Source organism: Myotis nattereri (genome assembly GCF_964212035.1).
Source record: "Myotis nattereri genome assembly, chromosome: 12".
In the NCBI taxonomy this organism is placed as follows: domain Eukaryota; kingdom Metazoa; phylum Chordata; class Mammalia; order Chiroptera; family Vespertilionidae; genus Myotis; species Myotis nattereri.
The window spans coordinates 72,424,152-72,551,491 of NC_138087.1; the positions used below are offsets into that span (position 1 = coordinate 72,424,152).

At 46.0% G+C, this 127,340-nt stretch overlaps 1 protein-coding gene across 7 annotated transcripts; it reads left to right on the forward strand.

Annotated features, from left to right (window-relative positions):
- Positions 1 to 6,824: 6,824 nt before the first annotated feature.
- On the forward strand, positions 6,825 to 70,663 carry TNC (tenascin C; the record flags this gene model as incomplete). 7 transcript variants are annotated; one of them, XM_081103380.1, is made up of 28 exons in its annotated part: positions 6,825 to 7,281; positions 10,214 to 11,623; positions 12,836 to 13,099; positions 14,294 to 14,409; positions 15,155 to 15,311; positions 18,883 to 19,152; positions 20,113 to 20,298; positions 20,539 to 20,628; positions 22,406 to 22,669; positions 29,970 to 30,242; positions 30,779 to 31,051; positions 31,635 to 31,907; positions 35,153 to 35,425; positions 37,649 to 37,921; positions 41,720 to 41,995; positions 45,136 to 45,408; positions 46,927 to 47,199; positions 51,101 to 51,223; positions 52,298 to 52,441; positions 54,492 to 54,611; positions 56,811 to 56,954; positions 57,692 to 57,822; positions 61,976 to 62,108; positions 63,674 to 63,825; positions 64,859 to 64,955; positions 65,806 to 65,967; positions 68,401 to 68,564; positions 69,943 to 70,663. In XM_081103380.1, 28 exons carry the CDS (start codon positions 6,825 to 6,827, stop codon positions 70,051 to 70,053), a joined length of 6,882 nt encoding a protein of 2,293 aa, XP_080959506.1. In that variant the 3' UTR covers positions 70,054 to 70,663. The 7 variants fall into 7 exon arrangements, with proteins under 7 accessions (XP_080959506.1, XP_080959507.1, XP_080959508.1 ...); XM_081103381.1 differs by lacking the exon at positions 41,720 to 41,995; XM_081103382.1 differs by lacking the exons at positions 41,720 to 41,995; positions 45,136 to 45,408.
- Positions 70,664 to 127,340: the final 56,677 nt, after the last annotated feature.

Genomic DNA, 127,340 nt, shown 5'->3' on the forward strand with positions numbered 1-127,340 from the left:
GAGCCACATGAAGTTACTCCTATTCAACATTTTTTACCTACAAAAATGGCAATTCTGTATGATTCAAACGCACAGCATATGGCAGAACCAGGATCTGATAGTATTTGACTGACTCTAGAGCAGATGTTCTCAGACATTGTGCAGATGTCCTAGGATACTTGTCCATGGTAGCATTTATCATTCTTCCCTATAAATGTTTGTTCGCGTATCTGTTTCCTTTCTGGACTCACTGAGAGCACATACACCTCACAGCCTGGTCTTAGCACTTACTCAACTCATCTCTGTTGAATGCAAGAATGAATGATTTCTTAAAATAAACTCATCCTCAGCTTTCTGGGAAGATTGTTGGCTCCACTCGCATCCTAATTGGGCATCAGTTAAGCCACCGTGTTACGTAAATGGATGCATGCTTTTGACTCGAACACCTAGGGCTTGGAAGCATTTGGGTTTGGCAGTCAGAGTTTTCTCAATTCTTTTAAGATGAAGGTTGTGCTGGACTCAGTCAACTATAAAGATCAGATGTCCTTAGGAAAAAAAATCCACACTGAAGGCTCTTTTCCTGGCTCCTCTCTCTTCCTGACACATGCCAATAGGAATTTATGAATGTTGGGAAGAACGGAGGGTGAGGAATTTCTAGAACCTTTAAGAATGCCGAGTAAGCCACTCCGTGCTTAACTGGCTGTGCACACACACAAAATTCTCTTGGTGTGAGCTGTCTCATGCGTTGCCAAAATGATGTGGAAAGAGATTCATTTGAATTGCTAAACTGAGAATCCTCCTTGTTCCCCCAAACATAGGCTATTTCACATTTGTGCCTAAATCAACAAGATATATTCTTTGAGCTACTAAAAATGAAGTGACCAGTTACTAATTCTGAAATATGATGCTAGCTTGTTGGAAGTTTTATCTTTATCTAAAAATGAAATTGTTTATTCTCCAGCTGTGACTAAGGAAAAATCCAAAGGTGGTTGATTCCTTAAACTAGCAATGGTCTTTGTCCTATGGTGAGGTGCCTAAAAATAACCCTTATTTTAGCCCATGCTGCTTCTAAAGATTAGCTACCAAAACAGCTCTACTGGGGGAGAAGGGGATTTGATAACAAGCCAAGAGGCATCTTAAAGTATAAAATTATTAATCCACAAGCCCCTGGAACATAGTTGCCATGATATTGACTGTGGTTTCCCGGTTAAATGAAGGAACTTAAGAGTAATGTTCTGAATAAAAATTTATAATGCCAAAATCTGGAGAATCATCCTACACTGGAAGCATCTAATACCAAAAAATGAAGCAAGAAATAATTTTTATCGTCAGTAATGAAGTCCTAATACTTTAGCACCATTTACCCACCCTCTAAAACCTTTAACTACAACATTGTTTTTATATAGTTTTTATTTTTTTGCAGGGAATAAGCACCATAAATGTGACAGGTCTTTGGAGACCAAGGAAGTAAATACAGAAGCCTTTGTTTTTTTTCAACAGATAACACTATGAGCAATTAGGCACGTAGCCTTAGAGAGACCCCGTGTCTTCCTCGCTATGGCTCTCCTGACTCGTGTGCTCTCTCCTTTCCACTCCCCAGGTGTATTTTACACCCCAGTGGCATCCCATAATGTTATTTGAGCTTTGCCTTGTCGGGCACCACAAAGAGGAACTGTTATTACTGTCATCTTCTTCCAACTCCATTGCCTTTTCTCATGCAGTTCCCTTTCTAGACTTCTGCAGGCTTCACAGTACACCCCCTACTGCAGTGTTATCCATCTGTGTTTTAGAATCTCACCCATCCTTCAGGTCCATCTCTTTTGAGGTGACTTTCTTGAGTACCTCAAAAGGATGTAGCCTCCCTCCACTCTGAACTTTAATAGGCTTAGGTTGTCAATCCCTTTAGTTACCTATTAAATTATTATTGTAGTCGTGATGTATCTCCCTGATTCTTCCTCCATCTATAGGCAGTTTCCTCTCTGTTCTATTCTCTAGTAAGTGTTATTTATTGCTTTTATTATCATTAGCTACCATATATTGAGCACCTACTGTTTGTCAGACACTGTGTTAGTAGCTTAATATACATCTTCTCATTTTATCCCATCCTCCACAAAACTATGAACTAGGCATATGTATAACCATGTATGAGATGAGGCAAGTGAGACTCAGGTAGCAGCTACTAAGTGGAAGAGCTGGATTCTAACACAGGTCTAGTTCTCCCAGAGACCAGGCTGTTTCTTCCACATCCAGCTGCTCATCAACAAATTTTCTAGACTTCTAAAGGAAATGGACTCAGTTCCTTTAAAAACTCTGGAACAAAGTAGTTCAGGGTCAACAGAAGAAGGAGAATCCTGAGTTTATCTTTTACAAGTTCTATCAGCTCCCAAGAAAAGGGTGAGGCAGGGCAGGACCAGATGATCCGTGTGGCCAAAATGCTATAAAGAGCAACTTATTTTTGAGTTTGATTTGAGGAGAAGAATCTCCTGTAGAACTTGGAGCTTTAAGGTATACAGAAAGAGAAGAAAATGTCCTATTCCAAGGATAGGAAGTGGGAGGAGGATGCTGACCTGGGGCAAGGTGGATGTTCCTTCAGATTTGAGGACAATAGCCATAAAGACCATTCCTCACCTGTACCTGGATATGTTTGAACATGTAACATATGGAAATTACAGTGCATATACATATTTGCTTGTGTTTAGATGAGTTACTCAAAGGAACTCCCTATTCTCCTGGCACCTCTATCTGAGGTATCCCCCCCATTTTCTTTAGACTGGAGACTTAATAACAGCATAACTTTCTTAAAGACTCTCTGACCTCTCTGAGCCTCAGTTGTACCAAGGGCTTAATATCACCAAGCAGCCCTCTAAACCGGTACCGCTCAGTGGAACTTGCTGCAATGGTGGAAATGCTCTTTATCTGAAGTGTCTGATATTGTAGACTCGAGCCATGTCACTATTAAGCATTTGAAATCTGGGGGGTACAAGTGAGGATAGAATTTTTCATTGTATTTAATTTTAATTCATTATGATTTTAATAACCACTTGTGGCTAGTGGGCTGCCATATTGAACAGTACAGTTCTCGATCAGTTTTCTACCTCTTCTTAAGTCTTCTCTCTCATGGGGAAATTTTTATGGTAGATTTTTTCCCCTCCAGATTAATTATGTTTTGAGTAGTTAATGTGAAAGGAAACACCTAAAGAGTTTCACAGAAACAATTAACAGCAGTTCATTTGGCTCTAAAAATTTCTTTAAAGATAGAAAGCAAGTCTGGTGCACACGTGTATTTTTCTGCATTCGGCATATATGCTGAGATGGTGTACAAAGCAAGGCAGCTTGCATGGCTCAGACACAGCCACGTTGTCCTGGATATGTGACCTCAACAACCTATGTATTGAGCCCGTCCAAAGGCTGTGTCTCTTCCTGCCGCCTTCCTTTGTAAACATTGACTCACGAAATCTTTTAATCTCGCCATTGAAGACAGGTATGTAGGTAGGTAGTTGGGTAGAGGTAGAGGTAAAGATAGATTTAGAGATGTGGAGAGAGAGAGAGAGAGAGAAAGAGAGAGGGAGGGAGGGAGAGAGAGAGAGGGAAATCCTCTAGGGTAGAAAGAGAAGACTGTACTTCATTGCAGAACTCTTATCCTTGCTTAAAAAAACAAATCCGCATATGCCAAAGAAGTTTCAAGAGTTGGGAGAAAGAAAATCCTGGAAAAAATGTTAAGTGAAGCCCATATTTTTTTACTGCAAAGCTTCCTTTTATTGAGCTCTTGCTGCTGCCAAGTACTATACCATTCCCATTACTCACGTTATCTCACGCACTTTTCACAACAGTCCTATGAGGACACTTGTATCACACTTTACTGATGACAGGACTCTGGCTTACGGTGGTAGATAATACCTCACTCGTGGAAGAGGAGGTGGTTGAACATTGACTAAAACCCAAGACAGCGTGTCTACAAAGCCTGTGCTCTTCACCACTATTCCAGCACTTGGAGCTTGCTATACTCTCAAAGGAGACCGTTCGACTGGATATTTCCAACTAGAAAAATGTTTCTCCTGTTGTGCTGAAATGTGGCTTTTAGTAACCAACCCTCCTCTGCACCATCAACATACATACACATCAGCACTTGTTCTGTCCTTTGGGGCCACAAAGGACAAACCAGCTCCTGCTCCCACAGGATTTAGGCATGGTAACCCTGTTCCTCTCAATGTTAGTTCTTCCAGCTATAGGATGGACACACAGCTCCACACTTCTGCCTCCTACAAGATATTTTCCAGACTCTCCATTGCCTGGTCACTTCATATAAGATAAGAATTTGCTTGTGCTTTTTAAAGAGTCTCTATGAAATAAGTTGTTCATTCTCAAATTTTAAAAGCCCTCCTGTCAGAATGCGATCCTTCACGTCTAACGTAAAGACCACAAGCTGCGATCTACAGCAGTTTTCCTTTGGCCTATCCTCCAAGGGGACATTAACCAGTTGTCTGCATGTAACATTCTTAAAGGTTATTATTTGCTCTCTATCTTTTGCCTCTCTGGTGTAAATATGTCCAGTTCTAATACATTATCATATTTACCCCCTCCCCTTTCAGTGGTTTCTGCAGCTCCTCTTTGATCTAGATTCAAGCTGCTGCTGAGGTTAGGACTAGATTCAATGAGGAGGTCAAGCTTAAGCAAAAGGAGGCTATGGGCATGGGCTCGTGTTAGGCTTTGTTCCTAGAAGTACAGGGAAATGGGAACTGTATTTTAATGTGTGCCTACTATGGGCCTGGCACCACGCTGAGCTAATCTAGAACTCCCTCAGGAAGAAGTGTGACCCCCATTTTACAAATGAGGTCATAATTTATAGAGGATAATAGCTTGTCCCAAGTCTTAGAGCTAGTGAGTGGCATTTGAACCCAGGGGTGTCTAAGTCCAAAGCTGAGGCAGTTTCTACCACATTGAAGATGTAACTGGTCTTTCCCAAAGTACAAAAATATCCACTTGCCCTTAGACAGCCGTCAGCCAATGGGAAATAGCCCTCAAAAATCCCATTTCCTTCCTCTGAACAATGCAGCATTTGGCTCTGCCAGCGCACGTCTCCTGCACACACAGTGAAAAATCCTCATTCAACCCTTAGCCTGGTCATTATTACCCTAGACTCATTGCCTTAGAGTCCCAACCAGCAACTCTAATGGCTTTTTAGATGGAAATTTAAGTCATTTAGCAACACACACAAAAGTGTTGGGTAAAAGTCCAAGAGCATTTCAAACTGGCCCATGGCCCTTTCTCATTAAAAAAAAGGGGGGGGGGGGCGGCTAAGAATTGATGGGAAGAGGGTGGGAAGAAAGGAAGGCAAAGAGATTTAAAGCGATTGTTAGAGAGTAGACAATCGATAAATATTTATCCAATAAACAAACGGGCTATGCTGGTTTGAGAGAAGAGAAATTGTCAAGTTCTCCTCTTCATAATAATCTTTATTCAGCGGGCTTGCCTACATCAGATGCACCAATTCTTACTTAGGAAACGAATTGGAATGAAAAAGCATACTTAGAAGAAGGTTTTCTTTCTTTTTCTGTCTTTGTTTTATTTTGTTTTGTTTGTTTTTGTTCTAACCAGGGAGTAGAAGTCCTAATTAGATGTTACATGATAATTGGTGAAATATCAAATATGAATATAATCAGGACGTGGGATGAATAGGAAGTTCTTGATTCTATGCACAGCTGGTACCTTCAAAGTCCCCAAACCCTTGCTCAGCCCTACAGAAATGCTTCATGGTTCAGCTCTCCCCGCCACAGTCCCTCTCCAGGTTTGCAGAGACCTTCTGTCATCATAGAAGAGAGGATGATCAGGGATCATGTTGATGCATTTTGTCATTGGGATAAGATCGTCCTGAAAAATACATTGGAAAACCTGTTATAGAATAGGCAACCCAAATATCACATCTAATTGACATAAATAACTAACTTAGGATATGCAAGACTAAGAAGAGCATGGGCATAGGTAAATGTCAATTTGTGGAAAAACAAAGCTCTCAATTATTTTCTTGATTTACCCTCGGGTGTAGCTCCTAGTGAAAAAAGGACTATAAATGACATCATGCCATATACAGATTATTCTCATATGTACCCAAGGCATATGTTAATGAATAGTATAACCACCTAAAGTTTCACTTGTGTTCTTTCTTTACTCAGTCATTTCTCACTGCCTTTGACAACTCCCCTTTCCTCTGCCACGTGATTGCCCTACAGGTAAATAGCCGTAACAGGTAAATCAGGGGTCCTCAAACTACGGCCCGCAGGCCACATGCAAATACAAATATTGTATTTGTTCCCGTTTTGTTTTTTTACTTCAAAATAAGATATGTACAGTGTGCATAGGAATTTGTTCATAGTTTTTTTTAAACTATAGTCCGGCCCTCCAACGGTCTGAGGGACAGTGAACTGGCCCCCTGTTTAAGAAGTTTGAGAACCCCTGAGGTAAACAGACGAATAAGACAACTTAGCATGGGAAGATCTACCTCACAGTAGCATGTCACCTCCAACCTCTGTTTGTATCTGATCCTCTTTACTCCTTTAGAGACCACTGTATATCAACACTCAGTGAACACTGAATGAATACCAGGAGAGCTCAAATATAGGCGACAAAGTAAACATTCACTACAATTGCAGAGTCAGTGGATTCAATGTGAAGAACATACTAATAAGCTTGTTGTTTTTCTTTATTTACTTGTAGAAGAAGATTTCTTCAAGTGGGTCAGAAACAACTGATAATTCAACTCTGTGCTTCCAAGACCCCAACTCTACCTGAGAGTAAGACGCCCTAAGATCTTAGAACCCCAGAAACATCCCACCAAACCCACCTCCACCATGGGGGCCGTGACTGGGCCGTTGGTGGGCATCTGCCTAGCTTTGCTTGCCCTCACTGCTGAAGGTGGGGTCCTCAAGAAAGTCATTCGGCACAAGCGACAGACTGGGGTGAACATCACTCTGCCGGAGGAAAACCAACCAGTGGTGTTCAACCACGTCTACAACATCAAGCTGCCTGTTGGGTCCCAGTGCTCTGTGGATCTGGAATCAGCCAGTGGGGAGAAGGATCTGGCCCCACCCTCAGAGCCCAGTGAAAGCTTCCAGGAGCACACCGTGGACGGGGGAAACCAGATCGTCTTCACACACCGCATCAACATCCCCCGCCGGGCCTGTGGGTGTGCCCCTGCTCCTGACATCAAGGAGCTCCTGAGCCGACTGGAGGAGCTGGAGAACCTGGTGTCCTCCCTGCGGGAGCAGTGCAGCATGGGAGCGGGCTGCTGCCTCCAGCCTGCCGAAGGTACAAGTGGGAGAAATGATGAGCGTGGCAAGATCCTTCAGTTGTTTCCAAAGTGGGTTCCTGGGGAAACTAGCCTCACAGGGGATTCATTACAAAGAGATTTTGATGGTCAAATAAATGTGGAGACTGTAACCCTCTCTATTCTGCGCTCAGTGACAAATGTTTCTCTGAGGAATTTGTAGTCATTTCACTTTAATCACTTGTTTCCAAAATTTATTTGACCATGAAATGAACACATTCTCTACCTCAAAACCTATGAACACTTTATGAAACTCCTGACCCAAAGATCAGACCCTGAAAGGTGATGATATAGCCCTACTACCCCATTGCACAAATAGGGAAACTGAGGCCCAGAAGTATGATGGAATTCCTCCAGGTCCTGCAATAAGTGACCAAGTTAGGACTTAAACCACAATATTCCAGCCCTGGCTCGGTTGGGTGTCATTCCATGCGCTAAAAGGTTACCAGTTCGATTCCCAGTCAGAGCGCATGCCCGGGTTGCAGACTCGATCCCCCGTAGGGGGCAGGCAGGAGGCAGCTGATCAATGTTTCACTCTCACATCGCTGTTTTTTTTCTCTCTCTCTCCCTCCCTTCCCCTTTTTCTAAAAATCAGTGTTTTTAGAAAAGGTTTAAAATAAAAAACGCAGTCTTCCACACCCTGGTTGTTAGTTATTACAAAGGTACAAGGCCACCTATGGCAGTACAAAGCCTGAAAATTGGAATAAATGCTCCAATTGAATGGCAACAATGATAATGATCACAACTATGATTTCAGCCCCTTTTATGTACATGGCTCTGTAATTCATTATCTAACGTAACCTTCCCAGCAACCATTTAATATAAGGCTGAAGGTCCATTCTATAGATCTAAGAACTGAGACTCAAAGAACTCAACCAACTGACACACAGGGTGATAAGGGATGGAAGCTTTGAACAGGCCTGTATGTCTCCAGAGTTCACAGTCCTCCAGTAATACCAGCCTGCAGCCTTTTTAAAGAAAGGTTACCACTTTGAAATCATGCCTTCATCTCCATTCCCTAAAGTTGATAGAACTGCAGGAATTTCAACAGCTTGAAATCAGAGATGAAAATCTCTATTTCTGCCACTCAGAAAAATTACCATGAATTACTTGGACAAATTATTTTAAGAATAGACCTAATCAGTAGACTTAGTGGAAAGTACTAAAGATGTGCTCTAGGATTCTAAGGCAAGAAAAAAAAGTTTCCTTTATGCATATATTAGTTTATCTTCTATCTCTCAACTCCCTGGGAGTTACACAATAGGGTTAATTCTAAAAAGTGGGTTGAAATACTTATCTAGAGCAGCAAGGCCAGCCAATAGAAATATAATGTGAGAATATATATAACCTTAGAGTTCCCAGTAGTCAAAATAAAGAAATGAAAAGAAGCAGCTAAGGATAATATGAATTATCTATTTTATTTAACCCAATAGAACTAAAATATCCATGTTTCAGCCTGTAATAAATATAAAAAATATTAATGGATATTTTATATTCTTTTACACTGAGCCTTCGAAATCTGGTTGGATTTGACACTTCCAGCCCATCTCAATTCAGACCAGCCACAGTTCAAGTGCCTAAGAGCCACAGGTGGCCAGTGGCCACCGTACTACACAGCACAAGCGTAGAGTCTCACTTTTCAAACCAACTTTTTAAAAAATTGCCTTCCTTCCTGGCATCAGAACGGGGATGAACCATATTAATTCAACTGTATTTAGATGCAGAGAAAGTGGAGTGAGTGTCATTGCTTCTCCCTGGGTTCCACGGAGACCATGCCAGTTACTCCTGTAAGCAGAGCTGAGACATGATACAGACTTAAAAGAGCTGAAGTCATGTCAGCGCTGACCCATGTCCCTCAGGCTCACTCACCACGACAACCTCCAGGAAAGAGAGGAAAGAGGGACAGAGGCCGATGAGTCCTATGGGGACAGAGCCAAATTGCAAGTTGTCCTTGCAGAATTAGAAAGCCACTCATTCGCTTTCTCATTTCAGTTATGGAAAATTAGCAAGTTTTGGTCAAGTAAACCCATACGCCAAACTTGAGTCAACCCAAACAAAACTCTGCAAGAGAACATCACGATGAGCATAACTGTCAGGGCTCCATGTCCCCCTTTAGCCCTGATGGGCCCCAGGGAAGTGGTCTATTGGTCCCACTTGACCGATGAAGAAACTGGGCTCCAGAAAGACTCTATAGCCCATCCCACATGCAGCACAGCTATTGAGTCAAAGAGTCAGAATTGGATTCGTTAAACTATTATTTCTTTTTTTTCTTTTTTAAAAATATATTTTATTGATTTTTTACAGAGAGGAAGGGAGAGAGATAGAGAGTTAGAAACATCGATGGGAGAGAAACATCGATCAGCCGCCTCCTGCACATCTCCCACTGGGGATGTGCCCGCAGCCCAGGTACATGCCCTTGATCGGAATCGAACCTGGGACCCCTTAGTCCGCAGGCAGACGCTCTAGCCACTGAGCCAAACCGGTTTCGGCTAAACTATTATTTCTTAGAAATCTCTTATGTGCCTGACTTGGCTAGACTACGTAGAAGTAACAGAGCCCAGCATAACACATTCCACATGGCAGTGATCCATAACCATTGGGGTTGTGGGACTATGTGAAAATTTGGTGAAAACTGTAGATCCTCTCCCTAGGGGTAGAAACACACACAGACACACATGCTTACAAACCTAAACACACACAGCCTTTGCATATAAGTCTACAAATTTCAGAGTTCAAGCTAAGAATTCCTCCCTCGTGTAATTAGATACGTGTTCCATCTGATTTCACACAGTAAACAACTAGTTTTCAAGCCAGATGGGGCCCAGGGTGCAGCTGTGCTCTGGCAGAATTCGAATCTGGGTGTCAAGGGTAGGAACTGTGCTCAGCTGAGAGCCTCTGATCTCTCCGTTGCAGGCCGCCTGGACACTAGGCCTTTCTGCAGTGGCCGGGGCAACTTCAGCACCGAAGGGTGCGGCTGCGTTTGTGAGCCTGGCTGGAAAGGCCCCAACTGCTCCGAGCCTGACTGTCCAGGCAACTGTCACCTGCAAGGCCAGTGCCTCGACGGGCAGTGCATCTGCGACGAGGGCTTCACCGGGGAGGATTGCAGCCAGCTGGCCTGCCCCAGCGACTGCAACGACCAGGGCAAGTGCGTCAATGGGGTCTGTGTCTGCTTTGAAGGCTACACCGGGGCTGACTGCAGCCAGGAGTTGTGTCCGGTGCCCTGCAGCGAGGAGCATGGCAGGTGCGTGGACGGCCGGTGTGTGTGCCAGGACGGCTTTGCGGGTGAGGACTGCAACGAGCCCCTGTGCCTCAACAACTGCTACAATCGCGGGCGCTGCGTGGAGAACGAGTGTGTGTGCGACGAGGGTTTCACGGGCGAGGACTGCAGCGAGCTCATCTGCCCCAACGACTGTTACGACCGGGGCCGCTGTGTCAACGGCACCTGCTACTGCGAAGAAGGCTTCACGGGGGAGGACTGTGGGCAGCTCACCTGCCCCAACTCCTGCCACGGCCAGGGCCGGTGCGAGGAGGGCCAGTGCGTGTGCGACGAGGGCTTTGCAGGCGTGGACTGCAGTGAGAAGAGGTGTCCCGCCGACTGTCACAACCACGGCCGCTGCATCGACGGGCAGTGTGAGTGTGACGACGGCTTCACGGGCGCTGACTGCAGTGAGCTCAGATGCCCCAATGGCTGCAGCGGCCATGGCCACTGCGTCAACGGGCAGTGTGTGTGCGACGACGGCTACACCGGGGAGGACTGCAGCCAGCTGCGGTGCCCCAACGACTGTCACAACCGGGGCCGCTGCATCAAGGGGAAGTGTGTGTGCGAGCAGGGCTTCCGGGGCTACGACTGCAGCGAGATGAGCTGCCCCAATGACTGCCACCAACACGGCCGCTGCGTGAACGGCATGTGTGTCTGCAGTGACGGCTACACGGGCGAGGACTGCCGGGATCTGCGGTGCCCCAAGGACTGCAGCCACCGGGGCCGCTGCGTGGAGGGGAGGTGCGTGTGTGAGGACGGCTTCACCGGCCGTGACTGTGCAGAGCTGTCCTGTCCTGGGGACTGCCATGGCCAGGGTCGCTGTGTGAACGGGCAGTGCGTGTGTCACGAAGGCTTCATGGGCAGAGACTGCAAGGAGCGGAGGTGTCCCAGCGACTGTAATGGCCGCGGCCGATGCGTGGATGGCCAGTGTGTCTGCCATGAGGGCTTCACGGGCCTGGACTGTGGGCAGCGCTCCTGCCCCAATGACTGCAGTCACTGGGGGCAGTGCATCGCCGGCCGCTGCATCTGCAATGAGGGCTACACCGGGGAGGACTGCTCAGAGGGTGAGTACCAGAGCTCCCTCTGGGGAGATGAGGCTGTGACTGACTGTACACCTGGTGTGTGTGAATAGTAAACACACACACTAACTCTTTGAAGGGCCTGATTCACCTGCTGAGCAGCTACCTATTTAAAGTCTCAGAGCCTCAGAGACGTTATGGAATTGTCCCAAGGACACATAGCTAATCGATCACAAAGCTGATATCTGAGTCTGCCTACCTCATCTACACTGAGTTTAACACCCATGCCCAGTAGAGGAAATGATAGCCTCCCTTTCATTGAGCATCAACTTTCTTTCCTACTTCCCACTGACATCAAATCAATAATAAACTTGATCCCTCTATTTGGAGGGAGGCAAAAAATCAGCTACATTGACTGAGCAGTAAGACTATATAAAACAAACTGTTTTCCACCCACACTCAACTCAAGACTAAGTGCTGATCACTCACGAGTCAGGCCCGTCTCTTACGTCATCTTCTCTGCATTGTCTTTGATCCCAAGGATTGTGAGATCCTTAAAGGAGAATTATCCCTGCAGTTAACACGAGGCATGGTGTACAGTTGTGTTCAGTAAACAATTGGTTGAGTGAAAACACCACAAGAGCCAATAATGCTCATGTTTAGTGAGGGACTTCTTTCTACTTCTCTTACCCATCCATATTACAGTGGTCACCATGGAGAATTTCTACCTTGATTAAAACTATTGGTAGATAGATAAGAATAAATAAATGCCTGTGGGTTTAATGTGGTCAAGGCAGAACAGCTGGCTGGTAGGGACATGTGAGTCCCAAATGGGATGAGATGAGCTAAGCTGGGCAAGTCCCTCTACCTCATTCACATCTAGAAAGTGAAACAGTTGGGCCAGATGCACTCAGAATACCTTCTGAGTGCACAGGATGTGTGATCTGAAGTGCAGAGCAGGGAGCTAAGCTCAGACCGCCCCTTCCCATGCAGATGGCCGGGCTCTGAACAAGGGTCCAAGGAACGGAGAGGTGGAGGAAATGGGTCACAAAGACCCCTCCAGGCTACCCTGCAGACCTGACACCACAGCCTAAAGGCAGTGACAGCCACCCGAGATTTTAAAGACAGGTGGCTGCAAGGGCCCCCCCATGAGTTCTGCAGGTTAGAAAATGGAGCCTGACCTCTGTGACTGCTAGTGGAAGGGAGACTCAACAGGGCCCATTACTGACCCGAGCTGTCCTTCCTCTTTCCCCCCAGTGTCCCCTCCCAAAGACCTCATTGTGACGGAAGTGACCGAGGAGACTGTGAACCTGACCTGGGAGAATGAGATGCGGGTCACAGAGTACCTCATTGTGTACACGCCCACCCACGAGGATGGCCTGGAGATACAGTTCCGGGTCCCCGGGGACCAGACGTCCGCCACCATCCAGGAGCTGGAGCCTGGCGTGGAGTACTTTATCCGAGTGTTCGCCATCCTGGAGAACAAGAGGAGCATTCCCGTCAGCGCAAGGGTGGCCACTTGTGAGTGAGCAGAGCCGCCCTCGGCAGCCTCAACTGCCCTCCCCTCACCCCTCGCCACCTTGCCTTTGCCCCATAGCTCCATAGCTATCCTTACAGAGTTATACCAATTAAGACCCTGGAATCCAGTGAAGCCCCCTAAATATTTTCTTAAAGAAATTCCCCATTGTCCTGGCTGGTGTTGCTCAGTAGGTTGGGCATCATCCCATGCATCAGAAGGTTGCCAGTTTTGATTCCTAGTCAGAACACATGCCAGGGTTTCAGGCTCAATCCAGGTAGGAGGTATGCAGGAGGCAGCCAATCAATGTTTTGCTCACATCAATGTTCTCTCTCACCCTCTCCCTTCCTCTCTCTCTAAATTTCAGTAAGAAATTCTTTAAAAAAAAAACAAAAACAAAAAGAAACTCATCATATACTAACTCACAATAATCTTGTAAGATAGGAGCTATTGTTAACCCATTTTACAGATGAGGAAACTGAGACTCCTAACGTTTAAGCATCTCATCCCAAATCACAGTTAATAAGTGGTGGAGATGGGATTTGAATCCTGGCAGTCCAGTTGAAGATTTATGCTCTTAACCACTCTATTCCATACTATATTCCTGTGAAACTCACTATATATATATATATATTTAAAAGTAGGAACACTAGAAGTTCAAGTTATTCCTTTAAGAATCTAACATCAGTATAATTTTCTTCCTACCTGAAAAGTAAGTTAGGTTAGAAAGTTGTAATTTTATTTTTTTGCTTAGTCATAACAACATTGGCTGCCATATTAAACTTGTGCTGCATGTCAGGAACCATGCCTCGCAGTCTACATGCAATATCCCACTCGGTCCCAAAACATCCCAAGGGGCATGTTCTTCTCCCAAGTGAAGACACTGGGGCTTGGGGCATTTTGTGCAACTTTCCCATGTACACAGCATGTGTAACTGCAGAGCTGAAATTCTAGCCCAAGTCTGTCTGATTCCAAAGCCTGTGCACATATCAGGTTTAAGCACATGAAATTGCCCAGATTTAGCCATATGGTTGGTCCTAACATTAATTTTCATGCTGCCGTGCAGTAGACAGCATCCCAGAAGAACCTTTAAGTAGACCCCAGCTCAAATGCCCGCCCCCGGATTCAGGAGAACAGGGCTTTGTGGCCTCCACCACAATGTCGCCATCCTCACCTCCTCTCCATGGTCTTCCTGACAGACTTGCCTGCACCTGAAGGCCTCAAATTCAAGTCCATCAAGGAGACATCTGTGGAAGTGGAGTGGGATCCTCTGGACATCGCTTTTGAAACATGGGAGATCATCTTCCGGAATATGGTAGGGAGCTCAAAGCAGTGGGCGTGCAAGGGTCTAAGACAGTGGTTGGCAAACTGCGGCTCACAAGCCACATGCGGCTCTTTGGCCCCTTGAGTGTGGCTCTTCCACAAAATACCATGTGCGGGCGCACACGTACAGTGCGACTGAAATTTCGTGGCCCATGCGCAGAAGTCGGTATTTTGTGGAAGAGCCACACTCAAGGGGTCAAAGAGCCGCATGTGGCTCGCGAGCTGCAGTTTGCCGACCACTGGTCTAGGAGATGGTCAGAGGCCTCCGCAGACCTTCATATCAACTCTCGTTCTTTGGCTTCTGGTGGGGGACAGGGCTCTGATTGGCCCTTTTATGTTTCCACACACACTTTTAAATGAGTTTAGTAAGTCAATAAGCATGGAACTTGGGACTGAGGGCCTAGACCAGTGGTCCTCAACCTTCTGGCCCTTTAAATATAGTTCCTCATGTTGTGACCCAACCATAAAATTATTTTCGTTGCTACTTCATAACTGTAATGTTGCTACTGTTATGAATCGTAATGTAAATATCTGATATGCAGGATGGTCTTAGGCGACCCCTGTGAAAGGGTCATTCGACCGCCAAAGGGGTCACGACCCACAGGTTGAGAACCACTGGCTTAGGGCATAGAGGAGAGAATAAAAGAGGAAGGGATGAATGTGAAATGAATCATCACATAAATGAAGAGGCTGGCACCTCTTCTAGGCCTTCCTAAGGGACTCCTCCTATCTTTCAGAATAAAGAAGATGAGGAAGAGATCACCAAAAGCCTAAGGAGGCCAGAGACCACGTACCGGCAAACTGGCCTAGCCCCTGGACAGGAATATGAGATATCTCTGCACATCGTGAAAAACAATACTCGGGGCCCAGGCCTGAAGAGAGTGACAACCACCCGTGAGTATCACCTTTTTTATCACTGACACAATGACAAAGCTGACTGTAACTCACTGCATTTCTGGTTAATAACATGCCCTCTTATATACAACCTGTTCAATTAGCTTTTGCTACGTAAAAACAAGCCCAAAACTAAGTGGCTTAAAACTGTAATTGTGCACATGGGTGATTTAGGGTTGGGCTCAAGTGGGCCATTTTTCTGTTCTTGACGGCTCACTTATGCATCTGTGTGGGCTGGGGGCTGGTTGATCTAGAATGTAGAATGGCCCCAATCTCAATGCCTTTCTGCTCCACGGGTCTCTCAGCCTCCTAGATACTACCCTGGCCCTTCTCTGACAGTAGCTGACATTACATTGGCATTAATATTACTTCTGCTGAGAAAATCTCAAGGCCAGTCCAGATATAAGGGGTGGGGAAACGGATCCATCTCTTGGGGAGCTTCAACGTGACATTCCAACGTGGCACGGATGCCGGGTGATTGAGACCATTGCCACATGATCTACCACATCATCGCATTTAAGATTAGCACCAGCCCTGTGAAAGAGGTAGGGCAGATATTAATGTTATTTTTTAAGAGTAGAAACTGAGGCTTAGAGAAACTCAGTTCATTTACCAATACCACATGGTCGATGCTATTGGGTCCACAGTTTGAAGCCAGGGTCTCCTTTTCTTAATTGAAGCCCATGGCCACTAGCATTCCTGAGGCTCTGGTTGTGTAGAATGTGGAGCCCATGTCTTCCACAGAAATCTAGATGGAATGTCACTCAGTGGTAATGAGGTCAGAACTTCTTGGGGGTAGAATAGGATTTGGCACTGCTAGATCATTTGGTGGGAGGAGAGAAAAAAGCTAAATTTGGAGTCATTCTACTAGAAAGCAGAGTTTTAATTAATAAATAAATAAGTAACTTTTTCATTGCCATTTGGGAAAACCTCTATCTTTCTCCAAAATAACACTGGTGCCAACTGCTTAAGGAATCGACTCTTCTTGGCAGGGTGTTGTTGCAAAGTTAAATCTGTTGACTAATGACAAGAAAGCACATCTTGCATTTAAATATTTGCACACTTTGCCTAGCTCAGAGCCAGTTTATAGATTGTCTCCAGTGTTTTTATAAACCAGTGTTTTCCATCACCCTGACAACACCCCTCAGTGGTAGGGAGAAGGCAGGTACCAACAGGAAAAAAGCATTTGATCATAAGAAAGGACAGAGATCAAGCAAATGCCTATTTGCTGTGGAGAAGACACACTGAGAATGCACAAGACAGTTCTTTCATTGGCCCTTTTCTTTGTAACCTACATGTGGGGATTGGCCGCTTTACTTCCTTCTTACTGCAGGACAAACATTCTAACATTTGAAGTTCCGTAAGCACATAAATATCAATACTGAGAGGCAGTTACCTCTTTATTTTGCTGCTACCTGAACTTCTTTCGCGTTTAAAGAACCTTAAAGTTCTGGCACCAAAACATTTTTTACTCTTTCCCTCTCATCATAGAGGTTGTATTACAATGGTTTTTGGCACATGAGTGATTCTGAGAGGCCTTTGCATTTAGAGGAGCAACAGCATGGGCTTTGGACACAAACAATCCTGAGTTTAAATTCCAGCTTCACTATTCAACATGACCTTAGCTGGTTCACTTCTCTAAACCTCTGACCCACCATCTGGAAAATGGGTTTATGGTATCCGACCTATGGAGTTGTCATGAGAGTAAGACACGAATGACAAAGGACTGTGCTTGGCACGCGGTAAGCACCGGGCCGTTAGTCTCCTCTCTTCAAGTGTCCCAAATCCGGCGATAGATCAGTGTCCTTGACTAAATCTGGACTTCTTAATAAAAGGACCGCTAAGGGAGGTAACAGGTGCGGTTTAGGTGCTTGCTGGCCCCTGTAAGAATACAGGGCAGGCAGCCTCACTGTTGAATTAGAGCATCATTTTCATTGTGCATGTTATGGGTTCATTATGTCAGACTAACGTAATGACACCTGGAATTCAACAAAAGAGACTATAAGGGTCTCACAAAAGGCAGTGAATTATTCCTTCTCGCCTCCTCGATAAAACCAAGCTCCTTTTGTTTGATATGGTTTCCTCAACCAATACTGAAAATACAAACTTAACTATTTTCAGAAATGAAGAAAGGAGGAAACATTGACCGAAGCAAGCCTTCATTTGAGGCATTTGCTGCATGCCTGAAATGTTTTGGTGTTTGCATTAAAAATGTTAGTGTAATTAAAAAAAATAGAGTTAAGACATAAATGAAAATGCCTGATTGTATGCTGGGGATTAAGAAACGTCAAAGACCCTCTGTCTGCATGAGTGAATGCGCCTGTCTAAACTGAATAACACACTTGATAAACTGTATAGAAATCTATTATGGAAGAATGAGAAAGTTGCAGTACTAAAATATTCTTCTTTTTAAAGTGGAAAGAATACTTAGCATGAGATTTGCCCTCTTGGCGAGGTTTTAAGTGTATGATAAATTGATCACTATAGGTACAATACTGTAAAATCTCTAGAACGTAATCACCTTGACTAATTCAAACTTCAGACCTGTTGGGGAGTGAATATGTGTTTACCTGATTGCATTGGGTCAAAGAAGGCTTCTCGTTAGGAAGCGACCTATAAATGAGATTTTGAGGGGTGAGTAGGGGATTTTTAGATGGAGGAGGGGCAACCGTGGGAAGAAGAAACAAAGAACAGCCAGTGCAGGGCCAGGATGGGAGAAGCATGAATCGCTCTCAGAGCCCTGAGCAGCCTGCAGTCAAAACTCTGAAACCAGAGGCTGGACTGGGCAGGAGGTGAGTACCTGGGCAGGAGGAAGACCAAATGAGGATGCAAAGAGAGGCAGCCATGACTTTCCCTCCTGAATTCTTTTCATCAAACTTAACCTACCATACGTTGGCCAGACAGCCATTGCCTCACTCTTCAGTGCCATAATTCTGATGGAGAAGTTATCAACCTAATGAAAAAATAAAAGATACTAAGTCAGTGTCTTTTTCAAGTGAAACAAGCCCCAAGCTTGTGTCTTCAGCTTATGAAACCAGTAATGATAATAACAGAGAACCACCACCTGTGATGTAGCTGCCAGGTGCCAGGCTCCCTGCCAGAGGCTCTGCAAGCATTGCCTCCTTTACTTATTTTTAAAATATATTTGTATTGATTTCAGAGAGGAAGGGAGAGGGAGAGAGAGATAGACATCAATGATGAGAGAGAATCATTGATCGGCTGCCTCCTACACGCCCCCTACTGGGGATCGAGCCTGCAACTCGGGCATGTGCCCTGACCTGGGCATGTGAATCGAGCCAGTGACCCCCTGGTTCATAAGTTGACACAAACACTGAGCCACACTGGCCAGATTGTCTCCTTTCAAAAAAAGCAACAAACCCTACAAGGTAGCATCAGCCTTACTTATAGCTTGTCGAACAGGACATTGAAGATCAGAAACATAAAATAGGGTCCAGAGGTCAATATTACACCGATATATGCATAGACGGATGGGATGGCTGCCTCTCTGCTCAGCCCCGGCACTGCCCCACTCTCTGAAACAGCTCTGTCGCTCGTCCTCTGCCCATCACAGGCTTGGACGCTCCCAGCCAGATCGAGGTGAAGGACGTCACAGACACCACTGCGCTGGTCACCTGGTTCAAGCCTCTGGCCGAGATCGACGGCATCGAGCTCTCCTATGGGATCAAAGACGCGCCGGGCGACCGCACCACCATCGACCTCACGCGTGATGAGAACCAGTACTCCATCGGGAACCTGAAGCCAGACACTGAGTACGAGGTGTCCCTCATCTCCCGCAGGGGCGACATGTCCAGCAACCCTGCCAAAGAGACCTTCACAACAGGTAACAGGCCTTCCCCGGAATCGGCACCAGCAAGGGAAGGATTGTGAGACTTCCATTCACTCTTTCTTGGAGTACCTTCCAGGCTCCTTTGACAGCAAGAAAACAAAAAGGGAATTTCCATTCCTTTAAATTTTATTTTCAAATATTGTACTGTTTAATTTTTCAAAGAAAAAATATTCCCAAATAACCTTCCAAAATAAAAAGTATATACATATTGGTATACATAGAAGGAACTAGTCTGACACTAAGACACAAGTCCTAGTAAAAAAATTAAAAATAAAAATTTTAATAAATACAGTGTACGGAAAACATGAATAACAAAGATGCCTCCTAATGTCTTAGCCTCCGACATTTTTTTAAAGTACCAGAATGTCAATCAGTCTTTTGATAAATATTTTTTCAGGGCTCAGTAAGCACTAGATGAGTTATTAGAAATACAGTGATGAGCCCGGCCGGCATGGCTTAGTGGTTGAGTGTTGACCTATGAACCAGGTGGTCTTGATTCGATTCCCGGGCAGGGCACGTGCCTGGGTTGTGGGCTTAACCCCAGTAGTGGTCAGGCAGACAGCTGGTCAGTGATTCTCATCATTGATGTTTCTAGCTCTCTCTTTCCCTCTCCCTTCCTCTCTGAAATAAATTTATTTTTATTTATATATAGTGGTGTGCACAATAGGCCAGTTCTTACACTTATAGAGCTTATGTGTAAGTTTCTGTGTAGTTTTTTTGATTTTTTTTTTTTTAAGCACAAAATCTGAGGAAAATGTGAATGGCTGAGGGGAAGGTGCCTAATATGTAGAATTTGTTCAGATCTGTGTGTCAGCTACTGAGATGGGTATGGGGGCAAGTTTGTCACCTTCCTCCAATGGCAGGAACCTTTCATCTCTCAGCCTGAATTGTGAGACCGCCACTCACTTGGTGCCTGATGTCTTCCATACACATGTCCCTTCCTCTCCCAAATAGGCCTGGATGCTCCCAGGAATCTTCGCCGCGTCTCCCAGACAGACAACAGCGTCACCCTGGAATGGAAGAATGGCAAGGCGGCCATTGACAGCTACAGAATTAAGTACGCACCAATCTCCGGAGGTGACCACGCCGAGATCGAGATCCCAAAGAGCCAACAAGCCACAACCAAAACCACACTCACAGGTGAGCTCCACATCCCAGACCCAGCCGCCCGGGGGACGTGGTCCCGCTTTGCAACCCTCCAGAGAGAGAACACATGCAGTTCCCAGCAGTCCCTCTCACGGGATGTCAGTGAGTCAGTCTGCAGAACATTCCAGACACTGAAAAGCAATAGCGTCCAGGGACAGCTCAGGGCCATTTTTATGATCTTCTGAAAGTCTTTCCAAGTTGAAGCTGAATTTCCACCTGCACGCTCTCTCTTAGGTCTGAGGCCAGGAACTGAATATGGGATCGGTGTGTCTGCTGTGAAGGGAGACATGGAGAGCATTCCGGCCACCATCAACGCGGCCACAGGTGAGGCACCTAGACGCCCTCCCCACCCCCCCCCGCCCCCAACCCCAGGTGGGATCTCACAGACAAAGGGCTCAGAAGGCAGAAAACCTGCTTTAAAAGAAACAGTAGGCCCTGCTGGTGTTGCTCAGTGGTTGAGCATCAATCTATGAGCCAGGAGGTCACAGTTCGATTCCCAGTCAGGGCACATGCCAGGGTTGTGGGCTCGATCCCCATTAGGGGGTGTGCAGGAGGCAGCTAATCAGTGATTCTCTCTCATCACTGATGTTTCTATATCCCTCTCCCTCTTCTTTCCTCTCTGAAATCAATAAAAATAAAACGATTTTTAAAAGAAACAGAGAAAGGAGCCCCTATGGTCATCTAGCCCAGACGTCCCATTAGAAAGTCACATGATTCCCACACCGCTCTCAGGACAGAAGGGAACAGCAACTTTCTTTTTAGGAAAATTTGGAAACAGACTTTATCAGAAATCTACAAACTTTTAAATTTTGAAACCATTTCTAGGGTTGTTTTCTTTTTATACCATTGACTGATTAAAACACATCTGGGGGGTTTCTCTTAGAACACACCTAATGTGTGTACTTGGGTCACATAAATTATAAGTGGCCAGAACACAGGTGAGTCAGACTTTGCTGCTCCGACCCATGCCTCCTCAAGTGCCAACCTCTGCGTGAGGATGGTGAGGGACACCCTGATTTGAAGCCACTGATTCTCCAATTTTTTTTTTCTGGGAATGTTGTAATAGAGAAACCCTTTTTCTCCCTCCCTCCACCAGCCTCCTCCTGACCTCCCCTCTGAAGGAAAAGGAGGCTGGAGAGCAGAGGGGGCAGAGGTCATACTTCATTGAGCATCTCTTTATGCAAGAGCCAGTACATATTCTGTTTGATCTTTTTCTTTTAAAGTAATTGTAGATTCACATGCTGTTGAAATAATACAGAGACACACCCCTAAACCCCTCACCCAGGTTCCCCCAATGGTAACAACTGTTACCATCACTGGGATTTCTCTTCCATTTTTATACCACGACACCTCCCTCCCTCCCTGTCCCTAACCCTTGGCAATCGTCTTGATGATTTTGTCCTTTCAAGAACCTATATATATATATAAAAAAGCCTAAGCGACAGTTACAACCAAATAACCTAAACAACTGGTCGACCAGTCGCTATGACATGCACTGACCACCAAGGGGCAGACACTCAACACAGGAGCTGCCCCCTGGTGGTCAGTGAGCTCCCACAGCCAGCCAACCTCCTATGGTCCCTTCCACCGGCTGGCCTACCTCCAACGGCCCCTATACCCCCACCCCACTGGCCGGTCCTAATCAGCCCCGATGGGGACTAGGCGAGACGCCCCAATCGGCCCCAATCGCAGGCCAGGCCGAGGGGCCCGACCCATGCACCAGGCCTCTAGTGCTACATAAAAGGCATCAGATAGTAGGCAACCTTTAGAGATTGGCTTTGTCATTCAGCATAATTCTCTTGAGATCTATCCTAATTGTTTCTTGTATCAATAATGAGTTCTTTTAAAATGCTTTTAATTGAGTAGCATTTCGTGGTATGGGCATGTCATTATGTTCTTTTCAGTCTTCCAAAAACCTGGCCAGGTAATTTACAGTGGCATTTACAAGGTGGAAACTGAGGCCCAGTTAGGTGAGTCTCCTGAAGCCCCCAGTTGCTTGATGGTGGACCTGGGGCTGCAGCCCAGAGCCAGCTGCCTTTCAGTCTCAGAAGCAGCCTGCCTCCCAGCCTGAGGAGTGTTCATCTCTGTGTTTTCCTGCCAGATATGGACACCCCCAAGGACCTTCGGGTGTCTGAAACTACAGAGACCACCCTGACCCTGCTCTGGAGGTCACCGTTGGCCAAGTTTGACCATTACCGCCTCAACTACAGCCTTGCCTCGGGCCAGCCGGTGGAAGTGCAGCTGCCCAGAGACACCACCTCCTACGTCCTGAGAGGCCTGGAACCCGGGCAGGAATATGCCATCCTCCTGAGAGCAGAGAAGGGCAGGCACAAGAGCAAGTCGGCGCGGGTAAAGGCATCCACAGGTGAGGTCAGCTCCCGAGCTCCCTACAGACACTGTTAACTGTGAGGTTTGCACACCCAGCAGCCAGGCTGCCTTCACACGAGAACACCTGGTCCTGCTACTCTCTCCACTCTTGAAGCCTCTAAATGCCACTTTGAAAGAGCAACTTACTAACCTTTCCCTCTTGTCAACTGAGTCAGCAGTTTCCTTGCTGGGTGATGAATAGTGGTTTTCAACTATTTCCTCCCAGGAGAATTTAAAGCATCAGGATTTGTGTTTGTCTTTGGTTCTTTTCTTTCTTTTAATTTTGTGTTCAAATTGTTTCTTGTCCCCGCCTCCTTTAGCCTGACGATTAATTTATCTTTAGTTTTATTTCTCTTCAAGATGACCAGGATGTTGGTAATAATTCTTTGGTTATTTCTCATTCAGTGTTTCTGTTCCAGGTTTTTGCTTTCTTCTAGGTTACCTGAAATGTTGCACATGGTCCTTGGAGCCTTCTTGCAAAGTACCCTTCTTATTTTCTAGCTCCTCTTAGTCATTAAGAGTGAACTTCATCTTCCCATGGCTGCTGATCCTGACCTCCAGTGTCCCTGCCAGCCCTGTGATTCTATTCTTTGTACCTGCGGCCACATTTCCTTGGTGGCTAAAACAAAAAACCAAAAAACCAAATCAGTTCTTCCTATATGGAAAATATACACATATTTTGGCCCAATATAAAAGATTATAATGGAAAATGTTAATTCTTTAGGGTTTGACAAGTAATAGTCTTTAGTTTCAATTTAACTAGTAAGTATTGAGAACCTACTGAATACACTGTAGTGTGCTAGTATTTGAGGGGCAAGCGGGTCATGTACTTGTCACTGTCACTTCTGGCTCAGGTGCTCCTGTCACAGACCCTGGGGAAGACTAGATATTCAGAGTGTTAGATGGAACTCAACCAAGGACAGGGAATGATTGGGAGAATCAGGAGCAGCCAGAGTGTCATGACAGAGATGTTACTCCAGCTGAATCTCCATAAACAGAAAAGAGGTTGTAATAATGGGCAAATATGGAAATGCCTTTGAGTCTTTGTCATGTCTGAATACTTTCACTAGCATATAACATAAATCTCAAATTAACAGTCACTTGGAACCTGCTTTCCTCTCTCATAAAGTGAATCAGAGGTTAGGTGATTCAGGGATAGCATAGCAGATCCAAATTATCAGTGACTCAGGCTCCTTCTCTCTTTCTGATCCACTCTTCTTGGCTTCCGTTCTCAAAGTCTCCTCCATGTCACAACACGGCTGCTGCAGTACAGCCCTCACACCTGTGTTCTAGGCAACATAACGGAGGGAAAAAAAGAATAAAAAAAGAGAACCTACTAGATGAGTCTTTCTGGAAACCTCCTTAATGCCTTCTACTCACATTCATCGGTTGTTCCTGGCTATAAGTGAAGTCTAGGAAAGACTAAGTAGTCTCTGGCTGAGCATGTTGCTGCCAAATGAAAGTGTGGTTGTTTGTAAGGAGGAGAGGGAGGGGCATCTGGTATACCACAGCAGCCTGTTCAGAGTCCTGAAGTGAGCCCCGGCAGACAGTTCCACTGACTGAGCATCTGCTTCCCACCAGCTATGAGCTGATCATCGGGGTGCTCTGGAGGGGAAGCCTAATCACAGGTGAAGGTGGGCAGGACAGAATCAGGAAGGAATACAACCATGGTAGAGATTAGAATGTGGCAGCTTGTTATCAAGGGATAACAAAGAATCAGAAAAACAAAAAAAGAGGGAACTCCTCCTCCCCTTCCTTTTTCTCCCCCTCTCTCACTACTCCTACTCCTCCTCTTCTTCTCCTTCTTTCTCTCTCTCTGTCTCTCTCTCTGCTTTTCCCTGAGTTTGACAAATGCTGTACCAAAGTGAGTTTTATAGCTCCATTCAATCATATTAGCTCTGACTACAGACACATTATCCCAATCTCCAGGAGGGAAGCACAGGCCTCGTAGCTCAGAGAAAGGCAAGCTTTCAAGTGAACCACAGGCTGGGGTTACTTTGTGTCTGACTGAGAGCCCCATTTTGGCATCCCAAAGGCTCATGATTTCATTTCCCAGGCATGCCTCCTTAACACTGTTTCAAAGAAATCATTTGTATATTTAAGGACATTGTTCTTATAAGAAAAATGTGCGAAGTCCCTTTTATTGGTTCTTTGCTCACTGTCTCCATAATATATCTTTCTGTAGCTTTCTCCATAGAACTGTTTTGTTTTATTAAAATTCCTTCTCCTGAATTCTGTCCCCCCAAGTCTCTTACATTTACTACAGACAATAATATACCACAAGTGCTACGTTCTGGGGATGCTAGATCAATTAAGATAGGTCTGTGCTCCGAGGAATTCACTACCTAGTAACAAGAAAGCACAAGCTCTAACCAGTTTGGCTCAGTGGACAGAGCGTCAGCCTGCAGACTGAAGGGTCCCAGGTTCGATTTCGGTCAAGAGCATGTACCTTGGTTGCGGGCATATCCCCAATAGGGGGCGTGCAGGAAGCAGCTGATTGATGTTTCTCTCTCATCGATGTTTCTAACTCTCTATCCCTCTCCCTTCCTCTCTGTAAAAAATCAATGAAATATATTTTTAAAAAAAGAAAGCACGATACTCCACTTGCTAGAATTGGGGGTGCAGAGCAGGCAGCAGGAGCACAGAATGACTTTGAGCATCAGGAAAGATTTAAAATGGGAGGAAGCTTAAAATAAAATAAATAAATAAATAAATAAAATGGGAGGAAGCTGTTGGACAGACACCTAGAGACAAACAGGACTATGTTGTGGAATATGTAAAGAAACAGAAGTCCAGGCACTTGGCCTTGGTAAACACAGGAAAAGAAAAAAGAAATACGAAGTGGGAGCTCTTGGGTAGACGTACCATGTAGCTACAAGTCTTGAAATGTCAAAGGGTTGTAGGTTCAAACCTCAGAAGAAAGGGACTTCCAGTTCTGCATCACTAGATTCTCAAAAGCAGAAGTCCGCAAAGAGCACTCGTCATCTGTGGGTTTCACGGAGCAGATGTGGAACTGGCTGCCCCAAAGCATTTTTTCCCAAGGAAATCCAGGGTTCTTTCTAGCCATGGAGTTGAGCCAAAGTGCAAGTCTTTTCCTTGATGTGGCACCGAATTAAAAGTATGCACAACCCAGCTGCCCACCACACCTAAAATAAAATCCAAAGACCCTACCACAGGCTGCAAGGCCCTGCGGAATCTGACCAATCCCATCTCTCTGACCTCATTCCACCCTTGTCCTCATACTCATGTCACCATGGCCACCTTGGTCTTCTCACTGTTCTTTAAGCAGACCAAGCCTGTTCCTACCTCAGGGCCTGTACACATGCTATTCCTGCTGCCAGGGAACCACTTTTCTCTTAGTTCTTCCCATGGCCTTTTCCTGGTTGCATTCAACTTGTGTGTTATTCAAAAGCCTTTTCTGGCCACTGATATAAAATGGTTCCTCCATCCTAGTTTACCCCTCCATGCTGCTCCAAAGTTCATGACACTTATCTGGCCTGATATTATTCAGTAGTTGGTTTATTTATCCACGGCCTACCTCCTACTGCCAACCAAAATGGAAGCACTCTGCCTCTACCCAGTGCTGCATCCCCAGGGCCTTGGACACAGCCAAGCACAAGACATGTGCTTTATGAGCACTGTGGACCTCAGTTGTTCCAGAGGCAGCATTTCCATTGTATCCTCTGGCCTCTCTCACCTCTGTACTAGCAGCCCAAATTCTCCTTCTTAAGGATTAAGGAGAAGGAAAGGGAAATCTTTCCCCTGGAAGGTCTCAGTTAAGCTTAATCTGGAGAGAAGAGGGAGGGAGGGAGGGAAGGTAGGGTAGAAAGGAGGGCACTATGCCTGTTAGCACTGAAAAAATTGAGTGTGTATCAGGCATATCCTTCCCAGCCCTCCTCTCTGCATTTGACCCTGATAACCTCAGGGGAACCCTGCTTGGAGTGGAGGCCAGGCATTTGCTGCGAGCAATAGGGACATAAAACCTGGAGAATAGATAGAAACACAAAGCCACTGAAGCATCTTTCCATGCCAGTGTTGGGGAGGGAGAGATTTCCCTCTTAGTTCTTCTGGCTGGTGGAATAACTAAAATGACAGAAGACAGATTAACAGGTGACAATCACCAAAGTTATGTATGTTCCAAATGGATATTTGGCCCAAGAACAATTTGGCAGTAGAGGCTTATATGCCATCTTAAGCTAAAAAGAAAGGAGGGGTAGTGATTTGGGCCTTGAAAGAGGGGAAAGTTCACATGGAGATGCAGAAGCAAATATTTGGTAAATGAATGTTTGCTGGGCTACCTTGAACAATGGGACACACAAAGGACTTTGATCAAAGGGGCCTTGCTATATTCCTCCTTGTCTATCACACCTAGTTCATATTAAACTGTGGTCATTTATGATGATAGCTCCCTTCCTGGAGCAAGTCCTCTAATTTTCTTAAGCAGCTAGAGAGAAGGTCAAAGGTTCTTCTTGAGTCTTTAGTTTCTTAAAAATAACCAGTTTAGAATAACAAATTTTCCAAAGAGGCATATTTTAAGGCAGCAAGCTGCCCTGCAGTACCATCTACACGACGTTGGGAATCTAAAGATTTAAAGTTGGCAGAGCCAGAAATTCCTCCAGGCCAGCTGGTCAACCCACCATCAGCATAGAAGGGGATTTGGAAATCCTGATTTCCCAGGCCCACTGACATTTTTCAGAGGGTAGATGCCAGTGCACAGCTGTAAGAAAAGGACAACAGCCTTTTCATAAAGAAATGCCAGGAAATTGAGTGTGGAACTACACTGCAGAAACCCTGGGCTTCTGAAGCAGTAAGCCCACAGTGTGTCATTTACCAGTGAAATGTAGAGTCTGCATTTATTATGGGATGCCACTTGGTCCCTACCTCGACTTTTGTCTGCAGAATTTTTATTAATATTATTCTCTCTATCATTCTTATCCCTCTTCTTGTCATTTATCTACTGATTTTACTCATTAAGTTATACTGTGACTTATCTGACTAGCATTTGTTTAGTGAAGGGTCAGGTGGGGTACCAAGAGCACCCAGATACAGTCACAGCATTGCTCACTAAGTATAAATCGATGGTCTTTCTTGATTGACCAAACCCCCAGAAAACAAAAAAATGGAAGAATAGACAAAAATTGAGGTGGCAGTACCATTACCATGATTACTATTTACTGAGCAACATAACATTAGATGAAAGTTAATCTCTCAGCTGTATGAGCAGCTGAAGCAGATTGTACAAGACTGTCAGTAGCATATGAAAACCTGATTCAAGGAGAAAAGATGGTTCTCATCAGGAAGAGATTTTCCATTGTGGATCTCCTCTCGTCTCTCCACTAATCTTTATTGCAACAGTTTAATAGATACTCAATAATTACCTCCTCCCTGCCCAGTGAGGTGACTCTCAGATTTCTTACAACCTGGTACCTGGTATTTCTTTCATGGAAAGAAAGATGTTTTATGTCAGAATGTGAGAGAGAGCTTTAAAAGGTAGTGAGGAAAGACAGTGACTTAATTCACATTAAGGGGGAAACTGTCAGTGTCAGCTAAGTTGCTGAGCAGCAGTTTTGATGGCAGGAGTAGAAACAAAGAAAATCCGCTAAGAGGAGAGTTATGAGCCAGAGGATCAGTTTCCTTAACCTTGCTGTCTTGCTTAGCCTGGATTTGTACCATGTCTTTTTAAGCGAGGACTGCTGGAGCACTTGACAGGGACATGTTCCCAAGGTCAAGGAGACAATTGTTAAAACTAGACTGCTGCTCCTGGCCTCACAAGGCCCGAGGGATTTAAGGATGGCTGACTCTCCTTTTCTTTTGCCCAAACTGGATACATCACTTTGAGTTCAGGGTCCTTTCTTTCTCATTGAGGCCATCTGGGTGTGGTTAGAACTGCTATGAGGCTTTGGGTATGCACTTCAGGACCCGAATTTGGATTAAGTGAGTCCATAGAATGTAGTTCAAGATCAGGTGTCCTTAATATTTTTTGAAATGGGCCAGATAATTTCAGGCCATACAGTTTCTGTCACAACTGCTCAGCTGTGTCTTTGGAGCTCACAAGCAGCCATGCAGAAATGACGAGCATGGCTATGTCCGGATACAATCTTAATTTCATCTATTTTCTTACATCATTAAGTATTCTTCTTGTTTGGCTTGTTTTCCCAACCATTTAAAAATATAAAAAGTACTGTGAGCTTGCTCATTACCAAAATAGGCAGCAGACCTCAGATGGCAGTTTACAGACCCCTGTCCTAGATCAGCAAGATTTGCAGGACTGTAAGCTTTGCCAATGAGAATTAGAACATTCTCCATAAGGTGGAAAAGTCTGAATTAAAAATATTCTTGAAAAGATGCATTTTCCCCTCTGAAAGGCTATCTTCCATCCAATTGCAACTAAGATTTTCAAGTTAGAAGCCTGCTTTCATGGACATGCATAGCTCATTTGAAATTAGCAACCAGTATGAGACATAAATAGAGGGGGAAAACATTCTTTTAAATAAACTTAAAGCAGTTCTTACTTTGTCGTTTACAGGATCCATTTCCAGAGAAAGTCCTTTCTTCCCAGGTCATGCAAGGTTCATGTGAGCTCAGCCATGGGCATATTATTACCTTGAAGGCATATTTAGACAAGAGCGATTTTACTGTACCTTGTGTGTTTGGATGAATGACGATGGCACATTCCATAGGGCCTCAGTCTGTCTTTCTATCCAGTAAGGGACAGTTTTGCAAAGACTCGCCACCTGGCTTAATTCAGCCTCACTTGTACCCTGTTAATTTACCTCTCATCTTCCTGAAGTGATTTAAGTAAACTGATTAGAGCCCCAGAAACTTGAAAAAATTCCAACAAAAAGTGGCAATAATATAGAGGAGATGAAGGAAGCAGGAAAAGGAAATCTAAGAGGAGCCAATTTTCTCAAAATACAGATGGCTGGACAGCTCAGACCAAGAATCCGAGGAATAGCCAAAGGCTGTTCCTTCAGATCTCATCTTCCTGAGACACTTTCCAAAATGGAAACTGAAGCCCAGAGAGGTACTAACCTAGACGGGTAGAGTTTTCTAAACAAGAAGTCAATAGGAAAATGCCATTTCAAAAACACAAGCCCAAATATGCAACAGGGCAAAGTAAGTCTTACATTGATTTTTCTGATGGTGTTTTTATGTAACAGCACCATGCGGGGATGCGGCCGTGACGCGCAGCACGCAGGCCCTCATGGCCTTTCAGCATCGGCTTGCCATTTCTGGGTCCCCAGAAGGAAAGCATTTGCAGGAATGGCTTAACTGACCCCCTCTCTGTCCTTATTCAGACCACACCCCTGAACTGGAAAACCTCACCGTGACCGAGGTGGGCTGGGATGGCCTCAAACTCAACTGGACCGCAGCTGACCAGGCCTATGAGCACTTTGTCATTCAGGTGCAGGAGGCCAACAAGGTGGAGGCAGCTCAGAACCTCACAGTGCCTGGCAGCCTGCGGGCTGTGGACATCCCGGGCCTCAAGGCCGCCACCCCTTATAGAGTTACCATCTACGGGGTGATCCGGGGCTATAGGACACCAGTGCTCTCCGCTGAGGCCTCCACAGGTACCTCTTACCTTTCTGTCTCTAGCTTCTGTTTTCTCAACAGGAAACTGCCCAGGATAATCAGATGGGCTTGCTTTTGAATGGACTAGTTCTGCCCCAAGGTACAGCACCTTGGTGTCTAAGAATGGGGAGCCGCCAGGCTGCAGGGTCCAGGGGCAGCTTTCACACTGCACCCATGTGGGCCACACCCTGTGGAGTCTTGCAGAGCCCGGACTGGGGATCACACATGCAGCCCCTGTGGCAGGGACCTTCAGCTTCACAAACAGGCTCCCTCTTGGTAACGAAAGTTAAGGCATTTTACTTCAAAGTAAAAAGCTAATCTCCTTGTCTACTGGAAATTAGAGCAATTTGTTAATGAAGTAAGATAACCAATATTTTCCTACACACTATTTCACAAATTTAGGAAGCTGCATGATGTACATTTATCTAAAGAAAGTCACTTTTTTTTAAAAGCCAGATAATGCCTATTCATGTGTCAAAGCATCCCTGGATCTCATGTGATTTGAGTATGAAACTGGTTCTTTGTCCTTCTCCAGGGGAAATTCCCAGTTTGGGAGAGGTCACCGTGTCCGAGGTGGGCTGGGACGCCCTCAAGCTCAACTGGACTGCTCCGGAAGGAGCCTATGCGCAGTTTTTTATCCAGGTGCAGGAGGCCGGCACAGGAGAGGCAGCCCAGAACCTCACAGTCCCGGGAGGGCTGAGGTCCGTGGACCTGCCCGGGCTCAAAGCAGCCACTCAGTATAGTGTCACCATCCGCGGGGTCACTGGGGACTCCAGCACAGCCCCTGTCTCTGTTGAAGTCTGGACAGGTATTCTAAACTCACTTACTTATTTGCTTCCTCCCACTATCTCTGCTCAGGAGGGACACAGCTGCTCCCTGCTGCAAACCGGGCTCAGCCCCTACACTTGGGGAAAACCCGTGAATCAGCCTGTTCCATCCAAATGGCATAGCCCTTATACGGCCAAGTCCTAGTCCTAGCTGGGTCCATGGAGAACTCCACCTGCTCTTCCTTTACAAAAGTGAGAGGTGACTTCTCTTTCAAAGCATGTTTCAGTGACAGTATTTCAGAAGTTGGAAAGCACAATTTGCAAATGGAAAAAATATTGGTCTGAGCTCATCTTAAGCACACACCAAAGGACTCCCCAAAGCCCCATTTGTATGTCAAAATAGAACTTGTGAACAATTCCTAGAACTATCTGTCATCTCCAAAGGCTGAATAGGAAAACCCTGGCTTTAGTGCCAACTACTGGAGTGAGCTCAACAGCCGCAGTAAGTAAATTACTGGAATCAACACTCCCAGGACAGCTCATCCCTCGCCCAAATGCCACCTTACCTGAATTAAGTGTGCAGATGCCCTTTTAGTAACTCAGGAACTCTGTGTCCTTATGCAGAAGAGGTTCCAGATCTGGGAAACCTCACAGTGACCGAGGTTAGCTGGGACGCGCTCAGGCTACACTGGACCACCCCAGATGGGATCTATGAGCAGTTTGTCATTGAGGTCCAGGAGGCTGGCCAAGCCAAAGAAGTGCACAGCCTCACCGTTCCTGGCAGCCTGCGCTCCGTGGAAATCCCCGGCCTCACGGCTGGTACCCCTTACACAGTCGCCCTGCACGGCGAGGTCAGGGGCCGCAGCACTCGACCCCTTGCCGCAGAGGTCATCACAGGTATTGGACCCTCCTCTCAGATCAGGGGTGTGATTCAGCCAATCTGTCTTGGGAACAGAGAAAACCCTTGTGGCAAGAGCCGATCCCAGGGCTGTTGAGAGGCAGCGTGAACACAAGCTGTAACTCAGAGAGGTCTGGTTTGGAATTCCACCTTAACTGGCTGGAATTCTTGGGGGTGTCATTTTCCATCTCTGAGCCTTCGTTTCTCACCTTCAAATCCTAGACAACACCCCTACCTCAGAACACTGCCCTCAGCAGTAAATGAGATCATGAAAGTGCTTAGCAAAGCGCCCATCCTGTAATAAACATTGAATAGCAAATAGCTACATTTATCAGGTAGCAAGATCTCATGATAAAAACAGCACAGACTGTGGGGGTGTTGCACAAGAATAAAATTCAGAACTTTCTAGAGAAATCGTATTGTTGGTGGCCTCAGAGTCACTCACGGCCATCTACCTTGGAGTCAGATCTCTACAGAGTGACCTTTGAAATGATCTAAAATTATCAAGTCTCTCTCTTCTTTTTTAAAAATATATTTTTACTGACTTAAGAGAGGAAGGGAGAGGGAGAGAGAAGTGAGAAACATCAATGACGAGAATCATTGATCGGCTGCCTCCTGCATGCCCCCTACTGAGGATCAAGCCCACAATCAGGGCATGTGCCCTGACTGGGAATCAAACTGTGACCTCCTGGTTTATAGGTTGATGTTCAACCACTGAGTCACACCAGTGGGCAAGTCTCCCTCTCCTTAGCAGACACTCAAGGCAGGAACATTTCCAAGAAAGGACAGCCACATTCAACTTCAAGGTTTTTCTTTGACTTGGGGAGGAAAAACAATTCATCTCAATTTGTTCCCTGAAACTATGCTGCTCCATCTGTTATAGAAAACTCCATACTCTTCATGAGGTTTCTTGAAACAGCCTTCAAAGGAGCTGTGGGAAATGGGGCAGATATTTGATAGTAGGATGTTTATATTGAGCCTTAAGCCCATGATATTTTCTACAGGTTCTGTTTTGATAACACTATCCAAATAAGCTAATTCAAAGAATTGTTTTTCTTGCTCATATAGAACAAATAAAGTTGGTCCTTGCTAGAAACTGCACACAATTCCAAAAGTCAGAAAGGTAATGTTATAATCCACCTGAGCTGGCCAAGCTGTCATTGTCCTGGGTTCCCTGGAGTAGCTTCAAACCAAAGAAAAAAGGGGGCATTTGAGACATACGTAATCTGGGTGCAAGATGCTACCATCTGCATCTATAGTTGGTAAACTTTCATTTTTAGCAGAATTCCTTGGCACATGAAATCTTACAAGGAACCCTATTTATGACAGCTAAACAAACAGCTGATCTTGGTGAGCTGGGAAGAGGGCTGCCTAGGCCCACGGCCACAACCCAGTTCTTCCAAAAAGCACCAAGTCTATGTGGAACAGAATCTGGAAACAGCCCCTTCTAAATGGCCGGGTTTGCTCAGACTCTCGTGGTAAAATTCCTGCAGCTATTTTAACTTCTAACTTTAAATCCATGGCCACTTCAGCCTTCAAAAGAGAGGCTGAGAGATTACATTTAACCCTGAGAAGCAGGGTTTCATTTTTTCCATAGTTGAATCTAAACTTTCTAAAATCAGCCACAGTAACTACATAAAATGTCCTTCCTACATTGTAGAGAAGTAAATAGCAGGCCCCGCTCTGCACGATTTACCAAGCAACAACCACTTCTCATTAAAAGTGGGCCCTGCCTTCACACAAAGGGCCTTGCTTCGTGGTGCAGGCATTCTTCATTCAGAGAAAGTTCTAGCAGAAGACCGGTGAGAGGGAAAGAGCCGGACCAAGAATCCCATACAGAACCTTTGATCCCCAAAAGCTGGAAAAAGATCAGAGATAAGACATCAGCCTTGTCTAAACCTGAGGCTTTATAAACCCAGTCAGATAGTCTATGGCCAGCAATGAGATGATCTCTCCAAGGTCAGCAATGAAATAAAGTGGGAATTATCTCCCATAGCAATAAGAATTCCCAAGGGGAGAAATTGAAGGTTGGTTTGCCTGTGCAAATCAAAGCCCAATAAGATGCAAATGGGAGTTTGCAGCAAGGAAAGGAAAGGTTTATTTAAGGAAATGGCACCAAGCCGGGTGACACAGGTGAGCTAATGCTCTAAAACCTGGCTCCCCGGTGGCTTCTGGAAGATGGTTATATAGGGGGGAAAGCATTAATCATGGCAACTAAGGGAGTTAAGGGCATGGGCTCTACTTGCCTGGTCAGGGCCAGGGTAGGATGTAGTTGATCATTGCATCTGGTCCTGACGTCAGCCATGGCGTCGCTCTGTCTGATTTTGAAAGGATGTGGTCAGTAGGGTTTGTTCCACCTTCACAGGTCTGGGGCTGAAACATAACTGAGGTCAAGATGTTATCTTTAGTTTGACAAAGCCTCTCTTGATCAACAAACCTGAGGCTTTGTTCTTTAAGGGAGATTGATGCTGACCAGAACTAGTTGTCCTGAGGGCTCCAGGAGAAAGGAGTGGATGGCAGTGTGTGAAGGTGGGAGGGTCTGGTCGAAAGGAGGCAAGGGAGTCACGGTGCTGTCAGGGCGAAGCTGGCTAGGATTAGGGAAAAGGTCATTTTAAAGAAATGGAGTTCCTGTGCAGTTACAGCACCAAGACAACGATGTATCTGTTAGGCTGCCAATTACCAGGCACTCACTCCATGTCAGGTAGGACACTCAGAGGTTTATAAACAGCGTCACTTAATCATCACACAGTCCAAGGAAATGGTGTTGTCAGCTCCTTTTAAAGGTGAGGAGAGAGGCTCAGAGATGAGTTGGGTGACATGCCAAGATTACACAGCTAGTAAACATCAGTAATGGAATTCTCACCAAGACACAGCAGCCTCCAAAGACTACACCTCTAACCATTCCTGCTTCCTGACCCACAATCCCCCCTTTTCCTGTGTTCTGGCTGTGCCTGCTTAGAGACCTCCCGTTGGGTTGTGCAGTTGTCCAGATGGCATTGCCAACGCAGGGATGAACAATGCAGATGTTCCCCTTCTGCCCATTTATAACTGTTGTGGCCAGGCTACCACAGTTCAAATGGGAAATACCCAGAGACCAAGGATGACCACACACACACACACACACACACACACACACACACACACACTATTCTCTCATCCCTTTCTCTTCCCTGGGCTGTGGGACATTTGGTTTCCTCATTTTTTGGTTTACAGAACTGACACATACCTATCTATCCTTCTTCAGAGGAGCTCCCCAAGCTGGGAGACTTAGCCGTGACCAAGGTGGGCTGGGATGGCCTCAAACTCAACTGGACCGCAGCTGACCAGGCCTATGAGCACTTTGTCATTCAGGTGCAGGAGGCCAACAAGGTGGAGGCAGCTCAGAACCTCACAGTGCCTGGCAGCCTGCGGGCTATGGACATCCCGGGCCTCAAGGCCGCCACCCCTTATAAAGTTGCCATCTACGGGGTGATCCGGGGCTATAGGACACCAGTGCTCTCCGCTGAGGCCTCCACAGGTATCTCCTCTCCATGTTGACGCTCTCTCCCCAGGTTCCCTGCTTTCTCTCTGAGCGATCAGGGAGTCAGCTTCTCTCCATGTCTGAATCCCTTCCCTGGACCCTTAGCTGCCGGCTGTGCATGGTCAGCAACCTCCTGGGGCTGTGCCTTAGTCCAGATGCCTTTGCATCCCGAGAATGAGCAATACAGATGTTGCCTTTTCTTACCTTCAGCTTCCAGCCTCCCCCAGACTTTATCTAATTCTACAACACATCTCTCGTCTCTATTGCATTCTCTCCAGTGCTTGGATATAACTAAAAGCCGACCCTTCCCATGTGTGAGTTATGGTGGAGCACAGATTACTTATTTTAGAGAGCTTTTTTGCTAGTTGGAAATTATCCTTTCCTATCCTGGACCCTGCAAGGGTATAAACACCGTCATTCTTGAATTTCAAAAAATGTTTTAACTTAAATGTTTCTTTAAAATGCACTGAGTATAATAAGAGAACTGAATTACCCTCCTCTGGGGAATTCTCTCAGATACTGAGTCATTGTTAGAACATAAAATTAGCCAATAGCTAGACCAAAAAGGGAGAAAGAAAATCACACGATTAGGACTGGAGACAGTACCAAAGAAAAAGCCATTCATTAACAGAAGTACACCCAGCAGCATCTGAAGCAAGGAATGTCCAGGCCATGAGTGTCAGGGACCTGGTGCCCTTTGCTCTTTTAATCAAGAGTTGCGCCCTGGAGTGTTGGCCTTTGGATGGCACACTCCCAGCCTAGACCCAGGACGGTGCCTCACAGTCGGCTCATCACTCCTCTGAGTGACAAGGTGTCCAGTGTTTCCCACGAGCCTGCTTGTGAGCAGCCTTCCAGCATGTTTGCTATTGTTCACCTTCCTAAGGGCTGCCATTGCCTGGAAGCTCAGTAGAGGCTGTGTTGTTTGGTTTTGCATATGCCCCATTTTTAGATAATTATTGCAACAAAACTTTCATGCAAATCTTTATGTCCTAGTTGGTTCTATCAAAAATATAGCTCCACATTCTAGCCTCAGTCATTTTAGTAACTCTCACCAAGATGCACATACAACACAGGCAACCACTGCATTAACGGGCCCTGAGATGCCTCAATAGGGCCACCTCGGCTGCTCTGGATGGACCTGCGGCTCATTTCATCTCACATCCACAGACCTTCCTCCTCAGAAAGCAGAGCAATCGCCCTCCGCTTCTGATCTTTCCTGCAGATCTTGTGGTTTGGATGTTCTTCGTATTTTTATAGTTGTTTTTCTTTTCAGTGACAACAACGTTCTTGCTTCTGATGAGTCAGTATTGGGGGGGTGGGGGGAGGGTCATAATTCCATCTGCTCTGTGTTTCACCAAATCCGCTGGGACGGGAAGGCCCTCTCCTTCCTTGCCAGGGAGACAGTATTAGCTTTTCAATCCCCGCTCCTGCCTGCCCTCCGCATGGGTTATTCCTGTTGCTCAGAAAAGCTTGGGCAGGACCATCTCCAAGACAAAATGTTATTTCTTGCCTTGGCTCTTGTCTCCTCGTTGGCAATGCTATACTAGCCTTCTTGGCCCACATAGAAAGCAGTTAAGAGAGGACAAGCTATTTTAACAGACTGTGAGAACGGCTGGCCCTTGTCAGAAGGATAAAGAAAGTCCTAAGAATGGCACTGACACATTGCCAATTTCCTTCTAGTCACAAAATCAGAAGCCTCCAGGTACCATCTTGGGAGGGTAATGGCGTCAGAATTATTTAGTCTTCATTTGAATAGATGGGAGCTCCCTCAAAGCAAAGGGCGCCTGCAGTAACTTGGTCTCCTGAGTGCAAATCCGGAGCCGGGAAGCTGCCAACACTCCTATCTTTTGACCGATGGCCAGCATCCCTGAGGTGGGGCTCCTGGGAGCGTCTGGACTTAGGCACAGCAGGTCCAGCCCCAGTCATTCAGCATGTTTCTCACGCTCCAGATCCGGCAGCCTGGCCATGTGGGGCAGCTCCAGAGCGGGGAACTCTAACTGCCGTATCTTCCTTTTTGTATTTTTCTTTTAACAATCCCCCCCCCCCTTTCCTCTCTCATGGGCGCTGATTGGTAACACTGCTGCATTTCACCATAACCCTCAGGTATCAGATCTTTCTACCCAACTGCGGTTCTATTAACAATCTCAACCTTAAAACACAGCCAAATGGTTAACTCAAATTTATTTTCTTCTCTCCAACCCCCCCCCCTTTTTTTTTCAGCCGGAGAACCTGAAATTGGAAACTTCAATGTTTCCAACATAACCCCTGAGAGCTTCAATCTGTCCTGGACAGCTACCGATGGCGCCTTCGAGATCTTTACCATTGAAATTATTGATTCCAATAGGTTACTGGAGACGGTGCACTACAAAATTTCTGGTGCTGCACGAACTGCCTACATCTCAGGGCTCCGCCCTAGTAATGATTTTATTGTCTACCTCTCTGGACTTGCTCCCGGCATCTGGACCCAAACCATCAATGTCACAGTCACCACAGGTACACGTGCACGCTCCCATGTCTAACACCCTCTCTCTCCAGGGTCTTCCTTGCAGGGTGCAGCCACTCCTGGCCCATTGACCCGTGAACCACAGTGCAGTGACTCCTCCATGATGCCAGGCTCAAGGTTATTTAACAAAACTCTCTTCCAACAGCGGCCCAAGTGGTGCATTCGCCTTGCCTGTGTTATCACTGACCAGCACATTTACAGAGTAAAATGTATTTTGGTCCAGATTGCCAAATAGAATCTGGAGAAAAGCATTTTCACCTTCAGCAACAAAACAAAGCAAAAAATACCCATAATGAGCATTGTCCCTGAGTAGGCATGACATCCACATCCATCAAAGAGGTCTTAAAAATCATGTTTGTTATCCTAGTGTCTTTCTCTGCCTTTGACCTCTTAATACCCAAACATCCTGATGATTTCATAAATTGTGTTGGTGCTATTTTTTTAATTGGGAAAACAATGAGAAAGAGCAGGTTCCTCATCAGACGCATGCAGAGGAAACCATGCCATTCAGAACACCCCAATTCCAATGCCACCTCTAAGAGAAAAGACCAGAACATGCTGTCTGGCCCCCAGAGCAGCAAATGGTAGATGGCAAACACAGAAGTAAGATAGTCATGTTTCAACCAGGAGCTTGCTTAGCATAAGAGAAATGGCCCTCACTTTAAATCCGTAGTGCCCATGACACACTCGACCGCAGGTGTCCCGTGGTGTGCCGAAAAAGAGAATAAATGAACTTGGAAAGGAGAGCCTTTTCCATTCAAAATAGCATCCTCTGCACATTGGGGGACAATGCCTTCTCTTGACAGATAACATAAGACATCACAAACTGGAAAAAAACATTATTTGTGGAATAAGCTTAGGAGAATTTCTTCTTATGGTTCCCAATCTCATTCTGGAGAATTCAAGAGGGCAAAGTGTAAAACTTCACGGTTTAGTCGTATGTGTTTTGATTTGGACCCTGTGAGAGCGTTTCTGATTGACACACTTTCCTATTTTTTTCCTCCTCGATTTGTAGCCAAACCTCCCCTTAGCCAGCTCACTCTCTCACATGTGACCGAGGGCAGTGTGTCCCTCTCGTGGAAAGCTGGGAGTCTGCCTTTGGGGTTTTCTTATAGAAGTTAGGCCAGGGGTCCTCAGACTGCGGCCCGCCGAAAACATTTATCCGGCCCGCGGGGTGTTTTTGCCGCCGCTGTGTGCATAGGAATTTGTTCATAGTTTTTTTTTAAACTATAGTCTGGCCCTCCAACGGTCTGAGGGACAGTGAACTGGCCCCGTTTAAAAAGTTTGAGGACCCGAGTTAGGCATCCGGACCACCTCCGAGGACCGTGGCACATTCTGGGTCCCCCCATCTGTCATCACCGCCCTCAGGGCTCCTTCCAGTTACCCTGCCCACCTTCATGGGCTGATGGGCGGGCAGCGCGCAGACCCTGGCGGTCCAACAACCACAGGCACTTCCTGTGACCAGTTCTTCACTCTTCTTGAACTTCCTTTGAGGAGCATCCCCCCAAAAATCATTCAGTCCCCATTTTTCATCCTCCTAGTTCTAGGACTTTCTCAAAATGTGATAGAGCCACCCAGATCAGAGCTTTAAATATAAAAAAATACTCTTACCCCCAGTTAAGGAACTTCAGTATCAACTGCAATTTCCTTAATATGCATTCATATCTGGAGTTGCTCTGTTTGGAAAGAGTTAACCTGACTGGCTTTGCTTGAAGATCTAAACCATCTTTTCATCTGATCTTGAATAATCATTTCCAGTTCCTGCCATTATCATCTGCCTGTGGTCTTTCTAATCAGAGTTTGCCTGTGTCACATTCAAAAAGGTATGTGCATGCCGCCTCTGGTTCCTTGGTCAGAATGCATTCTTTTTCTCTCCACAAAGATTTTTAAAGTAGCACCACTAACAGTCAGAGAAAAGACCCTAAAGCACACCCCAAGAACCATGTGAGAGGACCCAGTGGGCTCACCTTGTCCTTGAGCCTTCCTGTGCCTGCATTCCCTACAGACTGCCCTTTTTTGACATTTACTCGATCAAGCATGTTTTGTCATCTACTGAAATCTGTCACAAAGAGTTAGAGTCTCCCTCTCATTCATCATCTTGTCAGAATCTTGGTGCATGTGGTGAATATTCAGAGCAATTCAATTGGGGGAAATGTCTGTCTTTCCTGGGAGCAGGCAGCATGTCAAGGCACTGCTCCGAAGGGTTAGACGTGGTGGGAGAAAACGTCCCTGGCTTGCATGGAACACTACCTACCATTCTCTCTCTGCGTCTTTTCTTGCGTCTCACTTTTCAGCTTGGTTGCACCCTTTGGGAGACAGCTGGCAGTAAGGAGACCTGGCAGCGAGGAGCCAGGCCTTACTCAGCATGTGATTGTGTTGGCACTGCCGGTCTCTGTCTGGTCGCATGAGTAGAGTCCTAGCGTGCATCCTTAATCCGGGAGGTTGCTTCCACAGCCAAATACAGGACAAACAGAGTCCCGCTTGGAGGACTTTATCTTTTGTGGGGCTGAAGGAATCTTCCAGTGCTGTGGCTGCAAATTATGCCACCATTAGCTTCTCAAGCTGGCTGCTAAGTAGGAAATCCTATGCCCTTGCCTAGGGCTACATTCCATTTCTGAGCCAGAACTTTTTTGTCCTGAGGGACCTTAGGGCACCAAGTTATGCTGTGCAGTTGTCCAGCTAAAGTTTATACAAATGAGTCCCCTCCTTCCTGCAAATATAGTAGTTGCAGCCAAACAACGCCTAAGTCAGTGGGAGGATTGGTCTGCTTCCTCCCAACCCTAAATCCTCATCCTCGTATCTTAACTTCCAAGGCTGCTGCCTCTCTCAAAATACAGGCTGGGTTGAACTTACTCTAGTGGTAGTAGTATTTGATAAATATGCATTTAGGAGACCAGACCATATGCATCCCAGTTGAAAGCAATGGTACAGGCCCCCTGCTTTAAAAATAAGTTGCTTTTATTCCTGATTGTCTAGATTTTAAGGGACAAGAGAAACTTAACCTCAGTGGAACCATCCACCTTTCCAGATTACCCACGAGGGGAATATCCTAATCAGAAAAAGGCAGCGTCCAACATCAAGTTTCTCTCACGTTTGCATACACCAGGAATTTCTTAATGAAAGTCACTTCCACATTTAAAGCATTTGGGGTGAGATGTAGGTTTCCCTATGGCATATACCTTTGGGTTTCTAAGTACTGTTAAGAATGTCTCTTGGATGGATAGTCACCTTTAATGTGTACAATCCAAATAGATATGCAGAAGACTGAGTAAGGAAACTTCAAAGCAGATTTTCTAAGGCACGTTCAATGGCACACCAGCTCCGTGAGATGTTCAAAGAATATCCCTCGTAAAGGGTACCCATGAATCAATGTTCTTGAACCGAGCCAGCATTTCAGAGTCTTTAAAATGCGAATCCCTAGGGTGAGGTGTAGTCTTCTGTGTTTGCCACGTATACTTCACCAAGAAGCTGTCTTCTTGGAACAGCTTTCAGAGCTAAGGCCCCGTTACAGCCTGTGTCCTTGACACCCTTTGCATTAATCCTGTGTACTGCTCTTATGGCTTCTTTGCTTTTCTTCATACATGGCTAGCAGATGCTCATGTCTACACTTAAAAAGAACGCAAATCTGTGCCTGCCGATGAAGCAATGGAGCCTAATGTACTACCTTTCAGCAACTATTTGGAGGGATGGATACTTCCATGTTCTGCGGCTATATTCTGAGAGGTCTACCGCTTCCACTAATAATGTCTTTCCCTTTCTCTCTGCCCATGTTCCTTCTTCCTCTTCAGAGCCAGAGCCAGAGTGGGGCATGCTAATTTTTAGCAATATTACTTCCGACAGCTTCCACGTGTCATGGACCGCTCCAGCTGGGCCCTTTGCAAAGATTGTTATCAATGTTAGTGATTCCCGTGGGCTGCATGAGCCACAGCAAATCACAGTCTCAGGAGACGCTCAGCATGCTCACGTCACCGGCTTGGTGGAGAACACTGGCTATGACGTTAGCGTGACAGGGACCACCTGGGCAGGGGAACCTACCAGACCCCTCACTGCCTTTGTCGTGACAGGTACTCATTCAAAGGTTCTCACTTGTCTGCTTAGAATTCTGAGGTGGGAAGGGGGGTGAGGGGGGTGGTGATAGACATTCTAAAGAGAAGTTGAACCCAAAACATAGTCTTTACTCCATATATAAGTGTCTAAATGGAGAGCAAAGAGGGATCTTATGCAGCCATGCGTAGGAACTTGAGACAATGAAGTCAACAGTATAAAACTTCCACGGATGTTTATGCTCAGTTTTATAGGCTGTCTGACCCACAGTTTGGAGATTCTGGCTAAAGAGTGACTTCTACATTAATGTGGCCTAGGGCAGGAATTTGTCCATAGATCATGCTATGTAAGGCAGACAGACCATGACCTACCTGCCTCAGAAGTATAATAATTTAGCGTTTTCTTCTTAAAAAAATACTTCTTTAAAATTGACTTCATAACAGATTAATGAAGGCTCAACCTAGGATAGTAGATAAATTCCAAGCTTAATTAAACCTTACCCATTCATTAAACTTGACTTCTAACTTCTCTTTGAGTTACATAAAGAAATACTTTTCTATTTCCTCTCCTGAGATCATCCTAAATCAGTGGCAAAGGCTGCAAATAGTGTCGATTTACCAAATATCTAGTCTGAAAAAGAGGAAAACCAACTTTGCCATCCAGTTTTCACATTAAACCAGGACCTTCCTAGGGTCTAAACTGTGGTAAATAAGAGATGTTAATAAGTTCAAATAAGTATTGAATTGGAGGCAACATAGTCCTACAAGAGCGAGGATTTTGAGACCAGGCCTGAGTGGTTCCTAAAGCTCTCCCCATCTTCTGAGTTATATAACCTCATCTAGTTCTTAACTGCCTGAACCCCAGTTTCCTTTTTTTAAAAAAAATATATTTTATTGATTTTTTACAGAGAGGAAGGGAGAGAGATAGAGAGTTAGAAACATCGATGAGAGAGAAGCATCGATCAGCTGCCTCCTGCACATCTCCTACTAGGGATGTGCCCGCAACCAAGGCACATGCCCTTGACCGGAATCGAACCTGGGACCTTTCAGTCCGCAGGCCGACACTCTATCCACTGAGCCAAACCGGTTTCGGCAAACCCCACTTTCCTTATGTATGAGGAGAGGATACCACAGGGCCCACTGGCAGCCTTGTCACAGGAACTAAGTGGCCATGATGAGATTTAACTGCCTGGCACCCATTTCACAGATGCCGGGTCCTCTCTGCTTTCTCCCAACACTACAAGGAAAGTGGTGATCTTAAAATAAGTGGTAAACCTAGACAGAAACAAAGACCCGTGCAATCTGGACTTCCCTATTATTTTAAAGAGAATCCCAGACATGTTTTAATGTGAGATTAAAAAAGTGGTTATATATTCTGTCCCACTATCTAATGTAAATCCAATCCATCATATGGTCTCCAAACACAGACTATGGTACCTGCTTAGTGGGGCATGGGGGGCAGGCAGGGAGGCAGGGGTAGCTATGACATGAGAATCCCACTGCCCGGGAGGGGAGGAATGGCCAGCCACAGATCCCGTCAGGCCCTGACTTGTAGCCCCTTGAAGGACCTCCCACAGAACAGAGAGAAGAGAAGGAGGTAGGGAAAGCTGGCTTTGGGAATCCTAGATCCAGTTACAGCATTGTCTCAGCTAATCCTTGAAGAGAAAAGACTGCATTTGAAAAGAAGTATATTTTAATAAGGGGTGGGGGGGGGGAGCACAGCTCGAATACAGGAACTACAAATAACAGGCCTTTGATGGACTAATTAGCCCGCACGCCCTCCTTTTCATCAGAATGCAGTGCTTTGACAGCGTGGAGGTGCAAAGAGGCAGTTCTCAAAGCGAGGCGCCTCTTGTCTAAACAAGACTCAGCCATGGAATTTGAGCCCCTTGTCTTACCGACAAGGAAGCTTGTTTGCACAGCCCATGTGATTTCATCTTTGCCTTTGATAGAGTTATGATTCTGGGGAGATCTTTACGTGTTAAAAAAAATGTCTCAAAATAAACACCAAGTGTTTCAACATAAGTTCAGAAAAGTCCAAGCCACAGTAAAATTTCAGTCTCTCCTTAGGGGATGAGGGCATTTATTTACTTGTTCATTCACTCACCAAGCACTTCTTTTTAAAACATTTTTCTTTACATCCCGTGGATTAGACTGTGGGCATTAGTGTAGCGGTCATTTATCTCTTTTAAAGTTTCCATTTAGCTGCAGTGAAAAAGAAGGTTCTAAACTAGACACAGCTAAAGCAGCCTTGGCCGTGGAATTACCGGGCCCATGCCCCTCCGGTAAAAAATAAATACACTCACCGTTATTGTTTTGCTGGAGGGGAGGCTTTGGGCCTTCACTAATCCTGCTTATGCCTCGGGACTTGCCAGCACTTGGGCTGACTAATTAGATGTTGGCTAAGGGGGTGGAAAGAACATTGAACTTGGAGTGTGATGACCTGGGTTGGATCTTAGCTGAGCCACCTAGTAGATATGTGATCTTGGGCAAGTCAATGACCTCTCTGTTTCTCAGATGTTATGGGGAGGGAAGTATTGACAGAAACTCAGCTGTTAAAAGCTCACTCCTCTTGGGAATCCCAGTGTGTGGAAAGATCCCTTGGCACCTAAAAAGTAAGAGTGCCCGGGATGCAGATGTTTGGTGAATGAATGAACAAATGACGCTAACAGAACGTACTGAAGATCCAGACATGTCCTTATTTCCTACTTTTATCCAGAAAAACAAACATCAAAGGAATTAGCAAGTCTTAGTATTCTTTACTGGCCATAACCATAAAAATCTTACTTCCTCCTTTTTTCTCAACTTGTGAGTATGTGTCACTAAATGGCCTAATCAACTTGATTCATGGCCATTGGAGTCAGACACTCCTAAAAGACCTTGCTCTATCACATACTTAGCTAGGTGAGTTGGCCAAGCCAATCAATCTCTTTGAAGCTCAATTTTCTTACCACTATAATGCAAATAATATCTACCTCATACGCTTCTTATGAAATTACACAAGATACCATCATCTGGCATCTAAACTCCTGACATGCATTTGCTGAGCATGTAACACATGTACTGGTTGACGGGGTATCTGCAGTGTTTGCGGAAACTTGTGCTGTCCGGCAGAGTCAGTGCTGCTAACCTGAGTTCCTTTCACTCCTCCCTTCTTTCAGAGGCTCTGCCCCTTCTGGAAAACCTAACCATTTCCGACATTAATCCCTACGGGTTCACAGTTTCCTGGATGGCATCGGAGAATGCCTTTGACAGCTTCCTAGTAACGGTGGTGGATTCAGGGAAGCTGCTGGATCCCCAGGAATTCACACTTTCAGGAACCCAAAGGAAGCTGGAGCTCAGAGGCCTCATAACCGGCATTGGCTATGAGGTTGTGGTCTCTGGCTTCACCCAAGGGCACCAAACCAAGCCCTTGAGGGCTGAGATTGTTACAGGTATTTTGATTCAAGTGAGCCATTTTCTTCCCTTCCTGGTTTCCTACCATGTAATCTATGTACCGGATCACCATGGTTTTAACATCCTTGTCCATGTGCTCTACTTAATCCATAATGTGGCCTGTTCTTTTATGTCCCCTACCCCACGTTCTCCCTCGTCGTCTCTAATGAGCACTCCCCTTCTCCCACTCCAGAAATGAGATGTTTCCAAATTTTTCCACTTGGTGTTCCAAATCCTTTAGACCATGACTTATCCCTAGCTCTTCTGTGTTTACTCCACATCACCTTCCCCTGTGCTCATCCTGGCTGGTTCCCAGCTACATTCCAGCCTTCTCAGAGGAAATACACCAATGAGTATATTTCAGAAACTTACACTTACCATCTCCAAGGTTCAACTATAATCTTGACAAACTTACCAGGTGGGCTCGTCATTGGAAAACCAATTACCAACTTGTTATCTTGGTAATCACTAATATCATAGATAGTCTTCAACACAGACTAAATCCATAATTTTCTCAAGAGTAGTCATTCCTAGAAAAGTAGGGCATTAACAACATTAACATTCAAAAATCTGTGTTTCCCAAAGTCTTTCTAGAGCTTACTACTTCTGTAGAATTTTTCAAGCCCCACTTGGTGAAACCATGTTTAAGTAAGTTTCGGAAACACTGACTTAAAATAGGATCCTTGACCACAAGGCTTCACAGAACATCCAAATGTGCATGTGTCTCTCCAAGAGGGGCTGATTCAGGCAGTATTTCCCCAGCTTCTTGGATGGTGGGTACCTGTTAAGGAAGATTCAACAGGAATAGTGTGCTGTGAGTACACTTTGGGAAACTCAGCTGTAGATTTATCTTGACATTGAGTTTTGTCTAGTTCAGGCAATCCCAGATAATACCTTGCATCCAAAGTATCTAGCACAAGAGGTTCCAAGCCTTAGTTCTACCAGCTTAAGACGTATCTAATGGTTAAAGCAAGTGAGTCAAGAGTAGGAGCCTTCAGTAAAACTGCTCCAAGAAAAAAGCCAAAAGATCATAACATTTACATCATTTTAAAAGCCATTTTGCTCACGATCAAGGGAAATATAATCAGCGGTATCATCATAGGCAGCTCTACAGATCGTTAAAGCTGGTTTATTTGTCTTTTCAAAAAGAAAAGAAAAAGATCTCACAGAGGAGGATGGGCACTCGGCCACTGGAAGACAGAGAGCAAATGTAAACAAGTTCCTGGCTTTGAACTTGTTTAATAACGCAGGGGAGGGGCCAATGCTGAGTCCAGATGTGGATTTATAGGATTGCTGTTAGACAAAACTCACATATGCAAGCATCCACTCAGTTTGTATTAAATGTGTCAAGACCATCTTTTCCTTCTCCTAGGCCTGCTAGACTTGCTCATGTTGAATGATTTTCCTTTCCATCTCTCAGGACATCACTGCATACTGACATCCCCCTTGGAGAGACGATGACACATACTGATAAATGATGTTTTCTTTCCTCCTACCACCATTTTCTCCCCTTCTAGAAGCCGAGCCAGAAGTCGACAACCTTCTGGTTTCAGATGCCACCCCAGACGGGTTCCGTCTGTCCTGGACAGCTGATGAAGGGGTCTTCGACAGTTTTGTTCTCAAAATCAGAGACACCAAAAAGCAGTCTGAGCCACTGGAAATAACCCTCCTTGCCCCCGAACGTACCAGGGACATAACGGGTCTCAGAGAGGCCACCGCCTACGAAATTGAGCTCTATGGAATAAGCAGTGGAAGGCGATCCCAGCCAGTCAGTGCTATAGCAACCACAGGTACCGTACAGAAACAGGAGAGGATGGAGATGAGTCCCCACCTGGGGGCTTCTCCTCCCAGGGCTGGGACATCACAGGGGCTTTGGGCGAGACAAGCTCGCGTTGAGATCCTGGCTCTCTTGATTACAGAAGGGGTGACTGTGGGTAATTTGGCTAAGTCTTTACACAAAAAGAGTCTGATGCCATTTAATTAATGGCGTTGTGAGGATTAAATGAGATAATTCATGAAAAGCTCAAAGCAGAGGGCTGGCACATAGCAAAGTCAGCAAAGGAGATATATTTACATATTCATTATCATTACTACATCATCATTATCATTACAATGACTGCATTTTTTTCCATTCCAAAGACTTCTCCTTCTACCTATTATCTCATCATTTTTTACCCAGAGATACACTTCCTGATTCTTTGGTCAAATGTTCAAACTATACTCTGCAAGGATAATGGGGAATAGTACCTTCACCTATAAAAATTAATATTTATAAAGTGCATGTGTGAATGATCAGTACTGTGAACAGGAGGGAAGGAGGAAGCTGGCAAAGTTAGGAGCTGCTCTTCAGGAAGCTTTCTGGTTTTATTCGATACTTACAGCAGCTCTAAAAGGCACAAGAGGGGGAAATGAAAACCCCTTTCCATACGAGTTGTTTCAAGGAGAATAAAGGAAGATGGTTACTAGCATGACTTTTTATTATAATGATAATATGAAAACTAAGAAGGCTCTTTAGAAGGAAAAGGAAAGACCTACTGCAGGTGGGTGAATTCCTTCTCAGGACTGAGGGGACTGGAGCATAGAGATGGCTGTTGAAAGAGGAAGCAGAGGGAAAGAATCACAAAACCACAGAAGTGATCTGAGAGACCAGAGAGCTGATGTAGTCCAGCCTCTTCTGGTTGTGCATCTCGTGAAGAATCTGAGGCCCAGAAAGGTAAAGCGATTAGTCTAAGGTCACACAGTCAAATTGGGGGTAGACCCAAATTCCAACTTATTTTAATACTATTAACCATAAGCAGGCTGGATGACAGATAATCAATGACTATACAGGGGTGGGCAAAGTAGGTTCACAGTTGTGAGTACAGAAACAACAGTTTATTCTTGCAATATTATTTATTAATTATTATATTATTTACCATACACACAACTGTGAACCTACTTTTGTCCACCCCGTACATACTTGCCACCTCTGACAGGCATGGGGTGTAACACTGGCCCAAACCTTCTCTTTACCAGAGATGGTATTTTGTGATGTAAAGTTTCAGGGCCTATTGAGCTCCAAGAAGCCCCTATAGAAATCACAACCAAGATTTGTACATGTGGAAGAAATGCTGAATCCAGGCAGCCATTCAGCCAAGGGAGAAAGCCTATTCCTTATTAACAAGGACACCCCACCCCCGGGATGTGGATCTGTGTCTCCTTCCTCCCCCAAACCCCGCCTATGGCTGCCCATAAAACAACTGCAGATCAGAGGCAGAGCCTGGTTTTGACCTTGGTTTATAAACACTGTTTCTCAAAGTTTACTTCGGATTGCTGATTTTGTTTTGCTGGTCTTTTCTGGAGGCCCTGCAGTTCCAAAGCCAAAAGGAGAATGAATAATCATGATTTCTCTTAAATAACAAAAGAAAAGGCAGACCCTACTTTTTTGGAAAGCCCTTGCTTTGATTTCTTTCTCTGGGGCCTTGTAGATCACAAAGAGAAGTGTGTGTGTGATTGTGTTCGTTGCTTACTAATAGATCTCAGAGAAATCACATACATCTTATTTACGTAACTTAGGTTATGACTTGTGCACTCCTTCTAGCTGTCATTCCCTGCATTTACAATGGCGCCTCTTCCCTTGTGTGGTTTGAGACCCTCCTTCACTGCAGCCTCCCTTTGGGAGGTCCAGGGTTGCCCGGGGCTTCTTTTTCCTCTGGGAAGTTCAATGCCAACATGCACCTGGGCACCAGCTTGGGGGGGGGGGGGTGCAGAATAGACAGAAAATAGTTTAAATTCCAGTCACCGAGTAAAATGACTTTGTCATTCTTTTCTGGAGGTTCTTTAACTTGTCCCCTTTGGGAGTCCCAGATATGCACCCCCAAGGCCAATGGGGGTAGTCAATGCCCCTTTTCCCAATTCCCAGAATGTTCCTCTTCCCACTGCACCCCACCCTTCCCAGCCAAACAGCCTCTTAACTCCTCCACTCAGTTCTAGTTCAGATGCATTTGAAACCACACACCTCAGCACTCCAATGACATTGTGTCTGGGGCCTGGGTCACCGTGTCTGCAGAGACACTTGTTTGGCAGTCCTGCCTTCTGTCTGACCCAGCTCTTCATGCGGAAGGAGACACGCTACAGTAACAAACAGCCACCCATACGTAGGTAGGCCTGTGGTCCAAAAATACCATACACACTGACCCCGATATTCCACCATTACTGTGGATTCAGGAGTGCATGATGGACGAGGCTCCTGATGCCTGTGGTTTCTAAGATAGGCCGGATCACATTGCCACTTTCCCAGTGAGAACACGGCTCTAGTGAAGAAAGCTGTGGTCTCAAGATAAACCTTCTAAAACGGGCCAGGACCTGCATCAGTGAGGTCGGCAGGAGAGCCACAGTGCCTGAGCTTACACCTCAGCTGGCCTCGCCTACATCTTCCCTGGGGGCTGCCTCAGAATCCAGGGTGGCCCATGGCAGAGTCACATGGGAAAGAAATGAAGGAACGCGCGACCATGTTTACCGTTGCTGCATGCCAGATAGACCCGTTGTGTCTGTTTATCCTCAAACATTCCTGAAGGTCGGCACCCTTTATCACGGGACAGATGGAGCAATTGAGGCTCCCGGAAGTGAAGGGTCCTGCCCAGGTTGTCCAGGCTCTCTGTGGTATTTGGACAATCAGATCATACAGGCTCCAGAGCTCTTGTGGTTTCCAAAGCTCTCCAGGAGAGGACAGCCCAAGGCAGCCGCCGAGTCTGAGGGTGGCTACCAGGTTGCAAGAGGAAGCCGTGGGAGGAGAGAAAAGGACAGAAATGGGGAGAGGGAAAAACACCCTCTCCAAAGCGGTCTGTGGGTTTCAGAACTTCATGATCAACGTGGATTGGAGAGGGGAACAGACAGATGAAGCGAGATCCCTGGAGACCTGAAAACTGTTTCCTGGATTCTCTGATGAAGCACGGTCTGCGAAAGAGGGCAGGAAGCCAAGCCAAAAAACACAGAGAAAAAGCCAAAGGACACGGGGTGTCGGGGCGGCACAGCTCTCCCACAGGTGGACCCAGTGTCCAGGGTGTTTGCCTTGGTGATGGGCCCAAGGTTCCTCCCCTGGCTCTCGACCTCCATCCAGTTCTGGGAATGGGTTTGCCGGGGTGAGTGTCCGTGTGAACATCATTCCAGAATCCTGGGGTTGCGCTCAGCTCTGCTGCCCAGTCCTGGGCTCCAGAAAGGTCACACCAAAAGAATGTTCATTGGAAAACTGAGCCTCTGTTTCCTCCTATGTCAAGTGGGTAACCGTACCTTCCTCTCAGGGCTTTCTGAGTCAGGGCTAACCCTTATCAGTTGCAAAGAACTATACAGTTGTCAAGTCTTGGTACCCTTTAATGAAAGGAGCTAGAAAGCCAAGATTTTTCAAAATGCTAAAATCCAGAATTAAAGGAGTGCGTATTACCCACACTTCCTTAGACATCAGCTGCGGGGCTAACATTCTCCCTGAATGAAACCAAGTGGAGGTCTACAGCCCTGGGCCCTGTACCTGAATGAAAGGAGGGTTGTTCCTATCAAGTCATAACTTGACCACAAAGCACTACACTCTCCATCCTAAAGGCTTGGCCCAGACACAGTCGAGGGGCTGAATTTTTCTGGATAAGGAATCCAGGAAGCATCTTTGGTGAGCAAGGTAGTTAACTTTTCTGCGTTTCTCCTGTGTTTTCTCCGTGACAGCCATGGGCTCCCCAAAGGAAATTCTTTTCTCTGGCATCACTGAAAACTCGGCTACTGTCAGCTGGATGGCGCCCACCGCGCAGGTGGAGAGCTTCCGGATTACCTATGTGCCCATTGCCGGAGGTAACGGACGGGGGAGGGGATGGGAGGAGGAGCCTGGAGGGTTTGGGTGGAATAGTAAAGAGATCATTCCTCTCCTCTCCTTCCCAGCATCATGGCCACCCTTATGCTTGAGGCCATCTGAATAGACTTCAAGGTCCTTAGAAGACACAACCTTGGGAGGGTCATTTTAGGAAGACACCTTCCAGCGCTCACATTCTAACATCTCTGAGAAATAGGTCCCCAATATTGCGTCCACACAATGACCTTCTCTCTCTGAGCACGCTCATCCGGAAAGCTGGTCTTGACCTGGCTGTATGTGAGGTCTCACCCTTGGGTCTGTCTCTCAGGAAAGGACGGGAAGTTGTGACTCAGTAGAACTGGGAGTTCTCGTTTAGAGCACATGGGCTGTAACAGAGACCACGGAGGAAACACAGTCCAGTCTGTATAAAACCATCTATCAGGTAGTGAGCTCCCTGTTAGTGGCAGTGTACACAGAGAGAATGCTAGACAACCTCTTCAGAGGAATGCTATGCTGCAGCATCTCTGTGGGGAGTTTGGCCAGGTGATGTCCAAGCTCCTCACCAGCCCTGAAATTCTAAGAAATATAAATTTTGGACTTTTTAATAGCTATAGGAGTATAAACTTGACCATGATTGACTTCTTTTCTTAAAGAGTAGAACCTCGGCTAGTAAGGGAGCCTATTTATCCCTAACCTAAGACAACGGGGGTTAAATATATTAGATATACATCACATAGTGAGTTTACCATATTCTCTCTCAGAAAAATAAATGAAATTTACTCAAAATGACAGCTCTCTACTGAACGGAAATTTGCCACTTTTAGCACATTGTGACCATGTTTTTCCTCTCCTGGCTTGGTTTTTGGCATCTGCTTGGACGGGAAAAAAAACATTATACAAAAAGTAAGAACTCTTCTCTTATGCCAGACGGTAGGAGCAAATGAGAAGTCAAAAAAATTGGTGTTGGATAAAGATGCAGTGTCATTTCCAAGTCGGATACGCCCATTCGTGGCGGCAACAGTGAGTAGGTTTCAGTGAGGCTCAGCAGTCCCCATGTTGCTTTCACTGTGTTCCAGGTACGCCCTCCACGGTCACTGTGGACGGAACCAAGACTCAGACCAAGCTGACAACACTCTTACCAGGAGCCGAGTACCTTGTCAGCATCGTGGCCATGAAAGGCTTCGAGGAGAGTGAGCCAGTCTCAGGGACGTTCACCACAGGTGAGGCTCTCGCCTTCAGCATTATTGCTCGATGCTCAGCAGCTGGGAAATGTTTCTATTTAGAAAATCTCAGTGGGGAGTGGACTGGACTCAGAGCACCACAGCCCTCATTTCTGGTCCATCCCCAGCCTCTCACGGGCTGCGGATCCTTGACTTCATCCTTAACCTCACTGGGCTTCCCATTCCTGGGGCCATATGGAAGAAAAAGCACAAGTTTGGGAGTCATCCTGACCTGGGTTGAAATCTCAAGTCAACCACTTGTAGGTACATGAGCGGTCAGTTCATTTCTTTGGGCTCTACTTTCCTTCTCTAGGAAATGGATACAATTCTGCTTCCTTTGCTGTAAGGATCACGTGGAACTATATATGTAAAGCATCTGTAATATGATGACTTCACACAATCAGCCTCCTCCCCTCCCTGGCCTGGTACTCTGGAATCACAAGAGATCTGCAATGGTGACAGCTGCAGAATAACTGCTCTCAACTGAGCAGCTACTGTGTTCCAGGCACTGTTACTAATCCCTTTGTGGTTGCACCATTAAAATGGCTGCTATCATTTCCATTTTATAGAGGAAACCACTGAGCCCCACGGCCCTATAAATCATAAATGCTGGAAACAAATTTGAACTGAGGTCAGTCGCACTCCAAACTCTGCATTCTCCTAAAATAAAGGATCATTTTCCTATTATAACCTGATCTGGGCAACACACTGTAAGGAGGGGAAATAATGAATTGCATTGAAGGAGAATGAAGTGGAAAATTTCTCTTCAGGCAGCCATGTCTCTAAACAATTGATCCTTTGATAGATGAGCAATTATCCAGCCTAATCCATTCAAGGATGCAAAGAATGGGCCTCGTAGAAGTTTTTAAAAATACCCTCATAGCCTCAAAGAGTTTATAATATGCAATTAAAACATCCCATCTGAACCCAGAGTCCTGTCCACCCTTATTTCCCCATCGAAATCTTTCATTCATGGATTCTCACAGCAGCACATGGCAAGAGCCAGATGCCTTTCTTTGCGAGGCCCCGTTGTCCTGGTCAGTGGCAGGGGGGTCTGAACAGGCCTGGTGAAGCAGGAAAGAACTTGGAGCGGACAGTGTGGGCCCCCAAAGTACTCTGCCCTCCTGACTAGGAGGCCAGTCCTGGCATCTCTTGGGGCTCAGGCACGTCATCTGCAAACGAGCTCTGATGGCGGCCTCGGTGCTCCGGGCTGTGGTCCTGGAATAGTTGAGTGGTGAATGGGAACGCAGGAGGAGAGTCATGCTGAGCTTGCTTTCTGAGAAAGCGGTGCTGGTAGCAACAGTGATCAGTCACATGGGCCCAGGCCCTGTGAATATCCATCCTTTCTCAGGACGAGTCACTTGGAGATCATGTCTACTTTATCATAAACTCTTTGAGACTATGATGATATCAAATAACTTTAATAGTCCATTAATAACACCCCCTAGCACATATCACACACTTTGCCTAGTTCATGCTTACAGCAGCCAGCCTTGGACGATTGAAGAAAGAGATGTTTGGAGAAGGGAAATGACGTAGGCCACACAGACCCTAGACAGAGAAGCCCAGGTAGAACACAGACCCCCAGCCTCCAGAGTCCAGGTCCATATCACCTACAAGCCATCTAATCAGGGCTCTCAAAGCCCAGAAAAGCCTCGGACAGCCTTCACTCCAAAAGTTCCCTCTGTTTCTGTAGGTTCTTTCCCTTGGGTTCTACCATGATGATAACCCTCATGTGTTTAGCCTTTCCATTTTATACAGCGTATCTCGACGTATAACATCATACGACCATCAGAAGATCACTGAGGATACAGTCAGGCAGAATTACTATCCCCATTTTACAGATGGGGAAATAGAGACTCAAGGCCAGCAAGGAAAGAAGTTGTGACTCAAACCCAGGTCCCCTTGGCACCAAGCTTAAGACTGGAAACTTTCCATGCAGCTGACACTGTGTCTCAAACCAGGAGTCGCAAGCAGCATAGACAGCTGTGGTCTGAGGTCCTACCCATGGCTGCTTATCTCTCTAACACATTACCGTCTCTCTCTGCAGCTCTGGACAGCCCATCTGGCCTGGTAACAGCCAACATCACCGACTCTGAAGCCCTGGCCATGTGGCAGCCAGCCATCGCCCCTGTGGACAGCTACATCATCTCCTACACAGGGGAGAGAGGTAAGCTTGTGTCCAAGGCCCTCCCCACTCTGAGGATGTCTGTTCTGCTGTAAACTCTCCCCATTCTCCCTTTTCTGGCCCCATTTAGTAAAGGATGACAGAAATGCATGGGAAGCTGGGAAGGCCAGCAGTGCCCTTGTGGCTCTCAATTGCCACCTCAGAACAGGGGCTGGGGATAGGTGTGGAGGGGCTTGGTCAGGGGGATGCAAGGAGGCCCTGCCCATATTTCTCTGCTTATTGTCAAGTGAAAAAGCTTCCATGTTGTAGTTACGTCAAGGGAATCCAGTAGGCATTTAAGAAAAACAAAATGGACCACCCGAGCCTGTCCATGCTTCCCCAGCCTGTCCTCCTCTCCTGCGAGGGTCTCCCCCTGTAGGCATGAGCACCCTCCCTAGGAGGCAGCTCTCATCTCTTACAAGGAAGGAGTTCAGACCTCACATCTTCAATAGGCTGTGTTGGGTGGCGCTGGGGAGCCTGGGCTTCTCAGAGGCCTCAGGGGAAGCCAGGAGTAGCAAATTTGACTGTGAAATCCTTGTCTTTGCAAGCATCTCTGCTAATTTACTCAGTGTGCAAATTAAACACTTGTTTTGGGGCACTAGCACACAGCCACCAGAACATTAAACTCAAATCCAAATAAGAGAGGAAAGAAAGAGCAATAGATTCCTTTCCACTGAATGAACCCATACTTTTGTAATGAACTCCTCCAGGAAAAAGTGTTACTTTCATCTCAATGCAAATGCAAGTTTTATATCTGAGGGCTCAGTATTGTTTTACCTTCAGTGACAATAGGAGAAGCCACCATAATCTGTGTCCTGGGCCTCTGAGCATCTTAACTCAGACCCAGCAGCCACCTAAGAGAGTTCTTTGTGAGGGCAGAGCCTGGGGGATTAAGAGGAGGAGCAGTGTTTGCATTTATTCTTTTTAAAAATATATTTTTATTGATTTCTGAGAGGAAGGGAGAGGGAGAGAGACAGAAACATCAATGATGACAGAGGAACATCATTGATCGGCTGCCTCCTGCCTCTCCCCTACTGGGGATCGAGCCTGCAACCTGGGCATATGCCCTGACCGGGAATCAAACCGTAACCTCCTGGATCATGGGTCAACGCTCAGCCACTGAGCCATAACTGCCAGGCTGCGTGTATTCTTTTTATTCTTCAAGTCGTAAATATTCTCTAAGCAGAGACTCTACAGAGTCTGAGAAGATGGTATTGTCTCAGCAAAAATATATCAGGGTACAGGTCAGAGGAATCACGGAAATGCTGGCTGCCTGGAAAAGGGCTTGGTCTAGGGCAGTGATGGCGAACTTATGACACGTGTGTCAGAGGTGACACGCGAACTCATTTTTTTGGTTGATTTTTCTTTGTTAAATGGCATTTAAATATATAAAATAAATATCAAAAATATGTCTTTGTTTTACTATGGTTGCAAATATCAAAATATTTCTTTATGTGACACGGCACCAGAGTTAAGTTAGGGTTTTTCAAAATGCTGACACGCTGAGCTCAAAAGGTTCGCCATCACTGGTCTAGGGGGTGGCGTGGGAGGTTCATACATGTTGTGGTAGGGTGACCAGCTCTACCAATTTGTCCAGGGCTTTCCCAGTTTTAGCGCTAAAAGCCTCACAGCCTGGGGAACCCCTCAGTCCCTGGCTTGCCTGGGTTGTTGGTCCAGTGGGTGGAAATGAACACACACACCTGGGCCCTGGTGTTTGGTGTCCACGTCAGACTTGACGACGGGTCTCAGAAGCAGTAACCAGGCTCTGGCGTGCCTGCTGCCTGACTTTTGAGGTCTCCAAGCCTAATGATTTGACAACATTTGTAAAATTATAAAAGCACATGTAAGTAAGTAAAAGAGAGAGGGACAAGGCATGGGACAGATTAAACGTGGGTAGCCCCAGGCTCGAAAATATCACCTGCTCCTCTCCCCTGGCCGGTCCTTGTCCCAGCGACAGCAGCTGGAAAATTCTCCTGACCCCCAGTTCCCCTTCCTTCTGATTTGGTGCCTGGAAAAATTCAGTCTCCATATCATAAATCTTTTGTATGTGAAGTGAGTGCTCAAGAGAGAGAAAGGGGCGTGAGGCATGTCTGCGGGGTCACTGAAAGTGTGTTAGAAGGTGGTGTGTGCGTCATTGGCCGAGCCTGCTGATGGCTCCGACCAGAAGCAGTAACTGCCTGGGTTTGTGTATTTCATGTTCAGTGCCAGAGATCACACGGACGGTGTCTGGGAACACGGTGGAGTATGTGCTGACCAACCTGGAGCCTGCCACGGAGTACACGCTGAGGGTCTTTGCAGAGAAAGGGCCCCAGAAGAGCTCCACCATCAGCACCAAGTTCACAACAGGTAAAGAGACACCGAGAGCGGGAAGATGCCCAGCCATGGCCCCTCCGAAACAGCCACTCTCTCCAACTTCCTTCCTAAGACAGATCCTGGCAGTGGGATGCTCAGCGTCAGCCACATCAACCACTGCCAGTTCCACCAGGACCTGAAGCAGCACACCAGGTCCTTGTGAACCAAAATGACCTGCTCTCCCCAGGGACTAGGAAGCAATTTTAAAACCAGAGCTTTTAAGTGGAAAACCAGACCCCCAGTGGAAATCCAGTATTTAATGATCCATGTTCTAGGCAGGGAAATATTCTAAGAGAATGATTTTTCCAGGCAAGTTTTCCTAGATGGCCATTGGGTTTCTATACGCAGATCCTTTTACACACTGTAGGGAGGAAGGCCTTGGAGGAGGCCTCCTCTCAGGGATGAGCACCATCAGCATCCATCCGTCCTCTTGTTTAGGAATAAGGGACATTAGTGAATGTGTTCACAGCTCTGTCTCTCTCTCCCCATCCAACCAAGGCCATGCTGGACTCAGGAAAACGTGGCCCCTGGGATGAGAGGAACCCCAGAGAATCTATGTCTTTGGAGATTATATGGCTCAACCGCCTCATGTACAGATGGGGAAGGTTCCCCCCAAGGTCATCCAGGACAATGGTGGGGAAGGATGTGGCCCCAGGCCTCCTGATGCCCGGCCAGGGATTTCTGTCGTACATTGCTGACTGATTTGCTATGGATTGTCTTCTCTTCTCCAGACCTTGATTCTCCCAGAGACTTGACTGCTACTGAGGTCCAGTCGGAAACTGCCCTCCTCACCTGGCGAGCCCCCCGGGCACCTGTCACCGGTTACTTATTGGTGTATGAATCCGTGGACGGTACAGTCAAGGTACGTTGAAGTATATAAATAAATCCCCATGGCTGGTTGAAACGTTTACATTATCCTCAAAGTAGGGAAGAATGATCTGGGTGTGCTTCTCTACCCAGTGCAACTGGGAAACTGAAAAAAACACGAACAGGGCTGGATGCCAGACCTTCTGAATCACAGGCTCCAGCCTCTCATTTTTACCAGGCTCCAGAGTCAGTAGCCAGCCCAGGTCAAGAGCCATGCTCAGAAGACGAGGACATTTTAGGTGCTGGGTTCTTGGTCCTTTATTATTTGATTGAGCAAAAGCTAAAGGCTTCTTCTGTGTTCTGGCCATATATACATCTATTGTCTCCCAGATGGCATCACTCCATGCTGTGTTGAAATACACATCACCATGTTCTTATGACATTAGCTGTTAATACTGTTTACAGAAATGGTTCATACTATTTACTTCCTCAACCCACGAACTTTTTTCTTTTACTTTGTAATTTGAAATAACTTCAGACCTTCCCACAAGTGAGATTTTCCAAACTGAACTTGTTACTGAGTTTTTCATTTCGGTCATTGTTCTTTATATTCCCAGGATCTTATACTTATTCTCTGCACATTCCTCCGTTTCTAGTGTATTGTTTGTGTCCCCTGCATCGTCTTCTCTTTATCTAGGAAGATACATGTTACCGTGATTTTGTTCCACAACCTGCGTAGCTCTTCCTTCTGTTTCGCTGCTGCTGGTTTGGTTGAGGTCTCCACTGTTCCTGTTGGAGACGTCCCGCAATGTCTGTCTGTCCTTTTGTGCTGGAGCCAAGAAGGAAGCTGATTGGGAGTTCCAATCGCACTATAGGCTTGTCAATGTTGGGGCTCACGGTAGAGTGATGGGGCAAGTGACCAGCAATCTTTAGGGGGTCTCCCTAGTATCAGTGCTGTCAGCCTTTTCTCTTGAGCTACTCCAAGGATCCTCCAACTCCTCCAGGCCCGGCTGCCAGAAGCCTCGCTGGAGAAAGCGTGGCTCCCACTGTGCAGGCCTGGGTCTAGGGCAGTGATGGTGAACCTATGACATGCGTGTCAGAAGTGACACGTGAACTCATTTTTTTGGTTGATTTTTCTTTGTTAAATGGCATTTAAATATATAAAATAAATATCAAAAATATAAATCTTTTTTTTACTATGGTTGCAAATATCAAAAAAATTCTGTATGTGTCACAACGTACCAGAGTTAAGTTAGGGTTTTCAAAATGCTGACACGCCGAGCTCAAAAAGTTCACCATCACTGGTCTAGGGTGATGCCATGGCCTCCTCTGCAACTGGCCCTGGTGGACTTGAATCCAGAGTCTCTGCCTGGCTCAGCCTTTCCAGGGACTAAACATCAGCCTTCCTTCTGGACATGAAGAACAGTGTGCAGACTGTCAGAGCTGGAGATCTGTTTCTCATACAGTTTTAAACAAACTGTTATTCAGCCCTGCCCCACGCTGGCCTTCAGCGGCATCTTTGCTTTTGCATACATTCCATTCCTGAACTTGCTGGGCTCTGGGGCATTCATCATAGAGCCTCTGCCAGGCTCTGCCCCGCCTCTACCCCCAGCTCTCTCCATTCCATCCCTCCATGTCATGGCACCACACGCTTTCTGTCTACCAAGATCCTGTTGACATCACATGCCTGTGGCCATCTCCTCAGCTATTCCCCTCACTTTGGGGGTTTATAGTTTATATCCATTTACCATCATTTTACTGGGCATCAGAAGCAAGTAGAGATAAACTGGCATGTCTACTCTGCCGTGCTTAACCAGAAGTAGACACGCATTTCTAGTTACTCTCATGGCCCTTCTCAGAGTCAGTAGAACAATGCACTCCCTCCCTGTGTGAACAGAGGCATGTCCTGCTCTCTCTGGGTGGCAGTGTCCACATCCATAAAATGAGCGCAATGGGCCCATGGTCTCTCAGGTCCCTTCCTGGTCAGGCATTCCAGGACTTGGTGTTTACCTGAAGTCCAAACCTCATTTCAGTGCATCCTAATTGCCTGGAAGATGATTTTGCACAGCAGCCTAGAGAGCTGATAGGTAATTGTATCCCCAAGTAATTCAATGAACCCAGCTTTGTACTTGATCCTTCCCCAAGGGCCAGACCTAGGGGCCACACAAAGGTCACTGGATCACTGGTATCAAAGCTTGAGCACTTACCTGGGTTGACTTTCCTGTATGTCCAATCCCCGCTTTATGCGTTTCACTCAAGAAAAGCAGGCCTGGCCAGTGTTGCTCAGTGGTTGAGCACTGACCCATGCTCTAGGACAGTGATGGCGAACCTATGACATGCGTGTCAGAGATGACACACGAACTCATTTTTTTGGTTGATTTTTCTTTGTTAAATGGCATTTAAATATATAAAATAAATATCAAAAATATAAATCTTTGCTTTACTATGGTTGCAAATATCAGAAAATTTCTGTATGTGACACGGCACCAGAGTTAAGTTAGGGTTTTCAAAATGCTGACACGCCGAGCTCAAAAGGTTCACCATCGCTGCTCTAGGACAACGGTACTCAACCTGTGGGTCGCGACCCCTTTGGGGGTCGAACGACCCTTTCACAGGGGTCACCTAAGACCATTGGAAAACACACATATAATTACATATTGTTTTTGTGATTAATCACTATGCTTTAATTATGTTCAATTTGTAACAATGAAAATACATCCTGCATATCAGATATTTACAATATGATTCATAACAGTAGCAAAATTACAGTTATGAAGTAGCAACGAAAATAATTTTATGGTTGGGGGTCACCACAACATGAGGAACTGTATTAAAGGGTCGAGGCATTAGGAAGGTTGAGAACCACTGCTCTAGGAGGTCACTGTTTGATTTTGGGTCAGGGCACATGCCCAAGTTGCAGACTTGGTCCCCAGTAGGGGACGTGCAGGAGGCAGCTAAATGATGCTCCTATCTTTCCCTCTCCATTCCCCTCTTAAATCAATAAAATGGGAGGGAGGGAAGGAAAGAGGGAGGGAGCCAGGACTTAAAGCATCCTGGTATAGGATGAAAGAGTCCTGGACAGGACCTTGGAAGACAAAAGGCAAGACCATCCTCTGCCACCAATAAATGCTGGAGTGAGAGCAAAACTCCACCCCCATTGGAAAAACCAGGATAACTTCACCTGCCCAGTTGTGAGGGTGGAAGAGGACCTTCCAAGGGCCTCCACACTGACTCATTCCTGCCTAAACCCAGTTGGCTGTGTTTGCAGATTGTAGAGAGCATCACTGTGTTTGGTTAGCTAGGAATTTAGGTTGAATTCCAATCCCAGACACCAGCTAAAAGGTGATTTCACAGGCATTAGAAGCTGGAAAGAAGATTTGAAAAGAAAGAGCATTTCCTGCAAACTAAAGCTGATCCCTTCCTCTGGACAGCAGCGCAGCCACCAGGCACAAGCCACAGGGCAGTCAGCGCAGGCCTTGCCACAACAGCACACGCTGCCTCCCCTGGACATCTCTGTTCTAGAAAAGGGGCATGTGGGTCAGCGCCAGGCGTCATCAGACCATGCCTGCTGAGCCCCGTAACCATCTCCTGACTTAAGAGGTCAGCTGAGAGTTTCTTGAATATGCACCTGGCCAGGCCCACTTCTAGCCCGTATGATCCAGGCAGTATGGGGTGGAGCCCAGGTGTTGCATTATTTAAAAAATTCCCAGAGGGCTGTGAAAAAAAAGAGCCATATTTAGGGACCACTGATATAACTGCCTCAAAATTGAAACCTTTTCTCCTTTGTGCAGCTCATGTGGCCACCAGATTAAATTGAGTTTGTGTCATTCACTTGTTCAAAACCCTTTGAGGAAGCTCCATTTCTAATCCTAATTAACTTTAAGTTCCAATAGCATGGCTTTTAAGCCCTCTGCCCATCTCTCCTATCATCACTCCCCCACCAAATACCAAGTATGGTTGAGGTAGGTCATTGCCTTTTCATATTATTTTCTTTAGTTCTGCCTCTTCTGGCCCCAGGACCTTTGCTCGTGCTGCATTCTCTCCATCTCTGACATCTTAGAAGGGAGCATGGAACCTGGCACAGAGTGAGACTCAGTGGCTTCTTATTGATTAAAGAAATAAACGGACGGATGAATGAATGAATACATCATCTGTGTCCTAAGGATTTATGTGGTCAAACGCTATTATGTTCTTTCTTCTGTCCTTAGGAAGTTATTGTGGGTCCAGACACCACCTCCTACAGCCTGGCAGAGCTGAGCCCATCCACTCACTACACAGCAAAGATCCAAGCACTGAACGGGCCCCTGAGGAGCAAGCTGGTCGAAACCATCTTCACCACAAGTAAGGGCCGCAGGGATCAAACCCGTGAGACTGAACCAGCCCTCCTCTCCGCTGACGGCTACACTAAATTCACCCGTCAACCCTCTGACAAGGATCAGCTCCCTGCACTCCCTGAAAGCCCGAGGAGTGTGGGTGCAAGAGATGGCAGGGCTCATGGTGAAAGGGAAGGAGGGCCAGCAGCGAGAACTACTGGGTTCAGTCCTCATCTCCACCATTTGCTCTGTGTGACTCGGGAAATCACTGCCATTCTACGGGCCTCAATGTTTTCACCTATACAATGGGCTTGATAACCACCCCTTTTTCACATGAACTCTGTGAGAGTCCTTGTATTGTATTTGAACTCCTAACCCATTGTGTGGTCCATTCTCAGGGCTCATTATACACTTAGGGCCCCTCTTTTTCTTCAGCTTTTTCTTCAACATTTGCAAAGCCTGTCCATATTCACTCATGCACAGCCTCCCACCAAACTGGTGTGGTGGGCCAGGAATGCCATCCCCAGTTTTTTGGTGGAGAAACAGAGGCTCCCTTGATTTCTCAAGGCTACACCATGACTCAGAGTCAGCTTTGGGCTCAGTGTTCCAGGACCAGGGAACCGCCCCTGCACCCTGCACCCTGCCACTGCGTACCTTCTGCAGATGTTAGGCATGCAAGGTGTTCCATTGGTGAATAAGAGGAAGCAGCCGTTCCTGGGAAGGGAGGAGTCTGCCTTTGGGGAGCCCTGAACCTGGGTTGCATGGAGCGGACCCCAGAGATGCCTCCTGCACACACCTGCTGAGGGAGGGTCACAGGCAAACGCACCTCTGTGCCAGAACTTACACCAGGTGTTGGGAACACAAAAATATGAGTGTGCCCTAAATATGACTTCAGATGAGGGCTGTGAAATAGACAACAGCTAATGACACAACTTCAGGTGAAGGTCAAGTACAGTGAGGAGTCAGATCAGAAAAAGGACAGCTGTGGCCATCAGTTCTCCTTGCCACCTGCTAAGCACAGGCCCAAGATTGTCTGTATCTATCATGGTTTTAAGTTTTTGCATCACATTACGGCACTTGGAAATTCCCCAAGCATTCTTGTTCTCCCCGACCCCACCTGTCTAAGATCCCTAGGCTGAGAGCAGTAAATGCCATCTCCAGCGTACTAAGGCAAGAAAGTGAGGAATTCAGGACTGAACTCCTGAATTATCTGGTGACACTGAGATGCATCCGGCCTAACAGAGTGCCCTGATCCACAGTGAGCCACCCACTGGGTGCTGGGGACCTAGACAGTCTGGCCACTCCAGGTAGATTGAGGCCAACCTCACACACGGCCATCACAGTGGCTCAGCCCTCCTCCCACTGACATCATTGACAGCTTCCATCAATCTAAGGGACTGAGATGGACGTGTCCCTTAGATCCACAACCTCTAAGCCACACTGCACCCACGCCGATAGGTTTTGTCCCCTCTTGCATCTGAGGGAACAGAGCCTCAGAGAGGGTCAGTCATCCAGCCCCAAAGAGTAGAGCTGAAATCCGCGAGCTCCCACCCGTCTCCCTGCTCTGACGCCACTCTTTCTTCTACCCCCCAGTTGGCCTCCTGTACCCATTCCCCAGGGACTGCTCCCAGGCAATGCTGAACGGAGACACAACCTCTGGCCTCTACACTATTTACCTGAACGGCGATAAGGCCCAGGCTCTGGAAGTCTTCTGTGACATGACCTCTGATGGGGGTGGATGGATCGTGAGTACCACCGAAACCCCAGCACGGGGGCTGGGGCAGAGGGCATGGGGGCGGGGGGGGGGGGGGCAGGAGGGCTGGAGGCCCTGCCCCTGCACTCTGACCCCAAGGTGCATGAGGTTTGTAAGATAGTGCCTGCCACAAGCAGACACTCAAAGATTATCTCTTAAACAAAAGAATGGGGACAAAAAGAAGAAAATATTTTTCTTGTAATTTATGTCTTCTGATCCTTAGCTCTGTGATGCACAAAAATGACAGTGGTCATAAACCCACTGTGTATATTAATTACCATTTGCTCTCTACCAGGCATTGTGCTAAGAATTTTATATGAATTATGTCAATTGCATTACCATATGAGCTGGGTAGTATTTTTTAAATTGACACACTATTTTTTTAGAGCAGTTTTACGTTTACAACAAAACTGAGCATATGGCCCTAGCCGGTTTGGCTCAGTGGATAGAGCATCAGCCTGTGGATGGAAGAGTCCCGGGTTCAATTCCAGTCAAGGGCATGTACCTTGGTTGCAGGCTCCTCCCTGGCCCTGGCCCTAGTCAGGGCATGAGCAGAAGGCAACCAATCAATGTGTTTCTCTCTGTCCCTCTCTCTTCCACTCTTTCTAAAAATCAATGGGAAAAAAATATCTTAGGATGGGGAATAAAAAATAATAATAATAAATGATAAAATGCAACACTATTTTTTTAAAAAATTGAGCACGTGGTACAGTGAGTGCCCCCAGGCCCTGGTCGCCTGGTCTCCCGCCATCAGCATCCCGCCCCTGGTGTGCATTAGTTACAAGTGACCCTACACTGACACAGCATCATCCTGGGGCAGTGGGTGGTATTTTCAGTCCCTACGCTTCAGGTGAGAACACCGCGGCTCAGAGAAGGAGGTGAGCTGCCCAAGTTACCTGGCAAATTAGTGAGGACAGAGCTGGGACAGGCACTTCCGCACGGCCCGATGGTCTTCCTCTCAGAAAGGCGCCTTCTCTTTCCTCCAGTAGCCTGAGTGCTCCCGGCCTCACTGGTTGTGTTCACAGGTGTTCCTGAGGCGCAAAAACGGACGCGAGGACTTCTATCGCAACTGGAAAGCCTATGCCGCTGGGTTTGGGGACCGCAGAGAAGAGTTCTGGCTCGGTGAGGCCGCTCTGCGTGCTTACGTCCCAAACGTCCATTTCTGCCCCCTCGTCACTTGTCCCAACCCACAGCGACCTCTGGGAGAGAAATGGATGAGGGGGAAACAGCTCTGGTAGTACACACTGAATTTCAACTTCTCAGTGGAAAATATTTTAAATTCTCTGGGTCATTAAAAATAAAACTCTGGTCAAGGGAGAGCCAACAATCAGGCCTTAAGAATGAGCCTCGCCTTTAGTCATTCACTGGCCACTTAAGAATTGTCCTCCTGAACCGTTAGCTGCTTCTGCTCTGGGCTCCTGGTGGTGAGATGGGGTCTTATAGCCATAACCTCTGAGCACCCCTGCAAGGTACAAAGTTCTTGTCTTGCACATAGGAAACCAGAGTCTTGGAGGAGAATCTAGCCAATACTGTGAGCATCTGAGCTGCAATGTGAAATGTCCTGAGGCAGCACTACAATGCCCTCCTCCATCCATCCACACGCTCACACCTTCCCATAACCTGCCTGCAAAGGGACTGTCTGGCGGGGAATGTCTATCCAGCTATCATCCCCTCCCTTTCACTTGTACAGAGCTTTAGAGTTTAGCAGGGGCTTTCTCCACCTCACCTCCTCTGATCTTCACAACACTAGGGGTTGGCAGGGCAAAGCTCTCAACCCGAGTTAGCCTGAGGCTTAGAAACATCATCTGTTTTGCCTGGTGTTGCCCCAGCAAGGAGCAGACCAAGCTGCAAGCCCGGGTCTAAGACTCGACCCTCCTTAACACACATCAGCTGCTGCCCTGATGCGGGTGGAGTAGAAACAATAGCCTCTTTCGCTAGTGCTTCTGCATCATCCCTTGCCTGTCGTCCACAGGGCTGGACAACCTGAACAAAATCACGTCTCAAGGGCAGTACGAGTTGCGGGTGGACCTGCGGGACCACGGGAAGACAGCCTATGCCGTCTATGACAAGTTCAGCGTGGGAGACGCCAAGACTCGCTACAAGCTGAAGGTGGAGGGGTACAGCGGGACAGCAGGTACGGAGGGCCACTCAGAGCACAAGGAACCACAGGACCTTCCTGTGTTCTCAGCTGATTCCTCCCTGCATCATCCCTCCCTTCATTCATCCATCCATTTATTGGGTCATTCATTTATTGAGTATTTGAATCCCTACTGGGTGCTAATCTGGAAGAGCTACTATTGGACCGAGCTGGGAAGGTATTTTGGTCACCGAAACAGAGGTTGGGAAGCAGGACATTCAGGGTCTATCTGGAGCTGCCATCACTTAGAAATGTTTAGATTTTAGCATAGACTGACAGAAAAAGTCTCTCAGGGGCCTTCACACTTGTGTAACCCAGTGCTTCTCAATCTATTATGTACATAATAGAGGCCCGGTGCAAGAAATTCGTGCAATTGGGGGGGGGGGGAGGCCTCAGCCCAGCCTGTGCCCTCTGGCAGTCTGGGACCCCTTGGGGGATGTCTGACTGCCAGGGAGGTAGGAGAGGTTCCTGCCACCGCCACTATGCTCACCAGCCGTGAGCCCAGCTTCTGGCTGAGGGGCACTCCCCATGTGGGAGTGCACTGACCACCCGGGGGAAGCTCCTGTGTTGAGCGTCTGCCCCCTGGTGGTCAGTGCACATCACAGAGACCAGTCGATCTGTTTGATTTGCATATTAGCCTTTTATTATAGAGGATGAGCCCTCAAGGGATGCCAGGTGCTGACACAGCCACCGAGGTTCAGTGTTTCTTACAAGCTCCCTGGTGATGCCGCAGTGGGTGGTGTTGCACTCTGAGTAGCAAACAATTCAGTCCATCACCAATTGCTGGAGTCTCTTGGAAGACATCCCTGCCACATGGCCAACCAGCCTCAGCCTGAACACCCCAGGGCAGAAGACTTCCTCAGCACTGTTTTTGTTCTTTGGTCCCCAACCTAGTGCAAATTTCTTGACTTGACACGGCCTCTGGGTGGTGTCTGGTGCCACATTAGAGGAGAAATAAACAAGGACACAGCATGCATTCAGGGCTCCTGGGTCGCATCCTTTGGTGCAGATATTCCCACACATTACCCTCACTCAGTTCTCACAGAAGCCATGCCAGGAAGGCACAGAGGAGGAAAACGAGGCTCAGAAAAGTTCGGCGATTTGCCCAAGTGACACAGCTTGTAGGGAGCAGGCCCAGGTATAAGCCGGGCTGCAGAAGGTGCTCTTGGGAACAAGAGGGATCAGGTCTGAGAGTGTGCCCAGCCCGTGCCACCCTGCCCACTTTGGGTGGCTCTCGGTGATGTGCATGAAAACAGAAGAGATGCTGTTATATTTACAGCCTCTCTGAGCCCTGAAAGAAAACATCTATGATTTTTTTAAAAAAAAAACTCCAGATAAAAGTTTGCTGAAAGCCAGGCTCAGTCAGTGGAAGAAGAGACAAAGCTCTTTAGAAAAGAGAGAGGCCCCTCAAAGAAGCCCCACATTTTATTACCTGGCCATAAATACCTTTGGTGGAGATGGCTTCAGGCAAGAGGGATACAGTTACATGGCAAACAAAGACAAGCTGACTGAGCAGCAGAGTGAGTGAGCCTCCGCCCCTCTGTCATTCCAGCAGAGATGAGCTGGGATGCATCCCTGACAGGAGACACCTCGTTTATCAGTGTCCACCTGCCACGCTCATGCTCTCAGCAGCTTAGACGGGCACCTGCTGCCTCTGACAACCTGCTCCTAAAGGCCAGGGTAGGTGCCAGGGCATCCTGATGCTTTGATGCACTGCGCTGGCCCGGTGGGGAGTGAGGGTGCACAGAAAGAACGGCACTGAAATCTTCCCAAAACTCCATGTGTTCATTTATAAACTAGACTCCCCAAAAGCACTCCATGAGTGGGCTTTTTGTCCAAGAGTCAGGGAACGCTGGTCCCATAAACACTTAGAAATCTGATAGCTGAAGGGTTTGCTTCCAAGTATGGTTCTAAAGATTTGTATTTAGGGGAAAGCATTCTTAAATGCAGATTTCTCACCTTTCTCAGTGAGTGCCTTTATGGAAAGGGAATGCAAAACATCATAAAAATAGCACCAATCATAACTATTTGCTCAACTCTTTTTGGCAAACACCTTATGTATGATCCCAGCAGCACTCTGAGGTGGACAGAATCAATGTGCTAGTCCCATTTTATAGCATAGAAAACTGAGGTGCAACAAGCAGCCTGACCTGTGCAAGGTCACGGCTAGGGAGTGAAAGAGATGAGACTTGAAGCTGGACCACAAAGTCACCCGCAGCCCTCTTTCTACCGCATGCTGCGTCTGTCAGAAATGCATCCGTGATGACACTCATGTCCCATCTAGTCCCATGTGTGATCCTAAATCTGGCCTAGTGTTCAAGGCCGGCCCACCCAGGCCCGTTCCCTTGTCACCTCCAGTTGTGTCCTTCACATCCCAGAGGAGACTCCAGCTGGGATCTCTCAGGTGCATTTTCTCTCTCTCTCTCCCAGGTGACTCGATGGCCTACCACAATGGCAGGTCCTTCTCCACCTTCGACAAAGACACAGACTCAGCCATCACCAACTGTGCTCTGTCCTACAAGGGGGCCTTCTGGTACAAGAACTGTCACCGTGTCAACCTGATGGGCAGATATGGGGACAATAACCACAGTCAGGTGAGCAGACTGAGGGCCCAGGACCAAGCTTGGAAGCCGGTTGGGGGTGAGACTAGGGTCAGCAACCTCAGTAGATGACATGTTTTTCCCAGCACAGCAGGGGGAACTTCAGTGGCATGCAGGTCAGGTGAGTCATAGAAATAGCCCTAGCCGGTTTGGCTCAGTGGACGGAGCATCAGCCTGCAGACTGAAAGGTCCCAGGTTCGATTCTGGTCAAGGGCATGTACCTGGGTTGTGGGCACATCCCCAGTGGGAGGTGTGTAGGAGGCAGCTGATCGATGTTTCTCTCTCATTGATGTTTCTACTTTCTATCCCTCTCCCTTCCTCTCTGTAAAAAATCAATAAAATATATTAAAAAAAAAAAAAAAGAAAGAAATAGCACACGAGGGAAACCACTGGTCAGGTGGATTCCAACACAGAGAGCTTTCCTCGGACAAAATCTTCATCTGACCCCACAAGGAGAGCAGACAAAGGGGAGGCCCTGAGGTGAAGCGGGGTGAGCGCAGGTGTTCCTGCGTCTTACTACGTTGCCTCAGTTACACTTCCGCTCTGAGCGTTATTCACCACCTTGTCTCTTAACTTCAGTGCAATACAAGGTCTTCCAGAAAATTAAGACAGCTGTGTGCCAAAGGAAACTTCTTTTTCCATCCTTCCTCCCAGCTGTGGAAGGAGGAGAAGATGATATAAAAGGCCGTAAGGAGAGCGGGGTGGGCCCTAGCTCTGGCTCTGCTCCAGCCGCTGTGCTAGCTCCTTCACATTCTCCCATTCCATTCCAACCCCCAGTCAGATCCTTGGTAGGCATCCTGTGGATTAGAGACGCCCCCGCACGGAGCTACTCAATTCTGTCACCTCGAGTCCTGGCCTGAATTCTTTCGCACTTTTCCTCGTGATGGCAAGTGCCATCGGCCACCACTTAGTTCCCAGATGGCAGAGCCAACCTCAGGTGGCTTGTGACTAGAGTAACACAGCTGAGTCGGATTCCGCCAGCCCCTCCGGCACTTTTCACCGCAAAGGTCAATAGACAGAGACAGCTGAACTGCCTGGCAGTCACGCTGGAACAGAACTCACCCCGTCAGCTAGGGCAGTGATGGCGAACCTATGACACGCGTGTCAGAGGTGACACGCAAACTCATTTCTTTAGTTGATTTTTCTTTGTTAAATGGCATTTAAATATATAAAATAAGTATCAAAAATATGTCTTTGTTTTACTATGGTTGCAAATATCAAAAAATTTCTATATGTGACACGGCACCAGAGTTAAGTTAGGGTTTTTCAAAATGCTGGCACACCGAGCTCAAAAGGTTCGCCATCACTGAGCTAGAGAGCAATGGTCAGTGCCTACTGGGAACCAACTGGGAGCTCTTCTCTTGTTCTACAGGGTGTTAACTGGTTCCACTGGAAGGGCCATGAACATTCCATCCAGTTTGCTGAGATGAAGGTGAGACCCAGCAACTTCCGAAACCTCGAAGGCAGGCGCAAGCGGGCGTGAACTGCAGGGACACCTGGCTGAGAGGTGTAGGGCCCAGAGGAAGAAGAGAATTTTACCAAAGCACAGTGCAACCCGTCCAACCATCAAGCCACACCTGGGCATCTGGCAGGAGTTCACGTGGACCATGGCGCCTCGGGCCAAAGGCAGGAGCACGGGCCTCCGCCTCTGCGATTCCTTCCTTCGCACCAAAGACAACCTCTCCAACAGGTTTCTGTTGTGTTGTTCGAATCTGCAAAAGCCTTCCAGGGACAGCAGCCAATGGTCTTTCTTCTCGCGGGTGGCTGTGGGCAGGGGGTGGGGGTATCCGCTGTACAGTGGTAGTTTTAGAACCGGCTGTCTTTTACACAAAGCTGCATAATTAATGTTATTTTTGTTCCCAGTGATTCAGTGTGTGTTACTGGGAGCCATCCCCATTTTTTACATTTCATACAACAGAACCCAGAAAAGCAACCCTGTTTCAATGTTAAGGATATAATTAATATTATTAATATAATAATAAGAATGATGATGAAAACTAAGGATTTTTAAAGAGAGTTTCCTTCCCGAAACACATGTGGACAGTACCTGATTGTATTTTTTTTTAATAAAAGCACAAGTACTTTTAAATTGGGCTGTTGTTTCACCTTCCATTGTTGAGCTTGAATCCCATCAAAGCCAAAGTATCTGAACACCAGGGGGTGCTGGAACAGGAAGGTGAGGAGGGTGCTGGTCACGTGGAAAAGAAGGGCCAGAAGGGAGGGAAACACTTTTCTGGACAAAGTTGAACAAGGTCGGAAAAGCTTACACGTTAGATTGAGCTTCTTGCTCAATATTTCCAAGACTAGTTGTTTATGGTTTAAAAGCTGTTTTGTACACCCATTTTCCTATGTGATCGCCTAACAATGTTATGACGTAGATGAGGCGAGAATTGTTATCATTCCCAGAGGCAGCACTGTCTGAGTGGGGGTGCTCACACACGTCTTCACATCAAAGCATTTCCCTGAGAAATGAATGATATCACCCACAGGAGGCCCTCAGCACGGTGCCCGGCACACGGAAGTGCTAATAGGCAGTAGTTATCCTACTATTACTTTACATAGGACGGGTTGGGGTTCCCACAAGAGCGATGACTTGTGTGTGGCTACTTACCCAGTTAATAATAGAACCAGGATTTAAACTCTGGGCTCAATGTCCCTGCTCCCCAACCCCCACCCCTGATGAAACTGCCCCCTGCCCTGGGGAAAGGTGTGCCATGAGGACAGGTTGCAGAATGAGGATGGTCCATGGGATCCTTCATCAGGGTCCACAATCCCGAATCTTAGAACTGCAAAGAATACCTGTTAGGAATATCTCCTCCTTCTCCCCTACTCAAAGCCCCCCGAAAGGAAGAGAGAGCCCAGATTCCCCACCCCCCAGCCTCAGCCTGAAGACATCTGGTAATAGGGGAGCTCACTGCCCAGCACACCAGGCAGACCTGTTCACACCCAGTGACAATGAGTCAGAACCACACTTGACACATTTCTCTTTTAGAACCAGGATGGGGAAAGCAATCCCCGGTTCATTCCCTGAGGCGCTTGCAGCAAATGAAAACGCTGGGGCTGAAAGGCCTCATTCAAATGGAATGTGATGGCTCGGAGAGAGGGTCAGAGCATCCAGGCTCTGGCCAGGCGCTTTGCCGCACAGTTTATCGCGCTTTAATGAGCGCTGTCATGTCACAGACACAATTTGCTGCTCAGATCACAGACTTGTTGCCTGCAATTCAGCCATAGCAACACCTGCTTTGCTCCATACACCCAAACAAACGGTGCCCTGCAACCACCAAGCCTTAGTGCAAGCCTTAACCCTCTGCAGGCTGCTGCCCGGAGGTCTCTGAGCACCAGCCCCAGCCCCATCCCCTCCCAAAAAAGACAGATGGGGCTAAGCTGGTGCTCATGATTCCATGAGGTTTAGAAGGTAACAGCCATAGGACTTGGGGTTCCAGAGAGCTTCTCCATATCCACATCCTGTTCCTGAGCTGCCCTCAATTCCGACAGGGCATCTTCCCTAGACATGGTGCCATTTCGATAGGGCGAGCCTAATTAGAGATGTAGGAGCCAGAGTCAAGGCCCCACTAACTGCGGGAATGGGGGGCTGCAGGGCCCTGGAGCACTAGGTAGGGCATGGCTCCTCCGAAAGTGGGTGAGAGGGGAGGGGGACTCAGAGGAGGCTCCGTGGTTAAAATGAAAACAATGGTAAGACTAAGACCAGGCTGTGGCTGGCTGCTGTGAACCGAAAGGGGCCACCTGCTAAGCTGGCTACCTCAGGGAAGGCCTGCACGCGGCCTTGCAGACTCAAGAGACCTAGAGTAACCACAACGGATGGTCTGAAATGCAAACTTTTTACATAAAAAAGCAGTTTATGATGCATAGTCATGTCCTAGGCCGATATCTTCCCTGACAAAGATCAACTTTGATCTTAATGAGCCTATTGTCTTCTGCATTTATTATAAGGTACCTTCGGAATGTCAGGGTAACATGCGACTTCCCTTTATCCAGATCCCTCAGGGCACAATCAATGCACCAGGGTAGAGACCACAAATTCCCTCATTGTTATTTTATCATGTTAATTGTTGACTGTTAACACCTATGTATCCTGTGCCCACCTATGTAAAAGAAGCAAATGTCTATCATTTTACTTTTTAACCAATCCCAGGAGTTTCCCAGCTTTGCTATCTTCCACTTCCCTAATCTATCACCAATGGATTTCATGTAACCCACTTATGTCTCCTCCTTTGACTGTAATTTAAATAAAATATAAGTAATGCCACTCTCCCGAGAATGTTGACATTCTGCTTCCCAGCAATTGTCAACAGTTTGGTTCAAATAAACTCACAAAAATTATTTACAGGTTTGAATGTTTCTTATGTTAACACTGCAAAGGTTGAAGGTAGTACAAAGCCTGGCCTTATAGGCGTATGTTCTCTGAACGCAGCTGAGGATTGTGGAAGGTATTTAAGGCAGGACTGACATAATCAGTGTTGCTCTTCAGAAGGGCAACTCCCCCAACCTGTGTCCCCTGGCCCAGTGGGTGCTGGGAGCCTCCATGTGCACTGGCCAGGATGTGAGCAGGTGTGCTATATCAGTGGCCAGCAGAGGGCTCCCTCTCCTCCTCCTCTTCCTCCACCTCCTCTTTCCTTCCCAGTGAACCCCCAAAATGAATTGAAAGCTCAGAAAGGAAGCAGAAATCGGGCCTCTCCTTGATCACTGCTCCAATCCCAAGACTGGAAAGTAGATCTCAGTATACTATAGGAAACACACACACACACACACACACACACACACACAGTGCAATCAGCAGCTGCCACATTAGCCCAGTATATTTGCAGTTACAGACAGGTTAAATGTGTTCAGAGCAGTGAAGTTCACGGGACTTGAGGTGCCAAAGCTGGGACTAAAGCCCAGGACTTCTGAGCCCTCCAGCCACAGAGCCGTGAGGAGCGCCATCTCACTCGGTGCACCCAGAACACCTGCCACTTGCCAGTTCCCACATCATGCTTTACAGTTTGCAAAGCAGGTGTGATCACAGCAACTTCTGCAAAGCAATCCTTGCAGTTGGAGCTGAGCTTGAGCCCCAGGTTTTCCGACGACCAAACAATCTTGGTCCACTTGCTTAATTTTCCAGAGTACCCCTAAAGATGAGAATGAAGGGGACCTCTGACCCTGAAGAGAATTTGTGTTGATTTAAAAGAGAAACTGACAGTGCCTGGCAGGGAGGCAATGCCAATCAATACAAGTTTGTCTCTGAAGTTGCGTCTGGGTGCAATACTTAAGTCTTCCAGCAGATGGCAGGCTCCCCCGGCTTTAGGGGGGTAGGAGCTCCTTGTGAACCTGGTGATGTGGACAGATGCCAACTGGGCTCCCAGACTCACAGACCCTTTCGAGAAAACACTTCACCTCCACTCTAATCCCTCTCTCCATAAGGGGCTCGAGTTCTGCCCTGGGCGTGGCAGGCGCTGCACAAAGCCTCCTGTAGACAACCACACACCCTTGGTTTGTCACCACCTGCAAATCTGCATTGGGGTGGGGGGCAGGGACAGAGTTTCTGACCACGTGTCCAATCCCACTCAGATTCTGCAAGGACCTCCTGGCCAGGACTACTGACCAGCCTTCTCGGGCATGGTTAAGGGCTCCGTTGTATTAATGCCCCACCACTAACACGTTTGCTTTCTCCTCCCTCACTGCTGCTTGTGAAGGCCAAGCTCTCCCTTTCCTGCTGTCCCACGCTTGTTCCTTTGGCTAGTCCTGGGCCGCTCAGTTCCTACAGCTCAACTTTCCAGCGCAGAGCGAGGCACACCTAGCAATGGGGCCAGTTCCCGTTGCCCTGATGTTTACTTTCTCTTCAGCCCTAACACCTGGGTGAGATGGCGATACCTCCAGATTATCCCGAGCAGCTTGGGCAGCATTGAAAACAAAGTCAGGGCCCTGTGCCCCCAACACTTGCCTCCTAGAGCACGTCTCTGCCCCCAGAGAGTTGTAGGGGGATCCTCTTAACACATTTCGTACCGCTCAGGAGTGTTCTCGTGTTTCGCGCGCCATCTCTTAAGGACCGCTCATGAGTGTTCTCGTTTTTCACGCCCACGGAAAAAGGAGCGAATCTAGATACTTAAGTAAATTTTGTGTGGTCCCTCTTCATAGAGGAAAATGTTTTACGCAGTACCATACATTTAAAATGTACTAGGAACTTTAATTGTTTGTTTGTTTCTGTAAATAAAAAATGTTATAATTATTGAAAAACAACACCTAAAGTGCATTATGATGATTTAAATAATGTGCAGTTTGCCCAAAAACGTGCGGTCCCTGGCGTATGTCTTAGAGATTTCTATGTGGTACGCAATGTGTTAAAATGTCAATCATTTCATCCCGCTGATCACAGCCCCCAAAGCTTGCCTCCTGGCTTAGCCCAACCCCACAGAGCTACAGTGGCTTTTGAGGACCTGCGTGATCCCTCTCATACTTCCATGACCTCAGCTCCACTCCCAGGATGCTCTCGGCACTCCGGCCTTCCTGCTGTCCTTCAAACCCACAAGCATGCCCCCGCTTCAGACTTCACCTGGAACGCCCTTTCCCCAACACACGCGTGGCTCACTCTCACTTCCTTCAGGCATCTTCCCAATGTCACCTCTCAGCGAGACTTTCCCTCGCCACCCACAGAAGCATGCACATGCACACGCACACATGCAAAAACACATGCGTGTGCACACACATGCACACACAGCCCTGTGCCCAGTACTCCTCTCTTTGTTCTCCATAGCACATATTTCCACCAGACAGGCGCTGGTTTACTTATGTAGGTGCATGTTTTCTAGAAACCAACCCCTGGAACAGCAGGAGCCATATGAGTGTCCGCTCTGCCGTATCTCCAGCCCCCAGAGGAGAGCCTATGCCGTCGTTTCTCAGTCACTGCATGCTACCTGGCTGCCCAGACCTGGGAGGAGAGGCACGGAGACCTTGTTAGCCTCGCCTCATTTTCTACTTAATGCATCGAGTGTCAACTCTGTCCCCAGATCATCGTTTTAAGCACAAATGAGCTCAGAGCCCTAACCAGTTTGGCTCAGTGGATAGAGCATCGGCCTGAGGACTGAAAGGTCCCAGGTTCGATTCCGGTCAAGGGCATGTACCTTGGTTGCAGGCAACATCCCCAGTAGGGGGTGTGCAGGAGGCAGCTGATCTATGTTTCTCTCTCATCGATGTTTCTAACTCTCTATCCCTCTCCCTTCCTCTCTGTAAAAAAAATCAATAAAATATATTTAAAAAAAGAAATGAGCTCAGAGAGGACACCATTTTCCCAAAGCTGCCAGGCAATCAGTGTGGATTCAAATTCAGTTCCTGCTCACCCACATCGTTACCTCAAGAGGTCAGAACCTAACAGTGCGATTCAGAGAAACAGCAAAGGAAGTGCTGTATGGAGAGCCCCGGGCAGCAGCCTCTCCTAGGGCAGGCCACAGCCGAGATTGTCCCCCAGCCAAGGAGGGAGGAATCCAGCAGACATGTGGAGGGAAAAGCACCATAAGCATCAGTCATCTGAAAGACAGAACATGGTCTATGTCCAACCCAAATCCCTCTCCAGGGACTTTCCACACACGTGGCGGCTCGAAGAGCAGCCCCCCGGGTTTGGACAGGCCCTGCCACCCCACCATGCCTAGAGCCATTATTTCTCAAGGACTGATGGGAAATGAGCAAAATTAGCTGACCTCCCCAGCCTTCTATTTACATGCACTAACTTTTAAAAAATTACTCAAGTGATAGCAGAGAGAATCAGAGGGTGTTTTCCAGGGATAAGAGGAGCATCGCTGCACTGGATTCACCTAGTTATGGGCCCCACAGCTTTTCCATAAAGCACCTCTGCTTTCCAATATAAAATGAGGCCGGATCATCACCACAGGCATTCAGCTTCTCTCTGCCTACAGGTCCCTGCACTTGAGGCCCTCAAAACAGTTAGCAGGCCCAGGGGTGTGAAAGGGGTCAGGGAGGGAGCCACACAGGGACTCAGCTCAGGGGAGCCTGAGGACCAGCCACCTGGACGCCCTTCAGGTGAGCCTCAGAGTCAGATGTGAAAAGGCTTCTATTTCCGCCCAAAAGCCCAGCGCCAAAATAGCAAAGGGCTTTTAACTCAGTGCCACACGGGGTTAGCTCCAGGGCAGGCTACAAACTCTACTGTGTCTCCAGGGCCGCACCCACAGTCCCCCGGAGACCCGGTACATTGGCAGAACCCCAAACCTCTTCAAAATGCTAGGCTCCATTCATTTCTCCCCATGGTGCTCAAACATAGTCGCTGCCCAATTAGGAGTTCTTTATGAAGCAATTAATGTATAGTAACTGTCTGCAAGTTATTGGGAAAGATTCCTGGGTCACAACCAATCCCAGTTTAAAGCAAAAAGAGTTGCACTCAATTAGTAGATGTCTTGTTAATAAACTTGTCATCCTTAGAACGGCACCTATTTCGACAATCGGGATGGTGCGAAGGCTAGAAACACCACCTCCCTGGAGAGAGAAAGCTGGGATAACACGCGGGGGCAGAATCTCTGTCTCAAAGTCTCTGAAGGTCTCTCCCGGCAGGGAGAGAGGAGATGTCCATTGGGGGACAGAGAAAAGAACTTGGATTCAGTGGTGAAAGGTCCCCAGGGACACACTGCACTCAAGTAAGTCAAGAACTTCTCATGGCCAAAGCCGCCCAGAGGGCGAGCAGGCCACCAGCGCAGCCGTGACACCCGGCACTGGAGGGTCCGTGGGCTTGGCAACCTAAAGTGGTGTCAGCATGTCCCCGCCAGCCCTAAAATGGACTTATTCTGCACCTCCGCTCAGTCAGCATGAGCTGTCCAAACTGGGTCTGCTCCAGCCTGAGGCCCAAATGCAAAAGGAAAGGAAACCCTAAAAGAGTTGCGACATCACGAAACAGATGTTTACCCTTAAGAACGTGACCCCTTGAGACAGGAAGTGAAATGAAAGTGGTGCCTGTTCCCGGGCACAGAGAGAGCCCTTCCTCCAGGGAGCCGGCACGTTGGCAGCACCCCAAACCCCTCAAAACTGTAGGTTTCATTCGTTTCTCCGAAGCGAGCTCCTTCCAGAAAGAAATCTGCAGCCCCCGTGACTTACAGCCAGAGAATCTCACCGCCTCCCAGGCTGCGGGAACCACATTTCACTTTCCAACCTTCCCTTAGGAGGTGGCAGGAACCTCTATCTTGCTTGAAAAAAGAGATGCTATTATCATTCAGCTCCAAGCTGTCACCACTTAATTCTTTCTCCCACTTCACCTAAATGCCAATTTGAATGAAATTGAAACAGCTTCATGTACAGCTATAATAATGTATGTGGGGTTTTTTTTAATATGTTTTAATTGATTTTAGAGAGAGAGGAAGGGAAAGGGAGAGAGTGGTAGAAACATCAATGAGAGAGAAACATTGATCAGCTGCCTCCTGCATGCCCCGTACTGGGATCGAGCCTGCCACCTGGGCATGTGCCCTGACCAGGAATTGAACCCATGACCTCTTGGTTCTTGGGATGATGCTCAATTGATTGAGCCACACTGGCCGGGCTATAATACATGCTTTAATACTAAAGTCTGAGGTTGATTATAACAAGACTACTAGACATGGAGTCAGGAAACTGCCTCCCTGAACAGACTGCAGGGTGCTGGGGGCAGGAACATTCCTTAGCTGACACCGCAGCAGCAGCACCAGGCAAGGGAGAGGGCAGTGTGCCAAGTTGACGGCGGAATCAATCCCTCCACGGTCTAGGCCAGGGGTGGGCAAACTTTTTGACTCGAGGGCCACAATGGGTTCTTAAACTGGACCGGAGGGCCGGAACAAAAGCATGGATGGAGTGTTTGTGTGAACTAATCTAAATTCAAAGTAAACATCATTACATAAAAGGGTACGGTCTTTTTTTTTTAGTTTTATTCATTTCAAATGGGCCGGATCCGGCCCGCGGGCCGTAGTTTGCCCACGGCTGGTCTAGGCTCTGACTCTGCTTCAGGTGACACCTTGGCTAAGTCACATAACTTCCCTGAGCCTCAGGTCGTTTCGTCTATAAATCAGCAAGAATAACAGCTACCCCGTATGATTGCGGTCAATGTGATAGTGTTTGAAGTGTCGCACAGAGTGTCTGGCATGTATGGGGTGCTCAGTGAGTGCTGTGCCCACTCTAGTCCCTAGAACCATACTTCACACGAAGCAAAGATCAGTAAACACTTGCCCAGAGTATCCAAAGATGAAGCTCAGATGAATGTTCTCAGTTAATTTAGGAAGAAGCTCAGACAGGTGAATCCATGAGCTTTACATGCAGGTAGCTGCTCCATGGCAGGGTTTGGGGCAGAGATGAGAGGAAATCTAAGATTTAAGTGTATCACTGGGAGAGGCAGCCAACACTCATATCTGCCATTGGTGGTTCACACCCCAATTTCTGCTTTGCCATTTCAGCTCCAAAAAGCAAAGTCCCAGATCTTGCCCCTGGGTGGTGTCCCATGCACCAAAAGGTCCCCAGTTTGGTTCTCGGTCAGGGCACATGCCCAGGTCGTGGGCTCAACCCCCCAGTAGGGGCCATGCAGGGGCAGCTGATCAATGTTTTACTCTCACATCAATGTTTCTCTCTCTCTCTCCCTTCTTCTTTCTCTAAAAAAATATTTTTTAAAAATCTTTAAAAAACACAGTGCTAGATCTTCTAGTGGAGTCACAGAAGTCACACCTTTAACAGCTCTTCATTGGTAGAGCTGGACACACAGACACAGTAAACTGTACTCAGCATCACTCTGCCTCAAGGAACCCCACTCCTGCTGTGTCCAGTCCCCGCCCCTACACCCGAGGAGCTTTAGCAGAAAAGGAATGTGTACCTGGTGCTGGGATCCAGAAGTGGACAGTATGCTCTCTCCCTTCCTCCGGGGCAAGCAGAGTAAAAACAAACTCATCGCCCGCCTTCTCCAGTCATCACGGCTCTGTTCCTTCTGGTCCCTTCCACTGCGCTATGCTTTCATCCCACTGATGCAGTTTTGTTTGTGTTTGATCCATAAGCCACTGCACATCTTTCTGCAGAAAGGTAAGATACAAGAGCACTGAGAACATGAAATTGCAGAGACTCCCAATTTGGACTCCCACTTCAAAAGCAATCCCTGACTTCCCTCCCTCAGATTCCCTGTCTTTAAATGAGTGATGGTGCTGAAAATAACATGAAGCGCTCGCCACAGACTAGGTACATGCTGGGCCCTGTGATAAGTGCTGCCCATGGAGAAACTCATTCAGTCCTCAGGAAAAGGTTACAGCATGAGTAATACCACATACCCATTGCACAGAGGAGAAACTGAGGCACGGGAAGGTTGGGTAACTTCAAAGCTCACTCTGGAGGAGGCGCTTTCTTTAGTGCACTGGACTCCAATGGAAAGCTTTATTCAGAGCCCGATCACAGGGGAACCATGAAGACAGCACCTTGCAAATGCCAGCAGGGAGCCAGCCCACCCCATGCAGTCACTGACTAGAAGGATAAGAAATAAATCCGATTTCCCTGCCACCACTGACGTTCCATTCCCAGGAACTATCGAAACAATGGGAGTCGAGAGGTTATTTACTGCTGCAACCACGTTCCTGGAGAAAAGATCCATGAGGCAAAGGGGTGCACTAGTGTTTCCTCTGACTGCAAGGCAGACACCTCCCTCGCGCGCCCCCTCGCCTAGTGCCTGTCTGTCCGCAGTGTGGAGAAGCGAGAAGGGATGGCAAGGTCCTTGAGAAAGGGAAACCTGCAGCCATAGTCGGTGATTCACACTGTCCAGGCAAGTGGTCCTGCTGAGCTGGCCTCATGGGGACATGGCTGTTCTCCCCTGAGGCTCGAAAAACCATGCTCAGCGGAAAGGTCTGCCCTACTGCTCTGAACACACAGTCTCCAGAATTCCAGGGACAAGAGCACTAAACTGCAGGCTGCCTCATCCAGTTTTGGAATGAGCTGCAGCCGGATAAAAATGCGTCTTCCTTGAGGCAGGCCCTAAACTCGCCACTCCTCTCCTCCCACCCTGTAGTGACACCATCGCTGTGGCCACAGTGAGGGAATGGAAACCAGGCCCAGAGAAGTGCCCTGACCTGCCACACGGGCCCAGGAGGAGCGCCTTGTCCGCTCCTGAGACGGCCTCCTGCCCACCCGACTCTGCAGAAATGACCCTGGACCTCTGTCTGTCTCCCCGAGGTCCCCACTTCCTGCTGCTAGTTACCTTGGGCTAGTTGCTTGCCTTGCCGACTGGGCCCAACTCTGACATCTTCCACCCCGACAGCTACCAATCACCCAAAGCACTGGCACTTTTTTGGCACCTGTGTCCTGGGATTAGACCCTGTTTGTCTGTGATGACCCCAGTCCAAGTCTAGTGCAGGTCTGACTTGAACAGAGCCCAACACCCGGACACACTCACGGACTTGGAGGTCTTAAGCTCCACAGGCCAGGCTGCCAGAGGAGGGTCGTGGAGAGAAAAACAGCACAGGATAGAGTCACCCCAGGTTGGCTCCCTCACATAAGACACCAGGAAAGCCCCTGGAGAGGGTGACACGTGAACCTAGACCTTGAGAGTGTTCCGGGCACACTCCAGAGTGGGAAGCAGCTCGCTAGGGAAAGCGGCTTCAGCAGCAGCATCCCCCATGTCCACGGACACGTTCTCCTGCAAGCACATGCCTCTGAGCCTCTCCACCTCTCTGCCTCCGGGCTTTCTTCTGAGCCTGGAAGCCCACTCAGATCTAACCCAGGGACCTTTCAAAGTGGGAGGTGGGGGGTCCCTGGGGACCCTCAACCAATGAGGGGTGGGGGCTCTGGGCGATCACCCCCGGCTCCAGTCCTTCCACGGGACAACACAAGAGCACGTTGCCCATGCTTCTCCCAGGAGCCCAAGGGGAACGTGACTCTCGGCCCACACTGGCCTCTCCTTCCTCCCTGCCTCCCCTGACCACACCATCCACCCCACATCCTGAGGTCCCCTCCCAAGCCCTGGCCTCAGGCTCTGCGCTAGGCCTCATCAGCCTAGGAAGCTCACTGCAGTTCTAGTGGGAATCAGGATGTTATATAAGAACAAATCCATGAGATTGATATCGGCCCATGATCAATACGATCACAAAAAGGTTAGATTTTAGACGTCACTGCCGAGGTGCTCAGGATGGTAGAGCCCAGCCTGGGAATCCAGCCGAGGACTCGGCAGGCAGGGGTGGCTGGGGACCTGGCCTCGGGAGCGGGGGGGGGGGGGGGGGGGGGTAGCTGGAGTCTTTGAGCCTCTGCTAAGCCGGCTAAGATTCAGGAAACGGACTGGGATGAGCAGAAAGGGAAGACTGAGGCAAAAGGCTGCTCATTGAAATGGGGCCACGAGGGAAGCCACAGGGGAAGTTCTGACTCAACTCTTATGCAAGTGCCTGGCAGTCGTCTCTCGCACACGGGATAGGGCATGAAAAGAACCGCAGCTTTCCTGCGTGCTGCTTGTTTTCAATCTGCTAAGCAGTTTTCATAATGAGCTCACGTAATTGTCAAAACAACCACATAAGTCATTCTCCCCATTTTATGGAGGAGGAGAGCGAGCCCACTAAGCACTAGAACCAAGACTCACATCCAGAGCTAATGATTCCCAGGTCCATTCTCTAGCCAACCTACGCTCCTGACAGGCTCCAGTGGTGCTGCAGCCCAAGTTCAAGGTCAACAACTGACCCTGCAGATGTGAGCTTGCTGGCTGCTGGCAGGAGGGGCCAGGAGATAGGCACTGAGTCTCAGTATCCGAGCGCACCACAGCCTGAGTCGCCAGCCTCGTCTGGAGAGAGGTGCTCCCTGTGCCTTCACCTCGCAGTAGCAGCGACCATGTCCTGTGTCGTCGCCCTGCAGCTGTCCTTCCATTCCTGAAGAACCTTTCTCAGATCTGTCATCTGCACTCAGGGCCTGAAGGGGAAGGACTTCAGGTTGAGGTGGGCAGTCTGCAGGGAGCGTTCCCATTTACAAAACATATTGTAGAGCAGTGGTCACCAACCTTTTGGACCTCACGGAACACCAGTGGTCCATAGACAACCGGTTGGTGACCACTGTTCTAGAGCTTTGAGGATGGGCAGAGCAGACTGTGTGACTCCCATTTCAGACAGGAGCAAGCAAGCTCCTAGAGGCTGAGAGGTAGGAAGGAGAGTGTGGCAGAAATCCCAGCTACTGGCTGTGGAGCCAGGAGTGCACGCTCTAGCCTAAGCTCTGCCCTTGACTTAGCTCGGCTCCCTATCCACCCTGGATACTGACTTTGCAGGCTGCTTGTTGGAGAGGGAATAGATCAAAGGTGGAAGGAAACTGACTCCCTGAACAAGACCAGAGAGCAGAGATCAAACCCACTGGTAGCTCTGGACCATGATGTGAAGCAGTTAATTTTAGTTTTGCTGCTGAGCACCTGGAGTTGTCTGTGCCAGCAGTGGCCTACCCTGATGAGTGCAGGCTCTCTGCGTCAAGGTGACTGCCTCCTGTACCTCATCAATAGCGTCAGCAGCGCCTGGAGCTTCCCTCTGGTGCTTCCCATGCTGGACTCACCGGGTGCACAGCCCTTGATTTCTGGGTCGTCCATTCCCGGCCCGAGTCCTGCCAGCACCCTTCTTCACTTCCCCTGAAGTCAGTGAGATAGCAAAGCCATACACCACTCAACTTCCCTCCCTGTTAGAGAAGAACCAGCCCCATCAGATAATCCAAACACCAGATGGAAGGGACCAGATCTGGTCACAGGAGACCCAGTGCTGGCGTTAGCTTGGTTTCTACTTCACTATAGCACCTTGAGCACTTTTCTTTAGCTCCTTGGTCTGGCTTTCCCATCTCTAGAAACATGGGGCTGGCCCCACTCATATAAAGCATCCTGCTAACACTTGAGGATTCTACTGTAGACGCAAGGCCGGAGAGAGAAAGATGTCGGTTAATTAGTCAAAGCTGTGGGATAATTAATGAAGATGACTTCCCCAGACTCTGAGAGGAAAATGATTTCATTGAAGGGAAGAGAACTGTAGAAGCTGAGGTCATGTTAATGAAGGCAAAAGATCAGGCGGCTCCATATTAGCGAATCCCACTGTTTGAGACGTAGCGGAAGAGGGTGGAGTGGCCACAGGCTCTGGATTTGCACAGACCTGGGTTCAAATTCCACCTTGACTCCTAACTGACTGTGATGACAGGAATTCATTTCACCTCTTTAAGCCTTATTTTAGCACTTGTAAACTGGTATATTTCGGAAAGTTGGGCCAATTAAACAAGAAAATGCAGGTAACGCACACTGTAAGCCGTGGCAGGAAATTCCCTTGACTCGTCATGCTAGACTGAAGGAGGAAGCTAGCTTGGGAAAGCAGGGGGAGGGATGAAGGCATTTCATTCATTGATGTGTCTATTCATTTATCTCCACATGATGTGTAGGCACTGGCGACACAGAGATGAATCGAGCACAGCCTCTGACCTCAAGGAATTCAGCGTCTCAGTGGAGAGATGCCCTTGTGTGATAACTACTTCACACAAAACAAGAAAACCAGCATTCCCACTGCTAGAGACTCCAGGAAGCATGTACAGATGACCGCTGGGATTCTGGCTATAAATGTAAAAATTAAGGAAAAAAGGTCAATCAATAGGAGAGCAAATCAATTATAGCAGATGAATAACTAGAATCATTAACATGTAGTCTCATTAAGAGCAAGGGGAAATGCAGTTACCAAATTAGGCATATGGTTGGGTACATGCAATTAGATTTTAAAACACAGGCAAAATAATTTGCATCTTTCATGAATGTGTGCGTATAAAAGTATTTTTTTAATGGGCTAGAAGAATTCACCTCAAACTCGTGAACCTGGATGCTTCTGGGGAAGACAGGAAGAAAATGGGCAAAGGGGATGGTAAGTCCATCTGTAACATTCCACTCATGTTTAAAAAGACTAGAAACCAATAGGACATGTTGATTTGGATAGTGGTGTTATATGTGATATCATTCTTGATACCTTTCTGCATTTTTTACATTTCTCAAAGTAAAAGTAGAGCAATGTGTTGTATAAAGAATGATGGAAGTGCTCTTCCCTTAACCGGCCTCAGTTGACCTCAGAGTAAATGTTGGAAGGCCATGGTCAGAGTGTAGAACTGAGGCTGGCAGGAGTTAGCCAGAGGTGGTGGAGGATCATGACGCACATCTGTTAATCACATGGACACTATCTGGGGGTCAGTATAAAACTTTGAGGAAATGAAGACCTAGCTTTCCTTCCTGGAGTCACCCCTTATTACCAGAACAAATGCAATCACACATGAGCTCTGCAATGGATTGCTTCCTCTAATGAATCCAGTTCTCTATGCCAGTTAGTAGATAAGATGTGGACTGTAAAGTCTATATAATTTACATTTAATTTGAGCCCATAGTTTAAATAGATCTTTAGGAATGGCTCAGTTGCTCTAGGACAGTGGTCGGCAAACTGCGGCTCACAAGCCACATGTGGCTCTTTTGGCCCCTTGAGTGTGGCTCTTCCACAAAATACCGACTTCTGTGCAGGGGCCATGAAGTTTCAATCGTACTGTACGTGCGCGCCCACACATGGTATTTTGTGGAAGAGCCACACTCAAGGGGCCAAAGAGCCGCATGTGGCTCGCGAGCCGCAGTTTGCCACCACTGCTCTAGGAGAAAAAAAAATAATCTCTGAAAGGATGGTTTCCTGCCTGCCATCCCCAACTCCAACCCAAGATGCATGGGTGTGGCCTACGCAACCTTATGATGGAAATAAAACACTGGGGACCTGAAGCACCAAGCCAGTTGGAAGTTGGTGTCAGAAATAACACATGGTCTACCTGATTGCAGACTGACCGAGTGAAGTCTGCAACAGGTGAGACTGGAGGTCTGCTGAGTTTCTCTCTCTCTCTTTCTCTCTCTTTCTCTCTCTCTCCTCTCTCTCTCTCTCTCTCTCTCTCTCTCTGTCTCTCTCTCTCTCTCTCCCCCCCCCCCCTTGGGCAAAGTCCAGGTGCTCTCTGGCTAACTCAGTCCTCCCACCTCTAGACCTTTCTGAGGGCTGTTGTGAATACATTCAGCCTCAGCCCAAATGGTTTCTTATCTCTGCAGCCTTCTCTACAGAACCACCTTGGTCCTGCTATGGTGGACCTCCTAGCCAGTACTCCACCCCAGCACCCAGCTGTCCACAGCACACAGGAACTGAGGGCAGCTTGGGAGGGCTAAACCTCTAAGCTTCCCTCAGCCTCAGAGAAGCTACACTACCTTGCTTATTTCGAGATGGCTGCTGTGACATTACTAGGACATCCTGTGAGGTGGCTCTGCCTGGGAGCTCTCCAAGTGGAGGGTAGAGGCAATAACCTCCCTCTCTTCTGGATGTTCTTTTCACTTATCTAAAGCACTTCTCTTTTCTTGGTCATGGGATGGTTCAACCCCCTCTCATTCCTCCCTCCCAGTGTTCTCCTTTATATAGAAACCTAGGCTGGTGAAATAGCTAAATTTATGTGTCTGTTTGACTAGGCCATGGTACCCGGATATTTGATCAAACATGTCTGAGTGTGGCTGTGAAGGTATTTTTTTAGATGAGATTAACATTTAAATCAGTACACTTTGAGTAAAGCAGATTGCCCTCCATAATCTGGGTGGGCCCCATCCAATCAGTTGAATGCCTGAAGTTTTTTCTTCTCTTTCAAAGAAGAGAAAACTTCCAGAAGACTTCCTTCAGACTCAAGCTACAACATTACCGCTTCCTGGGGTCTCTAGCTTGCTGGTCATCCTTTTCGTCTCTATAGGGCCCAGTTTTCAAGGCTATGGTCTTATTTAGAAAGTCAAGTACCTATCCTCTAGAAAAATAATCTTGAAGGAGGAAGGAGACTGCAGAGAAAGCATGGTTAAAAAGGAGAAATTTAAATTTGCTATTCAAAACTTTTACTGCCATTATACTGTGTGATTTTGGACATGTCTTTTCACATTTCTGAGCTTCTATTTGTCTCACAAAGTTGCTCAACTAAGCAAGATATCATAATTATCACTAATAGTATTACTCACTTTTGGAGATGTTAACATGCATCGGTCCCAATGCAATGTTCAACTGGGCTTGTGAGCAGTGGAATTTGAGGTTTTGCAGAGGTGGGGTTGGATGACAAGCCAGAATTCAGAGGCCACAGTTGGGGTTGTATAGGGTGGATTTGGACAATGTCAGAAGCTTGAGTTGGCTAAATCATGGCTGGGTTCTAAGATCCAGGTGGAGGGTAGAGTTGGGACTGGCATGTGGTCAGCTATGACAAGACCAGTGATTTGGGGGCAGTAGGATGACAGTTGAAAGACGAGGAATAATGACGACTACTTCTTCCCATCTATCTTGTCCCAAATGATGTGATCCTAGTGAGCTTGTCTTTGATCCAAAATAAATAAATAAATCTGTGCTGAAGCCAGATTTACCTCCTGCCCTGCTAGGTAAGGAGAGAATGTTCTAGCAACTTCACCCATAGCATCCGAGGAAGATGGGAAATTCCCCTGGAAGCCCAGAATAAACTGAGGCCAAACTCTGGGCTTTTTCTGAGCAAACATTTTGAGAGAAACCAAAGTGATGATGCTATGGAAGAGCCAGTGGGGCTGTCCCCTTGCACAGAAGCAGGCTGATGAAAACACAGGGATGAGTACAGATGAATCATTGCCAGGCCTCTCCCTGAGAGCCTGTGCTGGTGGCAACCCAATAAATACCAGCTCTCCGAAAGCGCTGACAAGTCACCCGCCAGGCCTCGGAGTTAGAGAGATGGCTTCGGAACTTAGTGGGAGGAGAAAGCGGGGAGCAGAGACATGGGGGCGTATCCCCCTTCCAGAATTCATGGTCCTCCTTTTGGTAAGATGATTTCCTACTCTTTCTGAAGTGTGGGTGATTCTAGAATCTAGATGAATGGTGCTCGCAATCCTGACCTTCGCGCCTCCCGTGTGGGTGGGAATTCATGTCCCTCTATGACGTCTGCCCTCCACAGCAAGGAGCAGGATGCTCTCCCTCTTGGGCAGCTTCGGAGGCTGAAAGGGCGGCTGCCTTGCGTTGGGTTATTGACACTGAGGAGGAGCTGGAGGTCTCTGGGTGAACAGAGCTTCAAGAGGCGGCATTCCATTCCATCTTGACCATGATGGTGGATAAACAAACCTGCCCATGAGATAAAACATACAGAGCTTAATACATACATACATACATACACACAGCAAAATGAGAATGACTAAAGTTGGGGAAGTCTAAACATCACTGCATTCTGTCAATCTTAAAATCCTGATCTCAATATCCTATCCTTCTACAGTTTTTCAAAATAGTACTGTTGGGGGAAACTGGGTAAAGGGTATACAGAATCTCTCTGTGTTAGTTGTTTTTTACAAAACAGGCTTATTGAGATATGGTTCACATACCACCCAATTCACTCATGTCAAGTGCACAGTTCAGTGGCTGTTAGTATATGCAGAGTTGTGTATCCACCACCAAAATGTTGGAACATATTAATTATCCCCCCCAAAGAAACCCCACATCATTTTACCTACCATTCCTAAGTTCCCCACACCCAAGCCCTAGGTAACCACTAATCTTCATTCTCTCCATTGATTTGCCTGCTTTGGAGATTTTATATAATGAAATCATACACTAGGTAGTCTTTTGTGACTGGCTCCTTTCACTGAGCATTTATTCTAGTATGTATCAACGTTTCATTTATTTTAATTGATGAACAATATTCTATTGTATGGATAGACCGTGTTTTGTTTATCTATTCGTCAGTTGTTGGATTTTGGGTTGTTTCCACTTTTTGGCTATTATGGATAATGCTTCTGTGAATATTCACGTTCAAGTGTTTGCATGGACATATGTTTTGAATTCTCTTGTGTATCTATGAACGAATTCTAAGTTTATGTTTTTCACAAACTGCTAGATTGTTTTTCAAAGCAGGTGCATCATTTACATCCCTACCAGCACTGAATGAGGGTTCTGATTTCTCCATACCCTCACCAACACTTACTATTTCTCTTTTTAAATTATAAGCATTCTAGTGGGTATGAAGTGGTATCTCATTGTAGTTTTAATGTCCATTCCCTGATAGCTATTGAGGGTGAATATGTTTTCATATGCTCACTGGCCATTTGTATGTTTTCTTTGGAGAAATAAATGTCAATTCAAATCCTTTACCCACTTTTTAACTAGGCTATTCATCTTTTTATTATTGATCTCTGTATTATGGCTTACAGTTGCATATGAATCTACAACTATCACAATTCAAATTTCAACTTAAAAACAGGGACAGTGGGGAAAACGAAAATGAAGCAGTATTTCACCAAAGAGGATATACAGAGGGCAACCAAACACACGAAAAGATGTTCAATAGCATTAGCCATTAGGGAAAAACAAATTAACACCACAATGAGATCTAATTATATACCTATCAAAATGGCTAAAAACCAAATGTTGGTGAAGATGCGGAGAAACTGGGTCACTCATATATTCCTGGTGGAGGGAGGTATAAAATAGTACAGCCACTCTGGAAAACAGCCTGGCAGGTCCTTACAAAAATAAACATGCAACTACCACGCAACCCAGCAATGACACTTTGGGGCATTTATCCCAGAGAACTGAAGACTTGGGGCCACAGAGAAGCCTGTACATGACTGAAGAGCTCCAAAGTGGGACAGGCCAGATGTCCCTCAACAGCCGATTAATTAAACAAACTGTGACACCTCCATACCATGGAATACGACTCAGCAATAAAATGGAACTGCTATTGATATACTGAACAACTTGCATGAGTCTCCAGAGAATTAAGCTTGGGGGGAGGGGATCAAAATGTTGATCACTGTATGATTCCATTTATGTAACATTTTAAAATTACAGAAATGGAGAACAGATCAGTGGTTGCCAGGAGTCAGGGAATAGGTGGGGTGTAGGAGAGGGAGATGGGGTTGCCTGTAAAAGGGAAACACCAGTGATGGATCTACAGAAATGGCCTGCACCTTGGTGTATGGGTGTTAGCATCCTCGATGTGATTTGGCACATAGTTCTGCAAGATGTTGCCAACGGGAGGATACACCAGATCTCTTGCATCTCCCTGTAGTAGTTCTTACAGTAGTGAATCTACAATTATCTCAAAATAAAAGTCTAATTTTATTTTTTTTAAAAAGGCAGTGGATCTACTTACAGCTCTACCAATTATTAGTTTTGTGATTTGAGACAAATTAACGTGGTCAGTTTTCCATCTATAAAATGGGGATGATATCTACTCATATGATTGTGAGAAGGGTCAAAAGGGAGATAAAAGTGAAAGAGCCTGCAGCTAACAAAGCAATTACTGTTACTACGGCAACTAATAGAGGATATTCTTTGCCCTCGATTTACATCCCTTACTGGATGCCACGATGTCAGAAATGTCCACTCATCATTATTTGATTTTTCCACTGATGGTGTCGCCACTGTGAGAAAGGTACCGGAATACCTTTCTCATGCCTGCTCAGGCAGGACCAGCAGGTGGTTGCTTTCAGAGGCTCAAGACTGAATGAAACAGGACAAGAACTGGGTGCTCCTTAAGGCCTCTCAGACAGAAGGGGAAGGAGACAGGCTATGCTGAGTCAGAGCACGAGTTTTATAGACTTTTTATACCTGGAAGTGGGGACTTTTGACCTACAAGCCTGAGTATAACTGTCCTCTTCACCTTGTGGCCTTGGGAAGACCTCCTCTCCCTGCTAAGCAACCTCCCTTACAAAGCGGTTGTGGGGACCACCCACAGGAGACCTTCACTGTTTCCCGAACTCCAGCCACTCCCACACCAGCGGCCTCCTTTCTGCTAAATTTACTTAAACACCCAAATTGTCACTCATTTACTATTTTGTCATTGAACCAACTCCCTTCTTTACTCAAATAGCCTATTTGTTAAAGGACACCACAGTAGATGCACATTGGCTCACATTTTAGCATCATTGAAAGCAGCAAGCGTCTTACAGTCAATGATGTATGGTGGTGTGATTAATAACATATTTTTCTGTCTTACTAGAACATGTAACAATAATGCTTTATAATCAGTAACATTTTATATTAAATATGCACTGTCATGTCCCCTCTTTGAGTAGAAAACCAGGATTGCTTATTAAAAATAGAAGGAACCATTTAAATACACATATTTTATTAAATTACAGTTTTATTTCATTTCCAACATAATTGAATTTCAGCTGGTGGGCTGCCCACAAATCTCTTAGCATAAAACCTGCTCTTACTCTATTATAAAAGGGAAGTTTAGCAAGCAAGGAGGGTTAGCAATAACTTACTAGCACTAAACTGATAGGATCTTCATGATGCAACCTAGAATGTCATTCCCTGTTAGCAGCAGCCACACTATGCAGCACCTAAAACTACTTCCGCTGGCAGCCAGTGTCTGCCTTTGGAAAGCACTGAGGAAAAGCAGCGAGTACCCCAGCAGACAAGACCTGCATCTTTGTCTGGGAATTGGAGGATACACTTGCCATTCCTAGGAGAAGGGAGGAGTACAGTGTCCTGGTTCCAACAGGAGGCAGAAATAAAATATTGGGGACCAGATATAATTGTAAGAAATATTAATCATGCTCTGTTAACCCTGATTGTTTTGTTCTGATTAAAGAAGGCACATTCTCACCTGGCTGGGAGTTGTACATGGGACCTGGGAGCTCACCTGGAAATGTAGCCCATCCTCCCCATCAGGGATCTGCTATTATCATGGAAAGATTAACAACCTTGTTGCAGAAACCAGAGGTGCCAGCCCTTTGAAGACCCCCAGCCTTTTGCATCCCACAGGTCTTTGCAAATCTCCAGCCTGCGTTGCCTATTAACTGCCCATTGCCTTCTTCCCCATGTAATCTTTGTCCTTCTACCCGATATAAGCAGCTGGCTTATGGGGAGAGGCAGAGCAGATTTTTGTGGATGACCTGCTGGCCTCCCATGCTGCCGGCTAAACTGGAATAAACGCTCATATATGATTCAACACTGTCTCTGCTTCATTGGCTCAAGTAGTGACAGGCAGTGTGGACCCACTGATTGTCTGGTTACAGTTCCACATTGAGAGTGTATGTAGCAGTTGCACATGTCAACTATAACTATGTTCACTCATGTGGCTAGAGTCTTAAAATAGAATGTGGAGTGAAGGAAAAAGAAACTGAATGAGGCATCTATGATAGCATCATGTATGTTAATTAAAAGCAAATACATTCACCACAAACACTATTCATTTTTTTAAAATATACACATATCTTTATGATGGGGAAGGTGGGAGAAGGGACCTAGTGTGCAGGGAAGAAAAGTAATATGCATAATTAAAACAAAGAGGCTGTTTGGAACAATGATGATGCTGTGCTCTGAAATGAAGTATTTGAGTAATCCAACTATCCAACTATAAAAAAATATTCTAAATGCAAAGCTCCTATCAGTATCACATAGGTATAAAGTAGGTACTCAATGAATATCAACTGCTTGTCTTTAGGGTTATCTACAAAGTATCTTCATGAATTCCTAGTGGTACTAAATGCCCAGTGACCATCCCTAGGTAGATGTCCTTAGCAATCCCCTTAGCAATCCCCTGGATTGATCCTGGTCCCCCACCCTATACATATATACACACACACACACTCACACACCCCTCAGACTCTCTAGTTCAGGATGACCCACAACCAATAACTACCCATCCCCCATCACCCTAAGGCAGTGGTCTGCAAACCGCAGCTCGCAAGCCACATGTGGCTCTTTGGCCCCTTGAGTGTGGCTATTCCACAAAATACCGACTTCTGCACATGGGCCACGAAGTTTCAATTGCACTGTACATGTGCGCCCACACATGGTATTTTGTGGAAGAGCCACACTCAAGGGGCCAAAGAGACGTATGTGGCTTGCGAGCTGCAGTTTGCCGACCACTGCCTTAAGGCATCTGAAGCCAACCAAGCTGACTGCCCTGAAACAAGGCTCACACACCCCAATTGTTGACCCAAGTGGACCTTGCATAGGGAGTGAATCACACCTCCCATTGTATGGATAGCAGCAGAGGCCAGAGAGAGACAGAAGCTAGATGGAATCACAGGGCGAGTAAGAGGCAGTGCCCTAACTAGAACCAGGTTGCTTTCCTTTTCATGGGCATACAACCTCCTCCTCCTCCCTCCACCATGGTCTGCACTGCCCTTTACCTGACCTACCAATTTAAACCAGTACAAGGCTGCTGAGAGAGAATTTCCGTCCTTAAAGGGGCAGGTCTTTGTGTCTAAGGTGCTGCTCACCAGCCACCGGGGGGCTGAGACATTCGGAGGTCAGGAAACTACCAGGAGGGCAATGAGTACCCTACAGATAAGAGAGAGGTATAACAGCCCAGGGTGTCATCTCTAAAGATGATTTATTCCCTGGAAGATAAGTGATAGTCAGGCCTGCAGGCTGCCTAGTATCTTTTCCCCAGAGAGGATGGGTGGCAGATGTAACAAAAGTGATAGTCAGGGTGGGGGTATAAGCCATTTTATGAGAATTGTCTCATATTCCCAAAGTATGTGCTACTATTTCCTTTTCACAGATACTAAGAGACTCTGAAAAGCTATGTAACTTGCCAAAATTCATAAAGCTAGGGGCTGAAGAGGGGTTTCAACAGAGCATGTCTATCTCCAAGCCTTCGTCCCCTTACACCCCCGGCGCAGGGCTTCCTTCTACACCAAGAAAATATGGAGGATCAGAGATGAGAGAGCTAAGCTTTGAAAGTGGGGTGCGGTGGATCCAGGAGGATTTCATTGCCTCTATCACCTGGCATAGATAGGTCTTGAATGAAGGATATGACTTCCACAGATGGATGGGAGGGAGGGTGGTTCAGGTGGAAGAGTATACATATAGCAAAGGCATCCAGCTAGGACAGTACAGCGCATGCTCAGTGCACGATGTGGGTGGCTGGGTGAGAACTTGGGCATGTGAAGGGGAACGTAGACAGGTCAGGGTGAAGGAGGGCTCTGTACAGATAGAGGAAGGAGCCTGAACTTGCCCACTGTGGCAAAGGGTTCTATGGGCACCACAGTGGGCAAGTTCAGGGAAGGATTTTAAGGTGAGGCCTGGCTACAGAGGTTCCCCATGCTCCCCAGAGCCTCCCAGGCTAAAGGAGAGACTGAGGGAGGGAGGGAGGGAGGGAGGGAAGGAGGGAGGGCAGGCTTAAGAACACAGGTTTGGAGCCAAACTAACTTGAATTTGAGTCCTAACCCTGCCATGAATTATCTGTAATCTTGGGCAAGAGGCTTAATTGAGAACAGGCCTGGCATATAGGAAATGCTCAATATGAGTTACTAATGATGGTGAAACAGATAATGATAACATTGAAGGTGGAGGAGGAGGGAGAGGGGAAGGAGGAGGAGGAGGCAGAGGGAGGAGGAGGGGGAGGAGAAGGGGGATATGTGGTAGAGGGGAGGGTGGCTCCATGAGTCAGGACTTACTGAAGAATAAGTCACTAAGTCTGTCACTAAGTCTGTCCAGCTAGTAGGATTTGGAGAAAAGTTCTGGAGATCCGGTCAGGAATCCCAATGGCCAAGACTCCTGCCTCCTGCTTTGTCTGTTCTGTAATCATTCTGGCAGCTGGCTGGATCTATAAACAGCAACAACGATCATGTATTGAGGAACCCCACGTGCTAATCGCTGTGCTAGGTGCTAGAAGCCCTATAATGTATTAGACCAGTCCCTGCACTCAAAAAGTTTGCAGTCCAGTGGGTGGGGGCGGGGAGAGGCACAGACATCTAAGCAATGACCTAAAGCAGAAAAGCTCACCATTCTGAGTGCCAGGTTGAGCTTCAAGTGAAGAGTGGGTGCTGAGGGTGGGGGTGGGGAATAGGGTGAGAGCACTTCTGGCTTCTGACAGGAGGAACCCAGGAAGAGGGGGCAGAGGCTTGGACTCCCTGAGCCTGAGAGACTAGAAACCAAGTCAGAGAAGGGACACTGGGCAGCTCCGGAGTTCAGGAGGGAGGAAATAACCAGTGGTCCTGTCCATGTCTTAGAAGGAATGCACTCCAGCTCTTTTCCCATCTCTGTCGCTCCTTCTCAGATTCAAAGTTCTGAAGGTCCATTCTTTGGGTTCAGGAAGGCAGGATATCAGGATCCTCCATTGTAGGAGCAGGTTCGTTTCCAGAGAGAAAATTCAGTCAGTGTTGCCAAACATGGAGAAAAGATATAGATTACCAAAAGGAAGTAAATCCCGACGCTACCTGGAGCAGGTACAGCCTGTGTACCAACCAATCATCTCTGCTTTGGTTCAAAGAGACAAAGTGCCCAGTTTAAAGTCCTCCTCCCTGCCCCCGGGCATCATTGCAACTAGGAGTAGATACTAGAGTAAGACCCAGGTCTGGCTAATGAGATGCAGGCAGGATCCAGTGGGCGGAGCTCTGGGTAACCCCTTTGAAAGAAAATGCCCCCTTTGGTGGTTGGTCCTTCTGTTCTTTGCACCTGAAAATAGTGGAGCAGCTGCAGCCACTCTGTGACTCGATGCTGGAGACAGGAGGGTAGAAGGAAGAAGCCTGGGTCCTCAATGACTTTGTAAAACTCTTCTTTCATAGAGAGGCAGACTCAAGCAGTCAGACCCACATTACAAGGAGTTTAACAAGTGTTTGTGGTAGGGGGCTGGGAAGGGTGGTCTCCTTTCATTGGATTTAGCTATTAAATGACTCTATGCAGGAAGCCTCTCCTGACTCCCAGAAAAAATCAGGATTTCCCCATTTTATAGGCTTGTGGTTCACCAGTCTTTTCCCTCTGGGCAATTGTGTGTGCCACTGTTTGTACAATGACCATGTCCATTACCAGAGTCTGAGCTTTGCAAAGGCTCAATAGCTATGCCTACGTCTATGTCTGTGTATGTGTCTGTGTCTATGTCTATTGTGTTTGTGTCTGTGTCTATATCTATATCTGTATCTTTATACCCATCCTACATATCTATCATCTATCTGTCATTTATCTATCTATCTATCTATCTATCATGTATCTATCATCTATCTACCTATCATCTATCTATCTATAATTATCTACCTATCTATCATCTACCTACCTATCATCTATCTATGATCTATCTATCTATCATCTAAATCATGGTATCCTTCATATCCCTCATAGTGCCTTATATAATATAGGTCCTCAAATTTTTGCTAAGTGAATGCACAGAATAAAAGCCTTGAGACTGTACCTTTAGGTTCCTCCGTCACCTTTATTTCTACTAAGAAAAGCAAACATGAATAAACCACCTGGGGATTCCCAGGACTTTATAAGAGTACTTTATAAAACCTCTGAAGATTTGGGGGCTATGTGTTGTCTCTCCAGGGGTTCCTTCTGAGCATCTCCGGGCTTCTCGGGGCGCACACAGGCCTGTCTGTTCTCCTCTTTAGCAGAGCGTTGGTGGAGAAGAGGTCAGTCTTGCCTGATGTCTGGGCATCCTGTGGGGTGTGATCCTGGAGGCTCATGTTCCATGCCATCTCCCCAGTGGACCTTCTCACTGTCCCCAGCAACACTGTTTGGCCCTTCCCACAGCTCTGAGTCAGGACCACTGAGTAGCATGCGGGTCAAAGCCACCCCAAAGGCTGGGTTGCTGGGCCCACACTGAAGGTCCTCAGAGTCACAGCTCAGGAGGCCCGGGCTCCTGCGCCACCGCCGCCAGCTCCCTGGTGGACCAGGTACTTTCCTGAAGAGAACACATCATTCAGCTCTTCCTGTGCTTTTACTGTAAACTCTTGGTTTATTACGCATCTAAGAGGAAGGACAGCGGGGAAGGAGAGACTGAGACAGACACAGGGGAGGTTTGATCTGAAAGCAGCAGAGCAAGTTCAGAATTACAGGGACAAGCCCCCATTACAGAGGTGGAGACTGAGGCCCAGAAAGGGAAAGCGGCCCAGGAAGCGGCCCAGGTCTAGGAAGGGATAGAAACCTGAGGTCCTGATGCTCTGGCCAGGGCTCCTTGGCCACATGTGGACAGCTGCTCACTGAGACCCCTCTAGAATCCAGGCCTCCGGAGGAGGGGGACCCTCAGGAAGGAGGGGAGACAGCGCTATGCACTGAGGGCCAAGCTTGCTCGCATGGCACAAAGGCGCACTCGGGTGCCATCCACTCCATGGCGGGCATCTGAGGAGACGCAGAAACGAAAGAGCCTCAGGCTCTGCCCTCACAGGGCTCCCAGTCCTGCTGGGCAGGCAGATACATGTGCAGCTCAATCCAACCCCAGGCAGACGGAGGAGGGTCAGAGTTGCCCAGAGGAATTGTCCGAAGGTCAGAATGGGAACCTGCAAAGGTGTCCTGGCGCTGGGGTGAGCATGCGTGCACTGGAAGGAGGTCACTGCAAGCAGAGGGACCTGCACAGTAAAGGCCTCGAGGTGGGGAAGTCCACGGTGACTCACCCTGTGACTGAGGCTTACCCTGTTTGTTGGGGACAGTTGCACAGAATGGACTCAGAAGGCAATTACAACTGGCTCTGAAACCCCCGGAGCCGGGAGCCTGGCCTTGTTCACGTCCGAGTACCCAGTGCAGGGCTGGGCACGAAAGAGCCAGGTGCCCAGTGAATGGCAGGAAGTCTAACACTGATGTTGTCCTACCCGGCTGTGGCTGACCTACAAATCCCAAATGTCTTTCCTCAGGTAGAGTAAGGTACAACAGAATGTATGCAGTGGCTGTAAATTCTTGCTCTGCTGTTGAACTGTGTGAGAGAACACTTACCAGGACATGGTGGGCACACCATGCAGAAATAGTGGGTGCAGGAGATGTGTGCTTATCTGTATGCTCCTCCTCATTCCTCTCATTCCTCTGACTCCACCCTGGGATATCCAATTTGTGAATTGCATGCTGGGCATAAAATGTTAATGACGGATGGTGGGCAGCTGTGGCAAGCTTTCCCAAACATTCCTCCTAGGAATGCTCCCAGTGGGCATACCTACACCCACACAGTTCTGGGGGAACCAGGCTCCCAGTCTGGGGGCCTCAACCAGGGCCCTGGTGCTATGCCAGGGTTCTCCAAGATAAGGTGGAGATCCCCAAATGCCTATACCTCCGCCTCAAACAATCCCAGAGTTAAATAACCCCAGCATTTAAATTAGGTGTGGGCTGATTATCTTAATCCGCTAATATCAAAGAGACACTTGAAAAATTGAGAGGTATGTTCCTAATACCATGCATTCTTCTGAAATATGTATGTCCCTATTACATCCTTTGGTCTTTACAACAGATTGGTGAGGTTCATTAGGCAAGCACAAGCATCTCGCCTTTGCAGGTGAAGAAACTGGAGTCAAAAGCGGAGCATTTTGCTCATGCTTCAAAGCCCAGAGGGTTCTTCACGGTGACCTACTGGCTCAAGGGTAACTCAGCGTTGACATCTGCCCACGTCCCTGGGGATTGGTGGTCATATTAATTTCAGTGCCGAGTCATTACATCCTGTCTCATGCCCCAGAGTTTACCCATCCCATCTCACTGCTGAGTGCATTTACTTGTAGCCATGAGATTATTACAGAAACATAAGGGAATCACACTTCAGATTAGTACTTGGAACAAATGACATACTCATCACTCCGTATTAGTTTGTGCTAATCCTTCCTGAGGTGAGGAAGGTCCCGATGTCTCAGTCTTTGACCTCTTTGGCACCTCCTTAAAGACAAAACGATCGAGCGTTTTAGGATTTCTTAGAGGAGTGCTACCTATAGCCCACCGTGAAACCTCCACAGGAGGAAGAAAAACATTTCTAGCCTAGTTAAGTCACTGTTTCATACAACCAATTTAGTCTTTTTTAAAACTATTTATTTTAAATATTTATTGATTTTAGAGAGAGGAAGGGAGGGAGATGGAGAGACACGCACATTGATGAGAGAGTCACATCGATCCGCTGCCTCCTGCACGCCCTACACTGGGGATCGAGACCGCAACCTGGGCACGTGTCCTGACCAGGAATCAAACCATGACCATGTCCTGGTTTATAGGTCGATGCTCAACCACCTAGACACACCAGCTGAGAACTACTACTTTAGTCTTAATACAGATGCTGAAGACCACTCCTATGTCACAGGACAATTATATATCAGAGAGGGCTAGAGAGTGCTTAAGTTCACACAGCAACTTAGCATGAGAGCTGGGTCTTGAACCCAGGGCTTCTAACTCTTTACCCTCCCATACCATGCATTGTACTCAGCTACCTCATCCAACTCCAGAGTGTATAAAAATACATTCCAGAGGCATGGCGCACACAGGAACTATTCTCCTTTGTATCCCAGAGATAAGCATCTCCATTTGCTCATATAACTGGTGTTTTAGACTGCTTCCTTAAAACCTCCATGGGCAGTGTAAACTACCCATGATACAACAGCAGTTCACTTGAGCAAGAAACAGACAATAAACTTAACAATGACATTGCTGGAGGCACCAAAAAGATGAACTGTAATCCTGATGTTACTTGCTTCCTCCCTGCCCTATAAAATCCAGGTAAAGCTCAGATCATTAACTCCACGGAAGAGCAAAGCCTATAAGATTCCTGCAGATTTCGGGGGTGGGTGACTGATTCTGCAAATGTCATTATTTTTTTTCTACATTGCTACAAACCAGACAAGAAACCAAGCCCTTCCTCAATTTCTACACATGCATACACACACGTGCGGCATCTCGCACAAAGAACTGGTAAGAATACTTACTTGAAGATGTCCATACAAGAGAGGAAAGGGTTACATACCAACCACTTCAAGTTGAACATTAGGTGTCCCTCCCATGTGACAGTCATTTGTGCCCTGCTTTGAGGGAATCCCCCCCCCCCCCCCCCAGCCAGCCACCTGAGCAGTGACAACTTGTAGAACCTGCCTACAGGGCTCTGGTGTTACCTCCAGTACTCCTCAGTCATAGACCATCTCCCTGGCCCCTCCTCCCCTCACTCCCTTATACTTGCTTGATCTCTCCTCTCCCTCATTGATAGAGAGATAGAGACATCTCTTAGTGCATCTTATATTCTCAGCCTGGACCACAACTGCCAACTTCCAATGTTTTCTTTTGCTGGAGCTCCGACAAAGCCCCTCAGGGCTCTCCTGACACTCAGGATGACTCAGCATGTAATCTTTCCAATCAAGAAGAATCCCTTTAGAGACACATTTTGGTACATAAACACAACTCGATAAAGAGCTGAGGGCTCCAGCCATTCGTTGGGGTGGGAGGAATGCATGAGTGGAGAAGAGAATTCTTGCCCTGCCATTTTACAACTAAAGAATTTGACTCTGACTTAATGCAACTTAATCCAAAAGTAACCTTCTCTTCCCCCAGGGCCCCAGTTGGAAAGCTGAGGAGAGAGAGACATCTCCTAAAATTTCCTTATGAATTATCTTGCCATTTTCCTACTTTCCACCAGAGGGATCACGAAAAGCTCCAAGTTTCCAAAGAGGCATTTACTAGTAATGATGTGGATGTGGTTTGAGTAACACACACCACAATGCTATTCAATTCTGGACTTACTGGTTGAGAGATCATTTCAAACTTTCTCAAAAAAGAAAAAGAAAAAAAAGACCAACTGCTTTCAAACTGAAACCTGCAGGGAAAAGTCTCTGCGTGCTTTGTCTTCCTTTGCTCCACCATGAGCTACGTCTGCCAAAGCACTAGGCAAAAGCCAGGGGTGAGCCCCGAGCCACAGGAATGCATTTGTTGAGACTTGAAACTGGGGAGACAGAGAAGTTATGACTCTCTACCAGCGGTTCTCAACCTGTGGGTCGCGAACAATGAAAATACATCCTGCATCAGATATTTACATTACGATTCATAACAGTAGCATAACTACAGTTATGAAGTAGCAACAAAAGTAATTTTATGGTTGGGGGTCACCACAACATGAGGAACTGTATTAAAGGGTCGCAGCATTAGGAAGGTTGAGAACCACTGCCTAGACCAGTGATGACGAACCTTTTGAGCTCGGCATGTCAGCATTTTGAAAAACCCTAACTTAACTCTGGTGCCGTGTCACATATAGAAATTTTTTTATATTTGCAACCAAGGTAAAACGAAGACTTATGTTTTTGATATTTACTTTATATATTTAAATGCCATTTAACAAAGAAAAATCAACCAAAAAATTGAGTTCGCGTGTCACCTCTGACACGCGTGTCATAGGTTCGCCATCACTGGCCTAGACAGAGCTTCATTCATTGGCAAAGCTCTACCCTCACAGCCTCGTCTCTAGAAACAATCCTTGTTGTCCCAAGATGACAATGCTATTACCTGCTTTATGACTGCACTAGATCGATTAAAGGCTTGACTGATGTGACACAGACCCAAATTAGCAGTGGTTCCAACAAAGTCACATGTTACTTACTTTTCCAAAGCTGGCATGGTGCCTCCACAACCATCAGAGATCCAGATACTACCTTGTTGCTCTTCCGTTCTTAACATAGTTTTCAACTGTGGCCAGTATGGCTGCTTCAGCTCCCACAATCACATCAGCATTCCAGTTAGCAGGGAGTGAAAAAATGGAGAGGGCGCGCCTTCTCTTACACTGCGCTTGACTTGAAAGCAGTACACACCTCTTGGTTTCAGTTCAAAATGTCTTTTTAGTTGCCTTTGTACTATTATATTTTTAGATCCATAGATTAGATAGAAAGTGTTTAATTTTCAAATATTCAGGAATTATCATTTTGACTTTTAATTTAGCTCTTCTATTTTCTTATATGTTCTGCATTGTTCCGCCCCCCGTTTAAATGTGTTGAGCACTGTGTCATGGTTCAGCATGCAGTCTATCTTGGTGAATGCTCCATGAGCTCTTGAGAAGAATCAGAATTCTGCTGTTATGGGTATAGTGTTCTATAAATGGCAGCTAGGTCCACTTGAATGCTGCTGTTCAATTCTTCTATAGTTTTAGTTGCATTCTATTTCTCTGTCAATTATAAGAGGAAAGTTGATGTCTCCAAACATAATTGTGGATTTGTCTAATTCTTCTTTCAGTTCTGTCCATTTTTGAGTCATATATTTTAAATATTGTGGGTACAATTTAGGATTGTTGTATCTTCCTTTTCTAAATATATTTTTATTGGTTTCAAGGGGGGGGGGAGAGATAGAAACATCAATGATGAAAGAGAATCATTGATCGGCTGCCTCCTGCATGCCCCACACTGGGGATCAAGTCCACAACCTGAGCATGTGTCCTGACTGGGAATGGAACCATGATCTCCTAGTTCATAAATCGATGCTCAACCACTGAGCCATGCTGGCCAGGCAGATTTCTTTCTTTTTAATGGCCAAGTAGTATTTCATTGTGTAAATGTACCATGGATTTTTGTATCCACTCATCTACTGATAGGCACTTGGGCTGCTTCCAAATCTTGGCTATTGTAAATAATGCTGCAATGAATACAGTGGTGCATATATTCTTTTGAATCAGTGTTTTGGGTTTCTTCAGATATATTCCCAGAAGTGGAAATGCTAGGTCATAAGGCAGTTCCATTTTTAATTTATTTTTATGAAACTCCCATACGCATTCCCACCAACAGTGTAGTAGGGTTCCCTTTGCTCCACATCCTCACCAACACATGTTGTTTGTTGACTTATTGACGATAGCCATTCTGACAGGTGTGAGGTGATATCTCACTGTGGTTTTAATTTGCATTCCTCTGATGATTAGTACATTGAGCATCTTGTCATATGACTATTGGCCATCTGTATGTCCTCTTTGGAGAAGAGTCTATTCAGGTCCTTCGCCTGCCTACAGCCTATTTTTAACCATGCCTATGTGTAATGATATTCTGTTGGTTCAATCCCTACAAATCACTAATACCACTATTAAGTCCCACCTAGAACTCAACATCACATTAGGCAAGATGAAGGATCCTTGAATGTGAGAATGAAAGAAAACTTCAGAGATCACTTAATCCTTTGTGGTTAAGAAATCTGAGGTCCAGAGAGAAAGGGACTTACCCATGGTCCTTCCTTCAATCTCTTTGCTGGCAAGGATTCAGATCTCTATCTGCAATCACTACAGAGTCTGTTTGGACTCTGAAATTCAAGAAATAGAAGCTGAGCTTCCCTCAGGATTCCCCTGCTGTGTATGACTCATAGGGAAAAACCCCTGGGGACAGCCAGCAACCAATGCTACAGCTGTAAGAATGCAGTTTGCTAGTGCTTGTACCTCTCACCATCAAATAGAAACTGATCCCACCTAGACTGCTGACATACCTTTTGAACCAGCCTCTGTGCCTGGAAAGAAACCAGCAAGTTGAACGTGCTGGATTTAACTCCCTACTCCTGTGTGTGTCCTTGATCATATCGCTTAATCCCAATGAGTTTTCAATTTCTTATCTCTATCTTGGGGGTGATTATCCTTATATTATAGTGCTGAAAAGATCCAGTAAAATGGATAACACCTTTAGCACAATGAATGTTATTTTCATTCACTTATAGTCACAGACTATTGCTTCCAGTGAGAACTGCCTCTACCAAACTTGTTCTGGGTGATTCAACCACTTCAATTCCTTCCATGGCTCCTAGTCACTGACAGAAGAAAGTAAAAATGCCTTTCAAGATTGTCAAGGTCTACTCTTTTTCAAAAGGGGAAAGCTTTGGCAAATCAAAGATGAAATAAAACATAAGTCAACTGACCCCTGTTCTAATAATTCTTAAACAAATAACCATTAGTAAATAGTTAGTTATAAATAGTTATTGAACAAATAACCATAGTAAAATGTACGTCCTACAAGCGAATTAATCTAGAGCATGGGGGTGGAAGGGGGGCCCATATGTTTTAATGATGCTTGTATCTTCTCAGCCATTAACTTCCAGGGATTGGGATACATCCCAAGAGATTCACTGCAGTCATTTCTAGGTGGCAGAGTTGTGGGTGGTTTCTAATAATTTTGTTACCAGTTTTTCATTTGTGTAATAAAAAGCAAAATGGTAATGATAGTAATATGTCGTGACTATAGCTGAAGATTAGGCAGGTGAATAAAGTGATGAAGGAGAAAGATTTAATGACAACAAAATCCCAGTGGTCCTTGAGGTCATAAATATGTCACACACAAGCCTCACTACCAGTTTATTCTGTCTCCAGTCTCAAGGTCATTCTTCTGTTTGATACTCTATGGCTACATATTGAAGCAGGACTTGCAACTGAAGGGTATTCCTCATTGCTAAAATAAGCACACAAAAGGAGATTAATAGCTACAATATTGTATGACATCATGCAAATCAACAAGAAACAGATGCCCCATTGGGAATATTGTAATAGGATATAAGCAGTCCATTTATAGAAGAGGAAGCCTCAAAAGCTAACAAGCTTATGAAGAGATAGTAGAAATCATCAACAATTAGAGATATGCATTGTCTTTGATGGAAAAAAAACACAAAAACATTTATCTAGATTCAAAATACGTATGAAATAATAGTAAACTTTGAGAAAACTAGTACAAGTAAACACAAGAGCGCCTCTTTGGCCTCCCCTCCTCCCACACTCCCTGTGCCTCTACACTTTCCATGCCAAAAGCACTGAACTGTGTAGTTCCACAAACTCAGCATGCTGCTTCACTATTGTCTGTCTGTACATGCTGTTCCTTCCCCCAACCTCCTCGTCTAGTTCTGAGGGATGAGCACTGAACCTTACTCACTATTGAATCATCAGAGCTTAGAGCTTGCTCTTTGGTGCTAAGTAGCTGCCGCATAATATTGTTGGCTTAAACTCAGTTTGGACATCTTCAAAAGACGTCCCCTGCACCACAAATCCCTCCATCCTTTACCAATCTTTTTGTGTAACAGCTACCGGTGGTTGAATACCTTCTAAATCCCAACACTATACTACTACCTGGAAGGCACACATTGAAGGTCAAGATCCTGGGAGCTTGTATGGGAAGAGGACTGGGGTTATAAAAGTTCCATATGTTGGCTTTTCTTTAATCTCCCCACCCGTTTTCTGTAAGGTACCCCTTCTTCCAGATGCACCTGGTGTCCACTAGCCCAGAGCGCCTCTGACTCTCGCAAGGGTAAACCTCCAGTACATGCCAGGGAGTAGGAAGAGATGTCACCTGATATGGTTGGTTGGGGTGATCTAGTGGTCTTTTTGCTTTTACAGATTTTCAACCAGTCCTCCTCTTTTTGATCCACCTTCACCCTGTTCAGAAGTTCTGGAATCCAGAACCTTTCTGGGGCTCTAGGGTACAAATCTCTTTGCTCCCGTTTCTGCCAGCTAATGAAACAGGATTTTTGGGTCTGCTAGCACCAATTGTCCAACTGCTTTCCAGCTTTCAGTGTTGTCATCCCTTCTCTCCTTTTTGTCCTTGAGCATTTATGCCATACATGGTGTTAAAAGTTCAGTCACTGTCACTTTATTGGCATTGTAGGAGAGAACATGGATAAACGTGTGTTCAATCTATCATCTTCAACCAAAAGCTGCCCGTTTTCAAATAATTTAAATGGTTAAAAATGTTTTGGGGCATAATGGGCCACTTGGTAAGATCCACCTCCCATTCTTGTGGTTTTTTTTTAAATATATTTTATTGATTTTTTACAGAGAGAAAGGGAGAGGGACAGAGAGCCAGAAACATCGATCAGCTGCCTCCCGCACGCCCCCTACTGGGATGTGCTTTCAACCAAGGTACATGCCCTCTGGAATCGAACCTGGGACCCCTCAGTCCACAGGCCAACGCTCTATCCACTGAGCCAAACCAGTTAGGGCCCATTCTTGTTTTGATACAACGGATCTTCAGATATTAGAGAATACCTTCATTTCCCCCTTACACTATTATTCCTTTCTTTTTTAGGATAGAAACAAGCCCTGATCCCGTATTCATTACATTCAATAAACACAAAAATGGTTGGGGGAGATGGGTGACTCGAAGGACTATTACTAAGATAGCTCAATTGATCAGTGGTTCCTGATGTGTGTTTCTGGACCAGCAGCACCTGGGACCTTTCTGAAATGCACTCTCAAGCCCCACCCTAGACCTACTGTGTCACAAGCTCTGGGGTTGGCACCCAGCCATCTGTGTTTTAACAAGGAGATTCTGATACACACTCAACTTTGAGAACAATGGGCCTAAGACCAACTATGGCCAAAGGCACAGAGAAATAAAGAACAAGTCTGGCCTTCTCGCCAGCCTGGCCTCCACTGGCTGCCAGCTCCTCACCCAGCCTGGCCTCAGATGCTAGCCTACAGGCTCCACCCTCAGCCTGGCCCTAGGAGGCCATGGATTGGTGGTGGTAGAACCAGACAGTTGTATTATTATATGCTTTTGTACAGTAGTTAAGAATCAAAGTCACATGTCTGATGCAAGGTACTATTTTTTGAATATTGAATGTGAAGATATTCGTGTACCAATAAGTGGCTGATATAGTATATTCCTGTTAATGTCTAAAGGAAAAAGAACAGACTGTGTAGAAGGCAATTTACTGACTCTGTTTCCAGAAGTATAGAAGTAAGCAAATTTTTAAAATGTACTCGATGTAAATTATTTAAAATGCACACAATATTTTTTAAATTTCCTTTTTTTTGTTTGAAAGATGTAGTCCAGTGTAGTGATGGGAAACATAGACTCTGGAGCCCAGATCCCAATCCTGGCAAACTCACAGCAAGGTGACCTATAGCCTGTTGCTTTAACTGCTCTGTAGTTCAGTTTTTTTCCTGGAGAATAATTAAACCTATCACTTGGCTACCATAATTAAAAAGTAGTGTGTTTAAGGTATTTAAAACACTGCCCAGCACATAGTGTTTAGAAGTATTGATGGTTATTATGTCAAGGTTAGCTAAGATTTAGAAATTTGTTGTCTATAAAAACACAAGTGTTATTGCCTTTTTTTAGTAATGAAATATGAGAATGACTTTTCCTTCTTAAAATATCTAGCTGAAAACTTCAATGACAAAGGATAAAAGGTGACTGTCAGCTGCTTTCTCCCTATACATCTTTATTTTTATTCTTCTTGTGTTTTTTGCTCATACTGTATTTTTTTTGCAGAGAATATTAACAGTAGCACATTTTTCTCAAACAGAACAAACAAAAACAGCATTCCACAATGTTATAGTCACTCTATATGTAATAATCATCTGTCTACCTTCTTTCAGGCTAATTACATGTCTACAGCTCTGCTCATATAATTTATATATGCCAGGGTCCAGAATTTACACAATAATTGGAGAAAATTTTTCTCAACTATTAATACATGTGTGTCTCTTAAGTTTATTGATGACATTACTTGTGTGCCTATTTAGATCTCATTTGCCTGTGTTTATTCATGGCATTAGCAAAATCTAATGTGGACTTGAATTCTGAAATGTATGTGAATTGCATTAGTTCTGCATTTTTAACAAGGTTTTATATAAAAAACCTGGTTTTCAATAAAGAGCAAACCTGGACGCTGTGTTGTAACCCTACTGTGTTACCTGTGAAGGAGAGATTATAAACCAGAGACCCACTCAGTGTCACTCAACCAGATCAGATGATTAATGTGGTTAATCATCCTACTAGAGAAAGAAAGGTAACTTCAAGTGGGGCTGTGTTGAAAATGACTTCTATTCATGCATTAGTCTCGTGGCTGTACTTGCTCTCTCTACATTCTGTACATGAGCATCTATTATGCTGAGAGAGCGAACCCAGAGCTACAGTATCCTCTCCGTTGGGTATCCTTGGTGCTACTCATCACTACAGGCTTGAAACAGCTTTGCACCAAGTGTATGGCTGGTAGCCTTCTGAAGAGCTCTGCTCTCAGGAGCTAATGTTTTAAGGTTTTTTCACCTCGAGGTAATTTACAACAAATACGGTGACTCTCTCAACTGTGGTTTGATTTCATTCCAGCCTTAGAAAATACAGAGGGATATACCCCGAAGGAAAATTTTGACATTGATACTTGAATAACTGTAATTCAGAAACGTTTCTAAGAAGTTTCAGAGGAGAGTTGAAAAGTCATAACCTATTTTTTTTTTTACAGGGGATCACTTCTCACATCTGACCCAACTTGCTCAGAGTGCCACTAAGATCCAAAATGTTAAAATGAAAATAATGGTTTCAGTGTGAGGGCCTACTGTGTGCCCAGCAATGCACAAATCTTTTACATATGTTTTGACAATTCACTGAAAGTTTACAACAAGCATGTCAAACTCACGGCCCACGGGCTGCACGCCTCATTTATTTGGCCCGTGTTAGCCTTTGAGTTGGTTTACAACACTCCTGAGTTTTATCCTCCTTTTAGATATGAACAAGCTAGGACTCAGAAAGGAGGAACAGTATGACCAAAGCCACACAGCTAGTAAGTCAAGATTAAATCCGCATCTGTCTGCCTGCAGCATCCAGGATCTTGATTACCTGCCACCCTGGCTTCCAGAGCACACAGAGCTGTGCTTCAGGTAAACCAGTTCCCAGTTCAGACAGGACTGGTTCATTTCAAAAGCCATTTAGCGTTTTCTTCTGCCCAGAACACACTCTTAACCTCCTTCATACCCACAGATAAGTTAGTCTTATCTGCTAACAAGTCACTGCATTTCCTTTGAGACCCAGTATAGTAGCATCACTCCCTCTATGAAGCCTTTCCTGCCCCAAATGTGCAAACTCTAATGCTTACATCCAGTGAAGCTTGCCCTTGCTGTGCCCTTTAAATATCTGCCAATTTTGTGTGTCTATTCCCCTTAGTACTTCCCTCCTTCTCTCTCTCTCCTTTGTCTCTCTCTCCCCCTTTCTCTCCTCTCTCTCCTTTAAATGCCAATGATATAGAACTGAACTCATTTTCATCTGTTGTAATATATGATTCAGATATAAATAATGTTCTTCAATTTTAATTTCAGAATCTAGTGGATGGAACATGTTTGTAATGTCTAAAAATAGCATCCAAAATACAAACACCCACAACTCTCTCCCTTGAATTAACAGCATACAGTAAATTGATTTTTTTTTTTTTTTGGTGAGTCAGTGACTAGCAATAGGAAAAAAATTATCCAGTCCTATTCAATGGGGGGGATGAACATGATGTCAGCATCTACTAAATACCAGCAATACATTAATCACAGAAGCACAATAATTAATCATATATGTAATATCTAATAATCATTAACAATGTATTAGTCATCATGTATATATAGACATGTATATACTCTGTCTTCCCATCTGCACTTTAGGGAGACAACTGAGGCTCAGAGAAGTTCAGTGACTGTTCCACTATCACCCAGTGAAGAAAGAGGAATGGGTGGGATTCAAACCCAAGACCCATGCTTTCTTGCTAGATTAAACATTCTCGCCCATGAAATAAGAGAGGTTGTATCGTAAGGGAAAGGGAAGAGAAAATGCCCTCATGAAAAAAACAAGCCTCGGATTAAGGAACCCTTTTTCAAGAATAGCAAGGGTACCTGGCCAGGGTTTTGCAATCACAGGCACAGAGCTTGCATGCTGACACTTCCTATGATTCAGCTCTGCCGTCTTACTCGGCTCTTTATGAAATTAAACCACATTTTAGAAAAGGAAACAATATCACATTGATCATTTCTGTTTAAAATCTGATAATTTAAAACGAAGATGAAAACAAATGGGATGACATAGATTTTTATCTCACCCTCTAGTCACAGAAATGTTGAGTGTGAACCACTGAATTCCAAATTCCAGAAACAAAACTTTTCTTTGCTGGTTCTGGAGGTTTCTCATATCGTTTCACAACCTACACAGCCCATGCCCCTACGCTCAGGGCAACTGCTTCCTCTTCCTTCCTCAGTGCATGCCATGAACCCTCAGCGTGAGACAGGGAAGGGGCCGTGGGGGGAGGTGCCCAGGAGTCCATCCCTGCATGGGGCACTTCTGAAAAATCTCTAATTCCCACCTCCCCACGAGCCCCTCAGGCTGCTCTGGGCTGAGCAAGTGTGAGAGAGTAACCAGGCAGGATGTCAGCCCTGGTTCTGAGAGTTGCTACATGGCCATCATTTGCTCTGGCTTGAACTGTAGCAGCCGACAGGATGGAAAGTGTAAGTAAAGAAAGTGCAGCTGATGCTCTGGGGGAAGTCGTCAGAGTGAAAGCAGGCGGGCTCTGTGGCAGACCTCAGCTCTGGCTGAAGCCAAGTTGGCCTGCTGAGGCTGCCAGGCCTACCCGGGTTTCCAGGTCCTGCCTCCTGTACAGACTTCTGCAAGCCTTGTGGCGCCAGCATCCTTCTCTCAGAACTCATCAGCCTCCTGCTCCCCTGCTCGCCTTCATTCTTAAGTCCCCGTCCCATAAGTGGGAGCTTTCTAAGGCCAGTCCTATGCCTCCGCTCTCCTGGGCTGCATCAGGGAGGGAGTTGGAGAGTTAACCACTGTTGTGGTGGAACCTGAGAATAGATTTAGACCAGGGGTGGGCAAACTTTTTGACTCGAGGGCCACAATGGGTTCTTAAACTGGACCGGAGGGCCGGAACAAAAGCATGGATGGAGTGTTTGTGTGAACTAATATAAATTCAAAGTAAACATCATTACATAAAAGGGTACGGTCTTTTTTTTTTTTTTTTAGTTTTATTCATTTCAAATGGGTCGGATCCAGCCCACGGGCCGTAGTTTGCCCACGGCTGATTTAGACAGATCTGACTTCCAATCCTGGGGTGAGGTCTATTGTCATCTGTGTGACTTATGCAATAAGAATCTTTCTTCGTGTCATTCTCTCCTTTGACTTCTCTGGGGGAATAACTTCCTAACCTATGTTTTCATTCCTTACCTCTAGAATAGTCAGCTGCCTGCTACATGTTTCACTTGGTGCTCCTTTGTTGCCTCAAATACAACAAACAAAAATGATTATCTACTCTTCTCCTTCCCCCCACAAATCCTTTTTATGGTCCTTTCTTTCTGCTAATGGAACCACCAGTTATTAAGATTCATTTTTTAAAATATATTTTTATTAATTTCAGAGAGGAAGGGAGAGAGAGAGAGAGACACATCAATGATGAGAGATTATCATCGATCGACTTCCTCCTGCATATCCCCACCAGGGACTGAGCCCACAACTCAGGTGAGTGCCCTGACCGGGAATGGAACAATGACTTCCTTGTTCATAGATTGACACTCAACCACTGAGCCGCATCAGCCGGGCTGAGGTTCACTTTTAACTCCCCATACTGAATCCCTGAATCAGAACATACATACTCTGATTCTTCCTCCACAGCTCTCTGCCGTCCAGCTCCTCCTTTCTCACGGGTTCCTGTTAGTTCATGACATTTTATCCCCTTACATGTGTACTCCTTTCAAACTAGCCTTTATATCACAGCCAGAAAAATACTTCCTCACCCACCATCCTCCAGCATCATAGGAAACCCTCCACAGCCTTTCAGCTCCTTGACCCGGTGCTCAAGGTTCTTCATAACCTGGGCCCATTTTCTCCCAGCATCATCTCCCTGCGCTCCCCACCGAGGCCTCTGCTCCTGTTAAGCCATTCCACTCAACACAACTCGTCCCGTTCACTAAACATCTGTAGAAGGCCCACTTAAGCCAGACCTTACGGATCCAGTAGGTGAATAAGCAGACACAGCCTCCTCTCCAAAGTGGAGCAGGCAGGCTTTATACACATGTGCATATATCATGCAAATTGTGAACTCCTGGGGAAACATGGCAAACTGAGCACAGCATTTATAGTGTTTTCTTTTCCCCGTGAAATGACCAAAGAAACGTCTAAGGTATAGTGGGTAACAAATGACATAATCAAATTTTGGTAGACGGGGTCTAGATAGATGAGCAACGATCATCTTAGCAGAGTGGAGAAAACAGCAACTTAAAGCGTGTGGGGGAGAATGCTGAACATCTCACCCACCCTGCAGAAGGCCTGCAAGGTGAGGCGGGGACACCTGCATTTCCGCAGAAGCAAGGGGCAGGAGGCTGCGCATCTGGACACAGGAAGAGTTAAACCCTTAGATGCCCCCTTTGGCCCCAAGGAGCCTGACAGCCACCTTACAAGCAAAAGACAGGAGAGCTGGTGTCTGGAGAAATTGTCGAAGTTCCAGACTCACGTACATCCAGCACAGAGCCTGGGCTAAAAAGGATCATGCTGGGACACCTCCCCATGGCATTTCAGGAGATGACCCTAAAAGCTTCTAGATGCGGGAGGGGAAGAGAAAAAGATCACATACAAACCAATGGGGTGAGATTGCAATCGGACTTCTCCTGGGCATGCTAGTAGTTGGAAAAAATCGGAGAAGGCCTTCAAACTTCGAAGGAAAGTTTGAATATAGAATTCATTACATAGCTACACTTTCAACAAAAGTAAGGAAAACATAGAGACATTTTCAAACAAAGGAAGATTCAGAAAGTTTACCTCCATACACACCCTCTTTTTCAGGAAGTAACTTGAGGATGTCCTCCAGCTAAGCAAAGAAAGAGGAAGATGCAGAGATCCAAGAAACAAGGGGTCCAAAATAGGAAAGCAGGGTGGGGAAATTCCAGGACCCAGGCAGGGCGGGGCAGTACAGACAGCAGGAGAGGGGGGAAGTTTAAGGCAAGGGCTGCAAGAAAATAAAAAAAAAAAAAAGAATGACACAAATTAATATCTGATATATGTTGTCATTTAGAAGAGGGGTTGGCAAACTCCAGCCCATGTTCCAATCCTGCCTGCTACTTAGTTTTGCAAATAAAGTTTTATTGAAACAGCCACATTCATTTACATATTGTCTGCAACTCAGTTACACATTGCCCTTGTCTGTGTTCCCTCTACAATAGCTAAGCAGTTGCAACAGAGATTGTCTAGACCAGTGGTCAGCAAACTCATTAGTCAACAGAGCCAAATATCAACAGTACTTCTTCAAAATAGACTCGCCACGAAGTTTCAATCGCACTGTACGTGCGCCCGCACGTGGTACTTTGTGGAAGAGCCACACTCAAGGGGCCAAAGAGCAGCATGTGGCTCGCGAGCCGTGGTTTGCCAACCACGGGTCTAGACTGAGAAGTGTCAGATTCTTACCATGTGATATTTTTTTTTCCACAGTTTGTCAACCCCTGATTTAAAAAGGAAAAAAAAAATTACTGATCTGATAGAATGGGTGAGAAAAGGTAATAAATGGGGAAAATAACCAACTGGGGATAAAGAGGCAATTGTTAATTCAGGAAATACAAGGTGTATCAGAAAAGAAATGATCATAAGACACTATTTGGACTCTGCAGTGAACAATATTTGCGTGATCATAAAAATAGAAACACTGGTTCCAATTTACCCCAAAAGTATGATATATAAATATTAAGAGAAATGAAATGTATAAAAGCTCTAAATTTTCATCTACTATAGCAGAAAGTCAGTGGAAGCCTGATAATGATAAATTAATAGATAACAATATAAGCATATTTGCTTGAAATATAGAGGCATGTGCCATAAGAAATAATTGAGAGAGATAAAAAGTGACTTGTCTGGTGAGCAGGACCAAATGAGGTAGGGATTAGTACACAGAGCACTCTTTTCATTATAAACCTCTCAATGCTTTTTAAAAAATATATGTGTATACATGTTTGATAAAGTGGCAATTAATTTTCAAAAATACACCATCTCAAAACCTACAAAAGTCAGTAGGTGTGATGAAGCCCCAAAACAAGACACCATGAAGAAGAACAGTGGAGCTGGATAGACTATAAATTCACATCATCCCCAGAGAAGTGGGTTCTATGGAGCTGGCATTTGAACTGAGAACCTGAAAGCTGGCCAGCCAGTTTGGAGGAAGAAACCTCCCAGACAGGACTAGCCGGTGTAGAGGCCCAGGCGTGAGATAAAGCATGATGACTTGAAGGACTTGAATTGGATGGGATTGGCTGAACGAGAAAGTGTGGATATAGAAGTTCAGGACCAAACTAGCCAAGACAGCAAGAAAGAGACCTTAAGTCATCTTGAAGCATCCCAAAGGCACTGCTGAACACTGGCTGGTGAAACCAACAGAATGACATGAATGTGTCCTAATACTGTGACCAACATTTGGAGCACCTTTCTTCCTTTCATGATTTTTGCATAAAAACATTGAAATCCACAACCTACCAAAAAAGGTATCGTACAGTTAGAGAGTTGAGCCAGACTGTATCCGTCTCCTTCAAGATGCCATGTCAAACTCATCTCCAAGCAGCAAGGGAACTTCCCAACGTCCTTGCCGGCTTTAAAAGTGACTGCCTTATTATGTTGTAATAACTGTGTATGGTGTCAAGGGGTTACTAGACTTATCCAAGGGATTATATAAATATCTAACTACTATGCTGTATGCCTGAAAGTAATATAACAGTGAATGTCAACTGTAATTGGGGGAGAAAAGGAACCTGCCTTTCTCAAGTAAACTCTGGCTCCAACCCTGACTACGCTATCTCCTTAGCCCCACACCCTGGAATTTTGGATGCAGGATTTCCTCCGATCTCTTCTCACCTCTCCTTAACCAAATCCAAAGTCTTGATCTTCTCCATCACTTGACTGACTTGCTAAGTGCCCTGTTCTGCATTCTCTCATCATTCTGTTCCAGATGTCCTAAAACAGACTTGGATCTTTTATTACTATTGTTCTTTCTTTCTTGATGAAGGAAGTAATGCACTTACATTCAGACACAAGTTTCTTTTCTCATTGGTACCCAGACCACCTACTTTGAACAGCACTGCCTAAAACAGTTCTCGTTCCCTGAATGCCCTTCTATCAAAGATCAATCTATCCTTTAAAGCCCCCCTCAAATGCTACCTCCAGTAAGTCTTCCCTATTCATCTTCACTGAAAATAATCTGTAGTCCGTACTCCCTCTCATACTACTTACATCATGTCTTGTATTAGCATTCTCTATACTCATATCCTAACTCTTCCAGTAGGCTACTTGATAAAAGGGCATGCCTTATATGCCTCCCTCTTCCTCATACTCTGTTCAGGTCTGGGCATACGAGAAATGTCAGTTAATAACAAGAAAATAAGGAAATAAATAAAATTTGATCATGACACTCTCCTATCTAAGCTCTTTCAATAGCTTCCATTCCATTCAGATTAAACCCAAACTTTCTAAACCCAACTGTTCACTTCTCCAATGTCATCTGGAGAAGGGGGCACTACCTCCCCTTTGTCCTACATATATGCCTCTCCTCTATATGCCCTTTGAGAACTCTTTCTGGCCTTGGGGCCTTCAAACATATTCTTCTCTTTCTGAAACCCACTTCCTCCCATTAATTTCCTGGTCCACAATTTGACATTTAAGGTTTCACCTTAAAAGCCACATCCGCAAAAAAATACCCTCTTGGATATATATCAGTAGGGGCCTGGCAGGAAACAGGTAGCACATACCAAGTGGGGTAAATGTTAAGAAAGAGCTATGGACCAAGGTGTGGACAGAGTTTATAAACACCAACAAGAAATCATGAGCCCTAGCCAGTTTGGTTCAGTGGATAGAGCGTCAGCCTGGGTTCAATTCCAATCAAGGGCACATACCTTGGTTACAAGCTCCTCCCTGGCCTGGGCCCTGATTGGGACACCAATTGCTGTGTCTCTTTCACATCGATGTTTCTCTCTGTCTTTCCCTCTCTCTTCCACTCTCAATGGAAAAATATCCTCGGGTGAGGATTAACAAAAAGAGAGAGGGAGAGAGGGAGGGAGGGAGGGAGGGAGGGAGGGAGGGAGGGAGGGAGGGAGGAAGGAAGGAAGGAAGGAAGGAAGGAAGGAAGGAAGGAAGGAAGGAAGGAAGGAAGGAAGGAGAAAGAAAAGAAAGTCATAAGTGCAGTGTCGCAGGGCTAGCAACAGCGAGCAGACATTACCTTGCTCAGGCCTGAAGCAGGAGGGGAGGGAATGTGTACAAGAACCTGGACAGAGTAGGTGTAAGAAGAAGGCTACCTTAAAGTACTGGTGGCCTTCAGTAGAAGGTCACAGTTAAGCAGGGAAGCCTAGTGGAGAAGGGACTAGGGAAGTAAATACCCAGCCCCATTCTTTCACTGTCCCAACCAATGACCAATCCCCAGTTGGGAGCAGAGGGGCTCTTGAAGGCAGTCCGTGCAGACCAGCCTCCTGGGAAGGGTGGAGGTGGGAGGAAGGTTGACGGGGTGGTCAGCAGCTACCCAGCACATCACCCATTCTCAAGTAAACCCTCCTGTTCTTCTGCCTCATAGCAACCCATGCTTTTTCATCTAAGTATTCAATCAAATTTTCACTTCTGACCCTTTTTTTGCTTAATGTCTATGAGCACCTTCAGACGGTAAATCCCATGGCCATGAAGACATAAGCCTGGCTTGATGTGCTGGCTCACTACAGCATTCCCAGAATCTAGTTTATAGGAGGTGCTGAATAAATCCTGCTCACGAATGGGAGAACACAGGCATCAGTCAGAGACACAGCCACATGTATAATTATACACATACATAGCTCAGTTTCAAAGGGAGAAACCGCCTCTACAGAATTAACCCTTTGCAGTCGTATTAAATTTGGACATGGGTGTCGTACTGGTCGGAATTAATTTCCATTGAAAGAGCAGTGATACATAACATGCAAGATTATGAAGGATAAACAAGATTTATTAATTCTTTTTTTGGAACTACGTCACTAGTAGTAGAATCACTACAAACGTTATCACTTTCTGCGTCAGAGTCAGTATTCAAGGTGCCAAAATAAAACTCTTCATCGTTACTTTCAGATTCACAGTACACTTCTTTCAGTAACTTTCTTTTTGCCATTTTGGAGTATTATTTTGAAATATCTTAACAAGCGAGAATGCCTAATTACAGTTAAACGTAATTTGTAAAGCTTTATTTGAAATTCTTCGAAGTATCTCTGAAGCTTGTCGATTTCTTCACTCTCAAAGGGCGACTGACTCGCACGGTGTTTTGCATGGCGAGTGTGGAACGACCGCGTTTGTTTATATTGAGTTTCGATATCTCCGATTTGTCGGGGCAATGTTTTGGTTCGTGACAAGGTCGCTTAGACACTTAAGAGCTTTCAGAGAAATTATGAACTGATACATAAATGAATAGAGTTAAGATTCATACGGTTCCTTGCTGTGGTGGCTCAGAGCAGACATACGACCGGAAAGGTAAAAAAAGCTTTGGTGGCTGAGAGTAGACAAACGACCGCAAAGGGTTAAGGAATGCCAAGACATTTCATTACCAAAGTCAGTTCAATGAAAACAAAATGCTGCCTAGCTTAGAAACTCACACTCTAACTTTAAAAAGAGCTGGTCATTTTCTAGTAAAAGAAAGAGTCCTTCCTATTACCTACTATGGAAACACTGTGAGCCAGACTAGAGAAGCTATCACTGTGCTGTACAGAACTGTTATCTTCCCCAGTCCACAATGCAGATTTAAATAAGGTCGAGTGGAAGTATTCCCCTTGAACTCTGTTCTCCACAGACCTCGGAAGCTCCCAAACTCAACTTCACAGCTTCAAAAGAAGGAAAGCGCTAGCAAATCCCCAATTCGCTCCTTCTGGTCTTGAGATTTTATGCATCTTCCAAAAGATTAGATTTCTCTGAGCTCTTGTGGTAACAACATAATGAAGAATCCAGACACAAAGCTTTTTGATCGAATTCTCCAGAAGGTCATAAGCCGTGTATTTTATAGACAGCTAAATTTGACAACCAACCACAAACTTCTACATTTGCAACTCTCAGTCCCTCAGAACATTCATACTTGGCCGGGAAGGAGGAAGTCTTTTTCCTTAGCATTACTACAAGAAATCATTTCAAATATTTCATCATTCTCTTAGTTCTTCAAATGCATCGAGTGCCATGTTCTCTCCAACAACAGGACCATATTACTGATATTCATCCCCTTTTCCCCCAACTAATTGTATAAAGATGGGATATATTAATACCTGCACCACAGAGTTAGTGTGAGGAGTAACGGAGACAGTAAGGTAATTGGTATAGTACAGGGAAGGTGCATGAAAGAGCATCTGGCACACAGTGAGACCTCAGTAAGTGCTGTCATCACCATCATTAATGGCTACTTTCCTTTCAAATTATCCTTCCAACCTCCAATTCTATAGAACTTTCTCCAGGAAGATTTAATGTCCCCCAAATCAGAATGGGGGCATTCATGTAATGGAGTGCCTTTCCTTCATGGCACTACTTATAATCCAAAATTATGTGTGATTCAAATCATCATAAAAGTAATGTAGATGTCCCTGACTATGAGAGGATTTGTGCAGCTAGCAAGTGTGTTATTGGTCACCACTGTATCTCCAATTTCTGGGGAAATGTTTCACACTTAGTGCTCAAAATACACGCAAACAAGAAGATGAGCACACAACCTCTCCCCCTCTGGCTATGGCACAATAATCACCACCAATTTCCATAAATGTCCTTCATGCTCACTATGTCAAGAGCTCTGAAGGTAGATATTTTAGGAAGCTAATGCATCAAGAAGTCCCATGACTACACACTCCAGTTGCCAGAGTCATAAGTGGGCCAGAATCCAAGTATCCATATTTCTAATCAGAGAGTATCCTGAGTATAGGCAGAAAATGGTGGGAGGTCTGTGTTATGGACTAAATGTTTGCATCCTTCCAAAATATGTATGTTGTAACCCTAACACCCCACATGTTGACATGTGTGGGAGAGAAGGATATTGAAGCACTGAGCCCAGTTTCCAGGTAGATATGGGACAGAATCAAGGACTATCACCCATGGTGATCTTGTGTGCTCAGAGCAAAAATCAAATTGCTTAGTATGAGTAAAGGCTTAACAACATGCCTTCACCTTCTCTATGGGAAAACAACTATTGGTCCACCTTTAACACTGCTCATGGGAAAATGACCTTTGATTGAGAAACTGTCTCTAGACTGAGCAGACTTGGAATGAACTATGAAAACCTGGTTGAATGGCATAGATTTAGGCTTCTCCCAGGGTGAGACCTGGAAGCTGTGAAACAGGTATTAGTTCCAATGGAGTTTAAGGCTTTTAAACCAGAGTGGCCCCTATACCCAAGAGCGGAGTCTCATTGCAAAGTCAACACGTGTGATTCTCAGGGGAGGACAATCACCCTTGGACTGCCATGAAGGCCCTCGCTGAAGAGACACACCTGGTACTGCCCTCTGGACCTGCAGTGCTTCCTCTGTGTCATTCTTCTAGGTGAAGTGGCCCACAGTGGTCATGTCCGCTTGATTATCAATCCTTGCTATTCAAAGTATGGCCTTTGGAGGGACAGCATTAATGGAACTTGCTGGAAATGTGGTCAGCCCCACCCCAGATCTACTGAATTAGAATCAACATTTTAGCAAGTTCCCCAGGCAACTACAATGCATAATGAAAGTTTCTGAGGCAGTGGTTATAGATGAACCCAGGACCAGGACTGGTAGTCACATAGTATGGGCAGAACAGTGGACACTAGCCCACTGCTGCCACTCTTAGGATGATCTGACTCATTCCCAAGACGGATCCACATTCATGTGTATTGTTTCTTGTTATTCCTAGCTTTTACTTGTACGTCTTTAATCACATCATTACCGATGCTCTCCAGAGGACTAGTTAGTGTTATTATAACTACTATTAATCAATTAGCCCTGAATCCCATGCAGCAGGCCAACAACTTCCACGGTGTTTAAACACATTAACTGCTAGGCTTTATTTCTTCTCCCCCAAAATGCTTATGAAGCTCCATTACATCAAAGGAAGAGAAAGAAGGAAGAAAGGCAAAGCCATGTGGCCTCAAAGCTGGGGTTCCCCTGACCCAGGAAGTCCAGCCTAGATCCTCCCAGGGGTATCCACCAGGAAACCAAAGCCAGGACTTCCCAGGAGGAGTGCCTGCCAGGAGCACCTTGCCAAGCTGGGCCTGGGTTCCAGTCCTTGAAGGACAGGGGAATCGTCTTCAAAGTTCTGCCAGACCTCATTCTCTCTCAGTTCCCATACAAGGTTTTCAGCCTGGCCAGTTCTTCGTCATCTCCGTTAACATTTTCTGACATGAAGGACAGAGGGACTACCCCAGAGAGCTACATTCAGAGCAAGAAGAAAAGGACACACAGGGCTGGGTCAACCACTCTGTGGGCTAGTTTCAGAGGAAGAAATTGAATTTTATTTCTTATACATTCCACATTCCCTGGAAAGAGGTAGTGAAAGGTAGTACAAGGTTTTCAGACAAAGAAGTAATAGATTTTCCCATAGCCTGTAGGAAACTACATATATTTCTAAAAGAAAATAAGAGTATAATAATATATATTCACTCTACTGTAATCACAAGATATTAGTTGTGGTAAATATTATGGACCATTTCTAGTATTTCTTTATTAAAAGCGATATATGTTCATTATAAATAATATGGGACAAAAATATGTAACAAAATTAAGAGACGTATACTTGGTAAAATTGCAGGTGAGTGAGCAGAAGGGAATAAGGACCAAGAAGGAAACAAGGACAAATGAGAGAGAAAAGAGGGAAAGAGCTTGAAAGAGGGAAAGAAAAGGAGGAATGGACATTTTGGTGATTTGACTAGTAATAATGGGGAATTTCATTGCCTAGATATGTACCCAATAGTTTATTTAGCTAAATTGGTATCTAACACTTAAAGTCAACAAAAGACTTAAGTCCTTACAACAAATGTAAAACAAGTACCCACTATGTACCAAGAGATAAGGTGTTTTAAGCACATCATCAATCTTTTACCCATGCTAGAATTGAAAACAAATTTGTCATATTACCACTGAAAGCAACTGAGACGTAGGGTAACTAAGTCGACCCCCTCCCAAAGGTTAGAAATACCTCTCTTACTGTGAGTGCTCAGTAAATGTCTGTTCTGAGTAGAAGGAAGGAGAGAGACTGTGAAATCAGGTCTGTGTCTCCAGGTCACTCCTCTGAACACTTCTCCAAACATCCATTCCCATCTATACAACAGTTTCCCTTGAGCTACAATTTTGCTCTCCATACTTTCAATTCCCCGTGATCAAATGTGGTTCAAAAATTAAATCACATTTCCCCAACCATGGACATCATCTGTTCCTGACATCCAGCCATGGACATCGTCATGGCTTGATAATCCAGGATCACCCAGAGTAGATGATCCTCCTCCTGACAAGACATATGGTCAGAAGGCCAGTAGTAGCCTACTGCTACATCGCAATGCCTACGTCATTCACCTCACCTCATCATGCGGGCATTGTATTACCTCACATCATCACAAGAAGAGTGAGTACAGTACACTTGATATTTTGAGAGAGAGAGAGAGAGAGAGAGAGAGAGAGCGAGAGAGACCACATTCGCAGAACTTTTATTACAGTATGTTATTATAATTGTTCTATTTTTATTATTAGTTATGGTTGCTCATCTTTTACTGTGCCTAACTGATAAACTTTATGGTAGGTATGAATGTGTAGGGGGAAAAAACAAAATTTGTAGGGTCTGGTACTATCCACAGTTTTAGGCATCCACTGGGGATCATGGAATGTATCCCTGTGAATAAGGGGTGGGGGGGACTACTGTAGCTTCACTGAGGAAAAATTTCCCAGGGAGATGCTGTACTACGCATTTTTTTTTTCATTTCTTAGCACCTTCTGTATTTCCCCCTCCTTGATTATCCCCTCTGCAGACAGGTGCTCACATTTAGGCATTTTCTGTCTGCTAATCTCCCCTTTCTTTGCAAGAGAGATCTTTGATGCTAAGAAAGCAGAGTTAGGTTGGGACTTTTTAATTCTCCTTCCCAGTAAAAAATAATAACCACGCAAAATGAAGGGGTGCATTCTTGTGGTTCACATATTTCCTCCTCTACTTGTACCTTCACAACTGAAAATGTGTGGCGCTGCACAGCAAAAGCATCTATTCAATTTGAAATCCTTTATTCAAGGGATAAAGTTTTACTACAAAACCAAGACCATAGAACTTCAAATTTCACAGAAACTGGTTGGGGCGGGGCGGGGGGAGGGGTAGAGTTAGCCCACTTTAAAGAGAAAAGGTCACTTCCTGGTTTTGCTAAAATCAGTAAACAACATTTTAGGACATCTTTTTATGTCAACATCTGCTCTCAATACAGTCAATAAATCTAACATAATCAGAGAAATGAGCCATCTGACATTCTCTCTCTCTCTCTCTCTCTCTCTCTCTCTCTCATATATATATATAATATTTGCTCATCTAATTATTTGCTCATCAATTATATTTCAGGCACCATTCTAAGAAGACACCAATTGCCTTAGTCATCTATGGGCCACAGTTACTATCTGCTTTTACTTCAAGACATATGTGCCCATATACTTAGAGGCAAGGACTGGAGTAGGGAGAGAAGGGAATTTGGAGGTTGGAAGGCAGCCAGAGGAAAGGGGTTGGAGAGAGGATCAGGCCTGGGATCTCTTTTCTGGGACAGGCTCATGTTTATACCTCATTTATGAAAATAAATTTTGTTTAAGTCTTTAAACAAATGGTGTTTCCCCCAATATATGTATTTCATTAGTTTTATTATGTAGGTGTACAGTTTAATCATTTATTGGGAGCCTGCTGGGTGTGGATACCTGCTAGCCATTTACTCAAGGGACACACTGTGTGCTCAAGGTGCCTGCAGTATAGCTGGAGAGACAGGGCCCAGATAGCCACCTAGAATGCAGGTGATATAGTTGCACAGTGATTGCTGCAACTTGCTCTACAGCCAGGCTCCGTCAGTGCATAACAGTAAGACCTCAGAAAAGCTATTTGGCAGCTCCAAGTCTCAGTTTCCTTACCTGCCAGATGGGAATCATAACACTCACGGGATAACTGTAAAAAGCAAGTGTGAATATGAACATAATGTGGGTGACACACAATATGAGCTCACTAAATGTAGGTGATGGTTGTGATCATAAAATAATTACTATTACTCTCATCATGATTGACTGGAGATAGAAGTATGCTATGGAACCCTACAGAGAAAAACAAAGGACATATTTCTTACTGAACATTCGGGGTGGAAGCTCAGAGAAGAGACAATATTTGAATAGCAACTTAAAAAAAAGTGTTGATTTATCAGAGCAAGAGCTGTAAGGAAGGGCATTTGATGTGGTGAGGGTGCTGTCTGCACAAAACAAAACAGAGTCAGTGAGGGGATTCGCAGGGAAGCACACCCAAATCAACAGTGCACCTGGAGTGGAGGGGGGTGTTGAATGGAATGAGAGGCTGAAAAAGCAGCTTAGGAGAAGACCAGGGCGGACTCGCAAAGAAACGTGACTGGGTTCCACAGGCAAGGGGAGGTCCTGGAAGGTTTTAAAGTGGAAAGAAGTGAAAATACCTAGTGGTGTCCAGGGGGATTTATTTTTATTTTTTTATTGTCTCAAGTTTTACATATGTCTCCTTTTTCCCCAACTGACCCCCCCCCCCCGTCCACCCTGGGGGATTTTTACTCATTAACCTGGTGTAGAGGTCAAAGAGTTCACCTTGAGAATGACAGATCAGCTTGAGTTTTCCCACTGTGCACATGTGACGCCCTGAATTCTGTTATTGATATCAATCATGATATAATTACCTATTTAATTGCCCATCTCATCCAATTATAAGCTTTACAAAGGCAGGAATGTATCTGTTGCATCATTGTTATACTGACAGTGACCAGTGCGCAATAAGCTCTCAAATGCCCGATGGACATTGTAGCATAAAACACATCACCCTGTCTCCCAACTTAACTATATTTTTACTGATAGGAAAGGACCTCACTTTAACTTTGCAGAAAGTAAAGACTCATCTCTCTTCTTTGAAAGACAGTGGAGTTCTTCAAAACCATCTAATTTATGTATTTTCTAGTTCTTCAATTCTACTGGAAGCCCAGAGAAGTCAAGGAAGTGATGGTCTATTTTAGTTCTTGAATCTCCCACTTTCCTAGTACTTGTTTATCATTAGTTCTAGATCATTGAAAATTATAAAACTACATTTCTTTGGACATACTTCAGTATTTCCAATCTTTAAGGTTAGCTCTTATCCCAATTCATTTCAGGGGCATGCTTTAAATTCATCGATTACAATCATTGGCCATTTCAGAAAAGGTATATTTCAAAGCATCTATACAGCAAGCAAAGGATCCATTTCTCCTTTTGAACTCATATGCTTCTTACGATCAAAGAGAGTTATGCAACCCAATGTGTTTTCTTCTTTGCCTTGGTTACCAGGAAGCTCAGAGGTATACATGTTGTGCTCAGCTGCTGAGACTGTCATCAGCCAGGGTTTCTTAATCCATTCACTCTCTCCACTTTCTCTCTACCTTTATATCCTGGCTCCTACCTTTGTCTTTGTCTTATGGCTTCAGTTCTTATAAATTTGTGTGTTTATGTAAACATTTTTTGAGTCGGCAGTAATAACATATGTAAGTATATGTATATGTATTATATAATTAATGTATATATATGCATATATTCATAGATATATATATGTGTATTATGTATTATTTATAAACACACACATATATCCAAAACTGAAAATATATCATGTCTATTTTCCAGATGGCTTCTTCCACATCTCTCCCCCAGCCCCTGTGTCCTCTATTTTTGTCATGCACCAATCAGGACGTCTGACTCCTCTACAACTGGTGAAATCCAAAAACGTATGTTCTCCCAGGAAGGCATGAGCTAGCAATGTAAATGTAAGATTTTGTAGAGGAGTCAGGAAACACATTTCTCTTCTATTCTCCAAATCCCTTCTTTGTTATCCTGCCTTGAGTTTATTTTAATACCCTAAACCAGGGGTCAGCAAACTTCTTCTGTAAAGGGCTAACTAGTAATATTTTAGACCTTGTGGGCCACGAGGGCTCTGTTGCAGCTACTCAGTGCTGCCGTTGTAGTGCAAACTCAGCCATAGATGATGAGTAAGTGAAGGGACAAGACTGCATTGCTATACATTTTTATTTATAAAAGAGTGCCAGGCTGGACCTGGCCAGTGACCAGTTTTGTGACCTGCTCTAAACCTTCCCCTACTGTGTCTGTCTCGCTGCATCTTCTCAGTGAGTATCACTCTGGCCAACTCCAATGTCCAATCTATTCAAGGTAACCCAGCGAACCAGAGGGCTCTCAGCTCCTGGGACAGGGCCCTCCCTCCTCAGTAATCAGTGTCGTTGCATATTTTATTGCTTGAAAATACCCTGGGGAAGTTTATCCTTCTCTCACATATACCAACAGTTTTAGATATATCTTCCTACCACAGACAATGATTACCATAAGAGAACTTCCAGTGCATATTACAAATATATCTCCATCTGCATAAGCAACAGTATTTTCACAGCCATATTTGAGGTTGGAAAGAAGGTTCAATCAAGGGGCAGAGAAATGAGTCTTCATGTTAACATTCCCCAGACGCATGACCCTAGACAATAACCTCTCAATGCATCAGTTTTCTCATCTATAGGACGGAAGTAGGCATTCACCTCCCCAAAGGCCACAGTCTGGACCAGAAAATCCCTTGGAAGTTCATCCTAGAATAGACTGGTCATTTCCTTAAACTAGTGATTTCTGAAGGGTTTCAGGAATCAAAACTCCCTGACGTGCGTGTTAAAATACAAATTGCTGGACCCCAGCCTGAGTTTTGATTCTTGGGTGGAGCCCAAGAATTTTCAGTGCCCCAAGTTTTGCTACTGCTGGTTCAGGGACCACACTTTGGGAACCACTGGTCTACATGCTAGTGCTCTCATAGTCCTTCTATGGGGAAGCACTAGTGGTGGTGGTGGTGATGGGGTGTTCTAGAACTCGTTCCTCCTTTTGAAAATGGGAATAAGCAATTAGTTCTTTTTGCCCACTGAGTCTCAGAAGCTACCGCCTCACCTCACCACTAATTATAGGCTAAAAAGAGGCTGGTGGTCACTCTTGAGGGGCCAGGTGAGCCATCTAGAGAAGGACAGGGAAATGGGGGACAGCTAAGAAGAGGCAAATATGCCATTATGCAATTCCTTTGTATAAGCCAACCTTCCAGAACTTTCTCTTTCCATAAACCCAAAATCAACACAGCATTGACTGAGGGTGGCTCATACCTAGGCCCAGTGCCAAGTCATGCAGGGTGGGATGCAAGGAATCAGAAGAAGGCTGAGAAAGTGCAGGCTTCCCCCCAGGGATCTCATCTTATGAGGAAGAAAAAATTCACATGTGTTCACACATTTGATAGGCATATGTCAAGGCAATTAGTAGATCATTAGATGCCATGTTAGGTGGCATGGAGACAGAGTTCTGGAGAGAGGATGTTGGTGGACTTGAGAGATCTGGACAGGCCTTCCTGGAGGAGGGGAGGCAGGCTGGCAGTGCCTGGAGGGACGGAAAGAGTGCAGGGAAAGGTGAGGAGAACATGGGGAGAAACCTGGGTGCTACTGGAACATTAGCTGAGAAGGGATGAGAATGAGCACAGGGACTTCTAAGCTTATCTCTACCCTCCCCATTTGAACTCCCACAAGTCATTTCCACTTATTTGTCTCAGTTTTCCGATTTGGGCAATGAGTGTTTTGAGCTAAATCACAAGTTTTCAAATGCTGTTCCATCTTTGACAGACCCCAGGCCATTAGCAGGTAAAACGAGCAGCTGGGCTCAGCCCTTCCCCGTGTCCCATCCACCTCTCCAGAGAACCTCTGCTTTCCTACAGTTTCACGCCCTGCACTTTCACCTCCAGAAAGGATTTGAGAACCACACAACAAGACAGTTTGCCAAGACTCTCCCCATTGGTATGTTGGGTGGCCGAACAGAAAGAAGAAAGCAGCCTGTAAGCACATGGATGTGGCCGGGCTAGCTTCTGGAACAGCGTGGCACAGAGAGAAGTTTAACGCACGGGGGCAGTGGTCAAGAAACCGCTGAAGTCTGTGAGTGGAGGAGTGCCCAGGGAGAGAAGTGAAATCAGGCCCAGCAGCTGCCAGAGAAGCAAACTGACCTGGAAATCTCAACTGCGCAGAAGGTTCTGAGTAAACACAAAGCTTGATTTTCCCCCCTGTCAGCCTTCCCTCCCAGGACATTGTACTGTATGCAAAATGGGTGACTGTGAGACAAACATTTTTTTCCACTGCCCTTCTCAGCCCCACGGGCCTTCAGGAAGACCTGCATTTCAAGCAAAGCGTTTTTATTTTCAACACCCACAGCTTCCATTTAACAATCAGAAGTTTTCCACTTTCATCAAAGAAGCTGGAGAGAGAGACCGAGGGAGCAACTTTTCTCAGCAGCTCTGGGCAGATGATTGAGCCCCCGCTACCCACTCACTGCCCATGCCCATCACAGGACACAGCCTTCTCCTCACATTGGCCAGGCACACACACAAAAAGAACAACAGCACTAGCTTGCTTCATTCCCACCCCAGTTACCAGACCAAATGAGCGTGTGTGCCGACTTCTTCCTAAACCAAGCTCAGAAGTTAGCTGAACCTATTGTGGGAATCATTTCACCATTTAAAAAAATTGTGCTATACACCTTAAATGTACACAGTGATGTATGTCAATTATTTCTCAAAAAATAGGGTGGGGATAAAATCCCAACTTGGGATTGGGGTACTTCAGCTTTCTTGAGTATAAAATAGGTACACAGCCTACCATTCTATTCAGTCCAAGAAAACAAGTTATTTCTTGATGGCTCTTCCATATCCAGAATCTATGCTGTTATAGATTCACTGGGAAGGAACAACCAGGCCAGTTCCTAGAGCAGGGGTGGGCAACCCCTGGCACACGTGCCAAACATGGCACACCAGTAACTTTCGCTGGCACGCGAAACCCTCTCTTATAATCTTCCATTTACAATTTTTGTGAACATTTGAATGACTTAAATGTTAAACTACAAGGAACTGGCAAGACACTTGATGTTTGGTTACATAAAGGCTTTTGAAAAGAAACTGGAAGTCTTTAACAGGGATGTGGATGGTGAGAGATTTAGATATTTCCCAAATCTCAAGAGGCACATCAAAGACCTCCCAAAAGATGACAAAACAGACTGTCAAAGCCTTCAAAAGCTGTTTTTAAAAATCATCGAGTCAACTATTGAGCAGTTCTTCTCAAGATTTGCGAAATTCAGAGAACTGGGAAGAGACAGCAAAATCCATGAGGTTTCCAGACAGCATGAAACTGGAGGAACTAAACT